Source organism: Suricata suricatta, chromosome 3, assembly GCF_006229205.1.
Source record: "Suricata suricatta isolate VVHF042 chromosome 3, meerkat_22Aug2017_6uvM2_HiC, whole genome shotgun sequence".
Taxonomy (NCBI): domain Eukaryota; kingdom Metazoa; phylum Chordata; class Mammalia; order Carnivora; family Herpestidae; genus Suricata; species Suricata suricatta.
Genome location: NC_043702.1, coordinates 67,909,878 through 68,054,056, shown reverse-complemented (window position 1 = coordinate 68,054,056; position 144,179 = coordinate 67,909,878). Strand labels below are relative to the sequence as shown.

General features: G+C 37.2%; 1 protein-coding gene and 1 pseudogene across 7 annotated transcripts; one reads left to right on the top strand and one right to left on the bottom strand.

Moving 5' to 3' along the window:
• Nucleotides 1-47,443: 47,443 nt before the first annotated feature.
• Nucleotides 47,444-141,585, top strand: TANK (TRAF family member associated NFKB activator). 7 transcript variants are annotated; one of them, XM_029934496.1, is made up of 8 exons: nucleotides 47,444-47,573; nucleotides 85,644-85,791; nucleotides 106,576-106,684; nucleotides 107,755-107,873; nucleotides 130,821-130,897; nucleotides 131,336-131,451; nucleotides 136,741-137,321; nucleotides 140,745-141,585. In XM_029934496.1, exons 2-8 carry the CDS (start codon nucleotides 85,693-85,695, stop codon nucleotides 140,922-140,924), a joined length of 1,281 nt encoding a protein of 426 aa, XP_029790356.1. In that variant the 5' UTR covers nucleotides 47,444-47,573; nucleotides 85,644-85,692; the 3' UTR covers nucleotides 140,925-141,585. The 7 variants fall into 7 exon arrangements, 5 of the variants coding, with proteins under 5 accessions (XP_029790356.1, XP_029790354.1, XP_029790355.1 ...); XM_029934494.1 differs by having other exon boundaries at nucleotides 47,444-47,677; XM_029934495.1 differs by lacking the exon at nucleotides 47,444-47,573 and adding an exon at nucleotides 65,180-65,333.
• LOC115287776 lies at nucleotides 119,555-119,831 on the bottom strand (annotated as a pseudogene).
• Nucleotides 141,586-144,179: the final 2,594 nt, after the last annotated feature.

The window sequence follows — 144,179 nt, the reverse complement described above, 5'->3', positions numbered from 1 at the left end:
GGTCCTACCATCTATTTCAAAGACTTTTTTACCCACTCTTCTCACATTTCAACCATCCCAGGTGACTTTCAGCAGCTCCTGTCCATTGCCTACTATTAAGTTATTCATCTTTTTCTTATTGATTTGTAAGTGTTCTTTGTATATTAGTGGAATCAATTCTTTGCTTGCCACACTTGCTGAAGTTATTTTTTCCCAGTATTTGTCTCTTAACTTTATTAATAGTGTACTTTTTTCTATTCTGAAGTCTTAAATTTTTACTAGTCAAATGTAGAAGTATTCTACTTTATGATTTCTAGATTTTGTGTAATGCTGAAAAAAGCCTTCCCTGCTCCAAGATTCTTTTAATTGCCCATGTTTTCATCCAGTGTTTCTTCAACTTTATTTTTCACATTGAATATTTTGTCTGCAGTTTATTTCAGCTATAGAGTAAATGCTACAACTTTATATTTTTCAGATGGCTCACCAGGGCCCCAGAATTTTTGCCAAAAATAGGTATTTGCTCCTCTAATTTGAAATGCCAACTTACAAAATTCTTGACAAATTTGGGCCCATTTCAAAATTCCCATTTCCGTTCCAATGGTCTGTCTAGTTTCTAAGTTTTTAAATTTTTTAATATTTTATTTATTTTTTGAGTAAGAGAGAGAGACAACATGAGCAGGGGAGGGTCAGAGAGAGAGGGAGACAGAATCTGAAGACAGTCTCTAGGTTCTGAGCTAGCTGTCAGCACAGAGCTCGACGTGGGCTTGAACCCACAAACCGTGAGACTTTGACCTGAGCTGAAGTCAGACGCCCTACTGACTGAGCTCCCCAGTCGCCCCTAGTTTCTAAGTTTTTAAATGATTATAACCTTATAATGTTTTTTGGTGAACTATTCCCCACTCCTGGCTCCAATCCCAATTACTACTCTTTTGTTTTACAATTTCCTGGTTCCTTCCCTACCTCTATTCCAAGGCAAACTTTTACTATCATTTTGCATGAGGTGTGCCCTCAAGAATGCATCAAGAAATGGAAAATGAGGGGCTAGTGCCTGCTAGTGAGGTCATACAGACTGTAGATTTTGACCCATGGACTCTAATTGTCTTTATTTTATAGTTTCTGTAGAACAATAGCAGGGCTGTCACTCAAAACAGAACCTGGCCAATTATTCACTGACCTGTCCAAGCATGTGGTATAATTGTTCTTCCAACTGCTAGCAAACAAAGAGGCTATATTGAAATCAGCTCTTAGCTGAACTACAGGCAGTGGACAAATCTAAGTATATTGCTCCCACCACTGCAATGCTGGTAGGTTACACTATTGGTCGAGAGAGGGAACAGGCAATGATCATTATTTGCCACTCAAAAAACATAGGGCTAAGAGAAAATACATTCCTGGTCTTACCTCCAATGGGAGAAGCCTTTCTTCCTACTCCTGTGAGCAAATAGATGGACTAGCCTATGGATTCAGAACGGCATAACCCAAGCTGGAGCGGAGGATGTGGAGATTTTGACTTTCATACGACTATGTAGGTCTGGTGTACACTTTGTAGGGCTTGAAATCTTGCTAGAGAGTTATCTCCTTTCTTGTATAGACAGCACTTACAGTAATTGGAATAATACAGTCTTACTAACCAGAACTTCTGTTAGAAAAAATAAAACTATAAAAATTTTGTGTGAGAGGTGTGTTTGAAAAACCTCACTGTGAAATCTGCGTTGAAGGTCATTCTGCAAACTGCAGTCTCAAGTAGGGGGACAGTTCAGAGCAGGAGCAAGTGGTACATCTGTGTAATGGAAGCAGTTACACCTTCCCCAAGCTTTAGGGTTCATCTGTAAACCTGAAACCTCCAAACAGTCCCTAATGTTGTATAAGCTACCGGAACTAAGGTTCCTTCCCCCATGGAGCTAAGTTTTACTTAAGCTTTCTTATCACAGTGAATAGTTTTAAACAATATGCTTCTATTCTCCCTTTGTTCCCTACATCTCTACATCTCTACGTCACTACATTCCTACCTCCCCACCTACCTACTTACATGCATACATACATACATACACTAAAGAGCATTCAAATAATATCATACAACTTCTAAGCTTCTTTTGAAGATGGGACACTTTGAGTCTAAGATTTCTTCTGAGCCACTATTCTTGGTTTTAGAAACGCTTGCCAGGAAATCATTTGATATCAATCCAGCCAAGCTTCCAGGTGGTAAGGGGACACTTGCTTCAAGTGGGGGAAAGATTCTTCCCCCTTTTATCACCCTCATGGTTGCAGAAACTGGAAGATTTCAGGCATCTTACATCATTGAAACCAAGATCCATGGTGATACCAATCTCAAATTTCTTCATTTATTTATTCAGTGCACTGAAAAGCAAGTCCCACTCTATTCTCCAATAGAAACATTAGAGAGTAAATAAGCATAATTTCTGGATAATGAGGGACTTTTGTGATCCTTGTACAAACATTACGTGATCCCTTTCATTGTTGCCATACATATAACTTATCTTTTAGGAAGAGATTCACAGATCCATCCCTAATATCTCATGGTTGTGTTCACAGTTTATTAATCCCAAAATATGTGAAGAGTCTTTAAAATGCACATGCCCTTTGACTTAGAAATTCTACTTCCTCTATTTTATCCAAAGTACAAAAATAGTGAGTGAAAGCAAAAAAAATTACATACCAAAAACTATCTCTAATAATAAAAATTGAAAACAACTAAAATGTCCAATAAATGTTTACCCCTATGGTAAAGTATTATATAGATGTTACAGAGCATATTTTCAAATAATAGTGATATAGAGATATATGCCAACAGTAACGTGAAGTATTTATTAAAGTATTTAGAGGGGCGCCTGGGTGACTCAGTCGGCTCAGCGTCCAACTTTGGCTCAGGTCATGATCTCACCGTTCGTGGGTTTGAGCCCTGCATTGGCTCTGTGCTGACACCTCAAATCCTGGAGACTGCTTTGGATTCTGTGTCTCCTCTCTCTCTCCCCCACTCATGCTCTGTCTCTCAAAACTAAAATAAATAAATATTTTAAAACTTTACAAAAAAATTTTTGGAGGTATTTAAAAATGTATAAAATATTCATAAAAATATTAACATATAAATCCAAATTTCTCCTAACTTGTTTCTAAGAAAGGCCAGTAAATTAGAGTAATCATGAGTTATAAACTTCAAAGGTACAAGCTATCAGTCTTCCTTCTGCGAGTACCCCTTCAGAAGTCCCCAAAGGGCACCTGAGTTCTCTAAGATGAAGAGCACAGGCAGGATTCAAACTGGCATGAGCGCATGTGTCATTTCCTGCTCAGCCGGGAACTTCTGCTCTCTCTTAGCAATCAGGCCCTGTGAATGGGAAGGAAACAGAGGAACAAATCCCCTGCAACCACCTTACAGAAAATTACCAGAAATTGCACATATGACTTCTGTTCATGTGTTGTTGGAAAGAAGTTTGCCACATGGCCACACCCAGCCTCAAGGGAACCTAGGAAATGTGGATTTTAGTTGAATGGTCATGTATACAGGAAGAACAGAATAAGTGTTGAGGTCAACCAATAGCATACCATATCACATTATACACCTTTAAAAAAATGTTTTTTTAAACACAAGGAGGAAATACACCCAAATGCTCCCAGTAGCCATTTCTAACCCGCAGGGTTTATGGTGATGTTTCTCTTTACACTTTCTGAATGGTCTAAACCTTCTGCAATGGCTATTTCCTTCATAAGATAATAAGCATTAGTAATTTAAAAGAAGAAAGACTAGAAATAAATATTCTAAAATATTCAGAACATGAAACTACATGTATTTTTTGTCTTTATATTTTCTGAACTTTTTAGAATTTATTTTTCATGTTAGAAAGCAGTTCACCAATGTCTTAGCTCCTGCAGGGGCAGGTAGAATTGTTTTGGCCTATATTTGGGTTTCACGCATGGTCACAATTACAGTGCACTTCTATCACAACCCTCTGTTTTCCTTGTTTTAAAATAGAAAGTAAGCCTGTTTGTATGACTTTCAGTAAGATGATGAACAACATAAAAATTCTTCAACCTGCCCCCAAAGCAATCATTTTTAAGCAGCTTGTGTGTTCAATTCTAGAATGGAAGCCATATTGAACTGCTAAGTAGTTCTCTACATAGCAAGCTTTACTACTGTCCCTGTCCACATAACAACTTCTTATCTCCCTGATCAGCTCTCTTCTTGGGACATCGTTGTCCCTTCTATCCTCCCACTTAGGCTACATTACATTTAAGCGTGTTTTATCCCGCTAAAGTAAGTCCACCCTACTCACCCACCCTGGTTTCCACTGTTGGAAGCTCAAGACGTTGTCTTCCCCAGTATATTTACATTTCAGTGGAACATTTCTGAAGACCTGAAGGAATCAATTCTGAAGAGTTAAGCCATAGAGATTGGTAGAATAAGAAACTAAAATATTTTGGAAGAGATAGGACTCCCCCAATAACATTACAACCTACCATGAAGGTAACATCTTATTCATAAGGATTATGTGTACAACAGAGAGAAACAATTAGAACAAAGAATTCCATTTACAATTACATTTAAAAAATACCTACAAGGAGGTAACCAAGGAGGTAAAAGACTTGTACCCTGAAAATTATAAGACATTGATAAAAGAAATTGAAAATGATATAAATAAATAGATGCTATTCTCAAAAATCAAAAGAATTAATATCATTAAAATTTTCATACTACCCAAAGTAATCTACAGATTCAATCCCTATCAAAATAACAATGACACTTCTCATAGAACTGAAACAAATAATCTTAAAGTTTGTAGGGTACCACAAAAGATCCCAAATAGTCAAAGTGATCTTGAGAAAGAACAAAAAAGCTAGAGGTATCACATTTCCTGATTTCAAACTATACTACAAAGCTATAGTAGTCAAAACAGTTTGGTACTGGCACAAAAATAGACAATAGAGTAGAATAGATCAATAGAATAGAATAGAAGGCCCAGAAATAAACTCACATATATTTGGCCAACTAATCTATGACAAAGTGGAAAAGAATATACAATAGGGAAAGATAGTCTTTTTAATATATGGTGTTGGGAAAAGTGGAGAGCTACATGCAAAAGAATGAAATTCCTTGAAGAAAACATAAGCAGTAAACTTTTTGACATTGGTTTTAGCAATACTTTTTTGAACCAGTATCCATAGGCAAGAGCAACAAAAGATAAAATAAACAAATGGAACTGTATCAAACTGAAAAGCTTTTGCACAGTGAAGGAAACCATCAACTAAATGAAACAGCAACCCACTGAATGGGAGAAGATATTTGCAAGTCATACATCCGATATGGGATCAATATCCAAAACATATGAAGAATTTACACAACTTAATATCAAAAAAGCAAACAACCTGATTTTTTAAATGGCCATTTTTCAAAGAAGACATCCAGATGACCAATAGGCACATGAAATGATGCTCAAATTCAGGAAAACATAAACCAGAACCACAATAAGATATCACCTCAAAGCTATTAGCTTGGCTATTAACAAAAAGAGAAAAATAATAGGTAGCATAGACAAGGATGTAGAAAAAAGGAGCCCTTGTGAACTGTGGGTGGTAAGGTAAATTGGTGTACCCAGTGTGGAAAATGGCATGGTGATTCTACAAAAAATAAAAATACAACTACTATACAACCCAGCAATTCCTCTGCTGGGTATTTATGCAAACAAAACAAAAACACCAATTTGATGAGATAAATGCATCCCTATGTTCATTACAGCACTTTGGAAGCACCTGAAGGGTCCACTGACAGATGAATGGATAAAGAAGACACACACACACACACTCAATGGGATATTAATCAGCCATTTAAAATGAAGTTTTGTCATTTACAGCTACATTGATGGAACTAGAAGGTTTTATGCCAAGCAAAGTGAGATTTTTAAAAAATGGAAAAAAAAGAATACTATATGATTTCACTCATAGGTGGACCTAAGAAATGGAACAAATGAACAAACAAAATGAAACAGAAGCAGACACACAGGCACAAGAAACAAACTACCAGTTACCAGAGGGAGGAGAGGTTGGGTGAGGCAAAATTGGTGAAGGGAATTAAGAAGTACAAACTTCCAGTTATAATATAAATAATCATTTAATGACTTATATGCCACATGATGTGCAACATAGGGAGTATAGTTAATTATATTGTAATAACTTTACATGGTTTCAGATAGTAACTAGACTTAATGGGATTATTTCATAATATATAAAACTATCAATCACTATGATGTATACCTGAAACTAATAGTTTAATATTTGTTAATTATACTTCAATAAAAAAATAAATAAAGACATAATGAATATAAACATATTCTTGGTCATCCAGGTGACTAACCACCATGTGATTTCCATGCCAAGTTTGTGTTTTCTATCATGGGAACATCATAGCACAATCTTCTAATCAAAGACTGAAGGAGTAGGGATGGGAGCGGAGTGAATGTACACTGGGGATGAGAGCAGGTGAAAAAGAAGTATAGAATTCTGTTCATGGAAGTGTAAGCCCTGAGTTGCCCCCAATTTGAGACCCATCTGAAGAATGCAGAGAATTGCATATAACACATCCATGCTTTTCTCCATGGAATCATTTACCGTCCACACAAAGCCCACCCAGGTAGACACCTGGGACCATGGCCCTCTGGTCTTCTCTCTTTTCTCCCACAGCTTTTGTTCTCTTTCCATCCCTTGCCTTTCTTCTGGATCCATGCCCGCACACTAGAGGGACAGGCTTGGATCTTTCAGATCCTGTGTTACTTTCAGATTTTAGATAGCTCAGATTCTTCTGACTGTATCAATGACCTCTCCTTGCTACTCTTGATAGCTCTTAGAGGGTAACTTTCATGTGTTGTTGTTATGCTAAGAAATTATCTTTTCTTTACTGGCTCCTCAGTAAGGAATGAAAGAGGTAAAGAAAGAAGGGGTCAAGGAAAGACAATGTCCTTGTCCTGTCACAAACGATGATTCAAACAGAAAAGTGGTGGAAAAATTAAATCAGCCCTGCCCCCGGACTACCCCACCCCAAGATATGGAATCTTACCAATCTAGAAAGAACCTGGGTCATAATTGTCAGTTCCAAATTCATGTTGTAAATTTGATTTAGTGTCAGCAAAACAACGTCCTTTCCATTAACTGGATGTTGCTATCTGATTTTTTTTTTCAAAGTAAGCATCAGTTCTCTAGAAAAGTTACAAAGTTCTAAAATACTTCTCCTCTGTTTCCCCCTCTTGCCTGCCTTTTCCTCTATCTTTCTATCCTGGAATATTCATACCTGAACACTACACAGAATGCAAATATCATTGTAAAAAAAAATAAGTAACAAAAAACACTATTTATCAGTATTTACAAGTATAAAAATTCTACCATCACTATTTCCGGGAACAAGCCATATGGTTCATAATGCGGCATTTTACCCTGTGGTTTCCACCAAATGATTTAGTTGAAATGGGAATATATATGTATTTAAGCACAGTTATCAAAATCACTCTGAATAAGAGATACTGACATTCTGGATGACTAATGTATACCATCATGAGAAACCGCCCAGACTGACTGGTTTCATTGACCTTCAAGATGATGATTTGGTAGAGAGGAAAGAAACAAAGAAAGCAAATGAAAGAAAGAAGTATTTCTGTCTCACTTTGCATCTTACATTAAGGTTTCAAAATGTCTTTTTTCTTTTTTTACCGCCCCACTTCCAGAACCTCCTGAGTGCTTTGTTGTCGGTAATTCATTTTCTCATTCATTTATCCTGACACTAAGATTCTTCTAAACATAATGTTATCATTTCTTAATCATTTGTCTTGACCCAGTCCTTAATTTCCTTTAATTTTTCTTCTTTTCTCCCCTGAGAACTATAGGCTGCAGGGATTCCTGGAAGCTGTTTTGCATCTCTTTTGTAAAGACTAAGACAAAGAATTAACTAGGTCTAATACATTTATCAGTCAAATTATCCTGGGATCATGTACTTTATAACCACTGTTTTATTTATAATATAAAAATAGCAAGCTTTATTTCCCTACTTCCAGCTTCAATTTTCCTAAACTAGACCCTTGTTTATAAAATACAATAGATAACATAAAACATGGGTAGATAATGTACTTATTTTTTAAAAAGAAATAGAAGAAGAGGAGGAGGAGGAGAAATTTGCTTGAAACCTCCAATAACTCAGGGTTTTGTAAAATAATCCAAAGATTATGGATGTCTTTGTAGACATAGATTTTATAAGCCCCAATTTTTTATACTCTTTAGTTATTAGAACTTTTTGACTTTCTTTTCTTTTAATGTTTATTTTTGAGAGAGAGAGCATGAGCAGGGGAGGAACAGAGAGAGGGGGTCCGCATATGTCAAGTAGGCTCTGCACTGTCAGCGGAGAGCCTCACACGGGGCTTGAACTCACAAACTGTGAGATCATAACCTGAGCCAAAGTGGGATGCTTAACAACCGACTGAGCCACCCAGCCACCCCCTTTTTGACTTTCTGAATTAGGAATTACAACAATGTTTGCACCCATACCATTAAATTCCCTTTAAAATGTTGGTCTAGGCAACTGTGCTAACGTTATCATTGTCTAGGAAATATTTTGAAAAGAGTCTTTGAGAGGCACCTAGATGGCTCAGTTGGCTGATCAACAGATTCCATCTTGACTTCAGCTCAGGTCGTGATCTCAGATGGTGAGATGGAGTGCCACCAGGGAACGTGAAGCCTGCTTGGGCTTCTCTTCCTCTGCTCTTCTCCCTTGCTCACACTCACTCTCTCTCTCTAAAAATAAAAAGAAAAAGAAAATAAAACAAAAATAAAAAGAACCCTCATTACAAAAAATGTCTGTTTTTATCATATGCTAACATAGTAGGTCACTGCCCATTTTTGACTGAACTAAGAATCCTTTCTAGCAAATGGGTCTTCTGGAAGAGAATGGCATATCCCGAGCAAAGTGTTCACGTCTCACGAAACATATTTCTTTGCTTTAATAGAGCCCACTTCCATTGTTTCCCCTAAAGGAGAACAGTCCCCACAGGTTCTAGAAGAGCACCGTGACTGAGCACTAAGACATAGAATAAGGCTAAGTCCAGAAGTGGACAGCTCCTTTCCAAAATAGAAGGCATCATTGTTATTTGTTTTGTAATAAGGATGAAGAGCATTCTTAATGTAAACTTTGCAGCTCTGTGAACTGTTAATACATTGTTAGTTGGGGCTAAGGGATTTTTTTTTTGCTTGTTTTTGAAAGATAAGCTCGATGAAGTCATGAATACAGGACCTGTAGATTACATTTAGTGGCTGTTGGAAGGCAAACTAGGGAGGTCAAACGCATCTCAGGCCTGGAGAAATACAGATACCCTAATAGAATGAATAGCTGCTCCTTTTGCAAAAGCTGTCGATTTTCTTAACAACTAGTAATTCTAGGCTTGCTATTGGATGCCTTGTTGATTATTGTTTATAGCAGCACACAATGAAAGAATATGAATATGTGGACGGGTTCTAAATGGGGAGTTGTTTAGAAAAATGTCAAATTTTTAAAATAAATCTGAACAGGGAACATACATGGGATCATTCATTTTGACATCCAAAATTAACCACATTATAAAATAAAATAAAATGCACATTTGCCTCCATGTAATAAATGCTGCCCAGATTTTCATGGCCCTAATAAGAGGATTAAGAATATTCTATCAGTGTTTATCCTTTGTGATCAGTTGTTTATCCAGTGTTAAACAAATATTGTGGGAAGAATAAATGGGAACAGGATCCAAAACTATTCCTTGGATTCTCATCAACAGAAACACAGAGAGACAGCAGAGCTCAGAACTTGGACAGATAAAATCCAACAGGAAAACCAAAAGAAAACTGACTAGAATTTTAAATCTTTAACAATGAATAGAGGCATGGGTATAAATGCAAACCTGATGCTGCAGAAAATAACTTAGGATTTTTTATTCCAAAAAATAAATATATCAACTTGCCTTTCCAAGGAGAGCCTTAATGATACATGTGCCAGGGTAATGTATGCATGTATATATATAATGTGTGTATTTTATATATAGTCTTTTTTGAAAAAAGCAAGAGGGGAAAAAAAGCACGAAGAACATATAACATATGGCATTCCCTATCGCCTCAGCTGGTGTTTGCCATTTCCTGCTTGTAACTTTCTTAATTTTACATCTTCTCCTCAATTTCAGTATACTAGACATTTTAATCAGATTTAACATTGGTCTTCCCAGTTTTTTTCATTTGCTGCCCCTGCTCATATTAATCTCTTCAGTTCTATGACTAGGCCTATTTGATTTGAAGAAAAGCTAGTAATTACAATGCCTAGGGTGTCTTCATAAATAATCAATAATGTGCTTATCATGATGTGGCTGCCTGGGTAAGCTCTGATCAGATGTAAGAGGCAGTAAAATAAATACATATTCTCATATTTCATTAAATTTTATGATATTGGTGTACGTGATGTTAGTGAGAGTACAAATTAGTGAGTGATATGAAAGCTGCCTGGAAAACAAAACAAACAAAAAAATGTAATTTACTTCAAGTAACTCAATCATTAGCCATCAAAGTTGGACCTCAGTTTTATAAACTGGCTCTGGCCAAAGCCAGGCTACATAATAAAGCAGTCCTCTTTAAGAAAGACAGGAAAACAAAACTGGTCATTTGACCTCAGGCAAACAGGTTGAAGACCTAAGATTGTAGGCTCTTGGGATCCTGTCCATGGCTGTAAAAACTTCCACACCAATTCCAAAGTCAAAATGAAGGCAAACCCAAGAAAAAAAAAAGGTGAAAGCCATTCCACAGATTCTAAAATAAATACCTAGCTTTCTCAACTAGAAATAAGACTTACTGGAAAAAGCAACTCCGATGACCCCCCACTCCCCATGTTCCAAAGAGCATGACAGTCCTCAAGCATTCTTGCAGTTTGCTGCAGCACTTAACTCGGCCTCTAAACACCCCAAGGAGCATTGCTGGCAGATTCAAATGAGTAAGTCACCCCAAACACATTCTTTCACACTCTGGCAGCAATTTCTAAGATCAGACAATTATCAGTTAAGGAATTAATGTGCCCAGCCAAAGTTCTATGTTGACGTATCAGATTTTAAGATTTTCTGGAGGGATCCTGAGCTAATTTCTTAAAAATATACATATATATGCAGGGGTTCAATCACATTTTCTCAGCTTCTTAGACTTAGGTGGTTCTTAGACTTCATAGTATCCTAAATTTCTCAGCACACAGAATTACAAACTCCCCCTTCCCTATGTACCTCCCCACAAGGTTGTCTAATGGAGATTATGGGTTTTACCTCTTCACAGGTCCCCATGTACCAAACAGCGTAGACATATTTCCTTGGCTATAGAAATTAAAACCCTTTTGCGGGGAGCACTGGGTGGCTCAGCCGGTTAAGAGACCAACTCTTGATTTTGCCTCAGGTCATGATCTCTCAGTTCATGACTTCGAGCTCTGCATTGGGCTCTGTGCTGACAGTGCAGAGCTTGCTTGGAATTCTCCCTCTCTGCCCCTCCCCAATGAACTCTCTCTTTGGCTCTCAAAATAAATAACTTTATTTTTTAAAAAAACAACCTTTTTTGATCATAAATATCCAGTTTAGAATTCTTTTAATTTATTCATAGAAAGATCCTTCATTATCTTATGTTAATGTAAAATTAATTTCTCTACAAAACAAAATCACCAGACAAATTCAAAATTAAAACATCTCAGAGTCTCACATGGATTGGAGTTCCAAAACTGGTAGCTATAATTATGACTAGGTGTCAGAATGAAATTTTAAGGCAAAAGAATCTTCAAGCCTGTAAGAATCATGACTGAATAATGCTAGATATAAAAATTTACATTAGATTATGTAGGCACAAGGATAAAAATTATGCAACTAAAGAGGTCCAAGACTTAGCCCATCCTCACATACATTTTGACATTCTGTTCCTTGCCCTCACACCTTATCCTAGCCCAGAATTCATAAGAAACAAGAGCTTAAGGCAATTAGGTACAACCATCTGTAAGTCACCCAGAAAATGACTCAAAGTGTAGTATCAGAAGACTGACAAGAAGGCAATTCTTATGATGAGAATTTACAGCATTCAAGAAAAAGAAAAGCAGTGAAGCCAGATGTCAAAATATGTATTTAGTGACTCATAAAATTTCATTGCCCCAAAGTGAAAAAACGATACCACAGTTAGGCAACATTTTCAGCAGATGCCCCTAAAATACTTCTAACTTCAAAATAGTTTTTTAAATCTTCTTGAAGTACTTCTTACTCTTTTATATTTCTCTTATTTTATTGACATTTTCTTACCCGTGTGCTACATGATTAGGAGTGGACCCAGGAGCCGAAGAAATCAAGATAAACTGAATGTCAAGTTCCCATACTCTGCTTATCCACATCTAACTCAAACTTGCTCCAATATGTAATCAAATGGGATCAACCAGGCGATGAAATGAAAGAAGGAAATGGATCCATTTTAATCATATCCCTCTCCTCCATATCGGTAAAAGATAATCTGTAAAATATGTTCTTAAAACTCAAAAAGATATTAGTATTGAGTATTCCACACTGGAAAAGCTGAAGAAAACTCCAGGCATAAGAAGAATCTCCCCAACTCTCTCAACCCCCAAGATTTACACTCAGTTAAAACCCCCAAGATTTGAACTCAGACATAGGTTCACATACGTCCACACATGTATTTCGTCAACTAGAGTGCCTTTCAGTAGAGTTTCACTCTACAATTTGCCACAGTCCTCACCACTGCTTATTATATATCATGGAGTCACTTCACACGTTCACCTTACCTATTGGTCCTTATATACATCTCAGATTTTGACCCCTGCAAATGAAGATTTATCCTCATACACTCACATAAACTCAGCATTGGTAGGAGATTCAGGCTGAAACAATCACCCATTAGATTATTGGATTCTCTAATACATTTCTGCCTAGCTTTTTGCATGTCAGAAACACCAGAACAACTTACAATTATAGATGCCTGAGCCCCCTCCCTGATCTACTGAATTAAAATATCCAAGGATGGAGGTGAGTAGGGGGGAGGTTCCTGACCATCAGTGTAGGTGAATCTGATGAGCAGCTAGGGTTCCAAACCATTTCTTTATTATATTTAGTAATAAAGAACTCACTGCCTCCCATTAGCCGTTTGGATAAGAACATAACTAAGTTCTTTCCTTGGGCAAATGTTAGTGTTTAGACTAGAGATAGAGAAGTTACCTGCCTCTCAGCCCTGGAGTGGCTTGACAGGATATCAGAGAGCCTTGTCGAGACTTGCAGGGGTTTGTCACAGAAGCTAGTCTTCACTTCTTCCACCGCCTGCCATATGTTTCATTCCCTGCTGGCTCCATTCAGAGCAAATTTTCCATCTCCGTGTCCATGTGAAAGCTACAGCTACCTAGTCAGGTGTTGCAGCTGTCACCGGTGATATCCTGGTGATGGGATGAGATAGATTTTGCTTCAGAAACTATGAAAAGAAAGTCGGTGCGCAGAAATGACACGTTATGAAATGATGAAGTACAACATCTGGCTGAGAAGTGAGTCATACAGGTGCCATTAGCAAGACAAACAGGAAGCTTCTTCATTAAATCGCAAAGTTAAATTTCCAAGCTATTTTGGACTTTCTCTACACAGGCCTATTCACCAATTCAATCAAAAACAACATTACAATGGATTGGACCAGCTGTTCTGGGAAATTAACTGAAATGGCTGATTATTATAATATAACAAAGATTCATCCACATAATTGTTAGCAGACATTTGATAACAAAAGGTCCAAAACCACATCATCATAATACCAAGTAAAAATATACTGTACAATACTTTATGCCTTTCAGAGCACTTGCTCACAGAGAATCTCTTTGAAACTTCAAAAAAATTCCTTTTGCCAGGTGATGATAAGCCCATGTGACAGATAAAGAAACAGAGACTTCAGTGAAATGACTTAACTAAATTTAGTCAGTTAGAATCAGAGCCTGCATGGTTCCCAGGTTCTCTAAATGTAAGGCAGTGTTCAAGTTCTGAGGTCCTGCAGATTTTTCATTATAAAAAGAAGCTTAAAAAATACCAAAATTATTAACTAAAAAGGAATTGTAAAGAACACCTATCCCCGGCTGCCAAGGAGACATGTTAGTTTTCAAACTGAGCCCTAAGGAACTAATGGTGACATAAACATATGCAGCTAGTCCCCACGACCATCAGGAGCCAGTGGTCAAGGGCACAGATGCAAGGTGGAGAACAAAGGAATGACACCACCTATGGTTGCACAGCACTTTATACAGTTACACAGAAGAAGTGAGATGCATTTTCCTACCAGGTAAATGCTAGCTGAGGTATATTGGGGCACAGGAACATTTTGGGAAAGAAGATGCTAGAAGGGCTTTTGGAACCTCAGCCATGACAGTGCTTTCTGATGCCCAGCCATGGCAGGGGGTGGAGCTGACGTTCAAGACAGATAGTTTGAAAACACAGGACATATTGCATTATTTTTTTAATTTTTTTACATTTATTTATTTTTGAGAGACAGAGAGAGACAGAGCACAAGTTGGGGAGGGGCAGAGAGAGAAGAAGACACAGAATCCGAAGTAGGTTCCAGGCTCTGAGCCGTCAGCACAGAGCCTGATGCGGGGCTCAAACTCATAAACCATGAGATCATGTCCTGAGCCGAAGTTGGATGCTTAACCGACTGAGCCACCCAGGCAGGCACCCCCAAAATGCATTATTTGATTCTATTGTATCTGATTGAGCAAGCACAGTTAAGTCATGGTAAAATGAGGAAGAATGTCTCTTAAAAATCAGGATCTTAATGCCCTAAACAATTAACCCTTGGATCGTCCATCTGAGACAAGAGGAAATTGACACTGAAAACACCAGCACCCTCCATTAAAATATAGGAAGGATGAAATGAGGTACAGAATGATTCCCTCTTTCTACCTAATTCCTTATTATTTAGGATATTTGGGAACTCTACTATGAAATTGTTAGCAGATTGAAAATTTCTCATGGGTATGGTGTTGTTTCTTTTTACCCTCCAAATTTTGTTAATTTTCAGTGTTGATTTTTAGGATGAGGGAACTAACTCAAAATGTTATGTATCCCTATACCAATATTTCTTAATGGGACATACATATATGTTTTAGGGGGGAAATCAACATATATAATTAATATATATTATCTATATATAATTAATATATTTGATATAAAATTAATAATTTGATATGGAATACATATATTCCATCTCCAGCCTAAGGAAAAACCAATTCAATAAAACTCAAAATAATAAAATGGATAATTATGAATGATTATTTGCCTTCATTAATTCAATGTATATTTACTAAATACCTATCCTGTGTCAAACACTATGTAAGACATAAGGATGCAAAGATGAATAATACAGAACCCTGCCCTTGAGAGGTTTACTATAAGAAGACAAGCATTCAAGACTATGAAATAAAAAGGTATTCAGGATACAGTAGAGACACAAACCAGTAATCAAAACTCAGATGATAAATAACCTTATAATCTGCACTAAGGAATCTAGACTTTTTATTATGGGCAAGGAGAACCACGGAAAAGTTTTAAACAGTAAGTAACTGTTCAAAAAATGTGTTGTAAATAGCTGTACTCTAGTAATGGGGAACAGGATAGCTTGAAAGGATTAAGACCAGAAATAAGGAGACCACATAGAAGACTACTGCAGAGCTCACATAAAATATGATCAGGGCTTGAACCAGAGTCCAAGATGGAAGTTAAGTGGGGGTAGAGTAGATAGCAGGAAATGTGTGCCATTAAGGTACCCTATTAAATATTCTTTTACAACCATACTTTAGAGGAGACAAGACTATTAGCTATGGGAATTTCCCTACCCAAAAAAAGAGACTTCTTCTACAAGGTAGGAGATGTCAGGAAAAAAAAGAAAAATAGACAAAGGACTTGAACAGACATTTCTCCAAAGAAGATATATAAATAGCCAACATGCACAGGAAAAATGTACAACATCACTAATAATGCAAACCAAGACCCCAATGAGATATTGCTTCACACTCATTCTAATGGCCACTATCAAAAACAAAACAAAACAAAACAAAACAAAAAACCAGAATACAAGAAGTGTTGGCAAGTATATGGAGAAATTGGAACACTGGTACACTCTTGGTGGGATTGTAAAATGATGCAAACTGCTGTGGAAGACAGGATAGAGGTTTCTTGAAAAACTAAAAATAGGGGCACCTGGGTGACTCAGTCACTTAAGTGCCTGGGTGGCTCAGGTCATGATCTCACAGTTCATGGATTTGAGCCCCACATTGAGCTCTGTGCTGACAGTTCAGAGCCTGGAGCCTGCTTCAGATTCTGTGTCTTCCTCTTTTTCTGCCCCTCCTCTGCTCATCTTCTGTGTGTCTCTCTCTCAAAAATAAATAAACATTAAAAAAATTAAAATAGAACTACCGTATAATCTAGCAATCTCACTTCTGCATATATGTCGAAAAGAACTGAAAGCAAGATCTCAAAGACATTTGCACTCCTACATTCATAGCAGCACTGTTCACAATAGTGAACAGCCAACAAGTGAACGTAACCCAAATGTCCAACAATGGATGAATGGATAAACAAAATGTGGTCTAGACCTACAGTGGAGTATTGTTTGGCTTTAAAAAGGAAGGAAATCCATTCACACGTTACAACACGGATGAACCTTGAGAACATTACACTAAGTGAAATAAGTCAATCATAGAAAGACGCATACTGTATACTTCTATTTATAGGGGGCACCTAGAGTAGTCAAATGTACAGAGACAGAGAATAGAATAGTGGTTGCAAGGGATTTGGGGGATGGGGAAGAAAGCTGCTTGTGGGTATAGAGTTTCAGATTTGTGAAAAAAAGTTCTAGAGATGTGTTAACACTACTGAACTATACACTTAAAAATGATTAAGATGGTAAAAAAAAAAAAGAGGGAGGAGGAGGAAGAGGAGAAGGGGGAGATGAAGTAGAGAACACGAGATCAGAGCAAATGCACCCACTTTCCCCCACCGTCCCTCACTTTAAATGGGCTGTGCAATAGACACACTCAGATTGATTGAAGAGAGTGGGATCCCAGAGCAGGAGCAAAGCCCCATAGTTAGATGGAGCTTCGACCGACATGGTACCTGAGCAATGGAAAAGTTACTGGACAAGGTGCCTGACTAGATGGGCCTAGGAGAGTACCGTGTTCCCCAGGGCCTGCACGTGGCAGCAGTGGTCACAGAAGAGTTCACAATGATTATGGGGGAGGAGACTCCAGCAGGGCCAGTCCTAAGCCAGGGATCACAACCAGAAGCCAGAGCTTCTATCTCACGGTAAGCAAGGTGAGGGCCAAGTCAGCAAACAACAGTGTTACACCATCGTTACTGGGTCCAAGGGCACCTCAGCAGCTTATCAGCAAGAATCCAGAGTGCAGCACAGGGTAAACCCCCTACCCCTCCCATTGCCTAAAGGATAATTAGCATCTCCTCTGGCCCAGATGCCTTCTTGAGAAGATGAAAAGAAAAGAACCTTGAGAGGAGAAAGGAGGAGCAAATCCCGGTTTTGCAGTGCCTGAGGCTTACACGATTTAAGGACTCATCCTTCAGAAAAAGCACACAAAATTAAAAATGGAGAATGGCTAGGGCCACTCCCAGGAATTTAAGGCAGGATCACAGACAAGTGAGGGGCCCTGAAGCATAAGCTTCCTTTACATTCACTTCTGGGAAGCAACCCTGAAAAACTGCGTAATTGTCAAAAAGAGACTTTTTGAACCCATGAAGATGAAAGTATATGCTATAGGCAGAGCCAGTGCACTCTGCCATCAGTGGGAGCGAGGTGTCCAGAGTACAATAAAATCAGTTGTAGAAAATAAAGTGAAAATATGAGTCCTGGTGTATAAATTTCTACCACCTGCTACATTTTCTATGTTCAGAGACTTAAAAGTCGCTTTGTAAATTGCTCAAAAAGGAATGAGCTGCTGGAAGTCGGATTTGAGCTGTATTGCTGAGTTTAACCCAATGCATGTCCATAACAATGAGGGCTGTAAACCACGTGAAAGTAATAAAGGTGAAGATGGTTAAGATCGCCCAGTATCTGCTTCTTATAAATATTTTTCACTTTTCCTGGAATCGTGACATAGAATGAGCTCTTCTATGACAGTGGGTTCTCAAAGGGTGCATGAGGTCCTCTCTTTTCCAACTACAAAGCTAGCTGAGACTGGATTTTTTTAAATATACACTTCAACCAAAACAACATTTCACAACAGATTGAATGCAGGAGCAGACATGCAAATCCAGCTGTCTTCTATTAAGCCAAAAAAAGATGGAGATTTGCAAAACTGTAAAACAAAGCCACTCTCCTCACTATTTTTTTGGTTTTTAAACTAACTATATTTACATATGAATGCATAATATGTAACACAAATTGTTACTTATGTTAACAGTAATAAACCTATCATGTCACTTTAAATTAATGAATGTTTAAATGTCTCTAATTATGAAAAACATTAATATAACCCATAGTAACGGAAGTTCTTTGGGATCCTCAACAGTTGTTAAGAGTATAAAGGGATCCTAAGAACCACTGGTCTATGAAAACCCAGGTGAATGTTAGGAAGCAAGCTTTATTTCAAAGGAGTCGATAATGAACTATTGTTCTACTTTTATAGAATGGAGGATCCGCAGAGACTAAGGAATACACGAACAGTACAGATGCCACATGAACAGTGGCCTTAGGCCTCCACTTTAATGTCACCCTCTTAGAAAAGTCCTTCTTGACCACCCTGTCCAAAGAAGCCTCTCCTGGCCTCTGTCTCCCTCTCTGTCTCTCTCTCTTTCTCTCTCTTTCTGTGTGTGTGATGTCTTTACCTTATTTCCTTCAGAGCACTCTTTCAAAATCTCTATCTTATTTCTTTGTTTGGTTTTCTATATGTTTATTTTCTGTAGTGCCCGCTTTTTTTCTGCTTATCTATCACTCCCTTCTAATATCAGTCCCCTGTAGACCCTGGATGTCTTATTCAATCCTCTGTTCCAACCCCTGTGTAAAGATCTGACACACAGTAGGAGCTTAAATAATGTTTGTTGATTGACTGAATGAACTGACTAAATCTATTAAATACTTGCTTCCAGAGCTATGAAATGAGGAAAAACTGGGGTGCCTGGGTGGCTCAGTTGGCTAACCATCTGACTTGATTTCAGCTCAGGTCACGATCTCATGGTGTGTGGGTTCGAGCCCTGCATGGGGCTCTGTGCTGACAGCGAAGAGCCTGCTTGGGATTCTCTCTCCCTCTCACTCTCTGCCCCTCCCCCACTCGTGTTTTTTTAATCTCTAACTCTCTTTCAAAATAAATAAACTTCTTTATAAAAATGAGGAAAAACAGAAATCCAGAGAACATTTTTAAATGTGATATTTGCTCTTCTTTTCTGAAATGGGAAATGCTTCTTAAATATTAAAGGAGCTATTGTTTTCCTTATCATTTTTCTTGTGAAGCACTGTGATCTTGCCTATAGCCAAGTCCACTTGGACCTCCAACCAGGAATATCTTCTGTTAGTGGAAGATGGCAGGTTACTGCTAGGAAACGTGCTGGAGTGCCTCTGAGACTGACAGAACTTTTGTTATATATTTATCTTTGACCAGATTTACTGCTGCTTTTGGCCCAATTTGTTCTAATAACCGTAGCTCAGATTTGACCAGCATATCAAAAAGCACTGCACCTAAACACATACACACATGCACAACACACATACAGACAGAGAGAGAACTGAACACAGGCTATGCTGAACGTATATTTCTATCAAAAGAACAGGGCAGCCTCGGTGGCCCAGTCAGTTAAGCATCCCACTTTGGCTCAGGCCAGGATCCACTTTGGCTCAGGCCAGGATCTCATGGTCTGTGAGTTTGAGTCCCACATTGGGCTCTGCGCTGTCTCCCTCTCTCTGCCCCTCCCCCACTCCCACTCTCCCTCTCTCTGAAAAATAAATAAACATTTTAAAAGGGTAAAAAAAAGAAAGAAAGAACAGATGGGCACTAAAGGACTTTAAGTGCTTTGACCCAGGTAAGGACATTTGTTATGTATTACAAAGAACATAGCATCATGTACTCAACCAGCATTCCCTAGGCATAGAATCTGACCTTTGCCCACACTTAGTTTACAAACATTGCCGCTCATGTGATCCTATGACATCTGGGCCAGGATCTATGTAGATCTGCACAGTGTAGCTCTTGCAAAGGTACACCATAGTTACAGCACTTGGTACATGTCCTATATCTGCCCCCACTAACAGTGTGACCTTGCTTAAATCGCGGAACCCCGTGCTGTGGTGTTTCCTATTTATAAAACATAGAAAATAATACCTGTCCCAGGCACTCCCTCTCTAAGGATGTTGTAAAGATGGATGAGACTAGTGATGGCAAAGCTCTTTGTTTGAAAGGTGCTATTTCAATCCCTCTTACTATTATTAGGGCTTTCTGCAATTTCTCAGCTAATGGACTGTGCAACAGATGGGGCCTCGAGGACGTTGGATATTATTGATATTTCCCTTGGATTTTTTCTTTTTCCCACCTCTCTTATTTATTTTTTGTTAAAATTCTAGCTCAGATCTACATAACCAGAAAACAACAATAAAAACCAGAAGGCTTCTGTGTTTGGACTGAATTTGTCACGATCACCCCACCCAGACAGTTTCAAATCTATCCATGTTATGCATCTATAAATGCACTGGGGTCCTAGCAGCAGAACAACCGACAGAGTTGGATTAAGCAGCTCAGAGCTGCTAGGATTTAATGCATTCGAGTGGATGGAGGATGAGGTACTTTTCTTTCTTCTAAAGCATTCTTTTTTGGTATTTGATGTTTATGAAATAAGAACAAAAAGAAAAAATTTTAAGCCTTACGTATACTAAAAATGCCTATCTGGGAGGTCTAACCTGGGGCCTTTTGGCTAAACTAATAAAGTAACATGAACTTTTAACCAGAGACATACTGGTCATTTACAGATCCCCCAGGAGGGAATCACGAAGACTTACTAGGGGTCACTCACTAGGAGGTAAGAGGGGCGAAGGATTAGATCTAGCAGGTGGAGGTGTAACCACAGGGACACTAACGGTTGAAAAAGCAGCCTGACTGGTGGCCCTAACAGACAAATCTCATGTCCGGTAGTCTCCACCACTACCTTGCTTTCTGCTTAAAGCCACCTCTGGCTAAACCAATTCCCTTTTGAGTGCAATTTAGTCTTCATTTTAATACAAGTTCCTTCAACAGTTAACAAACTGCCATGATGCGACTTTAAATTAAAAAACGCAGCTAGGATTTGAGAGGGAGGTGCCCAGCATGACGCTATTTGGCCCCAGTTTCATTTAACCCAGTCACTTAAAGGATGCTGTTGCTGAAAGTCTCCAGTGAACAGCATGCCGCTGGGCAGAACTGAGGAAAAGGAACAGGTTGTGCCTGTTTATTGCTGCTTAGTGTTGTTCCCAAATAAATGGATGCTAATTGAGAGGGAGTGTGGCTTCATATTGCATGACACCCTGGGTATATGCTAGGAAGTCTCAGGAGGGCTGTTTTAAATTAAAGCTAATGTTAAACTCTGCTTAATTAGCATTGCTGTAACGGATTTCTCTTTTCCCTGTTAGGAGAAGAATGTGCTATGTTACAGTTTTCCTGTTGCAAAATATTCCACTACATGATGGAGGTGAAGAAGTGATTTGAGAACTGAATGACTTGCTGGCAAGGCAGAACCAGACTGGATGGCGTTTCCCTAATTGAGATGAGTGGTGCACTAACCAGATGGGAGGAATACAGAATGGAACAATGGAAAGAAATCCTCAGAATGACACCATTATTTTGGAAATTATTATAAAACTGACGGGGTTGGGGACCTATAAGCAATTCCCGATGAAAAATGAGTCAGTCACTCTTGAATAGTCCGTGGCAATAAGCGTTAGGGATGCTGAGGACTAAAAGTCCTGAATCCCATGTAATTCATCTGTACCTGATGGGAATATAATAGGAAGTGCAGAGGTGGGACTAGCCCCTACTTTTGCCAGATATCACTGCCAACCAGCACACCGATTGCTCTACTTTTGACCTCCTTAATTTCATCTCTGACACTTGCTTTCGCTTTGCTCGCATTTACACATGATCTGTGCAGTCTTTATGCGTTAAAGTCCTTCCTTATGTACCAGATTAAGAGGTGCCGTACTGACTGCCTAGTCCCCAAACTGTTGGTGACTTAAACTGCAGCAGACGTGGATGTACCAGATTGGATGTTTCTGGATTGGCCACTGGACACTGAGCCCTGGCCTTTGTATAAGTACAACCAGGCCAGAGATGCTTTCACAGATTGCTAGAGCAACAAGTTGCCCAGACCAAGAAATTCAAGCTGGCAGTTATACCTAAAGTGGTTTCCTTACGTGAACTGTCTTGCTCACGGCCTCAGGAGAACATTTCTGAGGATGACCAATACTCAGCTGCCTACCTCTGCCAAAGAGGCCTGTTCTTATCCCAGAATAAAGAGATGATTATTCAGTTCTCTGATGCAAGTCAAAACACTCACATCTCCTGCTCACAAGAAGCCAGCATAAAATGGGTACTGAGCTGGGAGAACAGGTGTGTTTGCGCTTGGAGGAAGCAGCTAGGGATATGAAAATGACTTAGCAGCTGGTGAAAAAGAAGATTGAAATTGTGCCAGGCAAAGGGTGTTTTTTTCCTAATTATGCAAAAGCCTTAATTCCATTGATCATGTTGTTCTCTTCTTTCTCCATCTAAATAATATAAAATCTATGTAACAACTCTTTTGGGAAGTCAAAAACATTGCCAGAGATGCCTATTAAGGGAATGAGGGTCATGAAACACTCTTTGGTGGATAACCTTGCTATTTTCTCAGGGTTTGTGAACCATGGTAAGCTTAATTAGAAAAAATAAAAGATGTAATAAAATGGGATGTAGTCATTAGAGCTAAAAAAAAGTGGCACAGAAAGGAGTAACCTCGGGAAACAAGACCCAGGAAACCTCAAAGGCTCTTTTTTTCATTTGCGCTGTTAGTTAATTTTTGGCATTCATTCCTTCACTCATTTGACAGAAAATTATCAAATATGTATTTTGTGCCAGACACTGAGATACACGTTTGGAACCACAAGGATGGAAAATGTGTTTTCTGCCTTCTGCAATGGCTCACAATCTGAGGCTGAAAAAGCACTTCCCTCCCTTTAGCCGAGCTGGTGGTTGAGGCGGCCACTTAGATATAACTTCATTCTAATTGTGAAGGTGAGTCTGACCTTTCATTTCAGGTGCAAATTGCATTCTTAAAAGTTGAATCTTCGTTGAATTCTTTTGATGATTCGTGAGAAATCTAGCATATGATTTGAATTGAGGGCAAAGACCTTGCGACCCTGAAGGCCCATGTCTCCCATCGGCTTGCTTTGTGAGTCTGTAAGTGATCCCACATGAGCATGTAACTCAGATACACTCATCTTTTCCCAACCCAAATAAACTAAAAGACCCAAAACGACAAAATAAGACACCACCCCCACCCCCAGCTTTCACACACAAAAAGAACAACTGCTTGAAAACAAGTTAGCAGCATCCCTGCCCCACATCTCGGTTCACTCTCACTCAAGAAGGCGACATGTGCCACACCACCAAGGAGTTAAGGCCACCTTCTGACTCCACAGCTTGCGGGTGCGAACCAGCGTTACACATCTCTGCACATTGTCAGAAACGGCATCAGCAGACCTCAGAGCTGGAAACAGCAGTCGCAGTATGGGACTCCATGTCTCTCTGTTTGACTTATAAAGTGTCAATCATTGTGTGGTCTCAGATACATTGACTTACTCACTGTTTGGTAACATTGCAATGACAATGTGTTTTAAATATATGCTGGAAGGACAATTTAAACACTTGACAGCAGTGAGAGTCAAGACAGACCGTATTTTCCTTTCCGAATCTAGTATGCAAGAGAATCTGCACATACTGCCAGTGTTTTATTGTCATTTACATAGTCTTCGAATGTAAAAGTGTTGGTTAAGCAGGCATTTCGCTGGTTGGTTTTACCTTGAGAGCCTGATAGAGGGAGGGAAAGTTACTAGACGAAGAGAACAAAGAGAGCAGAAGCCAGAGGCACCAATCTGCAGGTTTCCCGTTCATTTTGCTTGTTCTATGTATATGCCATCTCTCTTCTTAAATCCCATTTCTACCCCCAAGCTACTGTCCTGGAGCTCATACCCTTAAGAAGTCCATGGAATAATGTAAAAATGGTCATCCACCTTTATCAGGGGAAAGCATCCAAGGAGAACATAAAGAAAAAAAAGATATGAAATGCATGGTGGCAGGATAATTCATTCAGATATTAAAATGTGCTTTATTCTAAAATTATTTTTTCCTTCCTCAGCCCCTTTTGAGAAAAAGAGACACGCCCTTTGGATTCCTTTGCTCCAGGAGTCCAAAGGTTTCCGTTTGGGCTTTGTTTTTCAAAAAAATTGTGAATTTCTTGAAGGTGTTATGTTATGAGGATGATGAGAAGAAAGTTGGCAGAGGGAAAAGGTTTCCCCACACCCAAAAAGAAAGTGAGGAGCCTAAAACCTGCACATTCCTCCTTAGATAGAGCTTCAGCAGAGATGCCCATGCGAGATGTCACAGGAACAGAAGGGTAAGCTGCTTCAAGGGGACAGAAGGCATATCAGTGGTGACCATAATGGGCCATACTGGCTTTGCCTCATTTTCTGGGCAAAATTTAAACCTCTGGGAGGAAGAAAAAAGAGCACAATAATGACAAAGATTTGGTTTCCTATCTGCTTAGCAACTTAATAGAGAATATAGTAATAATGACACTTGTTGGTCACATAAGTTTGTTATTCCAAATTCAATAGTTTCAGATAAAAACAATATAAGCTAACCACATTTGTTAGCATTTAATTCTACTTAGGGGTGCCTGGGTAGCTCAGTTGGTTGAGTGTCTCACTCTTGATTTCGGTTCAGGTCATGATCTCAGGATCGTGGGATCGAGCTCCATGTCCAACTCCGTGCTGAGTGTGGAGGCTGCTTAAGATCTTCTCTCTCTCTCTCTCTCTCTCTCTCTTTCTCTCTCAAGATAGATAGATAGATAGATTGGTTGATTGATAGATAATTCTACTTAGGTGTCTTTTTCTCCTAGGGTGTGTGTGATTGCTATTATTTCTTCTCTGGCTATAGAGTTGGTAGGTCAATGCTGACTTCTCCAAGTGCCATGAATTTGTGGTCAGAAGACCTAGCATCTATTATTTGGGTCTTGAGTCCATTCCATAAATTTTAATTGAACACTGTTTTGTGGTTTTCAAGAACTGTGAAAGTTGTGAGATATTACTCTGTTGATTAAATAACAAGTTAGCCTGCCACTGTCTCATGATTGTTGGCTGATGACATGAGACTCTTGGGTCAGAGACAAAGCACTTTATTACTCATAGCATAGCAGGCAGCATGAGTAGTATTTTTTTAATCATTCTTCCTTGTCTTCAAGTCCCACAGAGGCTACACAGATGGGCCTAGATGGGTGCTTGCACATGGCATGGCTTGCATTTCAGGAAAAGAAACTTGAACTTAGGGAACTTGAATCTTTCATAGTGAACAGGAAGCATGACTGCTTATGTGTGTATGTGTGTGTGTGTATGTATATTATTTTTTTCCAAAGAGAAAGCATAAGCAGGGGAGGGGGAGTGAGAGAAGTAGACAGAGGATTCAAAACAGGCTCTACACTGACAGCAGCAAGCTGAACACAGGCTCAAACTTATGAACCATGAGATCATGATCTGAGCTGAAGTCATCTGCCTAAGCCACCCAGGCACCCCAAGCATGCCTGCCTTTTGCTCTAGGGAAAACACTATCTCTGTCTTCAAAGACTGTTTGCTGTATACACCTCCTTGAAAAGACATTCCAGAGCAAAGGCCAGTCCATGTCTCTGCTCCCAAGACATGCAGAAATATGACAGGCACATGGAAAATTATCTCCCAGCAGTGTTAAGCCACTTGCTATAGCATTTATAAAGGCTAAAGAAACATGACATCAATCTTCAAAGAATCCAGTAAAAGAGATCAATTAGTTGGCATGGGACTATAAGCAAAGAACTTCACTTTTCAGTGCTTCTCTTTCTGTGATTATAAAATAGGAGTGATATCTGCCCACTCACTGCTTATTTTGAGAAATAAAGGAGAAAGCACAGTCTGACAAATGCTTTGAGTTTCATGATGGACACTCTAAAATAGAAAAACATCATATAAAAAACATACTGGTTTCTAGTTACACTTTATTTTCTGATGCTTTTGGAGGAAGTGTGATAAACATATAGATAGTTCATTCTGATAAGGTAGAGATACTGATTTTTTATTTTTATGCTGAATGTTAGTGTAAGCCATTAGTATTATAAACTGCAAAGCTGACTAGATATGTTTAAATGCTCTGTTCCAATAGAAATCACTGTTTAGGTTTCTGGGGAAAAAAATCAAATATGTTTGCTATCTCTGTACCACATCATTCTGTAGCTGAAAAAGACAGCTAAGCTATGATCCCTGAATCCACCTTATGATGTCTTCCCCACACCCTTCTTCATCCACATGCATAGCTGACTAGACTGCCCCTTTGTCTGTCTTCCAATTGGGGGTGGGGGTAGCTGATTTCCTCTTCATTGTCCTGGTCTTAACTTCCTTTCTGCTGCCTACCTAGTTTTCACATAAAGTCAAAACCAGATTTTACACTTATAGATACAAGAATCATTAGACAGCACAGACTATCTTTAAAAGTTTACCTAAACTCAGATATAGAATCTGCAGCATTCTCTAGTCAATTCTAATACCACATGTTTTAAAAGATGTCCTACTTTGCCCTGAAGTCAGTGTTTATTCATGTGCTCTATAACCCCTGCACGAGAATGCTTAGGCCCACATCTCTGACTTAGTTATCCAGAACATCTGATGATAGAGCCAGAAATATGCATTTTAACAAGCATCACAGGTGATTCTGACAGCCACTAAAGTTTGAGAACTGTTCCTTTAAAACAATGACCAATAACTTCAATAATTATTCTTATCTTCTAAGTTGTAGAATACAAGACAGAAGCATAAACCACTGGAAGGCAAAAAGAAATGCAAGAGGCAAAAATATTTTTTAAGTTTATTTATTTATATTGAGAGAGGAGGAAATAGAGAAAGTGAGAGAGAGAGAGAGAGAGAGACAGAATCCTAAGCAGGCTCTGTACTGTCAGCATGGAGCCCAATGTGAGGCTTGAACTCATGAACTGCAAACAAGATCATGATCTGAGCTGAAACCAAGAGTTGGATGCTCATCCAACTGAGCCACCTAGATGCCCCTACGCAAAAATATTCTTAATTGAATAGAATGATTTCTTTTTTTTTAGAATGATTTCTAAAGACCAAATGTATTTTAATAATGCATATACATGAATAGCCTGATTACATTCATTAAAAAGAAGAGTCTACAAGATTAAATATCCAACAATAGAACAGTTAACTAAGATGCATTACATCCATTCAATGGAATGTTTTGCAGTTGTTAGAAATAATCATTGTGAAAACCATTATGTAATATAAAAAATATCTCTGAGAAAATAAACAAAAATGTGGAGTACAAATTGCATGCACATAATTACTGCAACTTAATATATGTAGGTATTAGGGAAAAAACTAAGAAAAGGTCAGAGTTATAAAAATTATAAGTAAATTGCTCCTTCTATTTGTTTTCAAAAATATGCTTAATGTTCTATTTTTCTTAGAATTTAAGCTAAAGAAATAGACTGTGATAGAACTTGGGAATCCAAATTGCAATTTAAATCTTCTGACAATTCTACCAAACAGATTAATTACACTGTTTTTCAGGCATTATAAAACAAGAGACTAGGTGACAGTGACTAATTCTGCTTACCTTGATTTCTGATGAAGCCAGATTTCATTCTAACATATGAAAATCTTTTTATTGCCCCTTATCTTCTCACTAATGGTGAGACATATACCGTAGAGACTTCTTCTCAAACTAGAAATCAAAATTCTCTGCCTCTTCTCCCCCCTCTCCCCTAATGGCCTCAAGTACCTGGACCTGTTCACTGTTACTCAAGGATTGGCAGAAAGACTCACCCTCCAGAAAAGACTTGCATTTCTGCTCTCTAGAAACCCACAGATCATCTGTTCAAGCTTAGAATTCACAATAATTTTGCTCTGCCATGCAGAAAGTGATTGATCAACCCATCAAAATTGAACATGCTTGTGGTTTTTGGTAGCTGTTCTTAGAATTTCAACTTGGGAAGGGAGAATTTTTTCCCTCTACTTTTAAATTGAAGACATATGATATTGAGAATTTCAGAATGAAATACTCTTCTTAAACCATTGCCTTATTTTGTAAGCAGTAAAACAATACAAATGAAAATAAATCCTCTACCAGGATGCCATGAAAGTTTATTCAGGAGCTGCAGTATGCAAGAGCTTAGGCAAGAGGTTGAATGGCAGCCAACATCCAGCCAGAACTCTGCACATCAGATCTGTTCTTTTGTTGAGATAACACCTGGAAGGGAGTGTACATTCTCTGTTGAAAGAAGAAATCTGCTATATGTTTATCTATTTTTAAAGCTCCTTGATTGCATGATTTTCACTCCACCAAATGTGCCTGCCCAGGAAGAGCTTTAATATAACAACCTGTGAATGCAGAATTGCTCCCTTTCTTAGAGCTTTTTTCCCCTCTCTGCTCTTCTAGCTATACTGGGAAACAAAAAAGATAGACCAGACCCTGCCAAGACTACTCCTAGTGCTCAACTTCTTCAGGGCACACAGACTCTTAAACAGAGTAAGACATTAATTCCCTCAACTTAAGGGAAATAATCCTCAATTCTAGCATCTGTCCTACCTGAGTGCAATTCCAGAGAAACTCAGTAATAATGAATCTGGTGTCCCTGAAAATAGCATAGCTTCTTCTGGATACAGAGTATAAAATGTAAACTAGCCCTATAAGTGTGTAATACTTATAACAAGTATATTTATGAACTTTTAACTTCATAAACTACAATGTACATACATGTGCCTAACACACTGCCTAGGACAGTCATATACCTAAAGAATCATACATATTATTATCATCAGGATTGTATCTCTCAACTAAACTCTAAATAAAGAGGAAATTAATCATACATCAAATTGGAAGTGGAGATATCTCAAAGTAATGGCCTGGTTAAGCCTCAGACTAGTTTCAAAATGAATTTTCCATGTAGCTAACCCTTATCCAGATTAATGAATGTTCACACCAGACCTAGTATTGAAACCATAACTTGTGATGATCATGGCCCATACAGCTGTCCCAAACCACCACAAGACTGCTTCTATAGCCAAGCCCATCTTACTGGTATTATTGATTCTTTAATCATTGGTATTTTTATAAAATTGCTCAGTTTTAAAACTTCTTCTAGTACAAATCCAATAAAAACTACAGCTTTTGTTTTAGTTATTCAATATTTAGTGTCCATTCTGGGGTTTTTAAATGCTTATTTACTTTTGAGAGACAGCATGCATGTGCTAGCAGGGGAGGGGCATAGAGGATCTGAGGCAGGTTCTGTGATGACAGCAGACAGCCTGATGTGGGGCATGAACTCACAAGCTAGGAGATTATCATCTGAGCCGAAGTCGGATACTTAACACACTAAGCCATGCAGGAGCCCCGTTAGTGTCCATTTTGTGAAGTTGATCAAAAGAATGTTTTCATGAGGTCAGCCTTAGTGATTCAAACAAGTAGCCTTGAAATTTTAAATTATAGTGAAGAAACAGCCCCAGAAATAGCCTTTTAGAAGAAGTCAGTCCCACCAGTTTTTAGAGATATTCAGAGTCTCAGAAACTCATAACATTTACATTGAGTGTTAAATCTGAACTAATTTCTGAATTAGAGTGTTTGAGGCTACAATTCTATTCCAATTCTGCCTGGGTCTAACTCAAATCAAGGCTCAAATACCATGTACCTCACTGAATTCTCTTGAATGTCTTCAGGCTTAGGACAATATGACCCTCCACTGAAACTTACAAAGACTGCCAGGCCAGAATCAGCAGTTACAAGATTTATAGAGAGTCTGGGAGGTAAGCCGGCATTTGACTGTTCAGCTCCCCAGGGAGAGAAGGAACATACCATAGGACGGTAACAGTCAAAAGTTTACCAGAAAGAGAATGACGGGAGGAGAGGTGAAGTGAGAGGAGTCTGATCACATCTTATACACATCTACCTGTGTTTCACATGCAATTCAGTTATTGGCTTTTTTTTTTAATTTTTTTACATTTATTTATTTTTGAGAGACATAGAGAGAAAGAAAGAGAGAGAGTGCAGGGGAGGAGCAGAGAGAGAGGGAGACACAGAATCCGAAGCAGGCTCCAGGCTCTGAGTTGTCAGCACAGAGCCCGATGCAGGGCTCAAACCCATGAGCTGCGAGATCACGACCTGAGACGAAGTTGGACACTTAACTGACTGAACCACACAGGCACCCCAGCTTTTGATTCCTAAAGAAACAATTGTCACTCATATATCATGTTTAAGAAACAACATTACAGACATTAAAAAAAAAAACGGAAAAAAAAAACCGATCTCACAGGTCCTTCGGCCCCATAAGGAACGTAGCATGTGTGCCTTGGAAAGACCACCAGCCCAGAAAAAGACACACCTGACTTCAAATTCTGATCTGCCATTAATTATCTGTGTTCAAGTTACTTAGTCTCTCTGAGCCTCCTTGATCCTCAGAAAAATATCTAACTCACAAGGTGGTTATGAAAACAAAATAAGAAAGTTGTGCTCAGCACAGAATGGGCACCCAATAAAAGTTAGTCTTTTGCTCCTTTTCTTTCTTTCTAGGAATTTGCAAACTAGGTGTTAATGAAAAGAATTTCCACATTTCTAGGATTAGCCTTTTGTGGAGATGCTCCACTTTAAGGCGGTCTAATTAACACCCATTCTCCACCTTCTTCCATGCGTCATCAGGTTAATCACTAGCAAGAGGTCATAGAGCACATCCAGGCCTCTCAATTCATTTTTTTCTATATTTTTATTTATTTTTTAAGTTTTTTAATTTTTTTGAGAGAGAGCGCACAAAAGTCAGGCAGGGGTAGAGATAGAGGGTGAGAGACAGAATCCTAAGCAGGCTCCATTAAGTCTGATGAGGGGCTTGAACTCAGGGACTGTGAGGTCATGACCTGAGCTGAAACCACGAATCAGAAGCTTACCCGACTGAACCACCCAGGCACCCTTAAAACAGATATTTCTAATTAAATGTTTACTCTAGTTTTCATATTAATTTATATGGCCTCTATTTATGCTGTGATAGAACTGCCTTTTTTATGGAGTACAAATGCTTATTATTTTTCCCCTGCAGGTCTTTATTTTAAAAATCCGTAAAGACATAAAATATTACAGCCTTTGCAAGGCTGTTTACACATAACAATCAGCAATCAACTTGGGACAGACCTCCAACCAATTAAATCAGAATCTCTAGGGACGGTGCCCAGGCACTGGAGGGTTTCCGAGGCTCCCCAGATGATTTTAATGAGCAGCCTGAGGGAAGTGGAATGGAGGGGCAGGACGACATTGCTCTCCTTTTGTTTATGAGACCTCAGAGCCCTGCTCCCCACTGATTAATCTTTGAATCCCAACTCCAGCCAAAAACTGGTTGGGAACCTACAAGAGCCACATCATCTCCTCCCAGGAAGGAGCCCTGTGAGTTTGCAGTGACTTTCCAGACACCGTCTGGCACCATTTCCTATGATGCAGCTGTTCCTTTCAACCCTCCCAACAACCTGGCCTGCCCCGTTTCCCAGGCGCACCCAACTCCTCTCCTAACCTTGTGCTAGGAATGCCCTCATCTTGTGGTCATAATAGACTTCATTCTGTCTGCTAGTCCTCGGGTCCTGGTTTCCTCAACAGAACGAAAACCGCCTGGGAGAATGTTGTCAAAATGCAGGTTCTGGTTGAGAAATGGAGAGGCAAGTCCCTGAAATTCTGCAGTTTGACTAGTCTAATGGGGCTGCTGCTGCTGATCAGCCAACTACACTTAGGTAGCAAAGACATCAACGGTTTTTACATCTCTAAATTCTAGAGCAGAACACAATTCTATTGTTTCAAGACCATTTTTCTTTTGTGAGACCTTCTTTAAGTAAAGCATCGCTCCTACTGAAAAGCACAATCTATTTTATGAAAGTCCACTTTTCTGTTCAATTCACAGGAAGCATTATGATGAGAAACAGTTTCCTGTATAAATACACCAGTAAGCACAGTCTGGAGCAGTATACGTACGCTGAACATCAAATGAGAGCATTGACCTGAAATGACAAATACACCAAATACACCACCACCACAAATATGTCCACTACTTCTCTTCTGGATCCCTCGGCAGATTTCACTGACCAGTCATAACGCTCTTTTTCTTTGAACCCATATTTATCCTTAAACTCATTCCCATAGCAGTGACCTATCCAATATCCAACATTGGCATCCCTGATAGGGATAAAGTGGGAGTTCAGAGGAGAAAACAATAGGCTCCAAGTAGGGGTATTTCCTAAAGGAAACTGATTTTGTTCACCCTGGCCAGACAATTCAATAACATCTTTCTTTGTGACAGTAACCAACCAGTGATGATTAACTAGTATTTTTAAGGGTTCACACACTTACGATAACTTTATTCATTTTATCTGTAATATATAATCATAAATTGTGCTTTATCAATACTGCTCATAAAATCTTTGTTGTCTTCCTGATTTACTATTAGTAATAAAACATTTTCAAATGGTACTCAGAAATACCATTGATAGAAAACCTGATAGAAAATCTGATAGATGACATTTATGACAGGTTCAGCTCCTGCTGCTGACTTGGGGAATTGGGGCTGGAATTTGATACCATTCTTGTCCACACTCTATGTGCCAGCATCCAAGGAACACGGTCTCTTCCTGATTAGGTTTCCCGTTTCTTTGTCAAGCATATTTCACTGGATAGTGTTGTGGCTTAACTCAAAACTTCCAGAATGTTTCAATTTTATAAACCAGTAATACTTTCAAAAACATTTTTGGGGGGCGCCTGGGTGGTTCAGTCCGTTGAGTATCCAACTTCAGCTCATGGTTCGTGGGTTCGAGCCCTACATCAGGCTTTGTGCTGACAGCTCAGAGCCTGGGGCCTGATTCAGATTCTGTGTCTCCCTCTCTCTCTGTACCTCCCCTGTCCACTCCCTGTCTCTCGAAAATAAGTAAATGTAAAAAAATTTTTTAAACATTTTGGGGACAATATAGGGTTGTTGATCTTAGCCAAAAGGCCGAGAAGCGATGGGTTGTTAATCTTTAACTTGCTAAGCAAAGATATAAAAACAAAGGACTGTATCCACTAACACTGTTGTTTTATTTAAAAAAAAAAAAAACACATATTGACACCAAAAAATAAAGTAGGGAACAAAGGAGGGAATAAAGGAGGGAACAAATCTCAGAAGAAAAAGCAGTTCTTTAAACTAAATAAATTTAGGTTTAAAGAAAAATCATGGGGCGCCTGGGTGGCTCAGTCGGTTAAGCATCTGGCTTCAGCTCAGGTCATGATCTCACAGTTCATGAGTTCAAGCCTCGTGTCAGGCTTTGTGCTGACAGCCAGCTCAGAGCCTGGAGCCTGCTTCAGATTCTGTGTCTCCCTCTCTCTCTGACCCACCTCTGCTCGCACTGTCTCTTTCTGTCTCTCAAAAATAAAAAATAAAAAATAAAGAAAATAAATAAAGAAAAATTGCTACATTATCCTTCTCATTTCATATGACCTGGTCAAAACTTAATACAGACAACTGTCCTTTGGGTACTACAGGCTTAAATTGCTGGAATTTTTTACTTCAGGTAATATTTTTCTCATCAACAACATGGACTAGGGTCTTTGCTCAAGGAATGAATAGGCTCTTTTTGAACCAGGCTTGAAAATCAATACCTGCCCAAACCACTCTTGTACATGTTATGCTTTTTTATGCTCTGTGTGGTAGGCACCCAGCTGGTCCTGGTGGGCCAGTTTCTATATGTCTTTCCCATCTCAACTTCCTTCTCCTACCTGCTTGTCCATATTGACAGGTTCTATCATGTCCAAGTCATGGCAATCTTCTATCTATTGAGGAAATGTCAGTTATAGACAAAAAGAGCTTTTTCCTTCTCTCAGTTATTCCAGGAGTAGAATCTCTGATTTCCATCAAGTTACTGTGGACTGTTTTATATTATGTGGGCTGCATTTATGAGCCCATTTATGACCAGCCCACACAGTATAAGTACCTAGTTGGGAAACAACAGGATTGGTCTCTCAGGATTTCATTCTCCCATCACTTTCAAAAACTTGTGTTGGCTTTGAAGAGAAGGCAAAACTATGTTTTAATGACTTCAATAATAGTAAAGATAAAATCAAAGAAAAGACTTTCGTAATTAGATATATTAACCTTTGAAATCTTTATCAGTTAGCAAATTGTGAAAGCACTGTGAGGATCCTTCCTTCTGAGTCATGACAACAGGATGAATCATAGTGAAGAAAATTCAAGGTCGCAGACATCAGAGCCCAAGCAAAGGAGGAGCAGGAATGAGGCCCAGGTTCTAATCAAGAGTAAAGCAGAAATAGTACTGGAATGCAAGCTGTTTTAGTATGGTGGTCATGACAAAATTCAGAATACAGTAGATCAGAATTAGGCCATTAGTTGAGGATGAGGGACCCAAAAGGCAAGAGATAGATGGATGGTATGTGAAGCCTCTTCATTCCAGCTTTCTGGTAAAGAAGCCTAGGAGACCTTAAATAGAGTGTTTGGAAATGGTCTCCTTGTGGACTGTAACCTGCAAAATAACTCCAGTGTGTTCAGTCTATCCATTTGCCTGTATGGAGGGAACCACCCTGAAAGAATGATGAAAGGATCTGAGACTAATCCACACCCCAAACTGGTCCAACCATATTGACTGAAGCAACACTCTGAGAAAACAAGTCTGTAAATTAAGCCATCTTGTTCCATTTTTGGATATACCCTACATCTAAACTTTGTGTTCAGATGATCTCAGTAGTAAAATTACTGAGTATAAGCATCTCGTTCCGGTTGTCTCTGATTCTCCTCTAAAGCCCCAAAGCAGAGAACAATATGAGGAGCCACATTACCTATAAATTTGCTTCAGTATCGCCCAAAAAAGCTGATCTAGAAATCAATCCCAAAAATAAGAGGAGGTAATGTGATGAATACTGGGAGAGCTGTAGTCAGTGTGTAGTGCATTCTCTCTACCCATGTCATGGTAGAATTCAGAAGAGTATTCCCACACACACAACCCTTCAAGCCAGATGGGGGGAAGAGCCTACAGAGAATCTGTCAAGGGACCTGGCTTGTGTCCACCAAAGTTAATGGGGCATAGAGACTCTTACCTGGAAAACTTAGAAGCAATAGGCCAACCTGAAACTGGCCTTAAAAACAGAGCAAGGACAGAGGTCATCGTGGAAGTGGTCCACACTTCTAGAGATGGGCAGAGCAAAAACACAGGTTCTCTGATGGTCTAAGTGGGCACTGTGGGAAGTAATGAGGTTTAAGTCCAGGTCCCAAAACAGTGTCTCTGTAGGATGTACTGTTGAAGCAAAGACTGAGGAGTCATAGTAATAAGCCAGACAAAGATTATATTGTTCACACCAGGGACATGACAAGTGTCTCAAGACAAGAGGGCATCTGTCTTACAAGAAGCACCCAAAGTCAAATGATCACTCCAGCCAACCAGTAGTATATATGCTGTCCTGTACCTCTCCTCCCTTCTCACAACCCTGCACCCATGTCTGGAAGATGCAGAGGTAACATAGATAGGAGACTGGGAAATGAAAGAGCAAGCCAGGAGAAGAGTGAAGAGGTCTACATGCCCTCCTTTGCTCCTTTCCTTACTGCAGGTCCTGAACCAAAGCTGGGAGATAAGGTTTGTTTTGTTAATGTAGAATAAGACCATTTATTTATATTTTTAGTTTTATTTTATTTTTATTTTAGAGAGAGAGCACTAGTCAGGGAGACGGCCAAAGGGAGAGAGAATCTCAAGCAGGCTCCACACTGAGCATGGATGCAGAACTTGATCCCACAACCCTGGGATCGTGACCTAGCCAAAATCAAGAGTTAGATGCTCAACCAACTGAGCCATGCAGGCACCCTTAGAAAAAGATGTTTTAAAACCTGAAAGAAGCCTGTACATCAATAACAGCAAAGCAACTGGAGACATTTTAGAATTTACCCAGACTTCATCAAGGATCAGGGAAAAATTCAAATAAGTATAGATAAAAAGTAGTGGTGGAAAAAGTAATTAAGTTCAGTTCATAAAATGTTATGAGCTGTATGATAGCCCATCAAATTCATATGTTGAAGCCCTAATCCACAGTACTTCAGAACGTAACTGTATTTGGAGAGAGGGCCTTTAAAGAGGTGACTAATTTAAAATGAGGCTCTTTAGGAAAACCCTAAGCCAACCTGACTGGTATCCTTATAAAAAGAGGATATTTGGACACAAGTCAGGGGCATGTCTGCATAGAGAGATCACTGTGGGAAGAGGAAGCAAGAAGGCAGCCATCTGCAAGCCAAGAAGAGAAATCTGGAACAGTTTCCTCCCTCATAGCCCTCAGAGGAAACCATCTCTGCCAGCATCTAGATCTCTATCTTCCAGGTTTTCCCCAAACTATGAGAAAATAACTTTGCTATTTAATCCAACTAGCCTCTGGGATTTTGTTTTGGCAGTCCCAGCAAATTAATATATCTAGAATACCAGCTGATGGAGGAAAAAAGTTCGTCTGCTTGCTAACTTAAATGCTGTATGTCTTGTAACCACACAAAACTTCTGAACCACTTTTAACATTTTTAACTAACCTAAAAAAATCAAGTTAAAATTCAGATCTGTATCTTTTCAGAAAGTTTACCATCTTACTAGAAAAAGGAAATAAAATCCTCTATCTTCAAATCTTCACATTCCATAATATCTGAAATATTGCAACCTCACACTGCTTCTTATCATGTGTCAGAAAAATGAACACTTGCCCCCCACATAAAATAAGTGAACTTTTCTCATCAACATAAGTTTAGACAGGAGTACCCCCTTTGAGGCTTTAATTGTGTTTCTGTAGCTAGAGCAGAGGAGAAAATATTGAGAGCTCAGTTTCAAGTCATTTGTAGAAAAGTTGCCAAAGGCAATGGCGATGAAAGATACAGAGCTTTTGTTAAAGTCTCCTCCTCAGCCTCTTGGTAGGACTTACCGCCTTAATACTCAGTGGGTAGATGGAAATCCTGATAGACCTCATGCAGAGCTACTTACTGGGTATCTCCACATGAATGCTCTACTCGCTGCTGAATAACCATGTCAATAAACTGAACATCTCTACTCAGCCACCGTGATCCTGTTCTCCCTACCTTCTTTCATCTGGGTTCTAGTATGGTTGAGAAGATTCTACGAAATGACATATTTGCATGTGACAGCTAGAATGGTGCCTGGCACAGCAGCTACACTCACAGTCATGGGCATTACCAACTTTCCTACCACCCTGCTGGAAATCCGGTAGCCTTGTCCACAGCTCCCTTCCCCTGGTTTCCCACATTTAGTCTGTCCCCATACTCTGTCAATTTTACAGTCAGGTAATTATTCGTAACTGATCTTGCCTCAGGCTCCTCTCCACCTGATTAGATTATGTTATTCTTCTCTGTATTTCACATAGTAGTACAACATGATTTGTTCTGTTCAATTAGAGATTTCAGCTATTAACAAATCATTTCTGCTAAAGCCTCAGAAAGAGCATCGTGTACATGAGGTGCCTCCTCTAGTTGACAAATATAAAAATATATTGGGAAATTCCAATAAATAAATTAAGTTACTTTTATCTTCAAAAATTTACAAAGTTCCAAAGCTGGACCAGCTGTGGCACTACCTGCTTCCAAATCATACCCCCTCCCTCTGACAAGGAGCGCCCCGCTGGCGAAACTGTTTACCGCCTCACCGCCCCCCAAACCCAGTGGGCCACCAAGTGGACTAAGACTGTGATTCTTATCTAGGCAGTTTCCTTGACAAGCCCCTACTCTACTCCAGCCAATCTTGTTCAAACTACAAACCCAATCCCTACAGAAATGTTACCTGCTTTTATTTTTTTTTAATGCCTATTTATTTATTTTGAGAGAGAGAGACTAAGAAAGAGAGGGAGAGAAAGAGAATCCCAAACAGGCTTGGGAGCTTCATGTTTTTCTGCTCAGCAACCCCACCTCCCCCTTGCAGACTGCAAGAATGCAAGGAACCCTCTCTGTGCAGCCAACCTTCACATTCTTCCTTCTCCTGCCTTCACCCTCACTCTACCTGTTTTTCTTCTCAGTTATCCTGTATCTTTTCCCCTCATAAACAAGCTCTGTGTAAGAAACTCAGTCCTGCCAGGGAATAGAAATATTGGTATGCTAGAGTTGTTTGACACTTGAGACACTGGAGAGTTACTCTTCCTTTCATTCTCTGTATGTAGCCAAGGACTTTCCATCTTCTGGAATCATTCAGTCATTTATTCTTCCAATTAAGAGAATGCAAGCCATCCTATCATATACAAAGTTCCCAGTAACTGTATTTCTGCCAAAGTTTCCTTATTCTTAAAAATCATATCCCTTGTCTCATTTCCATGTAATCAGTTTAACAAAATTGAGAAATGGGTAAAACTGTCTTTTATGCCCGCAGCCTCTTTGTTCTTCACCATGTTCCTCTTCAGTGACCACCTCCATCCTAGTTTCTCAAATATTTCTCATTGTTCTTATCAACAGTTAGCATTAGAGTCTTAACTACCTTGAAGTTTAATGGCCCACAACAGTATAATGGTTCTCCTTAATGAGATAGATTTAATTAGATTCAAAATCTTGTTTCAAATAAAGGTCAAATCTATTTCAGACATCAGTCAAGGACAGTTTGGGGAGCCCCAAGATTTTGGTAGAGGCCACACCCGAAGAGACATTTTATAGTTAACAATGTTTACCTACCTCCAAGTAATATAGATAATATGCTTAGTAAAAGCTACTGTTGAATATTGATGTAACAAAATATAATGGAAACAAATCCCTTACATTCAAAAGTGTGCCAGCCAAATATATCTTGCCTCCCAGTTCCAAAGCCACTATTTATTGTCCACCCTGAAAAAATGGAGCTAGAACATTGAAATATTTCTCCTTTTCAGTGAAGATGATGTTAACCTTTGTCAGGACAGGGATCTGGAGACACACTATGTGAGAAGCAGGGCTTCTCCCTCTGGGTCTGGTATTTTCAATTTACTTCTTCTGGTTCCTACCTATCTGCTGCCAGCTTTATGTGGGGGGCACACACACCCACTGAGTTTCAGTGGCACACGTATGGATGGATTCCCATCAAGTTTCAGTAACAACTGTATTGTCAGTTTTCCCATGAGTCTCATCTGTGTCCCGGAAGTCAGCCTCCCAGCCTTGGCCCACCTACATTTAGCAGGAGTGTTTCCTCCTGCCTCAGTTATCTGTGGATCCCTTCTGACCTGGCAACCCAGTAAAATTCTCTGTAATCCAATGATTACAGAGAAACCACATCTTTTCCAATGTGGCCAGATTTCCAGCCTTGGAGAGGAAGGCTCTTTTTCACATTGTCCCTTCCTTGGATGCTCTTCCTGAGTCCTAGGATATTTTTTAAAATTATCTTTACCTCTTTATAGATCAACAGCTGCTATAGTTAATAATTCTTTATATTAAACTTTCCCTATTCAAGCTACTATATATTGTCTTTTTCCTAATTGGACCCTGATTGATAGAAGAGGGAGGATAAGAGATCTTTGTCCCTAAAAAATAAATCTTCAAAAAATTTGTTTAAGGGGCACCTGGATGGCTCAGTCGGTTGAACATCTGACTCTTGGTTTCAGCTCGGGTCATGATCTCATTCATGGTTCAGGGATTTGAAACCCTGCATCAGGCTCTGTGCTGCCAGTGTAAAGCCTGTTTGGGATTCTCTCTCTCTCTCTCTCTCTCTCTCTCTCTCTCTCTCTCTTTCACCACCTGCCCCACCCCTGCTCACATGTACTCTCTCTCAAAATAAATAAATAAATAAACATGCTTAAAACTTTACCCAGGAGAAGAGGGAAGAGAGACCCTGACCAATTAGGTTTTCTAAATTGAGGTATAATTGACATATAACATTATATTAGATTCAGGTGTACAACATAATGATTCAAGATTTGTATATATTGCAAAATGACCACCACCATAAGTTTAGTTAATATCCATCACTGTATATATAGTTACAATTTTTTCTATGATGAGAATTTTTAGGACCCACTATCTCAGCAACTTTCAAATGTCCAATACAGTATTAACTGTAGTCACCATGTTGTTCATTACATCTCCATGACTGATTCATTTTATAACTAGAAGTTTGTACTTTTTGACCCCATTCACCCACTTCACCCACCCTTGACCCCTCCCTCCCCCTCTGGCAACCACAAATTTGTTCTCTATATCAATAAGCTCAGTTTTTGTTTCTTTTTTTTAGGTTCTACATATAAGTAAGACTATACAGTATTTGCTTTGACTTATTTTACTTAGCATAATGCCCTTAAAGTCCATCTGTGTTGTTGCAAATAGCAAGATTTCATTCTTTTTGATGGCTCAACAATATTTCACTGTATATATACACCACATCTTCTTTATCCATTTATTATTGATGACTACTTAGATCGTTTCTATATCTTGGCTAATGTAAATAATGCTGCAATGAATATGTGCAGAGATCAGAATAGGTGCAGAGATCTTTTCCAGTTAGTGCTTTCTTTTTTTTTTTTAATCTATAAACACCCAAAAATTGAATTGCTGATCACATGGCAATTTAATTATTAATTTTGGGGGGAAATTTTTCCATCAATTTAAATCCCCACTAAGTATATACAAGAGTTCCTTTTTCTCTACATCCTCACCAACACTTGTTATTTCTTATCTTTTGATAATAGCCATTCTAACAGGTATGAAGTGATTTTGATTTGCATTTCCCTGATAATTAGTAATGTTGAGCATCTTTTCATGTATCTATTGGTCATCTGTATGTTTTCTTTAGAAAAATGACTATTCAGAGACTCTGCCTACTTTTTTTATCAGAGTTTTTTGTGTTTTGTTTTGATTTGTCACTGAATTTTATGAGTTCTTTATATATTTTGAATACTAACCCCTTCCCAGACATATATGTACAAATATTTTCTTCCATTCAGTACATTGTCTTTTCATTTTATTGATGGTTTCTTTTGCTGTGTAGAACCTTTTTAGTTTAATGTAGATCCACTTGTTTATTTTTGCTTTTGTTGCCTTTGCTTTTGGTATCAAATCTAAAAAATTATCAAGTTCCTATATCAAGGAACTTACCACCTGTATTTTCTTCTGGGAGTTTTGTGATTTAATTAGGTTTATACCACCATTTCTCCAAAAATAGTAGTGCGAAATAGGCCACAAGCAGGCCATGTTGGAAATATAAAAGCTGTAGTCATGATATTTTGCACATGGTACTCTGAGTTCCAAACTTTGAGAGATTGAGAGAGAGAACAATATCTGTCTCAGGGAGTGATTGTAAATATCAGTACCTAGGACAGTGCTTGCTAAGTAGCAAAATCTCCAAAAGGCTATTCTTTTGTTTGTGGTTATTGCTGTTATTAATGACTTCTTTTTTCACTATATGAGCATTACAGCAAGAAGATTTCAATTGCTAGTAACAGAAAATCCAACTCAAACTAGCTTAAACAATAAAAAAAGACTTTGGGGATTACATAATAGCAAAGTCAGGAGCTTCAATGTTGATTGATTTAGGGACTCAGATACCATTAAAGATTCATTTTTGTCTATCACTCTTTCTGGCCACCCAGTGCTGGTGGCTTATCCTAAGGCTGAAGCTTTTTGTACAGTTAGGCTGGCTGGCAGGCATAATAAGTTTTGTGCATCCTTGTTTACTCTCAGTAAGAAAGCAAGTTCTGTATTCCAAACAAGAGTACTGGGATTCACCAAGATCTTAGCTTACCCATGTATCAGGAATGGAATTAGCTTCCTAAACAATACACAGGCTGTAAGGGGAAATAGGAAAGGACAATATGGATGCTGCATAGATGAACCAAAATATCTTACTTAAATAATTTAATTTCCCTTTGTCAGGTTTTCCTGTAATCCTTATACATATTTACATTATGATTTTACAGAGATGGTAAATAAAAATATGACAAGGAATAAAGAACATACCAAAAAATCTCTTATATAATCTTACCACGTGCTCAGTGTTTTAAATGCTATACATCTACTCACCAATTTGATCCTCAAAAGTACCATAAGATTTAGACAAGGAGCTATTCAAGAATGGAATCAGGATTTGGAATATAGACAATATGGCTCAGGCACCTATGTGCCTAACCCTTCTGCTACACTGCCTCTTAACAAAGAGGTGATTTTCAATCCTCTGATGTGCCAAACAAAGAGCTTGGTTGTATAGTGCCCTCTCTCTAGAGGTGATCAGCATAGACCAATTGGTGAATGAAGGACTAATGCATAAATGAATGGCGTGTAAAAGCAGTGCTCCTAGGATTTTTCTCTCATTCAAACAATATTTTAAAACTTGAAACCCAATGACAAGAGACAAAACACACACCAATATGGTAACTAGAAAGAGTTCTCTAATCACACCCCTCTCAGCTTTCAACCTTTACAGCATCCTCAGATTATAAAGTCAGAGATGATCAAGTACTTTGGAGCTAGTTTTCTAATGCCACCGGATATCTGGCAACACCATCAATCAGCTGCTTGATATTGACAAAATCAATTTCTTTGAGACTCAGTTTCTTCCTCTTTGAAGTGAAAGGATTCTACCAGGTTATCTGAAGAATAGCATGTACACACACACACACACAATTACACCAACACTTCCAGCACTACTTCAATCTTTCCTCCACAAACAATAGCTTGTGATTTTACCTAGAACCATGTTTATTGACTTTCATCCTGGCCTTGGCATCCCTCCAAATATGAACAAATTAAAAGCTAATTTTTAAACCAAAGAATAAATAACACAAGGAACCCTGAAATCTTTCTGTGAGCTTCAACTAGTTAAGCTTTCCAGTGTCCCTCTGGAATCAGGCTAAACAGCTTTCAAAGGGCAGATATCTTTGAAGTCTGGCTTATTTTATTAAGGCCATAAGAAAAAAACCTCAGAGTTTATGGATTATCCTTTTTGTCTCTCCCTCTTTTCTCTTCTCTCTAATATCTATCTCATTGTCATTGTGTCTTAGAGTTCATAGATGGGTTAACATGGGTTTCTTTTAATCTCCTCATTTCTAGAAAATCCAAGTATGAACTATTAATCCTGCTAATATTAGAAACTGTATCAGAACTAAATTACTGTACTGTGTGTGTTTGCATAGAAAATTATTGATGACCTTAATGACCTTAAGCATCTCACAGCAATTTCAATTTCATGAATTCATAAATCCAAAAGAAATATGTTTCTGGTAATGCAGATTTGTTCTCTATCATGTATAAATTCTGGATCTCTGTGAAGGAGCCAAGTAATTTTTATTTTCTTTATTCCAATATCTAACCCATATTTCTGGGTTTCTCAGTTTAGAAAGAAAATGCCTATGAGACTCATTCTTTTCGTTGGTGGTTCCCATTACCTTGGACAGGAGAAATCCCAGTATATAGATCAAAATAAAAGGGCTATTTGGCAATAAACTAAATGTATTACTACCTTGGCCACTAAAAGAGAAGTAGAGTGCATAATATCTGAAGCCAGACCTTTCTACAGTGAGGAGCCTTTATTCCCTGATGAAATTTTGTCAACTTACAAGATTTTTAGAGAGAGTCAGATCGTTCACCTTGTACCCTGCAGGAAGTACCATGGGGCTTGCTTTTGTGTGTGACTTACTAAATTATACATAACAGATTAGAAGGGGGGGATGAAGGATAAGTAAATCTTCACAATCAAAGGTGCCCTGTCATCTTTCTCAAATAACGACATTGAATCTGCTCCAAGTCTGCCCTATTTTCCTAAATTGGCATTTTAGAAAAGGCATCAAGTCTAATTCGCTCTTCCACTTCTCACCAAAACCCTCCTTTTGCATCACCCTCCGTTTCCTTTCCCACCTTCTCGTCGTCTCTGATTACACCGTTCTTACGTGTCCATCCTAAAGCCAAACTAGTGCATGTCAGGCAGGGATTGGAGGTGATATGTTCCTTGTTCGTTAACTTCTTGTCAGTCTGGAAACTTTCAAAATTAGGCATAAGAAGAAATAAAAACTGGTAGGGAAAACATCTGAACTTCTTTGCACCTCCTCTAAAATTCCATAGTATCAGAGAATGAGAAGGTCTGTATTAAATAATATATAATGTAATAACATATATAATGTAATGTAAATATGTATAATGGACATCAGCCCACCAGGAAGTGGAGGCTAGAGAATTCTACTGCTTCTATAAATACCATGCCTAGAACAAGAGTCTACCCTGAAGTTTCCTATGTGATCATCCAAACCAAGTTGCTCAATCAGATACCTACCCCATGCGGCCCAGCTGCTTAACTAGCTTCTTGGCCAGAGTTGCTGGTATGTGATACCCTCGTGGAAGAGAGAACCCATCCCTGAATGCCAGTCAGCAATGAAGAGCGCTGGCCTTCTTGCCCTCCACGTTCCCCGAGAAGACTCTTGTTTTCCTAGAATTCTCCTTAGGAAGGCCTCTCACCCACATCTGCCCTGAGAACCCTGCCACCTCAAGGCGGTGATATCTTCATTATTTGACTAGAAACTCCTTGGCCACTCACCCCTCCCTAAATGGGAATCTGTCTTTTGCCTCTGATACTCTACTTCGGGCTTGGAGCGCCCTCCTGTCTCCTCCTGCCCTGGCCATTGTACCTAACCTTTGTCATCTGGCTTGGTGCCATTTTGCTCCTTCCTTCCCTGCAGTAATCTCCACATTTCCACCGGCCTGGTCACGAGATTTATGACTCTGAGAGGAAAAAGGAGGGGGAGGGAATAGGAAAAGGAACTGCTAAAGAAAACAGAGTTAGGAACTTCCATCCACCTCACGTGTTCTGCCTACAGCCAGAACCGGTCGGTGGCACAGGTTTTAAATTCCATGGACTCAGACAGAATTTCCTCACAAAGCATCTCGAACTACAGCTTCTCTGTCTTGCCTCAAGACCCGCTTGCGGCCAGTGCCCCACCAGGTTGAGGCCAAGTACTCAGGACTATCCAGCTCCGCTGGCGCTTGGACATCAGCCAAGCTCACATGCCAAAGTAAATAGAAAAGGGAAAGGGCACAGAATAGAGAGACCAAAGGGGCATTTCCCAGTTAAGACATCAGCACCACTTTTTTTTTTTTAAAGCTGTGTTTTTAAAATTCTGCTCCTGGGAAAATAAAAATTCTTGAGAAGAAAACTCTCCTTCCATTGTTTATTTTGCAGTATTTACAGTATTAGATAGGTTTTATTTTTCCATTGCATACAATAGAGTTCAATGTTTGATATCAGAAGATAATTTGTAAAACAAAAGTGCTGAAAGAAATTAATATTTTACTATATATTAGATGAGTAAATGAGTTAGTTACAAGCTAACTCATTTTAGATATTTTAAAAAGTATTTCCTTTTGGAGAAGGCTCTTGGGTGGCTCAGTCAGTTAAGCATCAGACTTCAGCTCAGGTCATGTCTCCCAGTTAGTGGGTTTCAGCACCTGGTTGGAGGCCCTCATCAGGCTGTTTCAGATTCTGTACTTTCTTCTCTCTCTCTCTGCCCCTCCCCCTGTCTCTCTCTCAAAAATAAATAAATGCTAAAAATTTTTTTAAAGTATTTCCTTTTCATAGAATAATTTCATCATGAGTAGAAATATCTTAGGCTTGTTTAACATCTAATTTAAGAGGGGGCAATGTTTTAAAGTAGAAAAGAAACTAGGGTGCCTGAGTGGCTCAATCAGTTAAGAATCTGACTTTGTTTCGGGTCATGATCTCACAGTTCATGAGTTCAAGCCCCACTTGGGGCTTCACACTGACAGTGCAGAGCCTACATGGGATTCTCTCTCTTTTCTTCCCTTTCTCTCTCTCTCTCTCTCTTTCTCTGCTCTTCATAGGATTCTCTTTCTTCCTCTCTGCCCCTCATTCACTCACACCTTCTTTCTCTCAAAAAGAATAAATTAAATAAAATAATACAACAATAAAAGTATTTCAAAAAAAAAAAGAAGAAAAGAAACTAATCTGGCAATCAGAAGATCGAAATTCTAGGGGCGCCTGGGTGGCTTAGTCGGTTGAGCATCTGACTTCAGCTCAGGTCATGATCTCACAGTCTATGGGTTTAAGCCCCGCTTCAGGCTCTGTGCTGACAGTTCAGAGCCTGGAGCCTGCTTCAGACTCTGTGTCTCCTTCTCTATCTCCCCTGCCCTGCTTGCTGTATGTCTCTCTCTCTCTCTCTCAAAATAAAATAAAGACATTAAAAAAAATTTTTTTTAAAAAGAAGTTCTAAATTCTAGTCATTCTTCTAACCGTGGAACTTTTGGTAAAGTCTCAAATTCCTCATCTTCAAAATGCAGGAGTTGAACAGAGACTCTCCATCTTTTGTTTTTGTTGTTGTAATTACAGTCATTTTCCTGCTCAATAACATGCTGTTGTGCTGAGAGTATAGTATAGTAAAAATAAGAAATGCACTTGGATTCAAAAAACTCAGATGCCTCTAACTTTCTTTGTGACTTTGAGGATTTACCCTCTCCTGTTTCCTCATCTGTAATAAAAGGGAAATGGAACATATGGTGTCTCAGGACATTTCCAGCTCCAAAATTTTATAACAAAGAAAAATGTCTGTGGTGCATATGCTGCCTTCCATTTGCATATAAAACTCGATGTTCTGCTCCAAGTGGCCTGAGAAGAATACAGGCATCTGTGAAGCATTTCCCTGGGTGCTAGAATGTGCACTCATCCATGTGAACAGGGCCTCTTAGCTCCCAAGGAGAAAGCTGTCTGAAGAGCATTTTTTTGCTTCACCTTCTCATTAGTCCCTGAGACCATGTTCTGGAATCCAGCATGAGCTTCATCCACGTGACCTCTGTAGGCCTTGAAGCAAAGACAACCACACTCAAATCTAGTCATTGTCTGCTGTTTATAAATATGCTGCTTCAGTCCAAAAATGCCTTCTTAAAAGCTAAATGACAAACTTTAAACTTCTCTTACCTGAAAATGTGTGTCATACAAAAATAGTTTTGTGTTTACAGTTTCTGGATTTTTGTTAAAATGCCCTAACTATTCAAGAAAAAGTATCTTTGATTCAGAAGGAAGTCAGGGCTATAGTCATGGGTGGTTTACAGAGCATTTTCTGGTAGTCTTTGCTTCATTTCAATATCTTGCCATGATTGGCTGTTGAGAGCTACAAATAAGGAAGTCTTCAATTTAGGGGATTTCTCAGTGGAAGTTCCCAGTTCAACACAAGGGAGAGCTCAGGACAGTTTGGGCGGCATTGCTAGAGTTTGCAGATAAAGTTTCCAGACTCTGTAACTGCCTACGTCTTTCAAGAGCACTACCTTGTGAAGGAAGACTTATAACTTGGAGAAGAGGTAACCAAAACTTCAGTTGTTCCTACCAATTCTCCACTTAGCAAGGTGGTCTGGATGTCTTAGACTGAAGCGTTGCAGATTTGCTCCACTCTTGCTTCTGCAAAGTGAGTAATTTATGACATGATTCTATAATGCCTTTGTATTCATTGTCGTAACTGGAAATTTGGCCTTTATAAAATAGGGTCTCTAGCCAAGACTAAAGAAAAATGTTAAAATACTGTGATCTTTTTACATTCTTCTCAAGATCAAATGTAATGTCTCTACATGAAATGATTTTTTAAGTTTCTATCTGGAATACAAACCTTCTCCAATGAGTGATTTTTATAACATAATAGAAGACTTGAAAGATATGTATTTGGCATATTTGAAGGCATATATAGCTTGCTAGATCAAAAAGTAAACTAATACTGTATATATTTGTCCTTTGGGGGAGCTAAATCCTTAAAGGTCACTTCTGGCTTGATCCATCATGTCCATTCAAAAATTAACTCAAGTTTAGTATTTTTTCATCTCTGGAGAAACACATGCTAATGAATACTTTTTACAGTAAAATATTAACCTTATTGACAACTTTGCATTTCCTACCTTAAAACATTTAAGTGTTCACCATTACGGTAATCCAAGCTTATTTGTTTACCAATTGACCTTTATATTCATTATCAAAAATGAATATTTAGAGGTTGTATAGTACTTCTTTAAGTATTTTCTTAAGAACAGCGGTAGGAAAAGTTGATAGTTTGAGCAATTAAACATCAGAAATCATTATTAACATCAATAGCTGCCATTTATTGAATGTCTGCTGGAGAAAATCAGTTAATGGGAACTTGCAGCTTGCAAGTGGCAGAGCCAGGGCTCAGACCTGGATTCATATCACTTGTTGGTTTTTTTGTTTTGTTTTGTTTTAATGGCTCTCTGTTACCATTGCTCTCCCTTAGAATATTGAAATCGTATTCTGAGATGTCCTATCCAAAGTGCAAAATGATGGGGGAGAAAGGGAGATGAGCAGCCAAGTCAATCATAGAAGCTTAGAAGTTATTCCTGGGTCTCCCCTTTGCTCACTCTCCCACTCCATTCTCCTCACGCTTCCCGGGGTACACAGGTGCACACGTTAGTCTACTTCCATGCAGTGGGGGACCTGGGGCTGCATACGACTTCCCACCTGATTGAGGTCCCCGCAAGCAGCTAGTCAGGGCCCTAAAGCAACATCCAGTTATTTCTCTTAAACACTTGTGACAGTGGAAAGAGACGGCCCAGTGGAAAATTATAGATAAATTTGTTAAATTCTGTCAAAAAAGGTTCTCATTGGAACTTCATAGAACTTAGGAACTAATTGAAGGAAAATGATCATCCTTACAGTAGAGAACCTGCCTGTTTGCACACATTTTCTTCTTTCCATGTATTAAGGCTTTGGGAAACATACAGGTTCTTTGTTTATTATAAAAGTATTCCAATATATTTTATCTTCTTTGTCTATAGAGTTAGGGATAGTATTGGAGAGGGATGTTCTTTCCACTGTATTTTGTAACTAATTACTGCTAGCATTTAGGAAAGTTCTTGATTTCATATTTTTATCTTGCATCCAGCTATTATATTGATCTTCCATTTGTCCTAAATTATTTTAGGTAATTCACATGTGATTCCTGTTTAGGAAAAACATAATTTTTTTCTCCTCTTTTCTTTTTTTTTACTTCTCTCCAAAACTACTGAAACAGTGTTTAGTAACAGAGGACATAGCAGCTAACCTTGTCTGGTTCTGATCTCAGTGGGAATTTCCCTAGTGGTTAACATTAAGAATGACACTGGCTGTTGGTTTCAGATAAATATATTTATCATAAAAACCAAATAACTACGAAATCTACTTCTCACTCTACCTTATTGAAGGTGTACCGGGACTTCACGTTAAACTATATTCAATGTATTTTTGGTATTGTGAGGGACAATTGTATGGTTTGCCTCCTTTAACGAATATAGTGTTCTGCTGTTACACAATACAGCAATTGCATTATTTAAAATTCTATGTTATCGGGGAGCCTAGGTGGCTCAGTCAGTTAAGCTTCTTACTGTTGATTTCAACTCAGGTCGTGATCTCTTGGTTCGTGCACTTACAGTACAGAACCCCTGCTTGGGATTCTCTCTCTCTTTCTCTCTCTCTCTCTCTGCCCCTCCCCTGCTTGCACACTCTCTCTCAAAATGAATAAATAAACTTAAAAAATTCTGTTATGAAAAATCATGCTTCCATCATAAAGGTAGGTTTATAACTATAAAGCATATTTAGTTATGGCTTTAGTTAAAATCAATTAGTTGATCAAAACTTATACATTTCCTCATTTTCTCTTTAATCCACATGGTTAGATGCCTCTCTGCTATTATTTTGGCTTCACAATTTAGTTCACAACTCTAACAGGAAAGAATGAAAACAATGTGGCTAATCAAGGAAGCCTATTCAGGCAGAGCAACCAGATACTCAAAGCAGTTGTTCCTACAGCTTTGTGCAAAAAAAGCTTCCTTATTATGACTGTGCTAGTTGTAAACGACAACTCTGTTATAACAAACAGTGGGGTGCAAAATATGTGTCCAGGTTAATTACTTTTACACCAATTTATATTAAGAAAATGTGTGCCAAAAAAGAATTATCTGGGGGCACTTGGGTGGCTCAGTCAGTTAAGTGTCTGCCTTTGGATCGGGTCATGATCTCGTGGTTCTTGGGCTGGAACCCCACGTAGGGCTCTGCGGACAGCTCAGAGCGTGGAGTCTGCTTCGGATCTGTGTCTCATGCTCTCTGCCCCTCCCCAACTCATGCTCTCTTTCTCTCTCTTTTAAAAACATTTTTAAAATGTTTATTTATTTTTGGGGGCGCCTGGGTGGCTCAGTCGGTTAAGCCTCTGACTTCGGCTCAGGTCAGATCTCACATTCGTGGGTTCGAGCTCCGTGTCAGGCTCTGTGCTGACAGCTAGCTCAGAGCCTGGAGCCTGCTTCCGGTTCTGTGTCTCCTTCCCTCTCTGCCCCTCCCCCTCTCATGCTCTGTCTCTCTCTGTCTCAAAAATAAATAAAACATTAAAAATTTTTTTAAATAAAATAAAAAAATAAAATAAAATGTGTATTTATTTTTGAGACAGAGAGAGAGAGAGAGAGACAGAGTGTGAGCAGGTGAGAGGCAGAGAGAGGGAGACACAGAATCCGAAGCAGGTTCCAGGCTCTGAGCTGTCAGCACAGAACCCAACATAGGGCTCAAACTCACGAACCACAAGACGCATAACCTGAGCCCAAGTCGGCCGCCCAACTGACTGAGCCACCCTGGCGACCCATCTGTTTCTCTTTCTTAAAAAATAAACATTAAAATTTTTGAATAGAAATTTTAAAAAAAAGAAATATTCATAATTTATTGAAACTTTTGCTCTCATTTTCACAAGTGAAATTAATCTGTATTTTTATTTTCTTACAAAAATACCTAAGATTACCATGTTCTAAAAAAGTTGAATAAGAGTTATCTGCTCCTTGAAATATTAGAAGAGCATATCTCCACACCATTTGTCTTTGGCACCCACTTTTGGAAGTAATTCTTTAAAAGTTTTCTGATAATTTCTATTGCTATTGATATAGTCAGGTTTATGTTGTTTTTCTCACACAGTTTAGGTTGTTTATAAATGATCCTTGTCATCAAATTTTTCAAAGGTATTACCATACACATTATTCTCGTACTTTTTTATCATCTCCATAACTACATAGATAACCCTTTTTCATTACCAGTTTTATTTACTTATGATTTCTTTCTCTTTTGTGTTTTTCCTGACTGGACATCTCAAAGAGTTAATCTCTTGGAGGTGTCATTTCTATTGTTAGTTCTTTTTAAAATAGTTTTTTCTTTCCTTTTTATTACCATTTTCATTTTGTTTTGTTTTGTTTTAAATTATTTTAATGTTTTATCAATTATTTTTGAGAGAGAGACAGAGTGTGAGCAAGGGAGGGGCAGAGAGACAGAGGGAGAAACAGAATCCAAAGCACCTCCAGGCTCCGAGCCCTCAGCACAAAGCCTGACTCAGGGCTTGAACTCGCAAACTATGAGATCATGATCTAAGCCAAAGTCAGACATGTAACCAACTGAGCCACCCAGGCGCCCCTTTTTTCTGTTTTCTTTTAAGTTTATTTATTTATTTTGAGAGAGAAAGAGAGAGTAAGCAGGGGAGGGACAGAGAGAGGGAGAGAGAAGGAAAGAGAGAATCCCAAGCTGGCTCTACACCGCCAGTGCAGAGCCAGTTAGAGGGCTCGAACTCATGAACATGAGACCATGGCCTGAGCCAAAATCGAGAGTTGGATGCTTAACCAACTGAGCCACACAGGCTTCCCTTTATTAGTATTTTCTTAATGCCTTTTATTAGACTACAGTATTTTACTTTTTCTCTTATCAGTTTTTGAGCTGAAAGCTTAGTTCATTTATTTATATTCTTTTCTGTTTTGTAATGAAAGTATTTAAGGGTAAGAATTTTCTGAGCATCATTTTAACTACGTCTTACAACTTTTGATAGGAAAGTGACCTTCACATCATCATTATTTCATGTTTTTTAAATGTTTATTTGTTTTTGAGAGAGAGAGAGAGAACACGTGCGCGCAAGTGGGAGAGGGACAGAGAGAAGGGGAGACAGAGGATCCAAAGCAGGCTCCAAGCTGACAGCAGAGAGCCTGATGCAGGGCTCAAACTCATGAACTGCAAGATCATGACTTAAGCCAAAGTCAGACATGTAAACAACTGTGCCACCCAGGCCCCTCATTATTTTAAGGTTTTCATTGAAGTTTTATTTCCTCTTTAATCCCAGAGTTATTTGGTAAGCTAAGTCTTTTTTTCGGTTAATAGATTTTTGTTTGTTTAGAACAGGTTAGATTTAGAGAAACGCTGAGCAAACACAACAAAATTTCCATATACCACTCCATATACCACCCCAACACACAGTTTCCCCCATTATTAACATCTTACATTAGTGTGGTACATTTGTTGCAATTAAGGAATGAGTATTGGTTAAGTTTCTTAACTCAGTGTATAGTTATTTCAGATTTTCTTATTTTCTCCCTTTTAAAAATTTGAGTTAAAATTCACATAACATAAAACTAAATTTTTCAAAGTGAACAATTCAGTGGCATTGACTACATTCACGGTATTGTGCAACCACCACCTCTATCCAGTGTCAAAACATTTTTATCACCCTGAAAAGGAATGGTGTGTTCATTAAGCAGGTGCTCTGCTTTTCTCGCTGCTCTTCACCTCTGGCAACCACCAACCTGTGTTCTGTCTCTGTGGATGTATTTGTTTTGGATATTTTGTGTAAGTGAAATCATATAATATGTGACTTTTATGACTGGCTTCTTTCATTTAACATAATGTTTTCAAGATTCATCCATATGGTAGCACATATCAGTACTCTCCTTTTATGGCCAAGCAATATTCTATTGTATATATATATATACCTCAGTTTGTTTATCCACTCATCTATTGTTGGGTAGGATAGTTGGGCTCTTTTCACTTTATGGCTATTGTAAGCAGTGCTGCTCTGACCACACATTTACATGTATTTGTTTGAGTATCTGTTTTCAATTCTTCCTGGGTATATACCAACCAGTGAAATTGTGGGATCATATGGTAATTCTCTTTAACTTTTTAAGGAATAATCAAATAGTTTTCTACAGTTGTTAAACCATTTTACATACCCCCCAGAAATGTATGAGAGCTCTGATTTCTGCACATTATTGCCAAAATTTTCTTGTTATTTTCTGTTGTTATTATTATTATTATTATCATCATCTTAGTGTGTGTGGAGTAGTATCTCACTGTGATTTTGATTTGCATTTACCTAATGACTAATGATGTTGAGCATCTTTTCATGTGCCTGTTGGCTATTTTGTATTGTTTCTTTAAAGAAATGTCTTTAAGGCCTTCACCCATTTTTTTAATGGGTTGTTTGCCTTTTTGTTGTTGAACTTTAAGAGTTTTTTATAGGGGTGCCTGGGTGGTTCATCCAGTTAAGCATCAACCTCTTGATTTTGGCTCAGGTCATGGTTTGTGGGATCAAGTCCCATGTCAGGCTCTGCACCGGCAGTGCGGGACCTGCTTGGGATACTCTCTCTCCCTCCCTCTCTACCCCTCATTCCCCCCCCCAAATATATAAACATTTTTAAAATCCTTGTATATTCTGGAGACTTAGAGTCTTATCAAATATATGATTTGCACATATTTTCTCCCATTCTGTAGATTGTCTTTAGATATTGTCTTTGATGATATCTTTCAATGACCAATTTTTTGTTAATTTTTATGAAGTCAAATTTTTCTTTTTGTGCTTATGATTTTGGTACTGTATCTAAAAATCTATTACCAAATTCAAGGTCATAATGATTTACCTCTGTATTTTTGTCTAAGAGTTTTATAGTTTTAGCTCTTATATTTGGGCTATTGATCCATTTTAATCATTGACTATTTTTTGTATATAGTGTGAAGAAAAGAGTCTAATTCATTCTTTTCATTGTGTCTATAACTTGTCCCATCATCATTTGTTAAAAAGAATTTCCTTCCTCCACTGAATAGTCATTGGTACACATGTCAAGAAATCAATTCACCATATATGTATGGGTTTATCCTTCACTCTCAATTCTAGTCTATTGACAGTATGTCTATCCTTATGCTAATATCACACTGTTTGGGTTATTGGAGCTTTGTAGTAAGTTTTGAAATTAGAAAGAGTGAGCCTTCCAACTTTATTTTCCTTTTTCAATATTCTCTTGACTCTTCAGGGCCCCTTGCAGTTCCATCTGAATTTAAGGATCAGCTTTTACATTTCTGACAAAAAAAGAAAAGTCATTAGAATTTTGATTTAGATTATATTAAATTTCTAGATCATTTTGAGAAGTATTGTCATGTTAACAATACTAATTCTTTCAATCCATGAACATGGTATGTCTTTCCATTTATTTAAGTCTTTCTTCATTTCTTTCAGCAATGTTTTATAGTACTCAATGGACAAGTGTTTTCCCTCTTTGGTTAAATTTGTTTTTAGATATTTTATTTTTTGGAAGCTATTATAAATGGAATTATTTTCTTAATTTCCTTTTTGGATTATTTATTGATGAGGTATAGAAACACAACTGATTTTTGAGCATTGCTCTTGTATTCTGCAATGTTGCTAAACTTATTTATTAGCACTAGCAACTTTCTTGCAGATTCCTTAGGATATTTTCTACATATAAGAAAGTATCATCTGTAAATATAAATATTTTTACTTCTTTTTAATTTACATGCCTTTTATTTATCTTTCTTTCTATATTTTCAGGACAATGTTGAATAGTGGTAAAAGAAAATATCCTTGTCTGTTCCTGGTCTTAGGGGGAAATCTTTCAGTCTTTCATCATTGAGTATGATGTTAGTTGTGGGTTTTCAAAAATTCTCTTTTTTGTGTTAAGGAAGTTCCCTTCTATTCCTAGTTTTCTAAGCCTTTTTTTTTTTTTAATCCATGAAAGGGTATTGGTTTTGTCAAATGCCTTTTCTACATCAGGAGAGGTCATCATGTAGGGTGTTTACCCTTTATTCCTTAATGTAGTGTATTGCATCGAATTTTTTTTCCCTTAACCATCTCTGCTTTCCAAGGGAAAATCTATGCATATGCATAGAGTATGCATATGTCATGATGCATAATCTATTTAATATACTGTAGGATTCAGTTTACTAGCAATTTGTGCAATTTTAAATCTTTATTCATAAATACTATTGGCTTTTAGTTTTCTCTTTTCCTGGTGTTTTTGTATGGCTTTGATAGCACAGTAATGCTGGCTTCATAAAATAAGTTAGGAAGTGTTCCTTCCTCCTCTATTTCTTTTTAAAGAATTTAAGAAGGATTGATGATAATTCTTTTTAAAGTGTTTGATTGAATTCTCCAGTAAAGCCATCTGGTTCTGGACTTTTCTTTGTTAGGAAGTTTCTCATTACTGATTTAATCTCTTTATTTATGATAGGTCTATTCAGGCTTTCTGTTTCTTCTAGATTTAGTTTCCATTGTTTGTGTGCTTCTAGGAATTTCTACATTTCATCTAGCTTATCTTATCTATTGGCAGATAGTTGCTCATAATATTCTCTTATAATCCTTGTTATTTCTATTTAGTTGGTAACAATATCCCCACTTTCATATCTGATTTTATTTACTTATTATTCTCTAAAAAAGTTTTGTCAATTTTGCAGATCTTTTCAAAGAACTGACTTAGACTTCATTGATTCTCTTGTTTTTCTATTCTCTGTTTCATTTATCTCTTTTCTAATCTTTATTATTTCCTTCCTTCTGCTAGCTTTAGGTTTAGTTTGCTTCATTTTCTAGTTCCTTGAAGTGTAAAGTTAGGTTATTGATTACAGATCTTTCTTCTCTTCTATTGTAGATATTTACTACTAATAATTTCACTCATCCCATAAGTTTTGGTATAGTACAATTTTGTTTTTATTAATCTCTAAGTAAATCTCATTTCCATTCTGATTTCCCCTTTGACTGGCTGTTTAAGAATGTGTTGCTTAATTTGCACATATTTGATTTTTCCAGTTTTCCTTCTGTTATTGACATCTAGCTTCATTTCATTTGGTCAGAAAAAATACTTTGTATGGCTTCAATCTTTTTAAATATACTGAGACTTTTTTGTGGTATACCATTTGATTATTCTGAAGAAGGTGCCATATATACTTGACAGGAATGTGTCTTCTGCTGTTGTTGGGTGGAATGATCTGTATATGTCTGTTAGGTCTAGTTGATTTATACTATCATTCAAGTTTTCTCTTTTTTGATCTTCTGTTTTTCTATCCATTATTAAAAGTGGTATAGTAAAGTCTCCAACTGTTATTGTAGTACAGTTTATTTCCCTTTCAACTCTATCAATAATAATTTGGGGTATCTATTGTTTGGTGTGTATATGTACATAATTGTTATATCTTTTTGATTAATGACACTTTTGTGAGTATAATGTTCTTCTTTGTCTGTCATAACAGTTTTTGATTTGAAAGCTATTTTGTCTGATGTTAATATAACCACCCCCATCTTTCTTTTGGTTACTGTTTGGATGGAAAATCTTATTTCCGTCATTTTACTTTCAAGTTAGTTGTGTCTTTGGATCTAAAGTAAGTCTCTTGTAGAAACATATCATTTGATCATGTTGTATTATCCATTCTGCCAAGTTTTGCCTTTTGATTAGAGAGGTTAATTTATTTATATTTAAAGAAATCACTGATAAAGAAGGACTTACTTCTGCCATTTTGCTATTTGATTTCTGTATTGCCTTATGCCATTTTTCTGTTTCTCACTTCTCACATTAATGTCTTCTTTTGTGTCTAATTGGTTCTTTGCTTTGTACCATTTTATTCCCTTCTCAGTTTATTTTATATATATTTTTTTAGATATTGCCTTAGTACTTACCATGGGGGTTACAATTAGCAAGTTAATTTGTAACTATCCAAGTTGAATTAATACCAACTTAACTTCAATAATATAGAAAAGCTTTACTCCTATACAGCTTAATTCCTACCTTATGTTATTGTGATATCAGATTTTATATTTATATAGTATGTACACATTAATATAGATTTATAATTTTTTAAAGCATTTCTTTTTTAAAAATCATGTAGGAAATAAAAAGAAGAGTTACAATCATTCTGGCTTTCATGTTCACCAATGTAATTGTCTCTCTCAAAGTTTATTTATTGTAATGCTTTGAATTATTTTGTCTAGCAGCCTTTTATCTGAGCCTATAGGACTCTCTACCGTTTCTTAGAGGGTAAGTCTACTAGCACTGAACTCCTTCACCTTTTGATTATCTCAAAGTATCTTAATTTTTCCTTCATTTTTGAAGAATGGTTTTGTCAGAGAATTCTTGGTTGACAACTATTTTCGTTTTAGCTTTAAATATGTCATCCTACTACCTTCTGGACTCCATGATTTCAAAGTGAAATTGGCTGTTAATCTTAGTGAGGCTCCTTTGTACATAATGAGTCACTTCTTTCTTACTATTTTCAAGACTCTTTCATCTGTGGCTCTCAACAGTTTGATTATAATATGCTTTGGTATAGATCTCTTTGAGTTTATCTTTTTGTAATCCATTGAGTATAACATTTAGAATTTGACAAGAGAGAAAGTGAGAAGGACCAATAGGAGGCTAGTATAATACATAAGAATGATGGTGTCTTGAACAAAGAGTGGCAATAGAGACAAAAAATAGCAATGAAGACAGTTTAGAACAATGAGGACAGAAAGTATATGCATGCAAGAAACATTGCAGAGGTGTACTCATATGACTTACCTTTTTGGGGGACTGCTTAAATTTCAGGATATTTTATATCTTTCTTATATGGGTAATGTTTTCTTTTCTTTCTTCCTCTTTTAATGTGAAAAAATAACTATGAAATTTTTAACTCCACTTGTAGCTACTTACCTTCACGTTAAAAAAGAATCTAAAACAATGTGTTCAATTATTATTGTTAGAAGGACATCCTATCTATTATTTCCTTATTTCTACATGTAGAAGATAGGAAAATTAATAAATTAGAACATTTTACTTCTTGCCACTTCTCTTGCACTCATGAGTTTTTGTTTCTATAAACAAGAATTTTAGAATAAATTCTTATTATTTATTTATACTTGCACCTTATGTCTTCAAAGTTACTTTTAATACCCTCATTATATTTCCTACAAATTTTTACTTAATCCAATAGTTAAATTATTTCCAATATTTACAAATATTTCTTTTATCTCAGAATTTTACCTTTCCTTTTTTAAAGAAAATTGATTCCCTTCTTGACTAACAAGTGTATCTTCAACTATTTCATAAATGAGTGTATATTTGTGAGCCTTGAAGTATCAAAAAATATCTTTGTTTTCATTTCCTATGTGAATGACAACTTAGCTGGGTATTGACTTTGTAAGTTAAACCTTTCCCATGCAACTATAGATGTTACTCTGTTGAGCTTCTGAAGTTTAATGTGAAGATAGTCTATTTTTTTCTATTTTTCTTTCTTTGCAAGTAATTTATTTTTTTTCTTTTTGTATTCTTGTTGAAATTTTTCCATACTTTAAATAGAGGAAACATTCCCTCACCTCTCAAGCCTGAACTCAAACCTCTCCAGTGTGTTTTCAAAGTACACTATACTTATTATTGTAATATTGTAATACCACATTGTGTAGCAATTGCCTGCTTCTTCTATGTATGTTACAATAGACAGGAAGTCCTTTTAAAGTAGGACTGTGTCTTGGTCATCTTTGTAGCCCTAACTTTTAGCACATAGCAAGCACTCAAAAAATATTTACTGAATAAATAAATAAACTAATACATCATTTAATATCAAAATTTTATCAGGATATGTTCAGGTGTTTGGTCTCATTCCATTCATTTGTTTCAAAACTTATTGAGCCCTTTTCATCTATTGTTGGTATTTCTCTTACATTTACTCTGCTTTTTTTTCCAGGTAAATGGTAGAGACCTTTCCACTATTCCATTTCATGGTTTTCTTCTATTTGACCATTTGATTGACATTTGAGAGAGTTTCTCAAGCTTTTACTCTATCGTTGATTTAATATTCTGCAGTATTGATTCCGTCCTTATGTTCAAATTATATCTGAATGTTGCCATTGCATGTTTTTTGTCTTTACAGTCTTAACTTATCCAACTTTGTTTTTATTTTTCTCTGACTCTTAACTAGGTCCTTCCCTTTTTTGGTCTAATATGTTGTCTGATATGACATGTCTTTATTCATAGAAAATACAGAGCAGAGCAGATTTTTTTCTATTTACTTATGCTTCTCGCAAACAATTTTCCAAAGTGTTCATTTTCTCTGCATTTTGAGAACTCTATTTTCTTCCTTTATACAGTACAATCTTTCCAAATGGATGCTTTGTCTTGTATTTTCTCATCCCAAGCATTCTATAGCCCTAACCAACCAGATGTATGGATTTACCTTGGTTTTTCTTATTATCTGCTTGATTTCTATTAGTTCCTCAGAACAGATATGGAGCTGAGAGATAAGTAGACATGCTCAGGTCACAGCTACATTTTTGGCCTGAAACTGATGTTTATCAATTTTGGCACTACAGGTATTTACCTGAGCCAAAATCCCTTACCCCTTTTGCCTAGTTATTTCACTATGAAGAGGAGAATTTCTGGTTCAACAAAAACAATCACTGGCCTTTTCCTCAGTAGGAACCATACATGAAAAATCAAACTGTCAGAGACAGTCAAACACACAGCTCTGTCTGCTCATCCCTTTTCATCATCGACTTTGCATACCCTTGAATATGGAACATTTATCCACTCCCGTTGTGATCATGCTGGTATACTCGAACACAGCTCCAAAATGGATAATAGAGAAAAGTACTAATGAGTGATATTGGGGCAAGGAATTGTTAAATACTATGTGCAGATCCCACATAGTAGTGGAGTTATTGCTTAATTCACCAGTAGGTGCCATAAGGCAGACAGTTTCATTACTATTCTTCAGGCCAATTATAGCCATTACTATTCTTCATTCTCAAGCAACGAGGGTTATGTCCATTTCAACTCCACAGTTCTTGCAAATGATCAGAAATCCTGTCAAATTTTGTTACTAAGATGCTTGTCAGCAGGGTTACAGCCACTCTTTTTGACATCTTTTTTCTGACTTAGAAAAAGACACCCCTTTGGGATATACTCAACCCCAAGGGGACAATGTTGGCAAGTGACCACACCTGTCAGCTGGGTGCTCTGTGCAGAGAAGAGCCTGATCAGACACACACACTGGACCTGGCCATCAATTCTTCCTCTCAATGCTATTATGAGTTCTCATGTTTTTCTGATTTCTCTTTAGGCACTTAATTTTGAGTCTAAGACACAATCAGCTAGTCCAGATGTCATCCTAAATCAGAAATCAACCAGATTCCACTAATAGTGATATTTCACATCAAAGATTTGACTGAGATCATTCATGCATACCTGACATTCCAAGTTGTAGTAAGTGTTTAGACTGGCAGCTTTCCTTTCCCCTAGATTTATATTCAGAACTCTCAATAAAATATTAAGCAGTTTGAAAAATAGGAGCTAAAATATTTTTAATGAGGCTGCAGTTTTCATTTTCCTTTTTAAAAAATATTTATTTTTTTAGAGAGAGGGAGAGAGGCAAAGGGAAAGAGAGCAGGAGAGGGACAGAGAAAGGAGACAGAGCATCTCAAGCAAGCTCTGCACTGTCAGCATAGAGCCTGATGTGGGGCTCGAACCCATGAACCGTGACATCATGACCTGATCTGAAATCAAAAGTCAGATCCTTAATCTGCTAAGCCACCCAGGTGCCCCCCAATTTTTTTAAGTTCTCATTTTCACCCCACTCCACCTCCAGTACTGCTTGCTAATCTAAAGTATATAAATATAATATGAATAAAGGAAAATTGGAGTGAAATCATGTGATTCTTTTAAAGAATTAATCCTCAAATAAATGTCTCAAGTCAATTCTTAATCTCAATAAAACATATTATATGTCAATTCTAAAAAATTCATCATCATTATAGAAAAAGGAAAATGTTTGAAACTATTTTAGCATAAAATTATTTATCTACCCCAGCACTCATGCATGTTTCACACACTGGAGAAATATGCAGCCATGTCTCATTATGGAATTGAAAAGAGAGAAAAACATATATTTAAGAAATGTGTATGTTTAATTTTTTCCTTCCCTATTCAAAGTTTTTAGCACTTCCACATTTAAAATGCTTATGCATTCAGTTTTAGATTTCAGATGTATTATTAAATTCCACCATTTTGGCTAAAAGTCACCAAGCAGCTCTTCCAATTTACTAAAAGGCTGGATAAGTTGGACTTCATTAAAATTAAAAAAATTCTGCTCTGTAAAAGACACTGTCAAGAGAAAAAAAACACAAGCCACAGACAGGGAGAAAATATTTGCAAAAGATACATCTGATAAAGGACTGTTAGACAAAATACAGAAATAGCTTTTTAAGTTCAACAAAAAGAAAACTAAGAACCCAAATTTTAAATGGGTTGAAGACCGTAACAGATATCTCACCAGAGAAGATGTACAGATGGCAAATAACCATATGAAAAGATGCTCCACATTATATGTCATCAGGGAAGTGAAAATTAAAACACAATGAGATACACTACATGCTTGTTAGAATGGCCAAAATCTAGAACACCAAATGCTGACAAGGGTATAGAGCAACAGGAACTCTTACTCTTTGCTAGTGGGCATACAAAATGGTGCAGTCACTTTGGAAGATAGTTTGGCAGCTCCCTACAAAACTAAACATACTAGTTTAGCTACTAGTTGAGTAGCTCAATTAGTCAAGCATCCAACTTTTGGTTTCAGCTCAGGTCATGATCTCATGGTTCATGAGATCCAGTCCCGTATAGGGCTCTGTGCTGACAGCATGGAGCCTGCTTAGGATTCTCTCCCTCTCTCTCTCTGCTCCTCCTCCCCCTGAAAATAAATAAGTAAACATTTAAAAAAACATACTAAATATATATATGACCCAGCAATTCCACTCCTTGGTATTTACTGAAAGGATTTGAAAACTTAAGTCCACACAAAAATCTGCACACTTGCATTATAGCAGCTTTACTTATAATTACCAAAACTTGGGAGCAACCAAGATGTTCTTCAGCAGGCTGTTGGATAAATAAACGTGTACACCACGCAATGGAATAGTATTCAGGATTAAAAAGAAATAAACTTCCAAATGATGAAAGACGTGGAGGAAAATGAAATGTTTATTACTAAGTGAAAGGAGTCAATCTGAAAAGGCTACATACTTTTTTATTCTGACCATATGACACTGTAGAAAAGGCAAAACTATGGAGACAGTAAAAAGATCAGTGGCTGCCTGGGTTGGGGGTGGGATGGATGAATACACAGATCACAGAGGATTTTTAGGGCAGTGAAACTACTCTAGTATACTATGATATTATAATGATGGATACACGTCATTATATATCTGTCCAAATTCATAGAATATACATGAAGAATGAATCTTAAAATAAATTATGGACTTTGGATGATAATGTTATGTTGATGTAGATTCATCATTTGTGACAAGTGTACCACTCGGCAGGTGATGTTGATAATGGAAGAGGTTTATGCATACATTGGGGTAGGGAATGTATAGAAAATCTCTGTATCTTCCACTCAATTTTGCTATAAACCTAAAACTGCTGTAAAAAATAAATTCTTTAAAAAAACAGTGCTTTACTGTCATGCTTAACTCACTACAGAAGCTTTTCAACTGATCACAATGTTATATACAAGACACTCCTGTTTGTTTAAATGTTTTTTGCAATATATTTGGCCTTTAACTTTTCAAAGTAAGCTCAATACTTAAAAATGCACTGCAACTTAAATCCTTGGACATACAGGCCTCAAGAAAGTAATGCAAATATCCATGGCTCAGAAGTGGAAGGCGAAAGTGAGGCATCTAGGATCTGATCCTCCTGCTCTAACAAAGAAAAACTGCAATCCCAGGGAGCAAGATGCTGAGCTCCCAGGAGAAGATAGCACCTTTTAAGTTATATGGGATTATATGACCAGAAAAAAAGGGAGCTCAAGAATTTCAGAGCTAGGCTTGAATCTTCAGTATGAAGAAAGAATCACTGGCTGAAGACCTGTTCAGGCATGGCTTGGATGCCTGAATCGAATTGCTAGGACAAGAAAGTTCTCAACTGCAAAATTTTGTCAAGTCTATGGATAGAAAGCTACGTTCTAGAGCAGGCTGTGCCTGAAACAACGTATAGTATTCAGAGTCACTTAATTTATTTCTTTTTAATTTTCATTTATTTATTTTGAGAGAGAGAGAGAAAGTGTGAGCAGGGGAGGAGCAGAAAGAGGGAGAATCTCAAGCAGGCTCAGCACTGTCAGCACAGAGCCTAACATGGAACACTATCCCACAACCCAAGAATCACGACCTGAGCTGAAATCTAGTCAGATGCTCATCCCACTGAGCTACCTCTGATCATTTTAATCCTGTCTATCAAACTGTTACTTCAATGTCCTTATTATGCTTGTGCTTGGTGATGAGGTCTTTTTCAAACACCATCAAATCATGTAAAATATATACAAAAGCAGTGAGAGTTCTAAAAATATTTTTAGGGGCACCTGGGTGGCTCAGTCCATTAAGCATCTGACTTCCACTCAGGTCATGATCTCTCAGTTTGTGGATTTGAGCCCTGTGTCGGGTTCTGTGCTGATAGTTAGGAGCCTGTAGCCTGCTTCAGATTCTGTGTCTTTCTCTCTCTCTTCCCCTCCTGCACTCATGCTCTGTCTCTCTCTCTCTCTCTCTCTCAAAAATAAATAAACATTAAATAAATAAATAGGTCATTAATATGGAAGCTTCTGAGAGTGCTACATGCATTCAGTCAGATGCAATTCTGCTCCAGTCAGTATGGAAAGTCCTAGACTTCAATGCTGTCAGGAAGCTTCCACATGTGCAGTGGATTTGACTGCTGTGTTTTCATACAAGGAATCCCATGGAAACCTTGATGGTGGCAGGAAGCCAGCCTGACATGAGGCTGGCTGGACAATATCTCTCATTTGCAGAACATTCTAAAGTTTACCATGTGCTGTTGCTTACATTATTGGATTGACCCTCTCAACCATTCATCCAATGAAGTAAGTTGTCACTGTCTCCATTTGTCAGATAAGAAATTAAGATTCATTAGGTTAGGCAACTTGCCTGAGCCAGTAGGTATCGGAGCTAAAACTGGGAGTTCAAACATTTCTAGATATAATATCTAAAATTTCTATCTTAGGGGCGCCTGGGTGGCTCAGTCGTTAAGCGTCCAGCTTCGGCTCAGGTCATGATCTCACAGTTTGTGAGTTCTAGTCCCGTGTAGGGCTCTGTGTTGACAGCTAGATTAGAGCCTGGAGCTTGCTTCAGATTCTGTATCTCTCTCTCTCTCTCTCTCTGACCCTCCCCTGCTTGCATTATCTCTCTCTGCCTCTCAAAAATAAATAAAATCATAAAAAATTAAAACAAATAAAACTTATATCTTAGAGAATATTCAGGCATGCGTAGGAGATGGAATAATGGGGAAGTATTAATTCATGAGACTTTTCTATGAAATTGTGCTTGTATTTAGCAACCATTCAACTTTAGCAAATGTATTTAGTGAAAGGTATTACAGTTAGGGAAAAGCCAATTGGGTGTGTGTGTGTGTATGTGTGAGTGGAGTGTTTCTCAGTGTGGACCTCAACCACCGCAGTCACATTTACATGATTCAACAAAAATGCAGGTTCCAGGCTTCCACCCAGAACTCCGTTTGCTCTTAACTTCAAGATCTCTAAGGGTGAATTGGCAAATCTACGTTTTTAACAAGACTGTCAGATAATTCTTGTGTACGATAACTCACATACAAGGTGATGTTAAACCTGGTTATTTTCTATTTTGTAAAAAAAAAAAAAAAATCTAACCAAGGCCCGCAGGTGCCCTTTAACCTTGACATTGACGCCTTTTGGTTGCTGTCCTGTTCGCTGTGAGGCGGGGAGGGGCGGGGCCTGGAGAGGCGGGGCTTGGAGAGGCGGGGCTTGGATGGGCGGGGCGAGTGTGGATGGGGCGGGAGGGGTCTGGCCTGGCCTGGCCGGGTGGAGGGTGAAGGGTTAAAAGCTCCGCGCGCAGGCGCTGCCCTCTGAACAGGAACGGAAAACAACTTCCGGTCGGTTCGCTCGGCCGGGCGCCGCGGTTCCCGGGCGTGAGGCGTGAAAGACAGGCGCGGAATCCCTGAACTGTGAGTAAGAAACTTCGTGAGCGAGTTGGTCTTTCGGAACCCGTCGAGCACTACGGCAGGGAACTTGTGTGTGTGAGCGAGGGCGGTGCGCTGGCAGTACTGGTGCCGCAGGGAGAGAAGCCGAGGAGCTGCGGAGACGACCAGTTCTCAGAGTGGAGAGGGACGTTGTGCGAGAGAAACCACCCGCGTGCGCGTCCCGGAGCGGACCCGGGAGGGGCTTTCCGGGCCCGCGACGTCAGCGCTGCAACGCTGTCCCCGCCGCTCCCTGGGGAGGGATCCTGCTCTACTCCGCGCCAGCGCTCACGCCGACTTGACTTCTTCGCCGGGAAACAGGGGAGGCAGGGCTTGCGATGTCTGGGTGAGCAGTGGGTCCCAGCACGAGTGTCCCAGACGCCCTTCGGGGCAAGGGTTGTCTTCCGGAAACTAGTCCTGTCGTGGTTATTCTTTCGAAAACTTTTAAATAGGTCTTTCTGTTGTTCTTCCCAAGGCTGTTGCATAATTCCGCTCTGTGCTTTCCTGTGGGGTGTCATCATAGTCGTGTCAATGAGAAGTGGGGTAACTTCCCCGAGGGTGACGGAGGGATGGGTGGGCGAGGCGGAAAAAGCAAAAGCAAACCCTACCCGCAGTGGGAACCCAGGCGTTAGTTCGGGTCTCCACTCTGGTGTGAACAGAAGCAACGAGTTACAGGTGTAAAAAGCTGTGCTTGTCAAGTGAAGAACGTAGGGGGAAGATACTCAAACCAAGAAGTGGGTGTGTCTCCCTTGTTAACACTGTAACAAGCAAAAGTAGAGCAGTCTTGCCATGCAAAGTGTCCTTTATCTCACTGATGCTTTTGACAAGTTATGTTAAGGGAACAAGGGTAGTAACAGAAGTAAAGTGACATGAAAATGAAGGAAAATGAAATGATCTTCCTGCTTACCATGGTTGGAATTCATATGTCAAATGATAGTAGCAGAGAAGCAAGTACTGCATTGTGTTAAAAAAAAATTATTTTCTCATCATTTAGGAGGGGTGGAAAATCCTAAAGTGATACAAGTATGTATCAAGCCAACGGTATATAAAGAAAATGAAACTTTCTCAGGCGTTTCTCCAGTCGTAGGTACTCCAAGACCTCCCACATCTCTCTTACATGTACAAAACGTGTTATTTAGTTTTCTTGTGAAAGTGAGATTGTATATGCATACAATTTCTGCGTTTTCAGACCAAAAAATATATTGTGCAAGTCTTGCCATACATAGCTCTGTTTTATCTTAATGTCAGCATGCTGTTTCTTTATCAGGATGTACCATAATGCAGGTAACCATCTCTTAATATGGTTTGTCCATATTCAGAATAATTTATCTATATTTGATTAGAGTACAGATATATTACTTCTTTGTGAAATATATGACAGATATTTTCAAGAACTGTCAGTCTTTTGGTTTAAAATGCCCAGGGTTTGTTCGGGGTTTTTTTTTTGTTGTTGTTTGTTTGTTTGTTTTTTTAGCACTTAAGGCAGTTCCTACTCAAAAATTATTAAAATATTTTCCTATATCATCTGTTAATTATTTCATAGTTTTTTATGCTTTATCTTTAAAACATCTGGAAATTATTTTGGTACATTATATAAAATAGGGATTTAGCCATTTTTTTCTGAAATCATTTGTTAAAATCAATTCTTCCTACCTGACTAGAAATACTACCTTAGTATAATAAATTTCCATATATCCATGGATCTTTTTGTTATTATTATAATTCTGTTTCTTTGTTCTATTTGTCTCTTCCTATACAAATACCAATCTCTTTGATTCTGGAATTTTTTTAGTAATTCATAAAGCAAGTCCTTCATTTATCTTTTTTGAAATTTTCTTGAATATTGTTGCATTCATTTTGGCATAAAAGTTAAACTGTTCATGTTTCATTAAAATAATCCTTTAGGTGGTTTTAGGTATTATATTCACTAATATTTTGTGGCTGATATGTAGGTGAGTGATTATATATCTGGCCAGTTTTCTAAACTTATTAATTTTAATAAATTGTTCCCTTTGAATTTGCTAGGAAAACTAAACATAATCTTATCTCTATTTATATTTTTTTCTTTCTTTGGTTTAATGAATTGCTAGCTTCTCCAGCATAGTGATTATGTAGTAACAGTGATACTGGTCATCCTTCTTTTATTTCTTAGTTTTTGGATATTTTTACCTTGTCATCATTAAATATGGGATTTACTATTAATTTACAATAAATTCTGTTTATCAAGGAAGTGTTTTTAGTATTTGTAGCTTACTAGGATTTTTGGAGAGAATGGATTTTAGACCAGGGAGGAGTAGGTGTGTGTTTACATTGGCTAGCACATTGGGAGCAATTTTGAATAATAGATGTTGAGTGGTCATTTGGCATATATATTTCTTGTTGTTAAGATGATGTCTTTTCATTACTGCTTTACTAAACATTTTTATCAGGAATGGAAGTTGACTTTTATCATTTGGCTTTTGGCATCTGTCGTGACCTATTGTGCACTTTTCTTTGACCTAGTAGGATGAGTTATTTTAGTTGATTTCCACTTTGCGAACCAGCCTTACACTTGGTTATGGTGTAATGTTTAAGCATATAGGTTCCTTTTTGGTAACATTTTTACTTAAAATCAGTAATTAGGTGTCATCTATAGTCCTCTTCTTCTGTATTATATCTGTTAGAGTTTGATATCAGGGTTATGATGGTTTCCTAAAAACTGAAAAGAGTTCCTTCTTTATTTGCTCTGAAGTAGTTCAAACAGCAAAGAGCTCTCTCTTCTTTAAAGGTCTGAAAGAATTAACTCATGAAACCACGTGGCCTGAAAGTACTGTTGTTCTTAAAATAGCAACAATATCCACCAAAAAGGCTCAGAACTTAAAAAAGCAAACAGAAACTCCTCAGAGTAAATCCAAATAAATGAAAGTCTAAAATACTCATATGTTGAGAACAAAGAAGAATTCTTTGTTGATTCTAGTCCTTTCTCTCCCCACCACTTTGTTTTCATGGTCAGAGAAAATGCTGTACGTAGGCTGAGGCTGATAACAAACTGTACTGCTGTACTTTCCTCGACTCCAGTTATACTATAAAGAAAGGAAAGGGTGTTGCTTACACATGGGCAAGTTCTTCTATGCCTTGAAGGAAACCACGAGTGATACTCAACTGGGGAAGCATCAGTTTCACTTGGTGGTCATTAGCTTCCCAATTTTGTTGGGAAATTTCTTTCTTTAGAGGTAATAACCAAGCTTACATGCTACTCTAGTCAAATCCCACAGGAGGGCTTCAAAATGAGTTGGTGAAAAAAATATACAAGCTCAGCATGCCTGTACTTATTTAATATGAAGTGAAAATTATTAGCACAGTCCAGATATGTGTGTGACACGTGCACACACATAGAACAGGCTGGCTCTTAACAAGCACAAACCACCAAAGACCATCTTTTTACTAGACCAATAGTTTACTATTTATATTTGGATAATAGTATATTTTGTACTTTTTGGTAGAGTTACTTTTATTTTTTTAAGTAGACTTCACGCCCAGTGCAGAATCCAACATGAGGCTTGAACTCCTGCCCCTAAGAGCTCAAGAGTCAGACACTCAACTGACTCAGCCACCAGGCGTCCTGAGTTACTACCTTTTATAAATGATTATTCTAGACTTTTTGATCACTTCAAGAATATGACCTCGATCATTTAACAGTATACATCTGTAAACGATGGAGGAATTTAAGACACTCACAAGTGCTATTTACAGAGAGATGCAATCATTATGTTAATGCTTACATATCTGAGTATTTTAACTGACTCTGTATCAATCTAGAAAAAATAATTATTGACATGATTTGAGAGTGTGCCTTATAACAACCAAACACTTTGTATGCTTTTTAAAACTGTGCTCATTATCTAAAAGTAAGTGGTAAATAAAAATAGATAGCCTGTGATATAAAACTTCACTATTCCAACTGTTCTGATGTGATGTATTAACTGATTAGCTGTTACTACTATTTGGTTTTTTTGTTTGTTTTCTAACACCTTATAAGCATGTGTGTTACTGTTTAATTTCACCTAGTTTGTGTTTCATTATATTAAGACAAGTTTGGGTTTCTAACGCCTGTAGGATTTATGTTGTGGCTGCCATTCCCTTTCCTCCCCCATCTCCTATGCTTGCTGCCATGGCTTTCAGTCATGGGTCATGGGAAAGAGGAGACTATTATCTAGAATAGGTAACACAAATGTCTTTATAGTCCAGGACCAAGATTCAGAGTCATCTTCAAAAAAGGATAGCAGAGAATATAAACTGAACTGCCTTGTGGGTGGATGGCTAATTAGTGTACAGTCTTTTGAACTAGGTGCAATATTTGCCACCGTTCGAAGAAATTGAGAAGGACTGGAACAGGTAATGGCACTAGGTTCTTTGTAACTGAAAACAAGCCTTTGAGACCTATGCAATACATATGTCATAGTGTTTCAATCCCTACTATATAAAAACATTTTTTTAATTATGGTAAGATACATATTACATGGAATTTACCATCATAACCATTTTTAAGTACAGTCTGGTAGTGTTTGGATGTGAGGGCGATCTGGCTGTGACATCTGCCACCCCACTGATCTCCAGGGCTGATTGGGCTGATCTGGCTGGCTAGATGGGTGTCCCCTTCCTCCCTCACCGCTCCATGTGCGGCCCTCCCGAAGCTGCACACTCGGTGGAAGAGGACGACCTGCCCTCGTAGAGGAGGATTCGCTGATAGGATTCAAGGGTATAGAAGTAGCTGTGCTCCCCTGCTAGAACCTCCAAACAAGCTCTCAAGTCTGGTAGTGTTTCCTGAGGGAAACACTTATTCTTTAAGAAAAAGAGCCTGGGAAGTAAATAATAATGATAATCATTTATCTCACACGGGAAATGCCCTGTATAGTAACCCGAATTTTCTTCCTTTTACCCAGAGATACTCTCTTTGATAGTAATTATCGATGCTAAATTATGAGAATAAACTGAGCAGTGATGATCTGCAGTTGCTGCTTTCACTTACTACCAATACTTTTGCCTTGCAATAAATAAATTAAATAAATAAATAAATAAATAAATAGTGTTGAAAATAGATTGTGAAAGCCAGGTCTATCTTTTCAAGTCATTTCAGAAAGGAATTACTGGGAGTTGAGTGGACTAAGAAAAATAATGTAAGTTCCATTTTGGTTTTTACTTAAGAAGTTGAAGTTATAAGAATCTTTGAAATATTTGCACAGAATGCATTATAGAAAATTATTCTCTGAAACAGCAGAACAAACACAACCAGTTAATTTTGCTAGGGAGAGTGACTTGTGAAAAGGACAGAAATCAGGGACTCAGATCTGTTCAAGAAAATATTTCAAATTGCTTGAATAAAATCAGCTGTTGTAGGTTATTTATATGCATTTACTGTTCATGGCCATTTGTTACGTGGCAGCTACTATAATTTCATGATTTCATATATCTGCTGTCTCTAAACTAGAAGTGTCTTTCCATTGATATTGCTGTTTCTTGGCTTTTCAAAATTCTCCTCTCCTTTTTGATTAATGTTTAAATCTCACAAATCCTAGGATATTTCATATTTGCTCCTCCTTCCCACACAGTCTTCTCTTGTAGTTCCCCCATCCAAGAATATTCTTCAGAGCACTGCTTTATATGACACATGAAAACAGATTTTCAATATTAAGTAGTCATTTTAAACCGCATCAACCCCCACCCTCACCCACCATCTCCAGATTGTAACAAGGCCCTTTTGCAGGAGAGGATGCCCCTAAGGAAGCTGGGCAAGCTAACTGAGCAGTGCCTTTTTTCTGTTTTCCTCTGGGTAGAACTCCACAGGTCATGCCCGGTTTTTTTCCTTTTGGTGTTATTCTGTTTGGTTGTACACTTCAACTCATAGAATTTGATAAAGTCTTAGAGAAAGAAGTACTACTGGAGAAAAAAAGGAAGTAAGGCAAAACTGAGATACATGGGTGTGGTCTTTGGCTGTGAAATCTTTTAACTCTTAGAAATAGCACAAAAAGTTTCACCAAGTTTTAACATCCAGCAAAATGGAGAACCTGGTCTGGGGAGCTTTTGGTTTGATGAGTGGGGGTTATCTTACCTTGTTTATACTGATACATTTAACCAACCACCAGCTTATGGGAAAAAATACAAAGTCTAAATTCTGACACTGCTGGCTCAATGGTATTTAAGTTTCTATTATTTCAGCTGCCCAACTGTAACACAGTAACAGTTGTAACACAATTGGAAAGTGAGACTAGAAATGCAAACTGTCATTTTGGAGAATTGGCTGCTTATGTTATGGAACTCTCTTAAAAGTGAGAAATGAGAGGTCCCTGGGTGGCTCACTTAAGCGTCAGACTTTGGCTCAAGTCATGATCTCACAGCTGGTGAGTTCGAGCCCCACGTTGGGCTCTGTGCTGACAGCTTGGAGCCTGGAGCCTGCTTTGAATTCTGTGTCTCCCTCTTTCTCTGGCCTTCTCCCACTCATGCTCTGACTCTCTCTCTCAAAAATAAATAAACGTTAAAAAAATTTTTTTAAGTGAGAAATGATTATAACTAAATATTAGGAGTGACAGTTCTTATCCATTTCCTTTCTTCAAATAGGGAAAACACACATACTTTTGAGAGTCTTTAAAATTTTACCTTAACTAAGTAAGACAGAGGATGTCTTTTTATTTAAGTGCATGTACTCTGTTATTGGCTTGTATTTTGCTTCTGATACTTCTCGAGGGTAAGGAGGCTAATACAGAACTAAAATTCAGAAAAGACAGAGTGTATCTCTCACTAATTTATTTACCTCTTCTTTTGCTAAGGTGGCAAGTTTTCTGAAATAGAATGTGAGTGGTTATTACTATACATACCCCCAAGGGGGTGGAAAAGCAGGTGACTTTCTTTTCTAGGACAGAGTGGAAGAGATAACTCAAGGTGATTTCCTCCTATCCTGAAACTGCATTAGATTTAAATGGCCTCTTACCACAAGTGTGAACCCCAGCAGAACATTTACGTAGAAGTAGAATCATCTCAGCAGTTGGGGAAACCCAACAGAGGGCCTTTCCCACCTTCCAAATCACCCATACTTGTCTCTACTACCCCACTTGACCTTATTAAAGCACTATAAGTCATTCTGGATGGAGGTGGTGGGAATCTGATACCTTTAAGCCTGTGATTCTTTTCGAACTTGAAATCCCAAAATATAGAACTAGTCAAAGTTGAGTTATTCTGGTTGAGCTGGGCAATTGGTGGTGGAACATTCTTTGGTTCACATACCCCCAGCCTCAGTAGAGCTCTGGAAGTACTATTATTTTATTTATTCAGGATTGGTTAACTATCACTTGGAGAATAATACTGGTTACCAAAGACAGTAGGCTTAAGATATTTTATCTGTGAAGTAAGAAAAGTTCATTTCAGGGCACCTGGATGGCTCAGTCAGTTAAGCCCCGACTTTGGCTGAGGTCATGATCTCACGGTTCGTGGGTTCAAGCCCCACGTCAGGCTCTGGGCTGACAGCTCAGAGCCTGGAGCGTGCTTCCAATTCTATATCTCCCTTTCTCTCTACCCCTCCCTGCTTGTGCTCTGTCTCTGTCTCAAAATTAAATAAACAAAAGAAAAAGTTTAAAAAAAAAAAAGAAAAGAAGTTCATTTAAAAAGAAGGTGGGTGGGAGGAATTAGAGTAACACTTCAGAAGATTCAACATCCAAATAGAGGGGTCCCACAAAGGAGTATAGAAGGAATAAAATTGCCCAAAAAAATAATTGAAAATTTTCAGGAACTGGAGGATGAACTTCCAAGTAAATTAAGTACAAGATCAGGAATCAAAATAGCTCTGGATTTCAACAAAAACAAATGGAAGCTAGAAGAGAGCATAGCAAAGCTTTTAAAATTCTGTGGAAAAATTACTTCCAACCCAGAACTTTGAACCTGCCAAGCTATCATTAAATCTGAGGGTAGAGTAAAGGTATTTTCAGTTATGCACGGTCTCAAAAAATTTACTTTGCAAACACTATCTCAGGAAGCTGTTGGAGGCTTTAGTCCACCAAATGAGGGGAATAAAAAAAGAAATATGAAAATTTGGGATACTGAAAATGAGGAATTCAACTAGAGAGAGAGAGATGAACAAGGGGAATCTTGAAAATCAAGGTAAAAGAAGAAGGTCTTGAGATGAAGGTTTCTCTTCAGGCATAGAGATCAATGAATGTAGACTGAATCAAGTCAAAAAAGCTCAGGAGAGTTCCTCTAAGAAGATGAAAATGGTAGAGTAACTGAAGTGTCTGAATGGATTGTGTTAGTATGACGGGAAATAATGCAAACAAAGTTTTTTCAGGGAAAAGGGTTTTCAGGAAAGGAAAAGGAGCCAGAGTATATCATGTGGCTCAGCACGGAATAGCATTGCATAACTATAAGAAAGTAAAAGCTGAATGCTTATCTAAACCTCCTCTTTTTAGAAGATATAACTATTTTGGGAGAAAGGGGGAGGATATAAAGTTGCAGGTCAGGGCAGGGAGTGGGGAGTTAAAGAGAGCAGAATCCTTTGCGTAGTGGGAAGAAAAGTAAAAGTGAAAATCAATAGTGGCAACATTAGCATGTTATTTAGAGATACAGAGATAAATACAAGAAAGAACCAAAAGAGCTGAAAATTGTTGCCAAGGTGAAGCAGGAAATGGGGCGGGGAAAGAAGAGAACAAGGGACTTAACTGTTTTTCTTAAGCCTTGTGAACCTCCTTGACTCATTGAAATATAGGTATATATAGCTATGGTTAAAAATAAAATAAAAACTAAATTAGAATGAAATGAGCTAGAGATTGGACTTTCATATTGGAGAGACCTGGAGTTGTCTAGGTCTCTAAGAATTTTCTAATTCTTTGACCTTAGTCAACTTATATAAATTTGAAGCTCAGTTTTCTAATGTAGAAAAGGAAGATAATTTATCCTCCTACAGAAGAAAAATTAAAACAAGGTACTTCATATAAATCACCTGACAAGTAATATTACCTCAGTTAGGTATTGATCCCTCCCCCATCCCTAATGTTCCCTGTGAGGAAATACCTCCGTCATTGTTGGAATGGTTGTCACTCACATAGAAATCTAAAATTGTCTTTCTCGTCCATGGCTGTGTGCCTTTTTGGAAGGAAGACATGCCATTGAGACCTATGTCCTTTCTCAACTATCTGTAGATAGAGTGAGAATTTAGATAGAATTGAGATGATTTAGAGTATTGGTAGGGGAGCATCAAGTGGAAAGGGCCATTGCTGATTGGTGGGTGAAGACTGTGGTCCCACTCAAATTTCTCTCTCAACATGAACCTTGTTGCAAATGCCATCAATGGAGTCTCTTCCATTAATAGAGGAAACACTTGTCATATAAATTGATGAGTTGTGGACATTTCAGGGAGCCAACATCATTAGAGTGCTATTGCTGTGGGCCATCTGCCGAAGCATCAAAATACCTCTTCCTTCCTTCCTTTCCTTCCTTCCTTCCTTCCTACCTTCCTTCCTTCCTTCCTTTCTTTTTTCAAAGAGCCTCTTCAACCTTAGCACCTGCTATTTTTGTTTCCAAATTCTATATACTTCTTCTGGAACAATTCACAAAGCATATCACGGTGGAACACAAAGACACTTTATAAAAAGTCTGTTTCCCTTTCCTGTTGCATATTTGTACAGTGTTATACAGAATACTGTGCTTTCCCTGTTATGAGTTGACCCCCTATGGCAGTGATTCTAAATTTGTCTTACATCTGCTTTTCCCTCTTACCCCCCACTCCCCGAATTATCCAGGAGGTCTTGGTCAGCATTTACTGATCTCTCTTTTTTTTTAATGTTTTACTTATTTTTGATACAGAGAGAGACAGAGCACGAGAGGGGGAGGGACAGAGAGAGAAGGAGACACAGAACTAGAAGCAGGCTCCAGGCTCCAGGCTCCGAGCAAGCTGTCAGCACAGAGCCTGACGCGGGGCTCCACGAACCATGAGATCATGACCTGAGCTGAAGTCGGAGGCCTAACTGACTGAGCCACCCAGGTGCCCCATACTGGTCTCTTTTTTTAAACCACCCTGGATGATTCTGTTGACCCATGTCCTATAGTGTATTCTACCCCAGACATCCTAAACTGGGGCAGATGTGGAAACTGAGGTCCACAGAAAGGTTAAATGACTCGTTCACTCTCACCTGTCAACAAGCATGTACTCTGTACTCCTAAATCTGATTTTATCTTTTGTTGGCTAGGCTTTTTAATTTTGATCTCTAATGTTCAACAAGATGTTGTCTCAGTTGAAAAAAATTAACTTTGGAATCTTTCTTTTATAGCATCTGTTTTTTCGAGATACAAAAAAGTGAAAGTGAAAAAAGTGAAAAATTTTAATAAGCTCTTGGTTTCTCACAGTAGGATAGCACAGCAAGTGTTAGGATCTACTAGGTTTGAATATTCACATTTGAGAAAAACCGACCTTGAAGAGAGCGGAGACTTGGGTAATTTGGACACAAATGCACGTTTGAGAGGTTGGTTTTTCACAATATCCAGGGATTTGGGGGTCTTGTCTTCAGGAGCATTCAACAGTTGGAATGAGAGAGCATGTTGCATGGTATTATATCTGATTTTAAACTTTTATCATATTATACATTTAAAATCACACCCTAAACATCTTGGGAATGACTGGAAATAGAGATCTGGAAATCTCTGAAACCTTATTTATTTTCTCATTGGAGTTCTCACAATTACTTCTAATAAAACAAGTTGTGACTTGCAAACATTTGCCCAACAGCCTTTAGGTGTTCCTCAGGGAAATTAAAAACAAGGTTATAAAGAGCTGGGGAGTCCTCTGCCAGTGGTTAAGAGCCCAGAGTACAGCTTTATAATTATGTAAGCTTTTGCCTGTTTCCATTTATCATTGGTAATATTCTCAACACTAAATGACTGCTCAGCAATTTAAACTGTGATTTAAGACCTTTTTGTGAAAAGGTCCCCTATCTGTCTCCTGAAGTTTCACTAATCATCATAGAAGAGCTCTTTCCTTTCATAGTGGTTTTATTTTGTTCTGATACAGTAAATGACTCAGAGATGTTGGAGGAGTCCCTAGTCTGTTAACTCATGAGATTTTAGCTGCTTCTTTTTCAAAAACAACTTTGCCTTTTATGAATCTTGTGCAGCATGTGACATCTCTTACATTATTATGGTCTGTGTAGGGGGGCTTTTTAAGATTACTGAAAATATTTTTTTCCCAGACTCTTTTGGTTAAGACCAGAAGATAGGTACAAACCATACAACTCTTGTGAAAGATCGTTAGTAATATTACTTTATTGTCACAAATTTGGCAAAGTAGAAGAGGAGACTTAAAAAAGATCACACAGTCAGAGAATTATTTTTCTTGTTAATTTAACAGCATGTAAGGGTTAACAGGACAGAGCTTAACAGTCTCTTCACATAAGATAACAGACTTCTGCTAAAATGCCTTACTGTTTTATTCATTCCCTAGTTTACTTACCTTCTGACATGACCTTGTCCAGATAATAAGTGGCCCTATCTTTTTTGCTTTATATTTGGAAGGAAAAGAATGTACATCTTGTGACATGGACTGCTACAGTAATGGGTATTGCTTTTTTCTCTTTTCTACTGTTTTCTTTTCAAAAATGTAGATTTTGTTGTTGGTTTGTTTGTTTATAGTAAAAAGATTTGGGCTTGGTTGACTGTCCAAGGACTTACCAGTATCAGAGGACATTCAAAATAGGACTTTAAGAATGTAAACAGGAGGGAAGCCGTACTTTTAACCTTCATTTCTTCCTCTAGATTTTGTTATCACTCAGTTGATACATTTTCTTGCCTGTTGTTAATTATGTGTCTTTTATCACTTCTGTCCAGAATTATATTAAATATCTTTCCTCTAAAAAATATTTTTCTTCCTGTTTCTCTATATGGCTATCATCACGGTCTGCCTAGTATTTTTTTAACAATAGCAATTATTTTTATTTTTTTTAATGTGTTTTATTTTTGAGAGACATAAAGAGACAGTGTGAGCAGGGGAGGGTCAGGGAGAGAGGGAGACACAGAATCTGAAGCAGGCTCCAGGCTCTGAGCTAGCTGTTAGCACAGAGCCCAACATGGGGCTCTAACCCATGAATCGTGAGATCATGACCTGAGCTGAAGCCAGACACTTAATGGACTGAGCCACCCAGGCGCCCCTGTCTGCCTAGTATTTTGAAAAGTATGGCTGGTGAACCATCTTCAACAAAGTCAGCCAGGTTGCCTTGCTTATTGAAATGCATATTCCAGTGCCCCATTCCAGGCCAGCTGATTTAGAATTGCACGGACCCCCCGAAGCTGCCTTCATGTCTATTGTGCACCTCCACTTGGCCAACAAATCCTGTTGATTTCTGACTTTGAAATGTCTCTTGAATCCATTCACCTTTCATTTCCCTGCTCTAGTTCAAGCCCATCTTTCACCCGTAATACAGTAATAGTTTCCTATAGATATCCTCACTTTGCCTCCCTTTTTTAGTTTGTATTCCATGGCGTATCCAATTTACTTTTCTGAAATGTGTTCGTCTCCTGCTTGAAAATCCTCCATTACTTCTTTTTTTTTCGAATTTTTTTTCTTAATGTTTATTTGTTTTTGAGAGAGAGCATGAGCAGGTGAGGGGCAGAGACATAGGGAGACAGAGAATCCAAAGCAGTCTCCATGATGTCAGCAGAGAGCCCAGTACACATCCTGAACTTACGAACTATGAGATCATGACCTGAGCCCAAGTTGGACGCTCACCTGATTAAGCTACTCAGGCACCCCAGTCCTCCATTACTTATTAACGTCAGTATGTTAAAGTCTAAATTTCTTAGAATAACATTAAAGGTCCACTGCAGTCTGGCCATAACTGAGTCTCCTGCATATAGTTAATGCAGTTAGTACACTCTATAACTGTAGGGAGTACATTCCAATCATGGTCTGCCTGAATCCCCTAGGACTTTTGCAGTGCAGCACAATCATACATGGTAGCCTTGACTGTTCTGTCTTAACACCCTCACCTGTCCTTCCTCTCTGGAGACATCCTAGACTTCATAAATAAAATGCCTGTAGTCCCTACATGCATTATACTAGTGACTTCTCGATGCCTCTGCTTTTTCAGAGTGAATATTCTTTTCTCCCTCTCATTCTCCGCTAGTTGAAATCCTCATGGGTCAGATCCACACGTATGTGTGAAGCCTTCCACAGCCCCTCTCATTTTAATTGTTCTTCCTCTTGAGCTGTTATCCTGCTTATACCTTTTATTTAACAGTTCTTTTTCTCTTCTTCTTTTGAGGTAAAACTTACACTCAGTAAATCTTCAATGAACTATTGGGGGTATTCCTACAAATACTTCCACCTGTGCTTCCCAGGCCCCTATCAAGATATGATATGGTCATACCTTTTTACACATTTATAATTGGCCTGCTAGTGTGGTTAATCATTTTCTTGCATGTCTGCCTTACTAAATCATAAGCTCTAATTAGAGAAAAAGGAAAGACTATGACTGTCTCTTTCCCATGGAAAAAAGGAACATAGGATACATTCAGCACTGAGGCAGTGTTGACTGTTGTTCCAGTTAATATACAGCTCAGCTACTCTCTTAAGAGACCCTAAAGACAGTGGCTTAAGTAAGACAGAAATTTTATTTCTTCCACATATTACAGTTTAAAGTATAAGATGTCCAGGGCTGATCTGGCAGCTCCACAGTGTCAAGGACATAGACATCTTCATTCTTGCTGTTCCAACATCCCCGAAGTGTTGTCCTCACCACAATGTTCGAGGTGACTAACCGTGGTAACTTGTCCACTTGAGGAAAGGAGGGGGGAAAAAAGTGAAGAGAAGCACTCCTTTTTGGAAGTTGCACTTACTTGCTGATGACCATCACGTAGTCACATGACCACACCAGCTAAAAGTCAGGAACACTAGAGAAGAGAATAGATGTTGAGGAACAGATAATATATATACTTCATATTAATCTTCATAATAATACTACAAACTGTGTATCACACAAAAACTAATACTCAGAGAAGCTAAGTAATGGCTAGAAAATTGTATATCTGCTATCTGAATCCAAAACCTTTACTTTCTTCCATCTATCTAGTAAATAGTTAGGAGGGCATACTTAAGTGTTATAAAGAAATAAAGTCTTTATAGTGTTATTTCACATATTTTATATCACATACTTTCACAGTATCATGTCATCTCTTTACTTCCAAGACACCCTATATAATACTCCACACTTCTTGCCATCTTGAAATTAAATGAAATTAAATGCCATATCAACTGGTTTGTAACCAAGGCCTAGTTTATAATAAAAATTAAAACAAAATGATTACTTTTTTCAAATATATATCTTTTGAGGAAAAATATATCCCTGTATTTGCCAAGTAATAGCTTCTATACTCTTTTTGTTTGGAAATGCTATATAATCATAAAGTTGAAGAAGATTAAATCATTTAGCTCCTTCATTTTAAAAGCAAGGAAAATTGAGGTCCAGTGAAGGTACAAGACTTGCCCTTTATTTCATTCCCACTATTACTTTTTTTTCAAGTAGCACTAGCCTAATCAATTATTTCTGTAAGTAACCATCATTGTTATGCTGAAGAATTAATCTCAGGTTTGCAAAGTTGTATGATCAGAAAAATCAAGCTGAACAATGCACAAAGGAATGTTTGTGATCCTAGCCTTTTTTAGTGAAGAATAAATACATCTTTATAGCCGTTGGGAACCCACTTTAGAAAGGATGACTGCTATTTGATAATAAAATAAAAGGAATAAATGAGTGAAGTCATTCCTATCCATAACACAAAACCCTGTGGAAATGTTATCTACTTCTCAAAGCCTTTCCTAAATCTCAAAAATAGATGTGACTACTTTTCTCTCCAAATTCTGTGGCCTTTGGATACCTCAGGGAGTGTGTGTTTGTGTGTGTGTGTGTGTGTGTGTGTGTGTGTGTGTGTGCGCGCGCGCGCATGTGTGCACACCTGTGCTTTAAATTACAGTTTTTAATGTCTTCATGAGGATAGTTTTTTTGTGTGTTTTGTTCTCTCTGTCAGTGGTGCCCAGTACAGGCTTTGCTCCTACTTGGCAATGTTTTATCAGAACATATTCACCATGGCACCCTGGGAGAATACTTTGCAGTTGCCTTTAATAAACACGTTCTTGAACTAAGAGTTTCAAATCTTTATTCCCAATTCGCACACTTACAGCTTTGTAGCTCTAGGCAAGTCATTTAATACCTCTGAGCTGTTATCAGTCAAATGGCAATGTGAATAATAGTAAATAAAGAAATGGTGAAAAAACTTTGTGAAAGGAACACAGCTCTGATGTGGCACTCTCTGAAGCCCCTTGCTGTACCCCACATAAGTGCCTTACATGTAATAAGTGAACATAAACTTTTTTAAAAATAGAATTGAATAGTTATGGGGTATGTTTTATTAAAATATATGTTTGGCCTTAACAGTTGGCAAACCTTTGTTGGAGCTAGGAAACTTTACCAAGGAAAGATAAAATTCTCTCTCTCCTGTAGGTTGCCTCTTTTGCCCTTGACCAGTTTCATTATTGAGCCAAGGGATTAATGAAAGAGGAAGCAGCCTGCTGCCCAGGGATTTTATTGGTGCTTCTTCCTGGGTGGGCACACACTGGCCCGGGAGGCAGAACGGGAACTTGCTGTCCTTCATTTTCTTCTCACAGGAACTACCCAGGGGAGAAAAGGAACTACTGCCCCAGGGGCAGATGTGGGTGGATAGGGATTATCCTAGCTTCAGGGGGATTGCCCTGGGTGGGTGGGGATGCTTGCATTCCGCTCGCCCAGATACCTTCTAAGGCATCCGTAACTTAATCTTTTCCTCATAGAATAGAAGGAAACGAGCAAACCAGACCCAGGAATAAAGAAATTACCATGGACAGCTTTCCTAAAAATACACTTAAGAGAGAAAAACCGTAACTATAAGAGTGTTTCCAAGGCAGAGGTTGCTGTAGCTTGGATCTCCTGGGTTTAGACGATAAGATTTGAGTTTGAGCATGTTTACTATAAATAAAACCATTTCCCCGGAGCCTGGCAAGTTTTGCAGAAGGCATACCAAAATGTAATTGAAATGTGACTGCTTCTTAAATTGTGAAATTAATTTTACACTTAACAAATGCTTTAAAAAATTGAGGAACAAGTTAAAGTTCAGGGTGTTAATATTTGAAATCTGTCCAATTTAATTAGTTGGGTCCCAGCAACTCTTTCCTTTTCCTCTGGTCACTGTCACTGATCTGACACCCAATTCTCTTCTCGGTTGTGAGATAGAAATTAAATGTATCATTTATTTAGCTCTGTTGACCTGAATTGTATCTCTCCAGCATACATTCTTATTTCAGGAACTAGGATGCATCCATGTGGAATTTACTCAGTAACTCTTCTTAGTGACATTTGTGTGATCTAATTCTAGGACCTGAAGTGAAGCCTCCACACTATTTACTTGCATATGATGCAGCTATTTTTAGTACTGCATTTGCATTTTTAAAAACAAGAATGCACCTTCTTGATCGAACAGACAAGCATTTTTAGACTCATAGACCCAAGAACTGTAGAACAAAGAAGTTTCTTAGAAATCAAGTCCAGACATCTTTTTTGTATTGAAGAGAAAGAAACTTGGGTTCAGAAAGATTTAGAGGCACCTGGGTGGCTCAGACAGTTAAGTGACTGACTCTTGATTTCAGCTCAGGTCATGATCTCAGAGTTTGTAAATACAAGGCCTGTTTAAGATTCTCTTTCTCCCTCTCTCTGCCCCTCCTGTGCTTGTGGGCATGCTCTCTTTCTCGCTCTCTCTCTCTCTCAAAATGAATAAAACATAAAAAAATAAAAGAAAGATTTAGTTGCCCTGAACTCAGGTCACAGACTCATTCAGTGATAAAACAAAATAAGAAACTAGATGGATTCCCAATTTAAGGTTCTTGTTTGTCTCGGATGTTAAGATATAAGTGTGTTTTATGTTGACAATTTGTTCTGATGTGCAGCTTTTTAAGACAGTGATAGGCAACTTAGCCACTTAGTTATTTAAAATCTCTCATTTTTGCATTAGCATCTTAGGGTATATTATAGTCTCTATTGCTGCCTATCCTTATTTTCTTTTGATTCTTGTATACTTATTTTTATCTTGCTTATATTTTTATAAGCTGCCTTAAATCCTTCTTTGAATGATAAATGATACACTGTCCAAATAAAGTACTCAAAGTGATACTTTGTGATAATATTATTTATTTTTCCATAGTGTGTATGGCATGTCAAAACCCTGGCAACATTAGTTATCCTAACAGTATTTCATCCCTTCTGTCAGAGGTAGCAGTAGAAACAAACTTCCTAGTGGAATGCCTAAAAAACAAAAATCATCATCCTTTTATTAATTCAGAAAACATAACAAAAACCTCAAAATTATTTTTATTAAACCTGAAAATGACTTTGTGTATTTAGTATCTTAAAATGAAAAGACCATCTGATAGGACTGAAATACTACTTAGGTATTTAAAAGAGCATTGTGATTTATGGTCAACTGATTTTGGTAAGAATGCCAAGGCCATTCAGTGGGAAAAGAATAGCCTTTAGTGCCAGGGCAGCTGGATAGCCACATGCCAAAGAAAGAGTTTGGACCCCTACCTCATACCATATACAGATAAACTCTGTGGATCAAAGATCCAAATGTAAAGCTAAAAGTATAAAATTCTTTTAAGGAAGCATAGATGTAAATCTGCATGGCCTTGTATTAGGCAACAGTTTTTTAGATATGACATGAAAAAAACAAGCAACAAAATGAAATATAGTTAAATCAGACATCATCAAAATTAAAATCAAGGAATACAAAGGCAGTCTATAGAATGGGAGAAAAATATGCCAATTATATATATCTGATAAATCTCTAGTTTCCAGAATATATAAAGAACTCTCACAACTCAGTAGTATGAAGGGGCACCTGGGTAATTCAGTCGTTCAAGCATGAGTCTTGATTTCATCTTGGGTCTTCGTCCTGCGATCATGGCCTTGAGCCCCATGTTGGGCTCCATGCTGAGTGGAACCTGCTGGAGATTCTCTCCCCATCTTTCTCCCCCTCTCCCCTACTTGTCCTCTCTCAACAATATGAAGACAACCCAATTAAAAAGCGGTCAAAGGATTTGACTAAATATACATTTCTCAAAGAAGATACACAAATGACCAATAAGCACTGGAAAGATGCTCAACATCACTGGGAGAATGCAAATCAAAACTGTTCAGGTACCACTTCACACGCACTAGCATGGGTGTCCATTTAAAAAATGAACAATAAGCGTTGGTGAAGATATAGAGAAATTATACTAGTAGAAACATAAAATTGTATATATTCTGTGGAAACAGCTTTGGCAGTTCCTTAAAAGGTTAAACAGGCTTATCATCTAACCCGACAGTTCTGTTCCTAAGTATATATCCAAGAGAATTGAAACCACATATTCACACAAGTATCCATACACAAGTAGTAGCTTTCTTCAGAATAATCAAAATAATGGAAAGAACCCAAATGTCCATTAACTGAGGAACATATAAACAAATGTGTTAAATTCATGCAACAGAATGTTAGACATAAAAAGCAGTAAAGTACTGTTACATGCTACTACATGGATAAACCTCAAAAATTGTATGCCATGTGAAAAAAGCCAAACAAAGGCCATATATCGCATGGTTCCATTTATATGAAATGTGCAAAACAGGCAAATCCATAGAGTCAGAAAGCAGATTAGTGATTGATAGCAGAGGGGAATTGGGATTAACGGCTAATATTACCTTCTTTTTGTAGTGATAAAAATGTTCCGGAAATAGGGGCGCCTGAGTGGCTCAGTTGGTTGAGGGCCTGACTTCAGCTCTGGTCGTGATCTCAAGTTGTGAGTTCGAGCCCTACATCGCGCTTGCTGCTGTCAGCACAGAGCCTGCTTCAGATCCTCTGTGCCCCTCCCTGCCCCTTCCCCACCTGCACTCCCTCTCTCTCTCAAAAACAAACATTTTTTTAAAATGTTCTGGAATTAGGTAATGGTGATGATTAACAACAAAAAACCACAGAAGTGTATGCTTTAGCATGATGGATTTTATGTCACATGAATTGTATTTTTAATTTAGTTTTTTAAGTTTATTTCTTTATTTTGAGAAAGAGAGGGAATGAGCAGGGGAGTGGCAGAGAGAGAGGAAGAGAGAGAATCCCACACAGGCTCCACACCGTCAGCATAGAGCTCAACACAAGATTTGATCCCCCAAACCATGAGATCATGACCTGAGCCGAAATCAAGAGTCTGGAAGCTTAACTGACTGAGTTACCTAGGCCCCCCTAGATGACTTGTATTTTAATATAAAGTACTAAAACACTTTTTAGAAAGCATTATGTATCTAAAATGAAATGAAAGATATTATGAAAACTTAGAGACTGAGATTAAGAAGGATTTCCAATCATAAAAAAGTGAAATAATTAGATACTCCTAACCCCCCTAGGACTGATCGAGAACTTTACTGTTCTCTGGCTTTCAGAGGATTAAGAGAAAGGTCCTGTGGTGCGGCTTTTTACAGCTGGACAGGAAAAATCTGAAGCATTACATGGCCCTCAGAGGCAAGGAATGTGGTTAGAGATGTTATGGAAATTGAGATGATAAAACCAAATTACCTCCATTCAGAAGATCACCTGTAGTTCAGAAACAGCAGGGAGGTTGGAAAACTAATAGAGAATATGGGTAGGACTGAAGGGATGTGATTTTTTCTCTTTTAATGTACAATCCAACAGCAACTCTCCCTAGATTTTGTGCTAAAATAAGAGCATTTTCACACATTTTAATTGCTCCGCGATAACAACAGTGTGAACTCCATCCACAAACATTTATTATCTATTTAATTTTGCTCTAATTTCAGTGTAGCAAGAATTCACCTTGTAAGTGGGAATAACTGTCCGTTTAGTAAAAAGAAATCCCTTCCCACGTTGCTAATCCTGTTGTGCATTTCTATAATAAAGTATTAATAACAAGTGGCCTTTTATATTTCTACATTTTAAGGTTGCACTCATAGATTACTGTTTTCACATTAGCATCTTTATGAACTGGAACCCCACTAGCTCCTTGAATATTAGTAAAGAATTTTAAAAATTATAGAAGTTAGGGTTTCTTAACATTTCTAATCAGGATTTTTGATAAGATTTGTACGCCTTTATAAACTTCTGTGGTACTTGGTGTTATAATGTTCATGATAAACTATGGAACTGTTTTAAGATGTGTTTTAAAAATGAGATTTGTATAACTTTATAGCTATCTCAATTGTTTTGATTATTTTCCAGACCTGTCATTTGCTCCATCCTTTATAGTGATGCTACAGAACAGAGAGGAATGGATAAAAATATTGGCGAGCAACTCAATAAAGCTTATGAAGCCTTCCGACAGGCATGTATGGATAGAGATTCTGCAGTAAAAGAACTACAGCAAAAGGTATATGATTTTGGTTCTGAATGTTATTTATTCTGGTAAATGGAAGTTGAGAATATTTTGCAACTGAAAGATATTGTATTGTTTGAAACTTTCTTGAAGAACTATAAATAACTAAAACACGGGGACTTATATTAATGGATGGAATTTAAGATTGTTATTGTTTTTAAAAAACAAAACAAAAACATTGTGACCTGAGGGAAGAGTTCACAAAGAGTATTATCTTCCATAAATATTTTTTAATTTTCAATTTCAAAAGAGGGTAAATTGGAGGGAAGGTATATTTCCTAGGCATCAGTTTAGCTTAGTAGTTTCTAGGTGCATATCTGCTCTTAGCCCATGATTAGGTCTTCATTGATCTGCAGCAATGAGAAAAATAAGAATGTAATGAACTTCTTGTAATGCTAAATTTATCCAATTCAAACTTATTTTATTCTCATACTATGTTTTCATGTTTCCAGACTATCAGGGTATAGGACAGAGTTTTATTAACATGTACTTTTGTGGGGCACCTGGGTGGTTCAGTTGAGGGGTTGAGAATCCCTTCCCAGGGGATGGAGCCTCTGTAAGGTTCTCTCCCTCCCACTCTGCCACTGTCCCCTGCTCCTGGGCTCTCTTCTCTCTGTCAAAAAAAAAGAAACAGAAATCTCCCTACACTTTTGTGATATGATAATGATAGAATTTTTGTTTACTTATTTAGTATCACTATTTAGTAGTTTTTTGGGGGTCCCCAATAGCATATACATATTCTGTGTTTTCTAGAGGGACTCACAGGACTTAGTATACATTAATGCTCACAGCTGATTTTTATTACAGTGGCATGATAAGATACACAGATCATTAATATAAAAAAATCAGGCAGATTCTAGACAGATCCCATGCAGGCCTCCTATGCTCTTCCCCAGCTGTGAGGGGTCACACAGAGTGCACCCTGCGTCCAGTTTCAAAAATTTGGTCATACATGTGCAGTGCTTCTACATAGGGAACTCCGTTTGAAACCCAAGAGTTCAGGGTGTTGAAGAACTAGTCGTATAGATATCCTCTGGCAACCAAAATTTCAGACTCTCAGCAGGAAAGTAGGTCTTCACCATAAATCTGATAATCTCTTGGTACAGTCTAAGTAAGCTGTTGTAGCAGTCAACTTTATCACTTCGGAAATGTTCTCAAAAGTTCAGTTCCCAGATGCCAGCAGAGGGCTAACCTTCAGTAGTTTCAACAGGCATTTTAGAGTGGGAGATCTTACATTGGTTCCCACATTTAAGAAAAAAAAATATGATCCTTGAAATTCTGGAGAAATATGAGAAATATGGTAACTGTGCCATTCTTAGTTTCTTCCATAAATATAGGAACTATACAATTCTCTTCATCCTTTCTACTTTATACATCCATAATACTAGCTCTTACACATACTTCCCTGCATTCCTCAGAAATCATTATTCTTTGTGATTCTCCTGTTGGTTTATAAAACATGCTTCCTTTTATATAGGTAGACTTAGGGACTCAGGTTTTCCTTGGGGTGAAGAGGAGAAACGGAGGCAAAACAATGACATGGAGTTTTCTAAAATTATTGAAGTTTAGAATTTGGGTTTCTTTTCCTTTCCATTTCAGGTATAAGACATAATCACTTTTTAAAAAGCAAAACAAAACAAAAATTCTCAACTTGTATTCTTCTTATTTTCCCATTAGGTTCATTAAGAAACTTCAACAGTCCTATACATGGTCTAGGAAAGTTAGGAAATACAGAATTAGGGAAGAGAAGTGTTGAGATATCCTTATGGTAAGGCAGAAACAGAAGTTTCTCTAACTGCTCCTCTTCCTGCATGAGCCAGTGGTCAGCAGCTCTGGTAATTTAACCTTGTAACTGCGGTGGAAAAAACGTTGGTTCACATCAGCAGTTATCTCAAGGAGGGTAAAGGAAATTTATTTTTTAAAATATTTGTTAAGTACTCAAGAATGAGAGAAAACATATATACTACATAGTCTTATTACTAAACTCAAAATACCCAAATTTATTTTTTTTTCATTATTTTATGCCTGCTATATACTTGGCCCTTGATGAGGTTCTGAGGATGCTGAAACAAAACTTAGTTTATACCTTTAAGGAACTTTCCAATAAGAAGCTAAAAAGGAAGAGTAACAATTATTATCACAGGATACTAAGTGCTACAGTGGAGCTCTGTGGAGGATAACATCTGAGCACAGAGATGAGGCACCTAAATCAGTCTGGGATGGTCAGGTGATTGATAGCCAACTCTCAAGCCCCTCACTTAGGCTAAGATTAGGAGTTGGGTAAATTAAGGAAGAGTCCTGTAAGCAGGTAGAGCAGTATATGTAATAAAAACACAAAAGCAAGGGAACATATGGTACATTCCACATACAATAAGGTGATTCTGTGGCTCCAACAAGAACAGTAGAGCAGTACAGCAAAAGAAGCTGTGGAGGTAGATTAGGTCCCTATCATGAGGAATAAGACTACGTAGTTCATATTACATTCTTACTCAGTCAAAATGTACTGAAAGGTTAATATATGTGCTTCAGAAAAGTCTTGCTGACATTAGAATATAGGATAGAGGACAATGTAGAATTCAGCGAAACAAACATATAAACAGTGTCCTAAGAGCCAGGAATATAAAAATAAGTGATAATCATCAAGGTACCTTATGAACTTTAATATATGTATTATATATTAAAGGTATGCATATATCAATGTAATTATATATAAGTGTTAATATGCATATGTTTTATATATATACAGTTGACCCTCAAACAATGCAGGGGGGTTAGGGGTGCTGACCCCCCTGCACTGTCAGAAACTTGCATGTAACTTTTTATTCTCTGAAAACATAACTACTAAACTTTACTAATAACATAAAACAATTGATTAATACATATTTTGTATATGTATTATATACTATGTTCTTACAATAAAGTGAGCTAGAGAAAAGAAAATATTATTAATAAAATTATAAGGAAGAGAAAATACATTTATATATAGTACTATATTTATTGGGGAAAAATTCCCATATGAGTAGACCTATGCTGTTCAAGGGTCAACTGTACATACATTATACTTCCCTGTAAAAAAGAAAAAATGAATGGCAGTCATTTCAGGCAGTCAACATGTGAACTTAACCATTAGGGATGAATTAGGAAAAGATCTAATATTTATTTTGAAAATAGAATAGAAAGTGGCACCTGAATTCAGGCCACTTCTGAGTGTAATAACATAGATTCTAGATGACGCCTAAGGTATCTGGAATAGAAGACTGGATTGGTAGTGATACTGATGACGAAAAGGAACAGTAGAGAAGATGCAGATTTACAGATGGGGAAATAAAATGTGTAATTCCCTGCATGGGACATGCAGGTGAAATTGTATTGGTTTCAAGTGGATGGCTGCAAATATGGATTTAGAAGATAGATAGATAGAATTGTGAAGTAGAGATTATAGCTACAGATTATAGAACAACAGATTTTATTATAGCCTTGAATAAAATAGCATTTCCAAGTTAGAGTGTATAGAGCAAAGGAGTATTTGAAGGATAAGAGTGTGAGAAGAAGGAAATAAGGCAAACCAATTGGTCATTGGAGATTTAAAACTCAAGTACTGACTGTGAAACAGGAGGAGAAACACCTATTTCTCTGAGAACTGGAGGGAATGAAAAAAAAAAATAGGTACATCCAAGATGCGTTTGCGATAGGAGATGGTGGTGGCAGGAAGTTAGCAGGGCTATCATGTGACACTTATATGTGGAATCTAAAAAAGGCAAACCATTAAAAACAGTAAAACCTATTAAAAACTCCTTACCAGGGATTAGGAGGTGAGGATAAGATTGACGGTCTTTAAGGGTATAAACTTGTAATGAGTAGTGAACAAGCCATAGAGATCTAATGCACAGTATAATGAATATAGATAATAATATCCTACTATAATTATATAATGTGATAACTATTGCTACAGTATATCAGTGTATCAGTAACACAGTGTAACCTTAAACTTGCACAGTGTTACATGTCAAAATTATTCAATAAAAGAAAAAACAGGGTTATAATGTAAGAGTATTTTTTTTTCTGTGAAATACATGGTGAAGTCGTCTGAGTGAAGGGATTTGGGGATATTCTGAGAGTAGTAGTAAAGAATTGAAATAGCTTCAGTTAAGAAATGAGAGAAGAAATATGTCACATCCAACATTTACCATGAATTTTTGGTGGTATCAATCCATGTTTGTTGGTCATTTTTTTCCAGCTTTCTTAGTATAGACATGGAGGGAGCAGATGGCCAAATCCAGGATTAGAAGATTGCTGAGTTAAGAGTAGAAGAATGTGGGTAGTTGTGGCCAGAAAGTGGGTACAAAAGCAATTGAAATTGTGTGGTTTGAGATACAAACTAACATCAAAAAGAAGTTAATCCAGAAGTCTAATAGACTAAGAACAAAAAAAAAAAAGGGTTTATGTGTGAAGTTTCCATAAAGTGAAAGAACAATCCAGAAGGAGTAGAAGAATGTGATAAATGAAAGGATTGACTATTCCCAATGAGTTTAAATTAATGTTTAGGATTTTCTGTTTCCAAATGAGTAATGAAAGTATGTAGCCTGAGTGGGATTGAGAAATTTTAGGAAACTCAGATTAGAGCACTTCTCCTTAAAGCAGTGACAAGATTAGGAGCATTTAGAAAGACTATTGTGGAAGGAAGAGCCAAAATTCTTGAATGTGAGAGAATGACTAGTATGTTGTAAGATAAACGGTTTTGAGGAGAGAGCTGGTATAATTGCATGCCTTGTTGATGGGCTTTTGCTTAAGTTTAAAGGAATAATGTCTCAAAAGTGACAATAATGAGGCGAGATAGTGCTTACTTTCTTGTTCTCCCACTTCCTATTCCATTGCCCGACTACTGTCATTTGATGGGATATTAGACAGCTTCGTATGAGGGGACTGCAGAGGTATTTGTGTCCTCTGGAGACAACATAATAATTCCCATCTTAAAGTGAGGGCTATCTGGGTGGCTCAGTCGGTCAAGCATGATCTCTCTGTTCTTGAGTTCGAGCCCCATGTCAGGCTCTGTGCTGACATCTCAGAGCCTGGAGCCTGCGTCAGATTCTGTGTCTCCCTGTCTCTCTCTCTCTGCCCCTCCCCTGCTCATGCTCTGTCTCTCTCTCAAAAATGAATAAACTTCAAAAAAATTAATAAAATGAGATACCAGTCTTTTTGAAATTCAAATTTTTTTTTTGCCATTTCATTCTCTATAGTATAATGAAATAGTTCTGACATTAGATTTTGTGCTTTGATCTCATTCATTACATTTTTTGAAGTTTTTTTCTAAAATATTTTTGTGGGAAGACCTATATATTTCCTTTTGACATTTCTTGTGATTTTATTTTATAGAAAATCTACTGTTTTTTGAATTAAAGAATCAAACAAACCAAGTGTCAATCACTAAGTTGTTCTCATCTAACTACTCCCAGAAATGAAACTGAACTTTGAAGTAAACCAAGCTAGATATTCCTCATTTAGAATCTTTAGTAATAAGATGATATATACAAGTTCTCAAACTTAGAGTATGAAGATTAGAGCAAAGGCTCTGCATGCTGATTTTGATAAAATTATTACTTGATTTGGTTTGGATATTTTGAGTTCAAGTGTTAGAAGATTAGGAGAAGATGATCAGCAGGCAATTGAAGTGTGGATCTTTGAAATAATCAGTTGAAAACACAAGTTTGGGAATCCTCTTCCAGAGTAATAGGAGTAATAGGAGAAGGAGATACAATAGGGGAAGAGAATAAAGCAAGATAAGAGAAGCAAGAGGACAGCCTTGGAGAAGTTGCCTGGCATTCTGATGGCAGAAAGGCCCCAAGGGATGTGCTGTCAGTGAGCCTAGCTGCCCTTCCTAACATTATGCTTAAAGAATTGGTCTATTGAGTGACACCAGCAAGATGGCAAACTAGGAAGTTCTAGGCTCTTATTCTTATGTCAAATAAACAACTACAGATTGATTGAAAAAATTTTATTAGAGTTCTGGAAAACAGTGATCTTCAGTAACCTAGCAAATGCCTAGTCAAGAAAAAGGCATATTCAAAACTATAGGATATTTCATGGCATTTGTACTTGCCCTGACCCACTACCTGCCCATTGTGGTGTGGTGCAGTTGGGAGGAAAGAGCCAAATTCCTGGTTCCCTCCCTCAGGAAGGGAGGAGTAGAGTGAAACTTTTTTGAAACATCCTGACCTGTCTGTGGGCTATCCAAGGGACTGTCTTCTGTCTCACCTGACATGGAGCTCAGAGTTGGGAATGGTAGCAGAGTTTGGGTCTCAGGCTGGAAGTCGTGGAAGGTAGTGGTGAGCAATGTGCCATGTGGAAACTGCAGGGGGCGCTGCAATGGACATCTGAGTGCAAGAGATTGAAGGAAGAGAAATATAATAGAATATCTAAGATCCTAAGAAGCTGGGTAAGACTTTTTGAGAAGTAAAGATGCTTCCAACCAGCCAGGGAAAATCAGAAACAAACAGAAACCTACACACACTGGCCGAAACAGGATACACACTCAGAAAATACCTAGGAAGACTGTAAGGCTTTTTACCCTGAGCCAATCTCAAGGCTTATGGGCCTGCTAATTAGTGAAGATCTTCCACACCAGGCCGCAAAGATTGGGAGAGTTTATTCATATACCCCAGTTTTCAACAAATTACAAGGCCTACAAAGAAACAAGGAAATGTGGCCCTTTCAAAAAATTAAAAATAAATTTCCAGAAACAGTTGCTGATAAACATACATCAGACTTACTAGATAAGGACTTTAAAGCACTGTCATAAATATGCTCAGAGAGCTAAAGGAGAACAGAATCAAATTGAATGAGGGGCGCCTGTGTGGCTCAGTTGTTAAACATCTGACTTCAACTAGGTCATGATCTTGTGGTTCATGGGCTCAAGCCCTGTGTCAAGATTCTATGCTGGCAATGTGGAGCCTGCTTGGGATTCTCTTTCTGCCCCTCCCTGACTCATGCTTTTTTTTTCTCTCTCTAATATAAATGAATAAACTTTTTTTTTTAATTAAAGGAAGTGAGGAAAGCAATAATATAAACAAAATGAGAATATTAACAATGAGGCCATTTTTTAAAAAAGTGAAACAAATCCTGGAGTTTAAAAATATAATAAATGAATCGAAAACTCAAGAGTTCAAGGGCAGACTTGAACAGGCAGAAGAAAAAAAAAATTGGTGAACTGCGAAGCAGGCCATTTAAAATAATAGAGTCTGTGGAGCAAAAAGAAAAAAGAAGTAAGAAAAGTGAACAGAGCCTAAGAGACTTATGGGACACTATCAAATGGGGCAATATACACATTAGAAGAAGGTGAAGAGAGAGAAATATTTTTTAAATATATAAAAAAAAGAAAGAAATAGGTTATATAAAGAAATATTAAATGATGACTTTGCAAATTTGGGGAACAACATGGATATACAAATCCAAGAAGCTCAATAAATTCTATGTAGGATAAGTTCAAAGAGCCGTACATCAAACTACATTATAATCAACTGTCAACAAAAACAAGGGAATCTGGAAAGCAGCAAGAGAAAAGGGACTCATCATCTCATCATGTACAGGGGAGCTGCATTAGGACTACCAGTTGATTTCGCAGCAGAAGCCTTGTAGGCTAAAAAGCAATGGGATAATATATTTCAAGTGCTGTAAGGAAAACACAAAACAAAACCCTGTTACCCAAGAATTCTATATATCTGGTAAAACTGTCCTTAAATGGGGAAGGAATTAAGATTTTCCCAGACAAAAATGAAAAGAGTTCATTATCACTAGACCTGACCTGTAAGAAATGCTGAAGAGTTGTTGAAATGAAAGGGTGCTGGATAGTAACTTGAAGCCATATGAAAATAAGTTTTCTGTAAAGGTAAATATACAGACAAATATAAGAACTAGTATTATTGTAATTTTGGCTTGTAACTCCCCTTTTTATTTTCTACAGGGTCTAAAAGAGAAATGTATAAAAATTACTTTAAATACTTTAAATCTTTGATTAATGGGTGTACAATATATAAAGATGTAATTTGTGACATCAGTTACAAAGTAGGGAGGTGGAGCTATGAAGTTGGAGGGATTTTTTTGTACACAGTTGAAGTTAGTTTGGTATCAACTTAAGATACTGTCTTAACTTCAGGATGTTGTATGTAGTCTCAGTGTTAACCACAAAGAAGATATCTGCAGAATATGCACAAAAGGAAAGGAGAAGAGAATCAAAATGTGTCACTACAAAAAGTCAACTAAACACAGAGCAATGGAGGAAACAACAAAAAACTGTAAGATATATAGGAAACAAATGACATAATGGAAAAATTAAGTACTTCCCTATCAGTTATTACTTTATGTGTAAATAAATTAAACACCCTAATCAAAAAACATAGGTTTGCAGAATGGATTTAAAAAATGGAATCCCACTGTGTGTTGTCTACAAGCCTCCCTTTAGATTTAAGCACATGCATGCATAGCTTGAAAATGAAAGGATGGGAAAAGATCCCATGCACGTAATAACCAAAATAGAGGAAGGGTGTCTATATTGATATCAGACAAAACAGACTTTACGTCAAAGATTTTTATAGAAGATAAAGAGGGTCCTTTTATAATGACAAAGTTATTAATTCATCAAAAAGATATAGTAATTATATATGCACTAAACATCAGAGCTCCAAAATACATGATACAAACATTGACAGTACTAAAAGAAGAAATGAAAGCTCTACAGCAGCCATCAGAGACTTTAGCACCCTATTTTCAACACTTTCAATAATGGGTAGAACAACCAGATTAGAAGATTAATAATGAAAATGAAGTCTTGAACAACATTGTAGGCCAGTTGGAACTAACAGACGTATACAGAATACCCTACTCAACAACAGTAAAATTCCTATTTTTCTCAAGTTCATATGCAACAGTATCCAGGATAGCCCATATGTTGGGCCATTAAAAAAAGACTCAATAAATATTAAAAGACTGGGATCATACAAAGCATCTTTTCTAATTGCAATAGAATGAAACTAGAAGTCAACAACAGAAGGAAACTGGGAAACTAAAAATATGTAGAAATTAAATAGCACAGTCTTAAACAGCTACAAAGGAAATTAGAAAATATCTTGAGATCAATTAAAATGAAAACAAACATACCAAAATTTATGGGATGCAGTGAAAGCTCTGCCATGAGGGTGATTTTTAACTGTAAATACTTATATTAAAAAGGAGAAAGATCTCAAATCAATAACCTAACTTTAAATGATGAGAAACTAGACAAGAAAGCACAAACTAAATCTAAAGTTATTAGAAAGAAGGAAACAGTAGAGATTAATAGTAATTAAAAAGCTCCCTGCAAAGAATGCCTAGTACCCAGTGGCTTTACGGTGAATTCAAAGAGGAACTAACAGCAGTCCTTCTCGTATGCTTCCAGAAACTGAATAGGATGGAATGTTTCCTAATGCACCTTATGAGGCCAGCATTACCTCATACCAGAGCCATATACAGACCCTACAAGAAGCCTGCAGACTAATATTTGTTATTAATATTGGTACAAAAATCCTCAACAAAATACTAAGCAACCAACTTCAACAACATATTAAAAGGATTATACACCTTGATCAAGTGAAATTTATTTTTACAATGCAAGAAAAAGTGTAGCATATAAAATCAGTCAGCGTAGTACATCACTTTAACAGAATGAAAGTGGGTTACCACATGATCGTTTCAGTTGATGCCAAAGAAGCAGTTGACAAAATTTAACACCCTTTTGTGATAAAAACACTCAATAAACCAGGAATAGAAGGAAATAATTTCAACATAATAAAGGCTATTTATGATAACTCCACAACCAATGTAACACTCGATAGTAAAACACTGAAGGCGCCTAAGATCAGGAATAAGACAAGGATGCCCACTTTCGCCACTTTTGTTCAACATAGTACTGTTCCAGTACTATTCAGAGCAATTAGGCAAGAAAACAATATACAAATTGGAAAGGAAGACACAAAATGATTTGTTTGCAGACAACTTAATCTTATATGTAGAAAACTCTAAAGATTCCACCAAAAACCTGTAAGAACGAATACATTCAACAGAATTATAGAATATAAAATCACTACAGAAAAATTAGTAGCATTTCTATACATTGACATAAACAATTTGAAAAGGAAATTAAGAAAGTTCCACTTGTAATATCATCGAAATAAATAATACACTTAGGAATAAACTTAACCAAGTAGGTGACAGATTTATACACTGAAAATTACAAAACACTGTGGGAAAAAATAAAGAAGACACCAACATATGGTGGAGAATTCTGTGTTCATGGATTGGATTTGCCTTTTACCATATACAAAAAGTATCTCAAACCAGGACCTACATGCAAGAGCTAATACTATAAAACTGTTAGAAAAAATCATAGGGGGAAAGTTTCATAACCTTGGATTTGGCAGTGATTTATTTGATATGACACCAAAAGATTAAGCAACAAAAGAAAAATTAGATAACTTGGACTTCATCAAAATTATAACTTTTGTGCATCAAAGGATATAATCAGCAGAGTGAAAAGGCAACCCAAGGAAGGTGAGAGAACAAGGGCTCTTGGATGACTCAGTCAGTTAAACATCCAACGTTGGCTCCACTCACAGTCTTGCAGTTCCTGGGTTTGAGCTCTGCATCAGACTCTGTGCTGACAGGTCAAAGATGCAACCTGCTTCGGATTCTGTGTCTCCATTTCTCTCTGCCCTTCCCCAACTAGCACTTGCTCACTTTCTCTCTCAAAAGAAAAAAAAGAATAAACTTAAAAAGCAAGAAAATATTGGGGTGCCTGGGTGACTCAGTCGGTTAAGCATCCAACTTCAGCTCAGGTCATGATCTCACAATTTGTGAGTTCAAGCCCTGCGTAGGACTCTGCTGACAGCTCAGAGCCTGGAGCCTGCTTCCGATCCTGTGTCTTCCTCTATCTCTGTTCCTCTCCTGCTCACACTGTCTCTCTATCTGTCTGTCTGTCTGTCTCTCTCTCTCTCTCTCTCTCAAAAATAAATAAAATATTTAAGAATTTAAAAAAAAACAAAGTATTTGCAAATTTATATATCTGATAAGGAATTGCTATCTAGAATATATAACGAACTCCTACAGCTCAACAACAATAACAGCAGAACAATCTGGATAAAAAATAAGGGTGTGAATAGACATTCTTCAAAGAAATTATAAAATGACCTGTAAGCACATGAAGTGATCCTCAACATCATTAGCCATTAGGGAAATGCAAACCAAAACCACAATGAGTTACAACTTCATACCCAACTTCATACAAAGATATGGAGAAATATGGCCATTTGTAGGAAAGTGGATGGACCTTGTGGATGTCATGCTAAGTGAAATAAGTCAGGCAGAGAAGGACAGATACCATATGTTTGCACTCATAGGTCTAACAGGAGAACAGGAGAAACCTAATGGAGGACCAGGGGGTAGGGAAGAGGGAAAGAGAGTTGGGGAGAGAGAGGGATGCAAAACTTGAGAGACTATTGAATACTGAAAATGAACTGAGGGTTGAAGGGGGAGGGGGAGGGGGGAAAGAGGTGGTGGTGACGGAGGAGGGCACTTGTGGGGAAGAGCACTGGGTGTTGTATGGAAACCAATTTGACAATAAACTACGTTAAAAAAAGATGTGGAGAAGTTAAAATTATTGTACATTGCTGATGAGAATGTAAAATGGTGTAACCACCATGGGAAATGTATGGTATTTCCTCAAAAAAATAAACATAGGATTACCATATGACTTAGCAGTTCCACTACTGGATATGTACCCCAAAGAATTGAAACCAGGGACTCAAAGCGATATTGGTACATCTATGTTCATAGCAATCTTTATAAGTCAGAAGGTGGAAGCAACCCAAATGTCCATGGATGGATGAATGAATAAACAAAATTCAGTATGCACATACAATGGAATTTATTCAGTCTTTAAAAAGAAGAAAATTCTGACATATAGTACAACATGAATGAACCTTGACAAAATGCTAAGGACCTTCACTTATGCTAAGTGAAATAAGCCAGTCACAAAAGGACATATGTATGTATGACACTACTTCTATGAGATACCTAGAGTAATCAGATCATAGAGACAGAAAGTAATAGGGTGGTTCCTATAAGCTGAGGGAAGGGAATGGGGAATTAGTGCCTAAGAGATACAGAGTTTCAGTTGAGGAAGATGAAATAGTTCTGGAAATAGTTTGTGGTGATGATTACACAACATTTTGAGTGTACTTAATACCATAGAACTATACAATGGCAAATTATATGTATATATTTTACCACAACTTTTAAAAATCTGTTGCAAAAAAAAAAGAATTGGTGTAGCCTAGGTTCTCTGACTAGCTATGTTTTATTGCTGTTCATCTGTACAAACTCAACAGCCTTACACCACTTAGTTGTCCATACTCCCAGCCAGTTCTTCTCACAGTGTTTCTGTGAAGAAGTACAATTTAAGACTCCTCTTGGGACCTGGTGGCTCAGTTGGTTGAGCGTCTGACTTTTTATTTCAGCTCAGATGATCCCAAACTTGTGGGATCAAATCCCATGTCAAGCTCCATGCTGAGTGTGGACCCTGCTTAAGATTCTCTCTCCCCCCCCCCTTTTCCCCTACTTACGCATGTGCTCTCACGCCCTCTCTCAAATTAAAGAATAATAAAATTTTAGGGGCGCCTGGGTGGCTCAATCAGTTGAGCATCCGACTTCAGCTTGGGTCATGATCTCACAGTTTGTGAGTTCAAGCCCCACATCAGGCTCTGTGCTGACAGCTGAGAGCCTAGAGCCTGCTTCAAATTCTGTGTCTCTGACTCTCTCTGCCCCTTCCCTGCTTGTGCTCTGTCTCTGTCTGTCTCAAAAGTAGACAAATATTTAAAAATCTAAAAAATAATAATAAAATTTTAAAGACTCCCCTTTAAGAAGTTAGTGTGCTGCATCCATTTAGAGCATTTGATCAAGCAAAGGCATCCAAGTGTTACAAATTAATGAAGGAAACAAAGACAAATAGGACAGGTAAGTGATTTTTAAAATATTACTGGCTGAAATTACAAAAGCAGCACATGCTTACTAAAAAAATGCAACTAATTCAAGGTATACAGAATATAATATGATTGTCTTTTCCCTTACTCTCCAGGGATAAGCATTGTTAGTAATAAGATATTTATTCTTTCAGAATATGTGAATCTTATATTTTTTAATAGAATGGTGCTGCTCTGATAAAGATCAAAATTTTTCAGTAATGTCTTTATCTTCACCATCATCGTCACAGATTTATCAGAGCTGTGTTTACCAGAATGCTTTATAGAGTCATCTAATTTAATTCCTCATTCTATGACTAGTATCCTACTGTTGGTCATCAGATATATTTACTTTCCCTGGCCACCAAGTAGTTTTTCTCTTTTAGTTCCATAAATTTTCCATTGTTGTACCAAGGCACTCTTGCCTCCATGCCGTTAAATTGTCTTAGCTTTTCCTTCCAGTGTAGCCTCTATTCTAGACCATACCAAAGTGTCGGCTAACCCCAGATAATGCTGAACCAGTTGCACCCTCTTCCTCATTCAGTCCTTAAATTTATATTACTTCATGAAGCAGAAAGGAAAACTAACATTCATTGAATGAATATATTTTATAAGTATCACATACTTTATACCTAAATCGTCCTAGCCCTGAAAAGTAGACATTGCTAGCCCATTTTCAAATGAAGAAACTGAGACTCAGAAATAAGTTAATTTTTTTAGGCAAAGTGGCAGAATGTAAACTGAACCTAGGTTTTTCTGAATCCAGAGGCCACATTTATTTTACTAACCTAGCTAAACCACAGCCCTTTCCAGATGTTCAAAGTGTTCTTCTCATTACTATGAAGAATCTAATTTGGCTTCCTGTTTTCTTAGATAAATCCTTACTTTGTGACTTATATATCTCTTATGAAAAGAAGCTGGAGTGTGATGCTTGCTATTAATATTTTTCTCGTTCATTCTAAAATTTATGATGTGCCAGGTACATAATAAATACTAGGGATTCCAAGATAAATAAAACAGAGCATGCACTTAAAGGGTTCATAGTCTGATATTGCTTATTTTGTTTGTTGCCTTGTATAAGCATTAGTATGTACCCACACTAAGAGGTCTTCTGATTCTTTCAAAGTAGGAGGATGTTTTAATCACTATAGCCCCTGACATAGGCAACTTTTCTTTTTAATGTTTATTTGTTTTTGAGAGAGATAGAGAGACACAGCATGAGCAGGGGAGAGGCAGAGAGAGAGGGAGACACAGAATCTGAAGCAGGCTCCATGGTCTGAGCCGTCAGCCCAGAGCCTGACACAGGGCTTGAACCCACAAATTGTGAGATCCTGACCTGAGCTGAAGTCGTACACTTAACCAACTGAGCCACCCAGGTGTCCCATATGGGCAACTTTTAATCTGCATACAGAATAAGAGAAGAAACATACAGAGCAGTTGACTTTCTGTAGAAAGATAGAAGCTACCAGTATTAGAATAAAGTTGCTTCTGGCTGTTCTGATAGAAGTTTTATTTCTTCTATTGTACATTGCCATAGACTCATTTTCTACCTATCAAAATTTAAAATATTTGTATCCTTTGTTCCAGATTTTCATTTCCAGAAATATATTCTGTCAAAACTTTTAGACAGGTATGCTAAGAGAGAAGTTCAAGAAATTTTGTTAATAATTAGGAATGTTTAAATTATGATATTCAAAGATATTGTGAGCACCTACTCAGTATACTGTATCAGAAACTGTTCTAAGTACTGGGTCCACAATGATAAGCACACATGCTCTCTGCTTCATGGAATGGTGGCACATCTAGTAAAGCATACGCTAGTCAAATAATCTCATAAATGTGAATTTTCAAACTCTGTTAAGTATTAGGAAGAAAAGTAAGCCGCTATTGAAACATCTGTTAGGAACTTGACCTAATCTAGGAGATCAGAGAAGATAGTCTTTATGAAGTGATTTTTGAAAGGATAGGGATTTGGGGTCCTTTCCAGGTATAAAGAACTGTGTTACAAAGACTCATTGCCCTAAAGAATGGAAAGCACAAGAGAAATGTGCAATAAGAATCAGGGGTAAGACTATGTAGGCTCTGTAGAGGCCAAAGTGAGGATTTTTGGTTCTTTATTTTGAAAACAGTAGGAAACCATCGAAGATATTTATGGGGGAAGGGTGAGAGAACCCAGCAGGTGTTCTGATTATGTTTGCATTTTGCAAAATACGTAATGGCTACTGTTTAGACAATGGATTGACTGATACATTTAGAGAGAGCAGTAAGGCTATTGCAGTTGTTTATTAAGATGTGATGGCTTGAATGGTGATGGCTACATTGGAGATAAAAAAAAAAGTGTACAGATTTGAGAGATATTCAGTATTAAAATTGATACTTGGTAATGAATTGGCTATAGAATAGGTAGGTGTCAAGGATGGTTACAGTTTTCTGAGTGGATAGTGGTACCTATATTCAGAGAAGGAATGCAAAGGACCTGATTTTCCTAGGGCTGGGGTGAGACGAGGGAGAAAGAGAAGCTGGAGGGAAGAGATCATCAGTTTTGAATATGTAAAATTTAAAGTGCTTTCCCAGCAGCACTTGGCCACAGAGATCTAGAGGAGAGACCTAGAAACTCAGAGAAGAGGTCTAGGCTAGAAGGAGAAATTTGAGAATCTGGAGTATAACCTGCCACTTGGGATGAGATTGCTCAAGGGGAAAGTATATAGCAAAAAGAGGACCTAGGTAGAACCAGATATGCTCACATGATCTGCCATAGTGGTTATTTAGGGGCTTGGGCTTAGATGGTGAAGCAAACCTGGATTCAAATCCCAGCTCCACTGCCTACTGAGAAACTTTGTCCAGGTTTTTTTGTACCTCTCGGTGCTTCCGTTTTCTCACCTGTAAAATGTAGGAAATCACTGGCTCAGATTAGTCAGTTTAAGAGCTAAAATGAAATAAAAGTCTCTGATTTTGGTGCACAGTAACTATTTGGTGAAATGATCATATGATGATCATGTATCATTTAAAATTTTGATTGCAGAATGGTTCATTTTTTAAAAAGTAAAATCCATATATATGCACAGAAGTTCTGAAAGGGCATATACCAAAGTATCTGTAGTTACCTCTGAGGATGAATGAAAGGCATAGTAAAGAGAAAGACTTGATCTTTACCTTGTACATATGTGGGGTTATGTGGTGGTGGTGATGGTAGACATTGTGTTGTTTTGTGCATTTTCTCAACAAATGTGCTATTTTTGTCATTTTTAACAGCCATTAATTGTTCCATAATCATTTTTGATTATTTTTTCTCTTTATAAACTTCAAAGAAGTTTTTTTGCTTGACAGAATGGTTTTGATTCAATAGAGGTACCAAACTGCTTTCTCAAAAAGAAACTTCTGAGTCCTGGGTTACAATGAACTAGAAGAAAGACTGATAAAACTAGCTTAGAGCATGGGGAAGTTGTGTGGTCAGTCTGGTGACAAACTGTCCATGTTCAGTGGTAATAGAGTTACATGCTATGGTAACAAGTATTATGTAAATACCTTGCTCGTTATTAAAAGAAAGGAAGTAACATTTGCAAAGAGCTTATTATGTACCAAATAATTTATACATGTCATTTCCTTCAATCCTTCAAGTAAATACCATTTTCATTTCAGAAAGAAAGAAACCAAAGCTCAAAAAGGCTAATAAGTAATCAGAACCAAAACATAAGATTGCAAAATAAAAATAGTGTGTCAAAGTTTACCATTTGGCATGCTGAGAAATTGGTGGCAGCACTGTCAGTTAATAGTAGATATTCAGATTGATAATCTGGTCTGTCAAATTGCAGGTCTAGGTAAGACTTGATGGAGGATAGGGGAGGGCAGGGTTTATAACCTAGTTATAGTAAGAAAACATAGCAGAGAATGGTTGAAGAGTAGGCTGTATTAATCAGGATCTCTGAGTTGCTAATCCTATACAATCTGTTTTTATTTTTTTAACTTGAAGTTGATGTTACTTTACCCAGAGTTTCAAGATAAAACAGTTTGTGATCAAAGTGCTGTGTTTTGGGACAGTTATTATTTAATTGTCTTCCATCAAGAACTGTGGCACTTCTGTATTGAGAGCATTTGTGTTAGTATTCTACAAAGCTTTTGTTCTCATTGTTGATCTTGGAACAGTCCTGAAGGCTTTTACATTGAGATTCTATCTTTTTTTTTTAATCCATTCAATTTATTAAATTCGTATTCTTTTTATACCCAGAGGAAAACAGTGGTATTTTTCAGAATATTCAGACTAGTTCTTAAGGATGAAAAGAGATAATGTTTGACCTTTTGCACGTATCATCAATAACTTAAGGGTACTTGAACTTTTTTCCCTTATCTAGGAAATAAGTGCTTTGGAAAATATGAAAAATGAGAATTTTCAGTGTCAGCAATAGGGAAAAAATTTATAGAACTCTTTTAATATTTATGAAACCCATGAAAACTTGAGCAGCTGTATATCCAAAATTATAGAGAATATGCTGCCTTAGCTTTAAAGATGAGTTGAAATTTTCCCTGGATAAAGGGACAGTTCTAAAGATAAGCTTTTTGCTTTGTTTATGATAATCAAGGAAGCCATCTATGGACAACCATTTTTAATAAATTTAAAAGGTATACTGTATTTGATCAGCATTGTTTTCAGTTTTGCTTTTGAACACTAAGAAAGAATACAGAGTGCATTTATGGCACACATACCTAAGTACCTATTTACCTCTTTAGATGCTGATAGACCACTTGTTTTGCTAGTCTTTGGAATTGGAAGGAGTGTCAAATACGCAGAAGCCAGAGTCATCTTGGCCAGATGGTGTTTGATACAGATGGATGGTTAGTTGTCATGCAGATCTCCTAGTTGGTAACTTGTTGCTGCCATCTGACTCAAAGAATCATTCACACACACTGGCTGTCAAAAGCATCTTCTCTTCTGTCTGTTTTAGCTGTCATGTCTGTGCTCTGTACAGACGTGTTGACAAGACATTGCTGTTGTACATTTTCAATGTGGTTGTTAGTGATTTTTCTGTTTTGTGGGATCTTTGATCGGCTGGAATGTACTTGGTTTGTAATTGTATTGTTTTTCAAAAAATACTGTGACAATGCAACAATTATCTGACCTTTTAAAAGGACTTTTCAGGTTATAAGTTTATTCAGATCTCTTCAGTTAACAAAAGCATTTAATAAAAAGGAAAAAAAAAACCTTGTATCAGTTTCCAAATATAACAAGTAAATTGAATTCTACTGGCTTTTCCCAATTTGATACAATATCTTCTTCTAGACTCTCCCTCTTGTAGCCTTGTGCTCAAAATCTTTATACTATTTTCTGAATATGCATTTTCTTTTCTTGAATTAGTACCTTTTTTTCTGATGGTATAAGCTTCCCTCCCCCCGCCCCATAAAAAGAAAAAGAAAAACAAAGATCTTCAGACATTGTCTTTTACATCCATTTTCTCAAACTTAATTTCCTTTCGTCTTATTCAACTACTGGCCTGTCTCCCATTTTTCCTGTTTCCCTTATAAAATATAAGCAAAGCCTTTTCTCCGTTCTTTCAGGTAAGTCCTGAAGTTATTTTTGAATTTTGTTTCTCTGATAATTAACAATTAACAACTTAAAGTCAATTTATTCAACTAATACTTACTGAACCTCTCAAAATGTACCAGCCATTCTGCTATACTCCAGAGATATGAGAAGAAAATAGTCTCTGCCCTTGAAGAGGTCATAGTCTAAAGTGAAGTCAGGTCTCTAGATACTGAGACTAGAATACTACCTTTGCTATAAGCATGTGGGAAGAGCATTAAGAGAACAAGGACCATTGCTCTTCCTTTCCCTGCTGTACTTCCAGAACACCAGTTTTTAAGTTATTACAGGATTTGCTTGAGTTTATAAAGTACTCTATTTTGTGGTTTCAGAAATAGTTCAAAACTTTAAGTTGAAATAGTTGTTGATTTTTCCCAGCCAGTGAGTACATTTTCAGCATTATTCATTTATTATATATAATATTTTATATGCAGGTATGCTAAAGTATGTTTTTAAGCCAGAGATAAAAGATGAATATTACCTGACAGAGCATTATACTGTTTACTTAATGTCTAGATAGTAGAATATTTTTACCTATCAAAACAGTGATGAAAGAATGGGTAATTATTGGTTAGTGTTTATGAAGAGCTTTGAGTTCTTTGGAAAAACTGTAAATACACAGAAGTAGATAGGACATAACATCAGTGTGTGTGCTGATTCCTCAGCCTGGTAGCTCTGGGTAGCCCAGGTAAATTTAGGTATTACAGAATTTGCTATGGACATTTAAATCCTCCTTTCAGCCAACTTACTCACTCTTCTTAGGGGCTTGGGTATAAATTTATGTAGAAAAAACGTGTCTTGTCCTGAGAGGCATGGCCCTAGACTGGACTCATTATCATAGGACATATGATCCATATGGATTCACAAGATACATTATTTGCAATAATAAAATTTGTATTATTTTTTTAAACTTGGATTCTTTATTTCCATTATGTTTCTTCAACAAGTATGTACTAAATATTTCCTAGGTATAAGTTACTTTGCAGAATTTAATGGGAGTATCAAGTCCTGTAACACTACCCGCAGTCAATATGCAAAGATAAGAAACCACTGAAGTTACTTATCAGTTCTGTCAGTATTCTTCTTTGAAGTATATTACTTATAAAATTTTACCCTTTGTTTGGGGAAATGTGGTATTTTGCTTTAATTTCCTAAGCTAATGTATTTTGGGAATCAAGGGACAACTGTGTAATTCATAAAGAACTTTAAGCTTACTGTCTCTGAAAAAAATAATTTCACTAATTTTGAACTCCGTTAAAAAAAGAAATTCAAAATCAAATACGTAGTATCTACTGAAGGACATTCTGAGATTACTCAGACCCTATTTTATATTCAGGGAATTTACAGTTTAGTCATTTATTGTTTCACCAGTGTTTAAAAATTGATAAATAATTCTCTGCTATTTGTTGGTCATATTTTTTAAGACTTTGTACTATTTTGGTAATTGTAATGCAGCATTTTCAAATTTACTTGAAGGTTTGTTAACATCTGTATTCTTTAATGCAAACTGTTGTCTTTTTTCATTGCTTAATTCTCACAACACCAAGATGAATGGATTAAAAATATAAGGGAAATTATGATATTTAAGATATCCAGTAAGGATTAGCCACATATTCTCTCGACTTAAAATTTAATCTGAGAAAACAAGATTTTGATGAATATAACTTTATAGTTCGTACTTGTTCCTTTAATTTTCAGAGTGTCTTGGTCATAGCTACTTCATTTGTGGTTTTATACCCTAAATATAAATTCAAAAGTGTTTTTATTTAAAAGACATGAAATCTTAACATTTTTTAAGTTAGCAGGTATTTTGTACAGTAATATAGAATCCATTTTGTCATTCATGCCTTTTTGTTGCTGCCATTAAGGACTGAATTCTAAATTACAATTTTTATCCTAACTGAAGGACCAAGAGGTGATTTATTAACTGAAATTTCTTTAATTAAAATGACTTTTTAAATTTGACAGTGTTTTAAGTCAGTGATGTTATAATGATTATTACTGTATTGTTGGAGCCAGGTTTTAGCTCGCAAGTAACATGCTCACTACCTGGAAAATGGCAATAAGGCAATCCCTATCTATATGTAATTCTTAATGGACAGTAGGTATATGCACATGTCTGCCAGTAAGTAGAAGGCTGACTGGGTTTTACGTCCGCAGACTGAGAACTATGAGCAGAGAATACGTGAGCAACAGGAGCAGCTGTCACTTCAACAAACTATTATTGACAAGCTGAAATCACAGTTACTTCTTGTGAATTCCAGTCAAGGTATATTCATATTTATTTTTTATATACTTCTTAAACATCTTGAAGAACAAAAAGGTGGAAATCATATTTTTCTATTTTATTTCTCCATTGTTTCTCAGTAGTTCTGATATTTTAATGATTGTGGTGCAGTTACACATTAATAGTAATGAAACGAGTATTTGCCAGGGTATGGGAAAATGAACATTCACATATACTATATGTAGAACTCTCTGTTGCTAAAACTTCTTAGAGGGCAATATGCCAGTAAGTAATGAATGCTTTCTTAAATGTCTATGTCTTTTAAATGAAAAATTCAAGTCCTAACCATATGCTATAAGAAGATATTTGTTCAAATACTCAAAGATATGTATGTAAGGATGCTTATCACAGTAAATTATAATAATGAAAAAGTAGATACAATGAAATGTTTCACAGTTAAATTACAGACATTCATATAATGAACAGCTGTGTAGCTAAGAAAAAGTGATGATAATAGATGTGAACTTACTCACATGAGACATGTTCATTATATATAGAAAAGAACAAACCAGCATTAAAAAAGTATATAATTTTATTGTGTGCAAAAAAAAAAAAATTCTTGTATGAATTTATATGTATCGGAAAAGAAAAACTGTGATAAAATATGTACCAAAATGTTGACAGGAATAATTCACAGGCCATAAAAGTTGTGGGCATCTTTTATTTATTTATTTATTTATTTTTGGTATGTTTGCATTTTCTAATTTTCCTATAATAAGTATGGAGTGGTTACACAAATAATTATCTTAAACAAGAAGTGCATACCTGAAAATATGGCTTTTTAAAAGTTCAATTGGTATTGTTGATGGTAAGCCACAAAGAGCTTCTGGTTTTATAAATTCTACATATTTTTAAGTGTAGGTGTTTTGTGGGAATGAAAAAAATCTAACTGGGCAAATTTAAATTATCAAAGCAATTATTATCTGAATAATTTCTGAAACTCATAGTTTAAAATTTCTTTAAAATTAGGGTTTTTTATTTGTTTTTATTTTTCCAGCTGGTACCAAAAACTGGGATATCCTACTTATATCCAAGAGGTTTTTGTCTTGCAGATGACAGTTTTGGCTATGTTCCTCTGCTTGAAGACAGTGAAGCAAGGAAGAATAATTTGACTCTTGATCAGCCACATGATAAAGTAAAATCAGGAATACCAAGAGAAAAAGAAATAAAGGTAGACTGCACTGCTGGTTTATTCCCTAAGGAAAATAAGAAATGATGGGGACCTGGGTGACTCAGTCTGTTGAGTGTCCAACTTTGGCTTGGGTCATGATCTCGCGGTTTATTGGTTCGAGCCCCACGTCGGACTCTGTGCTGACAGCTCAGAGCTGGGACCTGCATCAAATTCTGTGTCTTCCCCTCTCTCTCTCTCTCTCTCTCTCTCTCTCGCTCTCTCTCTCTCTCTCTCTCTCTCTCTGCCTCTCTCCTACTTCTGCTCTCTCTTGCTCTGTCTCTCTCAAAAATAAACCTTGAAAAAATTTTTAAAGAAAAAAGAAAATGAGAAATTGGGTTCCACTGACTTACTGAATTATTCAGTCAGTATTCTATCGAATTTGGGTGGGCAAGAGTGAGGGAGAAGGTGGAGATTTTTTTCAATCCTACCATTGCTTCAAAGAGCAACATTCAAATGCTGAGACATAACACATCTTTGTTTTGTTCTCTGGAGGTAGATCTACCACTGCAATTCTAAACAGAAATTTTATATATAAACAAACAGATGACTTACATGTTTCAAATAGAAGCACTGTGTCCAAGTAAAATAAAGGCTTAGGTTTCAGTTTTCCTAATATTTTCTTTTCTCTATCACAAAGAAATAAAACATTTAACTAAGGTAGATAATAAGGCACAGATGATTCTGGATTAGAAAATAATATCCTGGCTTTTTCTTCAATTGCCTGTGCTTAATTTTTTTAAAAATCCACCTAACCAGTTAAGCAAAAGCCTTCACTGAAACAATATAAAACGGAACATTCCATATCTCTGTAAGGAGACATGTATAAAAAAAGATGTTGGTTAGAAACAAATTAAACATCCATCAGTAGCAGAAACACTTTAGAAAACACTTATAGGAAACACTTTAGAAAAATTGAAACTAAGTATTTATATATTAGTATGCCTAGATTTCAGAAACAATGTTGAACAAAAAGTGGAAATTATAAATGGGAATGATTTATGTAAATTTTTTCAAATATAAAATATTATAACATTGTTTCTTAAAAAATATAAGAATGTAGTAGAAGTATAAAAACATGGACAAGAAGGTTCCACAGCTTTCTTAGAAAAATGATCACCTCTACAGTTGGAAGATAAGACTCTGGTTCTGGAAAGGGATTAAAGAGGACTTCAGTTGTATCTATCCCTTTTCTTTCTTTCTTTTTTTTTTTTTTTTTTAAGAAAACTGCTGAAGTGAAATGTTAACACTTGCTAAATCAAGTTAGTGGATATGTAGATGTATATTATTTTCCATGTTTTTATGAATCATTGAAATGTGTATTTAAAAAGGAATTTTTTATGAGTTAGGTTTTAGAAGGATGAAACAGCTTTTGAATAAAATAAGATCTCCTAACTAATCAGGACTCAACATTCCCAAGACCAGTTAAGTCAAGAATGCTATATTTATTTATTTTCTTCTAAATATGGTAGAAGATTTTAGCTTTGTACGCAAAGGCTATTCAGTTTTCCGTCCCATATCTAAGATTGTCTTAATTTGTTTTTATTTAACATTATATATGAGAAATCCAATTTAAATACTTTTCTATATATAAAAATTTTAGTTTGAGAAGCTCTCTAATGTATCTCCCCTTTCAATTTTAAAAAATCAATTTTGTTTTTTTATTTGAATCATTTAGCTCACTTCACCCCCATTCCAGTTTCCATTTATCTAAAAATGCTGATAAACATAAGAAACTCCAGCACTGGAATATGTTTAGGTTTATTTACAAAAGATAAAATTCAGAAGCAGTGATTCTGACTTCTGAAATACAATTTTATGATTGAATCTATTATAGTACATTAGAAAATAATTGAACTACTGTAAAATAGTAACCCATAAACTTTGTGCTTAAGTAAACAATATTTACATTCCATTTTCATGTTTTGAGAACTTTTTTATTTTAAAAAATAATATTTAAATATTTGATATTTATTTAGTTTTGAGAGAAAGGGAGAGAGACAGACAGTATGAGCAGAGGAGGGGCAGAGAGTGAGACACAGAATCTGAAGCAGGCTCCAGGCTCCGACCTGTTAGCGCAGAGCCTGACGTAGGGCTTGAACTCAGGAACTGCAAGATCATGACCTGTGCCAAAGTTGGTTGCTTAACCACCTGAGTCACCCAGGTGCCCCCTTGTTTTGGATACTTATTATTTACCATCAATTTTTAATCAAAATTCCTATGTATATTCCAGTTATAACATTTCTTTGAAGATAATAAAATATCTCTAGTTCAAAATATACAGAAAGCAATTTTGAAAATATTAATCTTGGTTAGAACAAACAGGATGGTGTAAAAGGCTCTTAGATATGTTAGTAATTTCATTTATTTTATATTTGGGTTATTTGTCATTGTTTATGAAAGTTTCAGGGTTTATTTTTCAGTTAATAAATGTCTAGTGGAAATGTTCCACAGAATTCTCTTTTAAATTACATTTGTTTTATTTTTATAAAGTATTTTTTGTCTATAAAATATATACCATCTGGATACCAGGGCTAACATTAAGTGTAAGTAATAGAAATTATGTCAGAGATGGCTTATTTCTAAAGAATGAATAATGTTGCACAATTGTAACTTTATTTGTAAACAGACAATAGAGGAAAAAATAAAATGAGAAGTAAATCTAAATCTAGTGAGTTCTCTTAATGATCTTTACTAATAGGGGAAACATTTATCTGACAGCCACATATTTAATACTTGGAATAGCTCATCAACTAAGTCTTCTTACACTGAAGCTATTTAATAAAAATAAACTCATATTTCAGGTTTCTCATCATTCTTTATCTAGAGTCAAAGTGCTTGTGAGCACTAAATAGATAACAGATTAAAAAGAAGAGGAAATATATTCTGGAAGAACGACAGAATTAGATTTATTGAATATTTGAGAGCTGGCTGTGTATTGTAAAAAATGAGGCCTCGTTTAGAAAAACACTGGCCAATTAAGCAGTTGAAATTAAAATCTTTTCAATTTGCATATTGAGTTATAATTAAATTCAGTTTTCGTTAATACAAGTGAAATCCTTTCCTAACGAACTTAGATTTTGGATATATTAGGGTTTTTCCAAAGTGAAAGATTGCATAGTGGTTTCAGTTGCAGTTTTGTAAAAGTATGCATGGGTGTGTAGAAACTGGAAGGTGGTATGCACAGTAAGATAACGGTACAGTTCTTTTTTTTTTTTTTACATTTATTTATTTTTGAGAGCGTGAGACAGAGTGTGCGCAGGGGAGGGGCAGAGAGAGAAGGAGAAACAGAATCCAAAGCAGGCTCCAGGCTCTGAGCTGTCAGCACAGAGCCCAACTCACCAACTATGAGATGATGACCTGAGCTGAAGTCAGACACTTAACCAACTGAGCCAACCAGGCACCCCCAGTTCATTTTTTTCTATTTCCAATATACTTTTATATTAGTAGTCTTTTTAAAAACTAAACAATTTCTAGAAATCACATTCCCAATCAGTTGGCCTAGATTTTGTAATGAATAAGTTAGTAGAAATGCTTTGAACCAAGAACACAAGGAAGCTACTACTGAGCACTCACGGTCCTTTCCTCCTTTGGTTTGGTGAATTGTTCGAGGTTTTGTTTTCTTTTGACTATTTATTTTGTTCAGGATTTGGTTAGGATATTTGATACCGACAGATTACATTATGGCATTATGGCAACTGACAAATAAGGCTGCCTTGGAAAATGAGACAAAGAGCTGAGGAAAACGTTTCTGAGGGGAAAGAAGCCCTTTTAGAAAATTTTATTTGAGAAGCACAAAATTTGTACTTCAGCCTCTGTCGTGGTACTCCTACACAAAGAACGTGTAAGAGTTCTTTGACTTCTGAAAGGACATAAAGAAGTCAAGACAGCAGAGCTTGTATAATTGGATGACCCTTTAGTTCTGCTTTAGTTTAGAGGCATTAGAGAAAACATAGTCAGTTTAGTGGAAAACCTGAGCTTCCCTTCTTATATAAGACCATAGTTTGCACAGTCTTTCTTGAGGAGATACGATTTTGTCAAAGGCTTCATTGCATTATCTATCATACAACAAACCAAGTACCGCAAATTTTATACCCAAACTTAACTTAAAACAGCAAATATTTATTATTCCAGTTTCTGTGTGTGTCAGAAATTTGGAAGTGTCTTAGCTAGGTGGTTCTGGTTCAAGATCTCATGTGATTGAAGTGAGGATGGGGCCAGGGCTTCAGTCATCTGAAGGCTTGGAATGGTTGGAGGACCCACTTCCAAGATGGCTCACTCACATTAACTGTTGGCAGGACACCTCTCCGTGGTCTTTCCTCACAACTTGGTCAGTAACTTCCTCAAAGTAAGAAAGTAAGAGATCCAGGAGAAAAGAGCAACAAAGAAGCCACAGTGCTTTATATGACCTAGTTTCTAAAAATCAAAGACCTTTACTTCCATTTTATTCTGCTTATTAGAAATAAGTCACAAAGTGCTTCAGAGGCAAGGAAATACGCTCTTGTTCTTAAAAAGAATATCAGAGATTTTGTACATGTATTTTTTTTAATGTTTATTTTTGAGAGAGACAGACTGTGTGAGTGGGGGAGGGGCAGAGAGAGAGGGAAACACAGAATCAGGAGCTGGCTCCAGGCTCTGAGCTGTCAGCACAGAGCCTGACACGGGGCTCAAACTCACAAACCATGAGATCATGACCTGAGCTGAAGTCAGTGCTTAACCGACCAAGCCACCCAGGTACCCCTGTACATATGTTTTAAAAGCATCACAGGATTGTAGATTTTGACATACAGCGAGGGTATCATATATCAGGGGTTTGGGGTATAATATTTGATTTATATGATAAATACTAATGAAAAGTAGAGGACCTTGACAGAATTTAATAGTAAACTCAACTTCCTGAATCATACCACTGTTGATCTCAGAAGAAAGAAATATCATAGCTTCTCATCTTAATTTCAGAAATCCTAACATGAATCTAGACTTTCCAGAGAATAGCTGAGCAGTATTTTAGAGAACCTAGAGACTATTTCCTGTTGTTTCTTTTTTTATAATCAGTTTTGAAAATTGAAAATATTTAAATGTAGGAAATCAAATAACACAAAAATGCACACACTTATTCTTGACAAAACTACTATCACTTGTTTATAGAACACCATTGTCAGACACAGTAACATATGTCATGAGAGCAGTTATTTAAATAACAAATTGTGTTTCTTAATGTAGATATAAATTGGCATTGTTTAATTCACTTTTTTAAAAACTAGGATTGTAATATACTGAGTCATTTTTAAGATCTTGGAAATAAGAGATTTTTATAATACTGCTTCTGAGAGGCACTTCAGCTGCCAAACTAAATACTATTCTAGGTGTCCAGGGTTTGACAAAATTGTTTGCCCTGATCATTCTATCCTACAGCGTTTTTGTGGAAGTTACACAAAAGTCTAGAGACAGTGTGTAGATGCAAGAAAATATATAGGGAGTGATAATACTGAATACATAGAAGAAGATGATACTGGTAAATTTTCTTCACTCACTCATTCAGTGACTGAACTGCTATGTACCTGACACTGCCAGCCACTAGAAGAACAAAGAAATATTGTTAATGCTCTCTGGCTTAAAGTCTTGATTTAATAACTCACATCAACGTTATTGAATGTTGTAAAGTCATTTCAGATTCTAGGATCCAGGATACAAAGTATAATATGAGTTTATTTGAACTTCTAACTATTTTTTAAAATAGAGATCATGTGTTCAAAGAGCTGATTTTATGCTTTGTTTCTGATTTTATGTATATATTTCTAATATGTTCTTTATACATGTCTTTTTCACCTGAGTTACATGTTTTAAGCAAAAGTGTAAAAATACAAAGAATGCAGTTGTTACCAAAAGATGCCAGTTAGACAGTTGGCCCGTCCCTAATTGTTGCCATCCTTGTGATTAGGTGAGTAGGTAGATGGTAGCTTTGAGGAACAGCAAAGATTCTGTGGGTTTTGAGGAGTACAGCAGTGCTGTGGCTGTGGAGCTGCCGTCAGAGCTAACGTTAAGGAAATAAGACATGCGTTACTTTGTAATTCTAGTCAATATAGAGGCTCTGACATGTTTGAAGGATGCTGATGTCTAAAAATCCACTTGTCAGTCACTTAGACAAGAAGTATTTGTTGAACTCCTATTTGCCTAGTTTTGCTAGTTATTGACAGGAGTACAAAAAAAAAAAAAAGAATAAGACAAGATCCATCTTCTTTAAGTGAGCCATCCATCTCCTTTAGTCCAATTGGAGAAACAAAGATTTGGAGCCCCAAAGCCATTAGCAAACATTGTAAGTCAATGTGAAGTCTTAATTATATGATAAGATGAAATGCTAGTTATAATTTTATGGTACAGATAAAACATATAGGACCTTAATTTAAAAATAAAATTCCCAGTGAGCTAAAGGCTTGAGCAGGGGATCAACATTTAGTTCAAGTAGAGAAAAGAAAACATATTCTTTTTTTTTTAATATTTTTATTTTTGAGAGATAGAGACAGCATGAGCAGGGGAGGGTCAGAGAGAGAGGGAGACACAGAATCCGAAGCAGGCTCCAGGCTCTGAGCTAGCCGTCAGCACAGAGCCCGACACAGGGCTCAAACCCACGCACTGTGAGATCATGATCTGAGCTGAAGCCGGAAGCCAGATGCTTAACCGACTGAGCCACCCAGGCGCCCCTTGAAAACATATTCTTATATGCCTATGCTTTGGTAATGTGTGCATATATATATATATATATGAGAACTTAGTTTTCTAAAAGATTTTAGTGGAAAAAGAATAAGCAAGAGCCAAAATTATTCCAGGCGACTTTGGAGAATATTATGTAAACTGAAGCTGGGGCGCCTGGCTGGCTTAATCAGTAAAGTGTGTAACTCTTAGTCTTAGGGTCATGAGTTTACATCCCACACTGGGTGCAGGATTACATACATACATACATACATACACACATACACACATAACTGAAAGCTAAAACGGACTATTTTAAAAAATGAATTTCTTTTACTATAACCTTTTTTTGTAAGCTTATTTTGAGAGAGAGAGCGTGCATGCAAGCATGGGAGGGACAGTGGGAGAGGGAGAGAGAGAATCCCAAGCAGGTTCTGCACTGTCAGCTCAGAGCCCAATATGGGGCTCAAACTCACAACTGAGATCATGACCTGAGCCAAAATCAAGTGTCAGGCGCTTATCCAACTGAGCCACCCAGGTGCCCCTACTATAATCTTTTTTTAATGAAATAATTATGGCTTCAGAAGACAGAATGCTCCCTACCATTTTGTTATCTTATTCTGCAGATGGTCCTTTAGTGAGAGGCATTGGTGTGTTCCTCCAGCTGTTATGTATGAGAGTTTCAGCAGGGTATGAACTTTAATGCTGCTCTACTTTCTGAACTTCCGTAACTTATAGAATACTGGCCTCCCAAGCCAGGTCTTGGATGATATATATCCCATCCTTGCAGTGTTCTTTGTCATATACTATGGATTTCAGATGCAGCTCCCTCTTAGGGATCTGTATCTGAGTTTAGGCCCCCTATGGTTTCTCACTTTTTTTTTAAATGTTTATTTATTTTGAGAGAGAGTGTGTGTGTGTGTACACACAAGCGTGTGCAAGTGCAAGGGAGGGGCAAAAGAGAGGGAGAAAATCCCAAGCAAGCTCCCTGCTGTCAGTGCAGAGATGCAAGGCTCAATCTCACAAACCTATGAGATCATGACCTGAGCTGAGATCAAGAGTCAGACGCTTGGGCCGCCTGAGTGGCTCAGTCGTTTGAGCGTCCAGCTTTGGCTCAGGTCATGATCTCACGGTCCGTGGGTTTGAGCCCCGCGTCAGGCTCTGTGCTGACAGCTAGCTCAGAGCCTGGAGCCGGCTTCGGATTCTGTGTCTCCCTCTCTCTGACCCTCCCCTGTTTGCAGTCTCTCTCTCTCTTTCTCAAAAATTAAAACAAAAAACAAAGAGTCAGATGCTTAATCAACTGAGCCACCCAGGCATCCCAGCCGCTCCTTTTTTCTGTCGCAGGTCTTTTCAGCTATGTTTTTGTTTGTCAAGTTGCCGTATACTGTCCAAGAACCTGGTTTTATATGCATTATAATAGACTGTCGTCTTATGAATACTTTGCTGCATGTTACTGTCCATAGATACAGCAGTTTTTGTGAAAGTGTAACTGATAAAGCTTCTCATCTGTAATTTTGAATAGTGTTCTAACAACAAAACCATAGTATGAAACCAGTTAAGTGTTGTAAGAAGAGCCCTTACAGTAGAACTCACAGCCTTTTTCGGCCCTTCCTTTAGCAGTTTACTATCTTCAGCCATTAATAATTTGTGTTTTTTAATCCAGAAGGTATATAGAAACCTTTTCAGCTTTTTCGTCCCTTATTTGCTCAGGTGGACATAGTTCTCTTCAGATACCTTATATTACCTTGCAGGTATCTGTTACATAGGCAGGCACTGCTGTATTTAGAAATTTTTATTTTAGTCCATTAAAAACTGCAAACCTAACCTGTATCATGTACCAAACTGATTTAAAACATACATATTTATTGGGAAAAAATAAGCTGTCATATACAGGTATATGATAAATATTTTTTCATCATCTGAATGCAAGTTAGAAATTAGACCATTAGTCAGGATATGTAACCGTCAAGTGATTTCTGTGAGAAAAGTCAAATTTGATTTACATCATCTAAACACTACCTTTTCAAAGAGAAGAACTTGAAATAAATTCACTTATGTCCATTACTCAACTCTGTTAGAAAAAATGGTCAAACTTCTCTTTTTATCATCTTTTATTAGATAAAAATAGTGATTGTACCCTGTATGTAATGGCACATGCCAACCTGAGCTGAGCCTACATAGGCTTAGAGAAACCTGTGTAAGCGCCCTGTCTTCTCAGTCAGAGCCAATGTCCTCTTCCCCCTAATTTTGTTTGAAGAGACTGGATTGAATATACTTTTTTCAAAGTGTAACACTTCTATATTACTCCTCCTTGGACACTGGTTTTTGTTTATAGATTCTCTGGTAGGATAATAATTTGAAGAAAGAAAAATAATCTTCATTCAGCTCATTCATTGAAGTTCAGAGTTTTTTCCCAAAGTGTTATATAATAAATATATCACAGATTTTAAGAAACAAAAAAAAATTGGTATCCAAAACATTTCCATATTTACATTGAAACTTCTGTTGCAGTTTTTATTGTTTCCAAATCCGAATTATTAATCCATCCTAACCCTTTCCTGTTCTGGGTCTCTGTTTTCTAATTCAATCCATCATTTTAGAGTTTCTGTTTTTATAATACTGGAAATAATTTTTAAGGGGAGAAAAAAATGAGAAGTGGTATATCACTTCTTAAATTCTCTTCCCTGGCTTCTGAGCAGATTTGGTTTTTCTCCCCTAATTTCCCTTTTTAAACTCTTCTTCACATTTCCCATTTTTTTTTCCCCCAAAACAGAGTACATTCTGTCCAGCCCTGATTCCTCTTGACCCAAGCATGAGAAGTCCATTCTCTCAGCCTCAGTAGGTTAGGACTAGCCTACCAAAACAATCTAGTTTCTCCCATATTCTAATCTGTCATCCTACGTTCAAAATCTGTTTTGAAGACATTTCTTTTTCAACATTAAAAAATGCTTTTGCATTTGACCTGATGTGATCTATTGTGTTTTTTTATTGTTTTGGTTTTTTGGTTGAATTATCTGAAGAAAATCTAGTTTCATATAGATATGTAGTTGGAAAGGGAACAATATTTTAATAACCTTTTTAGAACTTATGGCTGTGTTCTCCTTTGATACTCTACCAAAATTCAATAAGTAGTTTATTTTTTTGAATTTTTAATGTTTATTTATTATTTTTGAGAGACAGAGCATGAGTGGGGGAGGGGCAGAGAGAGAGGGCCACACAGAATCTGAAGCAGGCTCCAGGCTCTGGGCTGTCCGATGTGGGGCTGGAACCATGAACTGCTAGATCATGATCTGAGCCAAAGTCGGATACTCAACCGACTGAGCCACCCAGGTGCCCCAATAAGTAGTAGTTTCTTAAGTGTCAATTGCAACATAAAACTTGAAACCAATGAACTTTTCTACTGCATGAAAAGCCAGTGGTCTGTCTTGTACTTTAGATCTATCTGTTACCTGTATGATTTTGTAGCATAAGTAATCAGTCATTTGAAAAGTATTGGTTTACTATACTATGCAGAACTTGCAAATATTGACTTACAATATTTAAAAATCACATACAATATTTTAAAATCACATCATCACTGATGTCATCATAAAAGTATTGGACAGTTGTCAAGCTTACTGTAAGGGGTGCACATTTCCCAAGATTCCTATTTCCACTTTCTTAAATTTTTTTCATGGACAACAAGGCTTGTCAGTTTTCTGTAAAGTGAGAGGCTCACTTCATTTGCTTTTGAGAATGTCTGAATAACCACAGCTTGCATGTCAGTCATTCTCTCAAGGGAAAATGGTGTTCCATTAAAAAAGTGACTAGTTCAGCTTGCAACTCAAACAGTTGAACCAGTGCTTTCCCCCAAGACAACCCTTGTAGTTTGGTATGAAATAGAGTTCTTCTGTGTGTATTTCCTATTTTGTCTCACACCATATTTAAAAGCTATTGACTTGTGATCAAAATTTAATAAAATTAATAACTTTTACTATCTCATCAAGGAGACATCTCAGGACACCAAGGGATCTTTTTTTTAATTGAGTATGTGGCATTAAAGAGTACAGTAACTCCAGTTTTGTATCATGGCCATGATATATTCAGGCACTAGCAGTTTTACTCACCATTGCTTTTGCATCATTGACATAAATACCAACAGAGTAAAAAAAAAAAAAAAACAAGTAACTTCTAATAGTATCTAATAGTACTGTGATAATAGTTGACACCATGGATGTCAGGGTCAGGGATTTGATTTTACCCTACTCATAAGCTAGGTTAGCCCGTTACTGTTTCAGAGATGCTGTAAGAAGACACAAGGCTCTTGAGTCAGAGAAAAACACATTTATAATACACAGCACATAAGCAACAAGAACATTACTATTTGCATTGCTCCCTCCAGGGGAACGGTAACGTGGTAAGACCCACACAGATGCCTACATATGCGATGGGTTGCATTAAAAGTGAGGAACGCTGAGCTTGGGAGATCTATCATTTTATAGCAGGAAGTAAGCAGCATGTTCATTGTCCAAGAGAGACATTGTCTTTCATGTTTGCCCTCTGCCAACGCAGTCCTCAGAACTATCTCAGGTAAAGAACAATCAGAGCCTTGTGTTCTTGGCATACACAGCAAAAAAGGCAGGGACACTCAAGGCCCAGACAGACTTCTTCCCCAAAAGTGGATCCCTTGAAAGAATCTCAAGACTCCCAGGAATCCTAGGCCTTATTTTGAGAACCACTGTTTTTACCAGATTATAATTTTCTGTTAGAAAAATAATTGCCTTTTTCTCAGTAAGTTACTTACTCTTCCTTCTGCTGAAAAGATGTGATGCTCTAAGAATACTCTTAACATCCCCTCAGGAACTCTTATTTATGTATGGAAGTCATATTGCTTGTTCGTCAGTCGTTTTCGCATTTATTCAATAATTGTTTTACATCTTTATACTTTATTTTGTTGTTGTTGTTACATAAATTACCCATTTATTATAGGCTAAAGGTTTCAAATGGTGGAGCTTCTACTGGTCTTTCAACTCCTTTAGTTTTCTGATTGCTGACTTTCCTGTAACGGCAGAAGTGGTGTTGGTCCAGACATGAGCAGCTATCGTTTTCATGTGGGAACCACAGGGCCAGATCCCCACAGCTCATCTTTTCATCTTGGTTTTGCCACAGAAGGAGCACGTGTATGGGGCATGCCGGCTTGTTTCAGTCTTCTTCACCATTTTTCCCAAGGGAGGCACCATAATGGGTTCCACATTTACTGGTCATTCCAACCTTCTTGGTGTGTTTAGACATGTCCCCACAAACTAGGTCTGAGCCCAGAGAGCACATCTTATACATTAAATCATAATACCAGTAAATTGCTCCCAGTTACTTACCTATACCTACTACATTAAGTCTGGAGCAAACTGAATTTTGACTCTAATCTGTTAAAAGATAGTGTGGTACCTGATATATTTCCTGAAGTGTCCCACAGAACCCCAGACCTGTAAAATGCTGCATACTGAGTACTCTTTTGGATAAATTTTAAAGGCATAAGAATATATTATAGGATCTGAAATCAGCAGTAAGAAAACCACTTAGCATCATTTAACCACAGAATCTCAGAATCTCTAGCTAGCATTTTTCCCAATATTGTATTTTAACAGCCTCTTACTGGATTTGTAGTCCCCTTAAGATATTTCTAGAATTTGGTGGAGGAGAGGCAGGGAAGGCTCACCCGATTTTTCATTTGCACCTAATACATTATACTGTCTGAATTCTGCCACTTACTTGCTATGTTATAAAACCTGACTTTTTCCCTGAAAGATTTTTTTCTATCCAAGATGGATGTCTTTTGTTTTCTCTCTCCCATTTCGTTTATCAGCAGTGGTGTGATTTTTGTATTCCAACTGAGTTTTGATCTAAGTAGTTCCGTATCAGCCATGTCGGATGGGTTTACCCAGTTCTTTTATCTCTAAATACTCTTCACTATTTAACATTAAGGACGGTATGGTTCCCTCTATCTTGCATCCGCATAATGTTGCTCGCTGGCTTGTGCAGAAGTGTCATGTGAAATTAACTTGTGCTGGGTGGCCAGATAGCCACAATGACTCTTGCGTTCCTTCTCGCTGCAGCTGTTTAAACATTCTCTCCTTTTTTCCATGCCGCAGCCTTTAGAGTCCCCATTCCTGTCCCTCTCTCTTGCTTCTCCTCTTGCCCTGAGGCCAAATTCTAACTTTTTCTAAAGCTGAATCTAAAACTCTTTCCTTCCTAATTTTTGATAAATGTCTCTTCTTTTTCCACGTAAAGAAGATAATAGATCTTGGCATTTTCTTGCCCTTTGTCAGACCTACAGTTTTGTTTTGGATTTTACTATTTCAGGAAAGCCTAACCTCACTTTCTTTAAGGTTTTATCTTGCCCTAAGATTTCTGATGTTAAGGAGAACAACCTTATATTTAAAAGGAAAATGAAGATTAGAAATAGGAACCATACTTGAGGAAAAGGTAATTAGGTTATGTTTTAAAACTTGATCTACAGTAGACAACAGAACAAGTGAAAATATATTGGATCAAAAGAGTTGAGAGTGGTATCAGGAGAGAGGGCAGGCCTGGAAACACAGACTGTAGAAAATGAATACTCGATAGATTTGACATGAGAATGAATGATAAGAAAAGTATATAATGAGAGAACAGTGTACCCATGTCTGAACCTTAGAGAATGCCCACATTCATGGCCTAGGAAGAGAGGCCAGTGAACATATCAAACCTTAAGAAGAAAACCTAAATAACATGTTGTACTGGTAGCCAAAAAATGTTCCAAGGAGGAGGATATGGTCAGTAGTGTGAAATACTGTCAAGTGAGCAGTGAACAAAATGAGAGTTTTAAGAGAAGGCATTGGATACATGACGAAGACATCTCTGGAAAACCATGGTAAATTTCAGAAGAATGAAGTGATTAAAACAATGAAACAAAAACCCTGAGTTTGCAAGTTGGAGCTTCTGTTATCGAAGAATGAGTCCCTAACCAGTCCTCTACAAATAACAGTATTAACTCTGACAACATATACAAAAACAGCTCCCTGAGGAACTGGACACTGAACTTTGCATATTTTAGAGAGGAGTCAAAATGTAGAGCAAGTAATCAGCTCAGAGTAAATTCCCAGTTTTCTGTAGTTTTGTCCTGAGAACGGCCATAGTTGCAGTGGCTGAATGCCAATAGAATTCCCGCCATCCTTCTGGCTGGAAGAATCAAGAAAGAAAATGAGTTCAGAAGAAGCCAGCCACCAGGGAGAGGGAAGGAGCCCCAGAGAGGAGAGAGCTAGAGAAGGAAAGGGAACCCTAACTTCTGTGTTTAGACTCAGCTCAAGTCTCTGGCTGTCCCCAGAGCCCTTGGATGTGCTGGACAAACAAAGCACTTTGCAGCTAAGGCTTAAAAGAGTGACCTGAAATCTGAAATACCCTTCTTGAAAGGAGTGACAGTTTGGAGTCTAAGCCTAACCAAGTGCCTGCAGAAACAAAAATATCACCACTCTTGGCACCATGTAGCATAATGTCTCTGCTGTATTCAGGGTACAGTCCAAAATTATTCAATAACTGGAGAGTCAGTAAAATGTGACCCAGCTGCAAGGGAACACACCAACCCTGAGTAGATCTAGATAGTGAAATTATCAGACAAGGTTTTAAATCAGCTACTATAACTATGCCCAGTCCTCTACTGGGAGATGAGAAGGCAGGAGGAGAGTTCATGTTTTGAGAGGATAGAATATCAATAAGGTACCTCATTGTCCTGCTTTGTCAAATGGCTAACTTCTAATAGTAAGTTGAAGAAATACTTGAACTATGAAGTTTTATTATGAAAAACTATTGCCAGATTACTCCTTCCAGCAAGTGAACCTGTTTGGCAGAACTTGAGTAAACCTATCTAGGTTATTTTTAAATGTAAATTACTACTTGAACATTCTTGAACACATAATAATAATAATAAGGCCACACCAAAGGTTTTATTTCCCAGGTAAAATTTAAACATCAAAATTTGGCTCATCACTACTCAGTGAAAAATGTATTGATTGTTTGACAGGTTTTAGAAGCTTAAAATTAGTTTGCATTGGTCCAGTGTGTGAATGTCACATTCTGTATCTGTCTACCTCACCGTGCAAAAAAAACACTAGGAGCTTCTCAGGCAGCCACGCCGTCTCTCTACTGGAAAAGTTAAGATCCTACCACTGATAAGGGTTCCAATTGCAGATACCCCACATACCGGACTGTAGACAAATCATGTACCTCTCCAAAGCCTTATTTACTACAGCAAACTTTAAAATCAAAGTACCTAATTCACAAGATTACGTGGATGAAGTTAAATAATTAATATATACAAATTGCTTAACAGCTATTTTCACAAACATATTTTCTGTTCATCATGATAATGCTATGACATTAAATTTGTGGTTAATGAAGAGGATTTTCCCAAATCAGTTCATTTTAAATGTAGTGTTTGGAGAAGGGGTGAAGGGGGAATGGGAAACCTTGGTTTTTTAGATTGGTCATTTAAGGTATTCATTTTCTATTTTTCATAAAAATGCATCTCCATAATTTGATTATTCTGCCTATTAAGAAAACAAATTCAGGGGCGCCTGAGTGACTCAGTTAGTTAAGCATCTGACTTTTGATTTCAGCTCAGGTCATGTTCTCACGGTTTGTAGGATTGAGCCCTCAGGAAGATGTGTGCAAAAGGAACCTAATACATGTCCAGAGGCAGATGATAGGAAAGTATTAATCTCACACTGCTTCAAATTAACTTAATAGAATGGAATTATAGTCATTATGTTACTACTGGTAAAGGATTTTAACTTTTTTAAAAGAATATTGTAGTATTGATAGTGATTTTGGGGGATTTACATTAAACCAGAATCCTGTAAAGATCTTGGAAGTAATGGGGTATTTAACTTCATGTTCATATTGTTTACTCTCTTGATGCTTCCTTCAGAACTCTGGAATGGATCCCATTTTGCACTGCATTGGGTTTGCCTGGCATACTCTGCATGCTGAGCAGACCAGACTCAGGATCTGTGTTCCTTTGCTTTGCTAGATTTTCAGTAATATATTATTTTGAAATTCTAAAATGTTTTAATTATTTATCCAAATAGCTGATTTCAATTAACAGGTTTTAAAACATTTTTGTTTCTTTTTTTTTAAATAGTTTATTGTCAAATTGGTTTCCATACAACACCCAGTGCTCTTCCCCACAAGTGCCCTCCTCCATCACCACCACCTCTTTCCCCCCTCCCTCTTCCCCTTCAACCCTCAGTTCGTTTTCAGTATTCAATAGTCTCAAGTTTTGCATCCATCTCTCTCCCTAACTCTCTTTCCCTCTTCCCCTCCCCCTGGTCCTCCATTAGGTGTCTCCTATTCTCCTGTTAGACCTATGAGTGCAAACATATGGTATCTGTCCTTCTCCACCTGACTTATTTTGTTTAGCATGACATCCTCGAGGTCCATCCACTTTCCTACAAATGGCCAGATTTCATTCTCATTGTCATGTAGAATTCCATTGTATAGATAAACCACATCTTCTTGATCCATTCATCAGGTGATGGACATTTAGGCTCTTTCCATATTTTGGCTATTGTTGACATTGCTGCATGAACATTGGGGTACATGTGCCCCTATGCATCAACACTTCTGTATCCCTTGGGTAAATCCCTAGCAGTGCTATTGCTGGGTCATAGGGGAGTTCTATGGATAGTTTTTTGAAGCACCTCCACACTATTTTCCAGAGCGGCTGCACCAGTTTACATTCCCACCAACAGTGTAGGAGGGTGCCTGTCTCTCCACACCCTCGCCAGCATCTATGGTCTGGTGGCTAAGATTTTCAGTAATATTAATGAGGGTGAGAGATCCATAGATTTCACATAGCCATAAATTCTCATAAGTAGATTTTTCTTGGTTTTTTTTTTTTTTGGTTACTTTCCTCAAACTCTTCTTTTACTATGCTTTTATACTCACATCAGATCCCTTTTTTTGTAATATTTTGTTCCTGCATCCACCTGCTTCCACCTTAATCTCTTTTGTCTTAGCCCTATTCTCACTTTCTCCCTATTTAGACAGTATTCAGTGCTTGACTTCACCATAACATCTTTGTCAAAGTATATCTAAAACTGGTAAGAAAATATTCCTTAGTTTCCTCTTTCATTTCATTCTTAGTTTCAATAACGTAAGTGGCAAGTAAATTATTTTCAGTTTCTTTTTTCACTGCTCATTTGTTTCTTCTTTTTCTGCAGAAAACTTTATCAAGCTAGTATTTATAACCATTCCACAGTTTATATTTCCTTTACTAATCCATCCTATCAACCTTGGCTCATTTCTTGAATTACATTGTTCCAACTAAGAGTGTAGTTCTTTTTTTCTGTTTTAAAAGCATAATTCCATTGGGGCACCCAGGTGGCTCAGTAGTTGGCTCAAGTCATGATCTCACAGTTCGTGAGTTCGAGCCCAGTGTGGGGCTCAGTGCTGAGAGCTCAGAGCTCGGAGCCTGCTTCAAATTTTGTGTCTCCCTCTTTCTGCCACTCCCCCCACTTGCATTCTGTGTCTCCCTCTCAAAAAAATAAAACTATATATAATATAAAATAAAAGCATAATTCTATTAAGCCTCATCCAAAAACAAAATCCAGTATTGGCTACACACAGTTTCCTGAGCCACCTAAAAATAAATATTCCTTTTGCATCTTAACTAAATTTTAGAGGGTATCTCTGATATGAATCCTGGAATAGAGTGATAGTCACTGCTGTAGTTCAGATATGCATCATCGGAAACTTAACACCCTTATCCAATATTAGCCTTTTAAAGTTTAAATTCCATATGATTTATATGGAATACATATATACAATATACATTGTATTAATGAATTTAGTATTATCTTTAAAAGTTCCATAACAGTTTAATTCTGCTGACTTCAGTTACTTAAAATTTTTAAGAAAAAAATGATTTTGAGTCTAAATTTTATTGCGTTTTCCCCAGCTTTATGGAGGTGTGATATAATTAACAGATAAAAATTGCATGGGGTGCCTGGGTGGCTCCATCAATTAAGCATCCAACTTCAGGTCAGGTCGTGATCTCACAGTTCATGGGTTCCAGCCTGTGTCAGGCTCTGTGCTAACAGCTTGGAGCCTAGAGCCTGGTTCAGATTCTGTGTCTACCTCTCTCTCTGCCCCTTCCTTGCTTACACTCTGTCTCTCTCTCTCTCTCTCTCTCAAAAATAAACATTAAAAAATAATTGTATATGTTTTTAGTATATATGATGCTTTGATACCTGTATATATTAGGAAATGATTATCAAAGTCAAGCCAATTAACATAGCCTTTACTTTACATAGTTATCTTTTTCTGTGTGTGATGAATACATATAAGATTGACTTCATTAGCAAGTTTCAAGTATACAATGTCATAGAATTAACTATAATCACCATGCTATACATTAGATCTTCAGAACTTATTCTGCAGTACTGAAACTTTGTACTCTTTGGCCAACATTTCCCCCATTTCCAAACCCTGGCAACCACCATTCTACTCCCTACCTCAATGAGCTTGGCTTCTTTAGCTTCCACATAGAAGTAAAATCATGCAAATTTGTATTTCTGTGCCTGGCTGTTATATCATGTAGTGTGATCTCCTCCAGATTCATCCATGTTTTCTCAACTGACCTGATTTCCTTCTTTTTTTAAAGTTGATCTAGTCATTACGTACGTGTGTATGTACAGATACAGATACAGATCTAGATGTAGATACATAGTTAGGGACATTGACTCCCCTCATAGTTGAAAATCCACATCTGACTTTTGGCTCCCACAAACCATAACTACTAATAGCCTACTGTTGACCGAAAACCTTATTGTTATCAGTTGACTAACACATATTTTGTATTTTATATGTATTATATACTCTTATAATAAAGTAAGCTGGAGAAAAGAAAAGATTAAGAAAATCATAAAGAAAATACATTTACAGTACTATCCTGTATTTGTTGAAAAAATCTGCATAGAAGTGGACCTGCATAGTTCGAACCGATGTTGTTCAAGACTCAACTGTACAGGGGCGCCTGGGTGACTCAGTCAGTTAAGCCTCCGACTTTGGCTCAGGTCAGATCTCACGTTCGTGGGTTCGAGCCCCACGTTGGGCTCTGTGCCGATGACTAGCTCAGAGCCTGGAGCCCTCTTCCAGTTCTGTGTCTCCTTCTGTCTCTGCTTCTCCCCCTCTCATGCTCTGTCTCTCTCTGTATCAAAAATAAATAAAACATTAAAAAAAAATTTTTTAAAGACTCAACTGTACAGTATTCCACTGAGTATATAGATAGATAGATATGTGTATAGAAATATATATACCACATTTTCTTTATGCAGTCATCCATTTACAGAGAGCTTAAGTCCATATTTTGGTTATTGTGAGTCATTTCTTTATTTTTCAAATCAGTTTATAAAAGGAATAAAATACTTTCACTTTTGTGCTAAATATTTTAAAAAGACAAGAATTGGGGAAAGCATACATTTCTTCCTTTAAGATGATGATATCTAACAGATCCTGGACCAACACCAAAATGTTCTCCCTTATCTTTGCATTAAGAATAAACCTGGTTTGGGACTAACAAAAATATTAGCCACTTTTTCTTTTTCCTTCTTAGGTATCATTGCATATTCAGCTGGCCCTGGAACATATATTTTTAATATGATACCCATCTATGAAAAACTTAAATTGATTTACACTAAAACAAAACTCTCCCAATTCACATAAGAGGCAATTTAAGGAATCATTTCACAACATCTTTCAACTGTTTCAAATGGGTTTATCTTAATGATTTAGTTGAATGACTTATCCAGCGCCATAGTGGAAGTGTAAATGAAAAGTACGACGTGTAAAGCTCTTATTTCAGTATTCATTCCACAAGTTCGGCATTTCCAAACTAGTACTTGGAACAGTTTATAATGTTAAGTATTTTAAGTTTTAGTACCTCAAAATAAACTCATTTGTTGAATGATTTAACGTTTAAAATCTCCTAAAATATAATGTTCAAAGTTCCCTTGCTTTCTCATTTGAAGTTGCAGTAACTTCAGCTTGCAGTGCAGGGTCGGCCTGGATAATATTTGAAAATAGAAAGAAAACTACAAGTTACCTCCTTTAATGTTTATTTACTCTCTGGGATGTTCAACAAACTGCATAGTCTTTATTAAGTAAATTAGCATTGAAAAACAAGTCTTGAGTTTCTGGGAAAATGTTGGAGTTGCCATTGACTACACTAATTCTACATCCTTTGAAGTATAAATGATTGTTTTCAGAAAGTTGTCAGATAGCTACAATGGAAAATAGCATTGACATGCTACACCCATTCTAGATAAAGCCTGCTTCACAATGCCCGAGAACTGCGTGCCAATTTTGTTGTTTGTTTCCAGAACTAACACATTAAAAGGGCCCTTTTGAAATTTTTTCTTAACATGCCTGAAACCTAAAATTTTCATTTGAACTGTATCAAAGATATATTTGGTGTGAATGATAGAAGATGCAGCGTATTGCCTAGTACAATTGTAATATTTTTCTTCAATAATAGTAACAAAAATAACAGTAAGCAGGGCTGAATTCCTAATCCCAAAGAAATCTGAAGACCCTAAGTTTACATACTTCATGGAAATTTCTTAATAAGACAGTCCTCCCTTTGCCCCCTATATTACACCTGAAGAATCTTCTAGATAAATTCACACACAGCAATTATCAAATCTAAATGACAGAGAAGTAAGTTGACACAGGTTGTTTACCAAACCATACAAAAGTTTATCATTCTTTTCCTGTCTTTTCCTTCACCTTCTTCTCCTCCTCTCTACCCCCACCCCCTTAATTTTTAAGTTGTTTTTTTTTTTTTTAACATCAGAAGCAATCATTCCAAGTACTGATTCCAAAATCAGTACTTTGGAACTGGAATAGTCTTTACTACTTGCTGTAAATATCTTCATTTTTAGGTTAAAATTCGAGTGCAGTTGATCCTTGAACAACGCAAGTTTGAACTGAGTGGGTCCACTTATATGTGGATTCTTTTCCGTAAATGCTGTATAGTACTATAAATGGATTCTTGGAATAACACTTTCTTTTCTCTAGCTTACTTTATTGTAAGAATGCAGCATATAATACATAAACATACAAAATATGTGTTGACTGTGTTACTGTAAGGCTTCTGGTCAATAGTAGGCTATCAGTAATTAAGCTTTGGGGGAGTTAAAAGTTATACATGGATTATGTATATGGGGGTTGGCAGTTCTGACCCCATAGTTCAGGGGGTCAGCTGGCTCCTAATGAAATAATTTTGTTTCTTATTGAGGATTTCTAGTAGTAAATTTTAAAAGAAGATTAATCATTTTTAATCACATTTTATTATGATTTGTTTAACATTAAAGTGCCAAATGCTTTTATTCTCTTAATATTACCTCTTCTCTGATTTTGTTGATACAGATTTATATAATATCTTTGTTTTAGTTTTTTAAGTAAACTCTATACCCAACAGGGGACTTGAACTCATGATCCCCAAGAGCAAGAGTCCACATGCTCTACTGATTGAGTCAGCCAGGCATCCTTTAATATAGTATCTTTTAAAAGTCTGTTTTCAGGGCACCTGGGTGGCTCAGTAGGTTAAGCATCTGACTTTGGCTCAGGTCATGATCTCTCGGTTCGTGGATTCAAGCCCCACATCAGGCTCTGTACTGAAAGCTAGCTCAGAGCCTGGAGCCTGTCTTCAGATTCTGTGTCTCCCCCTCTCTCTGACCCTCCCCTGCTTGTACTGTGTCTGTCTGTCTGTCTGTCTGTCTCTCTCTCTCTCTCAAAAATAAGTAAAACATTAAAAAAAATTTTAAATAAATAAAAGTTTGTTTTCATACTTGTAGCATCCTGAATGATTGGCTATCTTTAAAATGTTGCCTTTCTTCCTAGTCCACGCTAAAATGCATTGAGTGCTTTAATTGCACATAACACTAAAGAAAAACCTTGTCTACTGCTTTTAAAAACAAACTGTGAGTGTGAAAATGTCTTCTGATGTGACTGGTTCATAAGCTCAGTAAAACACTTTTAGTCCAGAAGAAGACCTGGCCTAAATGTTTGTCAGACAAAAGTGTGCTGCGGCAGCAAATGATCTTTTTGTTACCTCAGTCTGACAACATAATATATAAAACCACCAATTGTTTGGGCTGCTGAGATTTTATTTTACTAATTAAAGGGATACTCTATTTTAGAAATGTTAAGCAAACACTGGTATTTAGAAAGAGCTAGAGAAGTAGAGCAGTAAACTGAAATAAATTGGAGAAGATACTAATTTAAAAAAACAAACTGGAATCAAGTCTTTTTCTTAAAGAACAAATGAAACTCCTAAGAAACCAAAGGAACTTTTCGAAAAACAAGAAACATTGACGCAAAATCGTCAGTTTTATAATGGCTACAACAACCTTAAATCTCAAAAAGTCACTAAATATAAATGTCCACTGGTTTCATTTGAACTTAAACTTATTTAGACTATACAGTTTTGGGTAGAATTATAATTTATGATTGTATATTAAGACTTCTTCAGATCTTTGAATTTGCCAATTTTTGACTTTACAAAATACACAAAGTTTTCTAGGTATGATTAAAGATTTTTTAAAAATCTAAACCATACAGTGGATTTATTACATGTTCTTCAGTGTTGATTTTAAAGGTCAGAATAAATGTAATACCAGAATAAGCCACAGGGTGGGAGTGGAAGGCAAGAACTTAGCTTCAGAAAGTAGCTTAAATACATCACTGCACTATCTTTAAAATGCTTGTTAAATGCTAAGGTGCTGTAGCCTGGTTTTCTTTCTTCCTATAAATATAGCTACATTTCTCAGCAAAGAAAATATAGCAAAATACAAAGACATTAACTTAAACCTATAGGCAATACTGGAAAAAAGTAAACACACACACGTTCACAGATTTTTTTTTTCCTGGTATTTTTAGTTTCTGGTCATATCAGGTGCTTGGTGATCAGAGTAACAATTTCATTAAGTATTTGAATTTGAGGAAAGTTCTTTAATTGTCAGTACTGGAAATAGTAATTACAGACATTGCCTGAAATACTTCTTGTCTCCATCCTATTTTTCTACCCCTGATGATTCTCATTTAAAGAAAGAAAAATATGTATCTGTAAACTACCTAAATTTATGTTTCAATGAGGAAGATGAATTTTCCATTGTATTTGTTGTCAACCCATTCTCATTTGAGTTTAGAAGCAATTTAAAGTGGTGATTATTTTGTATCTTTAAGGTAAGAAGACAAGAGGTTTCTTCTCCTAGAAAAGAAACTTCACCAAGGAGTCTTGGCATTCCTTTATTCCATGAAAGGTATTAACATTTCAATAGACCAAGTATTATGACCACATTATGTTATATGGACAGATCTTAATGTAAAATCTTATCAAAATGAGGAACATGTCATTTTCTTCTATTTAAGATGTTTACTGAGAACAAAAATCTGTACATTGACATTTCTAACGTGAGAACGAGACAGCCAGCAAAAGTGTGGTTGATGAATAAGCACATGTGCTGGTCTGGGCTTCGTATATATTAGGACTTTTAACGTATTGCTTACCTTGTGCCTCTGTGCCTGGCTCTCCAAACATCAGAGTAGTTGTTTGGGACATTTTCTAGGATTTTAAAGTAATTTTTAACTTTCACCTTTCAGTAATTATTTTTGATACATAAAATGGTGCTATGTAAATGTAATGATAATAGAAAATACTTAATGAAAAAAACCTCATATTTTAAAATATTCATTTTTAGGGCTTATATAGAGAAGACTTTCCAGGATCTAAAAGAAGAATTTCATAGAATATGCATGCTAGCAAAAGCACAAAAAGACCACTTAAGCAAACTTAGCGTACCGGCCACTGCAACTGGTAAGGTTTGATTTAACACACAGTACCATTAATCTGATTGATTTAAATGCTTTTCTTTTTGATTGTGAAAATATTTCTAAATGCTTACTAAGTGCTAAGGATCTGCAATTTGCGCCTCCTAGCACTTATAATACTTATAATGGGTAAGTGCTGCTTAAGTTCTGTACTGTATTACATTATCTAATGATCAGCTTTTTTCTCTCTTTATTGTGTGTGGAACTATGTAGAGTGAATTGAGTGATGTAATTACTAATCATCTTAATGAGAAGTCCCACCCTGCAAAGAGTACAAAATAAATATAGGAAATATCCCTCAAAGTTTTCAGTTGCTATTTGGGGGGTGAATTAAACATTAATTCAGGTGTTAGTAAGCAGCCTTGAAGCTGCACTACCACATGTAAGCGAAGTATAATTATAACATCAGGTTTGTATTTAACTTCTGCTTGAGAGTTCATTAAACACTGTGGATAGATTTTTATAATTTGGTTCAAGAAATAAACATTTCCTATTTTGTGAGGCTAGTCTACTGGAGGGACAACATACAAATTCAGTATAAAACATAACTGAGAAGGAACATCTGTTTTACACATGTGTGGCACTGTGTTTTTAAAGCCTTTACCTTTCCTAAAACCCCAGACTGGTGTTTGCTTCAGCCGTTCCATATGAATAACAAAATACCAGGGATCGAATCTGCCTACTAAACAGTTCCACAAACAAAAGGAAGGTAACTGATCACTTAAAATGATAAATTCTCCTTTAGTCTTGTGATTTGAGATATTCTGCATATGGTTCCCAAGAGATGTGACTAACAGTCTTCAGTCTGAAGGATATTGCGGCAGTGCTAATGCCCCTTTAATTAAAGATCACTTTCCATCTCTTACAGCTCTTATATCTAGGCTATTTAGAAATCATTTTACAGTGGAAATTCATTTTTTGCATACTACTACTGTTTTACTTTCAGAAAAGGTACACAATATGGTGGAAAAACAAAACAGTCTTTGTAGACAGACATAATTTATTTCTTCTCCTTCTTCCCCTTTAGCTCCTCAGAAAGAATGCTAGTTCTTTCACCTCAGTTTTTGTCATTTTCATGAGAAATTGATCTTTTGTGTAGGCTAAAGACACTAAGTACTTCTGAAGTAAAAGAATTATTTAAAATGTACTAGCTATAGAGATGTAGTACATAGAACTCATAAACATGATTTTTTTAACATCAGCATCCTTTCAAAACATTGTACTGGTGATATATTCATCGTTACACAGAGAATCTACCCCATTATCAGTGGCTTAATACTTTGACCATTTTTAAATTGTACAGGTCTAAATCTGACTATGTATCTGTCAACTCGGACACTGAGTGTTCAGCTTCATTTTCTTCCCCACTGAAACTGCTTCCTAACATTATTCTTATGTTTTATAGTAAATGCAACACAGGTAATAAGTACAACATTATTCTTGAAACATTTTAGATCTGCTGTGGCATAGACTGCAGTGAGGTTTTGCTGGGTCCAGACAAACCCCAAAATATTAAATATGATTCTGGTGGTAGTAGATCCAAAAGGGAAAGAAGGAAAAATGATTTGGGAAAAGATGCCTATTCAGGCTTTTTAAGGATGAACATTACGTCGAATAAAAATCTAAAGAAACTATTTTAAATGTGATTTGCATAATACATCTGGAAAGAATATTTAGCATTGTCTCCATGTTATTTTTGTTAAAATTTGACTTTTACCTTTACATAAATATATAATTCATGAAAAACTGCTGAGTTAGTAGAATTGTACATTTCCTTTTTTTTTTTTTTCTTCTCATCCCCTTATGGCAGTAGCCTTGAGAAGGCTAGAGAAGATAAAATGTATGTTTAAGCAAATGTGGCTTCATAAAAAGCGCCACTAGGTCCATGAAGGAGAGTCCTGTTTGAGGGAAGATAAAGAGAGTAGAATATAGGATTGTGAGTTCCAAACAACCATCCGATCTTTTACTTTTGTCAATATACAAGGTAATTAGACTAAGAAGTAGTCTAAATGGACAGCCTGTACTTAAAATTTAGAAATCTAAAAATATTTCTCATTTTGTTTTTTTTTTCCTTGCAAAAATAAGTGTCTTAAAATAAACAAAATAGAAAAGCAATTTGCTCCACCTGATTATGTTTCTCAGTATAGTGTCAGGATGACAAGTGCTTTTGTGCACCTCATTTAAATCTTTTTTTTTATAATAACTCATCGATTGAACAGATTTAATTCTGAAGATTATTTAATGTGGCTGAGGCACGCCCGCCAGCTATAAAAAAGAAAACGTGTTTTATTATAGCTGTTTGGAGTGTCCCATGTTTTATTCTCCAGAGGGATAGGTCAGCTACTGGAAAAGAAAATCATTTGGGGGAGTCGTGTGTGTGTGTGTGTGCGCATGTGTGTGTGTGTGCGCGTGTGCCCACACAGACAGCATGTTTGTCTTCTGTGTCTTCTATGTGCATGTGTGCATATGTACATCACACAGCAGGTGTGCTTTAGCATAATGGTTCAGAGCACAGGCTCTAGGCCTAGGTGGCCTGGCTTCCAGTGCCAGATATGCCACTCATTCGTTAGCTATGTGGCCTTGATAGTAACTGCTCCATGTCTCAGTTTCTTCACAGGGAAAGTGGGGATAATATAGTGCCTACCACATGACTGTTTGCAGTATGAAGTGAGCTAAGGCACATAAAATGGTTATAGTAGTGCATGACACATAGAAGTGCTATTAATGTTAATAGTTGTCATTAGCAGCGGCAGCTGATTCTCATCGTTCTCCCTGTTCTCCTTGTGAGGATTGTGAAGATCATTTTGATAAGCATTTCTTCCTCGGGTGTTATAGAATGTGGTTACCTCAGCAGTTGATCTTTCTGTTTTGTTATCTGGAGTTGGCAAATGTAATCTGCAAAGAAACTATGATTTCCTAGAATTTCCTGCTACTGCTAAGTCTACTATCAGGAAAAATGACTACTTGAGAGAGTTAATGGACTTTAAGAAACCTCCAAAGGCAAAGAAATCCTGCCAGACAATTGAGTTTGGTCTCAGTTAACATCCCACTCCTACTCACAGACAGATTATCTAGTGAATGTGGGTTATTATACTGGGCTGTCTTGGGAACAGACTACAGATTCATTCAGAATACATTTATTGAGGGCATACTGTGTGTCAGGCACTGCGCAGGGTACTGGGGTTAAGTGGGAAGCAAAACATAGTTTAAGATCTTAAGAAATATACTTTAATGGAAAAAAGAACAGTATACTTGGAAATAGAATATGACATGTGTAAGCCTCGGGGCACCCGTGAGTCATGCCTAGCCTGGTCTTAGGGAGCCAGAAAGAATTATCCAGAGAAATTAAGTCTACACTAAGAAACAAAGGACAAGTGAGACTTTAGTAAAGAGTAGTCAGAGAGGACACTTCAGTCTGCACAGCAGGTGCAAAGGCCCAAAGACAGGAGAGCCTCCTGTTTTGGAGAACTGTACAAGTTGATCATAGAATAAGAAGTACAACAGTTGGATAGATGAGAGCATGGACAGGTGACGGGGGACCAGTCATGAATAGTTTTATATGACTTTTCTGAGGGATGAGGCTTTGGAGAGCCATGAAAAGGTTCTATGAGGAACCATAGAACCTTCTATGACCAGATTTGTGTTTTAGAAAAGAAATGGGGAGCAATGTAGAGAAGGGATTGGCTCTGAGCCAAGTTTAAACGCAGAAAAGCAGTTCAAAGGCTATTGTAATAATCCAGTAACATAAAGTGGTGTGTACTAAAGAGAGGCAGTAGGTATGTAAGAAGGTAAACTTGAGGATTTGGTTGCAATATACCGCAGTCATGTCCAAACAGAAAATACCTTGTGCTGGAATGTGCTGTGGCAAAAGGTAAGAAGGCATCAGGATACTGCAGGGGCCAGAAGGAAAGAAACTGACATTTGTTAAAGTGCCTGCTAACCTGGACAGACTCTATCCAAGGTGCTCTGTGCACCCCCGTCTGCTTGAATCAGCATCCCTGGGAAAGTCTCCTTTTGTGAAGATACAACTTCTCTGGTGACTACCTTTTTAAAGTGATGGTTTCTTTTTTAATCTCTGCCTTCTGTCCGCTTAATGAAAATCACACATTACCAATCTCCAACCTACTGTTTTCTTAGGTAAGATTGTGGAGCATAATATAGCTTTTTCTCATGTCTCAGGATCATGAGCATAGAGAATGCTTTGATCATTGTGTTTTTGCATGAGAAATGTATCCCTTATTGGCCCTACACCAGACTGTAGTGTTTTCTGAGTTCTTATATCTGCTATTTTGTTTTTCTTGTCTCCTCTCATGCTTTCAGCTCTTGTTGATATCTATATCTGTCTTCAACAAGTCCTATCCTTACCTTTTAATTTGCTGCTTCTAACCAGCTCTGAGCTAAGGGAAATATCATCAAGCTTGTTAGAATAAATCTAAAATGAGAATAAGAGCAGAATACATTTATCTGTGGGCCTTTTGGCTCTAATTCTGACTCCTCAGAAGCTCTGTTTACTTACTTTCTAGCTTTTGCCTGTGTCCTAGAGAGCTGAATTTGTTCTGGAGAGCTGAATTTGTTGGATGAGCAGCTCCTAGATAAATGAGCTTCAGAGGCACGGTGTCTACCTGATATCCACCTGCTATCTCCATAGGCTCTATATGTGTGTGGTGGGAGAATTATATATTCACATACAGTTTTCTCAACATGCATCCCAAAATCTCCTCCTTCTTTTGCCTCTGCTGTCTTCTTTCTCCCCAGCCCCCACTACTACCACTCCCTCACTTGGGTTACTGAGAATACACAATGGCTAAATTGATTGGTGATTTATCTTGTGACACAGTGATATTAGGGGTAATAAATGGCCAAATTCATGTAGATGCTTAACCTGTATAATGTTATATGTGCCTAGTAAGTATTTTACTTGTTAACAACTTATTTGTCTAAGCAAGCTCACAGTTGTAGCTTCCATTACTGACAAAATGTTTAAATGTATACACTACAAGCAAATGTTTTTTAAGCATAGAGCAGTATAACTGTGAACAAGATGCAAAACTTACAGCAAAAGACCTAGGAAAAGACAAAGTAGTTTCACCGCGACTAATAAGCTCCGTTCCAGTTCACCTACTGGAGACTGCTAATATTTCTGTGGAAGGTGGTAGCAAAGGTAAAAAGTACCAGTTGTCTTCAGTTGCTATAAAAACAAATCAAAAACAATACTCTTCATTTTTAAGAATGATTGGAATACAACCATTTTCCTTTTGTGTTCTTTTCCCTGCAGAACTACAGTGCTCTCTTCCTGTACAGTGCACGGATAAAACAGATCAACAAGAAGCGCTGTTTAAGCCTCAGGCTAAAGATGATATAAATAGGGGTGCACCATGCATCACATCTGTCACACCGAGAGGACTGGGCCGAGATGAGGAAGACACCTCTTTTGAATCGCTTTCTAAATTCAATGTCAAGTTTCCACCTATGGACAATGACTCTGCTTTCTTACATAGCACACCAGAAAGACCCAACATCCTAGGTCCTGCCACATCTGAGGCAGTGTGCCAGGATAAATTTAATATGGAGTTCAGAGACAACCCGGGAAACTTTGTTAAAACAGAAGAAACTTTATTTGAAATTCAGGGAATTGTCCCCATAGCATCAGCTATACAAAACCTTAAAACAACTGACAAAACAAAACCCTCCAATCTTGTAAACACTTATATCAGGACAACTCTGGATAGAGCTCCGTGTCTGCCACCTGGAAACCATAACGCATTATATGTAAATCCATTGCCACTTCAGGACCTATCTGATGCACCTTTTCCTTCACTTGATTCCCCGGGAAAAGCTATCCGAGGACCACAGCAGGTAACTGTTTTGCATTAACAAATATATTATGCGTGGACACATATTTTACCATACATGCACAGATTTGCAGCTTCTTTTAGGTTATCAGATATTCCTTTTAAACTAATGACTGGTTAAACTTAAGGCTTTTAATAAAAAACCCAAGCTCTGTAAAAAAATGACATGAAATTATAGAAGACAGTTGTCTTCTTTGGTACAGCTTATTATAAAGTACCTTAAAATTGAGGGAACATTTGAAAATACATGTCAGCTTTATCCGTACCTAGTATGTGTCACTTTCTTAGTCCCTTATTCAAAGCTTTTTACTCAGCATCAGTGTTACAACAGGATTCTTTGTTAATTTTCATACTGTGAAACAAATGACATTTTTTATTAAAAAGTTTGTGTATATCATACTCATTTTTGCAAGAATGCATGTTTTTCATAAGTAAATAATTGCATTGCATATTATTATTTATCAAAATAAGTGAACTGTCTTTCATCTGATACCTCTATTACATTCTCAGTTACACAGTATGCAGATCTGTAGGGTTTCGTTTTGGTTTCTAATCTGGCAGTGAGCATGCCGCCTAATATATTTTATAAATGGCCTCTGCATATGTATGATTTTAATCAAACACTTCAATGTTTTTAAAGCTCTCAGCCCTCTAGTCCACTACTACCTTCCGGTTTAACTCAGGTTCTATTAGAGAATGGTGCTTTTTTTTTTTTTTTTTTTTAATTTAATGCCTGAAGGCAAATGAAAAATATATCATTGTTACAATAAGCAGAAGCCTGTGAAAATGCTGACTGGTATAAATATCTATATAATTTGCAGACATTTGTTTAATTTCTCTTTGCCTTGAGATAACTTATTTTTAAAAATCCCACAACTTGACGAATACCTTTTGGCTTTCTAAGTGCTCGTGCAGATTACAGCCTTTTAAATCAGCATACAAAGGAGGCAGTAGTCAAGCTGTGGCATATTTTAGTAGTGGGGAAAACTAGGCATCTCTGACAATCAGCTTTAATTATAAACTCACTTATGTTCTACATTGTGCCTTATTCCACATCATCGTCTCAGTTATAGTTACTACTAAATGAAACAAATTAAACAATTTCATTTATTACAAGTAGATTTCCTGTGGAGCTGTGAAGTACATCAGTTCTAATGCTTGTTACTTTTTTCTCCATTATATCTCTTGCTTGTTCTTTTACTAGTTAGTCTGTGTGCATTCATGTTTCAGTAGATGGCACCCTGCATTGTGCATTTGCTTTCTATGCTACAGCAAGGGAAACAGCTGGTATGTGATTACAACTTGATGGAAAAGTATTCAGCTTAAAAAATGCAGGAGAATTGGTGCTGAGCTGTCACAAGACATGGGGCATAAGGTTAGATAATTGATATTTTGGCACAAAAGGCAAAGAAATTAGTTTGTTTTGAAGGCCATGTTGCAGTTTAGTATTGAAAGAATATTTCTTAGTTTTTAAAAATGTTTTGCTACTTTATTTGTATTAATAAAGCTAGTATCATAAATAGAAAATTCTTAAATTGTTGGTAATGACAAAGAGAAGTGAAAATTGGGGGTTCACATTTCAGATTTTTATTTTCTATCAGTTACCACTACTTTACCACCTTTTTATACACCCAAGCTGTGTATTTTTGCTGTATGTGATTTTATTTTCATACTACTTTGGCTGAGTCAGTGAGTGGGGTCGCCACTGAATTCTCTGAAAAGGGCAAATCTAAACTAATAACTCCTAATAGAGAAGGGTAAGTGTGGACTTTGAAGATAAACTGGCAATAGAAGATAGGCTCACCAAGGTTAGAAGCTAAATTGCTTCTAAGTCTATTTCTTACTGTTTATAGATCTTAATAAGAATCATCTTTGTTTGTAAACAATCTTTTGTTTATATCCATATCAATTTCCCATTAAATAGATGCATATTAATCACTTGTACTTTTTGTTTAAACTGCAAACAGTAAAATTTAAATCTGGCTAACTCTTATTTTGGCTTATATAGTCACATTTATTATCCACTGCTTTTTAATCATATCTTTTCTAAAGAAAATTATCTTACCCCAGATTTTAAAATAAACATTTTAAATATTACTATTTTTTGTGATAAAATTGTCACTTCTTAAAAAAGCAATTGAGTCAGTGTTATCATAAGCCCTCTGTTCTGATATTTGAACGTATCTCGGTCTAGACAGACTTTGTATATTTACACCAACTGTACGCAGCTGTCCAGTAAAATGTTTATAAGAAGACAGTGATGTCGTGAAACTTAAATGCTTCAATTAGTAATACACTGTTTATTGGAAATGATTGGTTAACTAGAATGAAAGAGATTGGTTAAGGGAATGAAAACTAACACTGTATCAGGTGTTGGACTAGGCTGTTCCTTTAAAAACATATTAGCAATAGGAGACCAAAAGGGTCTCTTTAAATTGACTTTGAGATGATTTTCCTCAAAGTTTCAGAAATTAACTGTGTCAAGGTAATTTACCTATGTCAAGGTATATCAGGAAACAAATTTTTGAAATGATTTGGTATACAGTATTTCAGGAAAATAAGATATTCTAATCAACAAATATTTATTGAGCACCTACTATTGAACTAAATGCTTTTTTTTTGCCCTGCTAGATATTTGTTTTAGAAAGAATAAATGCGGTATTTTCACAGTATATATGCGCTGCTTATAATGGAAGTAGTTCTGCTGAATTGTGATTTTTCCATAATTATTTAATTTGGCAACTATCGACACTTAATTTAGTCACAAGAAAGGGGAAAGAAGGAAAAACTATACACTATTATAGGAGCAAAATAGTCAAAAGAATGCATCCCATATTAGATTTTGTTGAATGATTAAATATTTGAGGTTTCAAAAACCAACTGATCAGTGGGAATTTGTTTAGTATTTTAAAAATTTGTTTCGAAAATCAAAACAACACTTATTCCTGTAAATTTTATTCATTGTGTATTTGCTTATCAATAGTGAAATTTAAATTGCTCTTGATCAAAATGCATGTATACACACATCATGTCTAATGCATTTTGTATTAGTAAGAGCCTTATAACTTAAGGTTTCTGTTGTAAAATAGAAACAATAGAATTTAATTTTTAAAAAGTCTTAATTATTGACTGTTGTTCCAAAACTGCTGTTGTTAAAAATTTGCTAGTGGTAAAACTGGAAAATTTTTAACTATGTGAAAATAAAGTACATGTATGTATCTTAAGTGACTCTTAATCAAAGTTAAGCTGGGCCCTTAATGAAGAGAGAATTGAGTTAGATGCTAACTCTGTAGAAAGGTAATTTGCTTTCATATAAAGGAATTTTGTATTTGTGCACATAACCCACTCAAAAAATTTGAACTTGGAATGTATTGTAAGTTGATGTTACCTGCAAATAACAGAGGATGTTTCTGTTTGTTTCCTGTAGCCCATTTGGAAGCCCTTTCCCAATCAAGACAGTGATTTATCATCGGTACTAAGTGGCACAGGCTCAGAACTGCATATACCTCGAGTATGTGAATTCTGTCAAGCAGTTTTCCCACCATCCATTACATCCAGGGGGGATTTCCTCCGGCATCTTAATTCACACTTTAATGGGGAGACTTAAGATGCATTTGAAAACAGTTCTGTGTGATGATTCTATGTGATCATCAAGTTCTATGTTATGATCTTGGGTTTGTAATACTATAAATACTTGATTGAAAACTTAGTTCAAGATCATTCATTGAAAAATAGCTAGTCACAGCTATTTGAATTTTTTCCTAAACTTCCACTGTAACTTTCTTTTATTATCTTTGATAGATCATTCTGTAGAAAACTATAATTCATTGTATTCATGTTTACAGTGTTTGTTACCTTAATTTATGTTTGTTTCAATATCTAAGCTTATTGCTTGGATTTCTAGCTAAATCTATTGAATTTGGTGATGTCAAATGTTTATAGGGTGTTTCACTTAAAATTAGATTATTTATACTATAGATTTTTTTAAATAAACCTGTAATACAGAACAGCAGACAACATAAATGTCTAAGTAAATACCAAACCTAAGACATTTGTTGCCCAGTGATATATTACTGATAGGATTATTTAAACACTTGAGATTGTGTTTTTTTAATAATATACATGGTTTTAAATTTTACTATGTGTATAGCTACATGATGAAATGAGCTAAATATTCTTTAAAAAGTTACTTATGTCATGATCATTAAATGTGTTCTCTGTTCCCGAGTAAAAGAAAATAAATGAATAAATTACATTTGGGGGAAGTTTATAATGTTCATGTTTTCTAATGATAGAAGGGTGATAGCAGATCTGGTGGTATTTAATTACAAGTAGTCAATCACTCTGAATTTAAAAATTATTTTTCAAACAAAACTTACTAAAGAAACCTATTTGTACTTACTGGGGGGAAATCTAAAACCCTGTTAGAACTATCCACATTTACTGATTTATATTAGAAATGTTTACATTGTTGAGAAATTTGTTATTCGTTGTCAGCAGCCTGATTGATGGCCACTGGAAGACATTTGAGAGAAAGGCTACCAAATCAGAATGCTGCAAATTTTTGTTATTTAAAATGAGACTTCTCTTTCATTTTTCTTCCTATGACGCTTGTTTTTTAGGTTTCCCTTTGCCCTCCAATTTTTAAAGTGAGGCATGGTTTCTGTTTTATAAAGTGAACATTGATTTGCAACTCTCAAAACAGAAATTTAAGCCTTCTTTGGCAGAAGTGTTTTTAAAAATGGGAAGGTTTTAGGACGGGGGAATTTGAGAGGCCTCTGTGCCACAGTGAGGAGCTTTAACTATCGGAAGCATGAGAGAACAGTGCCTCGACTTCTCAGGGTGCCAAGCACTTCACGCTGACATCTTCCTCACCAAGGTGACATGGCGATTATTAGGTATTCACTGTGAAGGGTTCTGAGACGTGTACATCTTTCCTCCATCGCCATTGGGGCTGAATGGAAATACCTAGACAATTACCCAGGTCTCTTCCCTACCTCCCACCCACCCAGCCTCCCCTCTCACTCCTCTCTCTCTCTCTCTCTCTCTCTCTCTCTCTCTCTCTCTCTCTCTCTCTCTCTCTCTCTCTCTCTCCTCTCTCTCTCTCTCTCTCCTCTCTCTCTCTCTCATACACACACACACACACACACACACACACACACACACACACACACACCACCTAAAAATAAAAACTTCTCAGCCTGTACCAGCCAGAATATACCACTGTACCTATCTCGTGAACGGGGATTTTTTTCCTTCTCCTTTTCTAGAAGAGTGCCTCTCACACAGTTGACATCTACTAGATTGCTGACAACCAAAGGAAATTATAGCCCACAAAGTGACTCGAATTGAAGTGTTTTAACGGACTCCTCTCCAGTCCACCCTTTTCCCACCTCCACCACTGTTAGTAAGAGCGGGAAACTCTGCTTTGCTTTGGGCTTCCAGGGCTCCAACTTCCGAGGGACAAAGGCCCTGTTGGGCCACAGGAAATGCAGCCTGGAGAGCAAGCTCCAGCCCCGCACCGCAGAGGTTACGCTGGCTGCAGCTTCCAAGGTGGAGTGGGCACCCGCCAGGTCTCTCCCTCTGTCTCTTATTACAGAGTCGTGCAGGGGCTGCATCTTGGCATCTGCTACGCGTGGCCGGGTAAGAACAGCTCTCAGGTAAAAAAGCTGCACACGCGAAACGCTGAGTCTGAAAAAACCACCCCCGCCGAGACGAGGCAGTTGTGAGCGGGATGCCTGAGAAGTGGGAGGTGAATGTCCTCGGGAGGGCCCCCCCGGTGCAGCTTTCCCCGGAGGCTGAGGCTGCTGCCAGCGGGGACATCTGCTTTCTTACACTCCAGCCTGGCTCACCCCGCCCCCTCAGCCCGGGTTGCGTGGTTATTTTACCAACACGGAGGGAGGGAGAGCTCGAGGAGGTAGAAAAGGGGTGGATGGAAGCTCAGGAGATGTACTTCCCACCCCCCCCCCACGTCCCCTCCTTTTTTTTTTCCACATCTTTTAACCTTCAAGGTAAAGACTTTATAAATATGAAACGATAAATGCGTCCGCTGGCTCCCAAGCCCGCCTTCGGCTCGCGGGGCTCTCGGGTGCCGGCCCTCGTCCTTCTCTCCATCCTCCCCGGAGTCGGGCCGGTTTGGGCGGTGGGGCCGGGCGCAGGGGCCGGCCTGGTGCGCTCCGCCTGTGGCGCCTTCTCTCCCGGGCTGCTGCCTCGACAGCTGCTTGTAGCTACAGTAATTAGACTGTCAGTGCTTGTTAGAGGAGAGCCGGGAGAACACGCTTCTGACAGCAGATTCCGAGACTCCCCAGTTTGTTAATTTCTAAGAGATCTTTAAAGCATTAATTGAGGTCTCCCCAACTCTCCCCTCCCGTCCCTCTCCCCAACTCCTCCCTTCCGAAAAATATCTTCCGGAGAAGAGAATTCTCTCCCCGTGGAAACAGTGTTTCCCGCAAAACTGCAGGGCCGCCCCGATGCACGCACATACACCCTATTTTACATATACGCATATATGCGCACACGTATACGCGTGAGGTGAACTCCGCGGAGGCCTGGTCCAAATAGGAACTAAGATGTATTTAAAATAATAAATAAATAAATAAATAAATAAATAAATAAATAAATAAATAAATAAATAAATAAAAAGAGGGGGGTGGGGGAGGGAAGCAGAAGTCGGGAAGAAAAAAGAAAAGCAGCAGGCTGATTACGAGGTGTCAAAACTGCCAGGAGCAAGAAGGTGATAGCAATCAGGGGTGAGAAGAGTGCGGCATTCGTGCGGGGCAACTAATTATCCGTCTCATTTGAGAAGAGCAGCATTTGAGGCAGCAGCGTTCGCCTGCTGAACGGTGACAGATTGGCGCGGAGG

What these genes read in the sequence shown, in the direction of transcription:
- TANK (XM_029934493.1), top strand. An exon ending in TAAAAGAACTACAGCAAAAG is followed by an intron (nt 85,792 to 106,575) that starts GTATATGATTTT and finishes TTACGTCCGCAG; the next exon opens with ACTGAGAACTATGAGCAGAG. An exon ending in CTATCCGAGGACCACAGCAG is followed by an intron (nt 137,322 to 140,744) that starts GTAACTGTTTTG and finishes TGTTTCCTGTAG; the next exon opens with CCCATTTGGAAGCCCTTTCC.